Source organism: Toxotes jaculatrix, chromosome 18 (genome assembly GCF_017976425.1).
Source record: "Toxotes jaculatrix isolate fToxJac2 chromosome 18, fToxJac2.pri, whole genome shotgun sequence".
Classification (NCBI taxonomy): domain Eukaryota; kingdom Metazoa; phylum Chordata; class Actinopteri; family Toxotidae; genus Toxotes; species Toxotes jaculatrix.
Window position 1 is genome coordinate 21,308,272 of NC_054411.1, and position 144,179 is coordinate 21,452,450.

The window sequence follows — 144,179 nt, forward strand, 5'->3', positions numbered from 1 at the left end:
TACTCCATAATAGAGTTTGACCAATTACTGTCCACTTATCTAGAAATCCAAATGGAGACAAGCTAAATTCTTGCAAATGATGGAGAAACTTTCTTTAAGCTCATACAAAAGGTGGGTCCTGCTTGCCTCAGATTTAATTGTGAGTTTTTGGACCTAATAGAATTCCTCTAGACAGAAATATGTTTTCCACACACGCAAGGATGCCATTCACGATCAGATGAGACTTCATCTTGGCCTCCAAGACTAATATTTTGCTCAGGTTTTAAACTTACTTAAGCACTTCTTGCTGTCATACACTTTTATTTACAATTTATGAGTCCTGATTCCAAAGACTAGATTTGGAATAACTCTTCAGTCAAAGAGTCAGTTTTATGTTCCATGGACCTCAAATTGATTACTCTTAGGTTTAAATAAAAATCTAATATCAAAGGGTACTGGAAGCTAAATGATAACTGAACTGAAAGATAAATTATTTAAAGGTCTCAGTGAAAATCTTGATCTTATTATTTTTATTATGTGGTTTAGAAACAAGAAATGGGAAAAGGAATAATATTACATGCCTCTCTATAAATGTTAGTATTAGCTCTGACCCTTCTAATATAGCCAATTTTGTTACTTCTTTTTATAGTAACTTGTATATATCAAATACCAAAATGGAAAATATTTAAAAATATGATGACGAGTTCTGGTGTTAGGAGGAGGTTGATCGATGGGTGGAGGCTGCTGTTTGTTTACCATGGAAACTGACACTTAACGTAATTTGTTTTATCCATGACCGCCCCGATACCTTAACTGCGTGTTTATTTATTTACTGAGATGAACAAACCCATGTGGTCCTCCAGGTTGGAGGACTTGTTGAAATAAGGTGGAAACATAGATTTATGCCATTAAAACAAATATAACAAATATAAGCAACACTAAATTATGTTATAAATGTGGCTGCTGAAGAACAGATTCTCCACATCTGAACTGTTTCCAGTGGACATGAAACCGACTGTGAAGCAGTGCATCAGGACGCTGTTTGTTAGACCACAGCTGGATTTAACCCAAAATCAAGAAAGCTCAATCACCCTTTAACATGTCCTTATCCTGTTCATTTTCACTTATTGTTAGCACTACAGGCTGTAAAGAGACTTATATTTTATTATTATTATTCCCATTGTAATAAAGAAGTATTTAGTTTACAGAGTTTTAGATTGTATTAATTTGAATTAGACCTTTAAGATCAAATGGTTGAAGGAGTGTTTGGAGTCTCTGGAATGATGCTGAAAGTTCATACCACATATTTAAAGGATTAGATAGTTTAATGTTTTCTAATGGGTTTAAGGTTTCTAATGGGTTGCAATTATAGAATTTATGAACTCCCAGTAAAGCTTTCAAGTTTTATCAACAGGATTTATTTATCTTGAAAGCACAGACAAGACAAATCCATTTTATGACTTTACATAATATTTATCCCTGCAGTAAACGGTTTCAGTTGTTGATGTTGTTTGTTCAGTTTGTTCAGTGACTGTGTTTTATATTCAGTAATGCTCATGTGTGAATACAGTGAATGATAATTTTGTCAGAGTTAGATTTGTGCATGTGTGGATTGCGGTGCCGAGAATAACTAATACACTGGTGGGTTAATGTGGATGGTGTCCGCTAGCAAAGCAAATGAAGAAGGAGTGGCTGCAGAGGTCTGCAAGGTGTCTGCTTCCATCTCTTAGCCTTTGTGCTAACCAAGCTGACATGATACAACCTGGCACAAGGTACCGGTCGAGATTTCTTGAAGCATCAGTGTTGTATTTTCATTGAATCTTGGTTGGATTCCTCTGTCTGTGATTCCAGTGCCAGCAAGCAAAAAATACACTTTCATACCCCCATAAATGTTCAACGGGACTGAGGTCAGGTGACTGTGGAGGAAAGTGCATGAAAGTCAGGACTGCCTGGTCGTCTTTGGCCATCCAGTGGTTCTTTCAAAGTTTTGAGGTGTGTTTGGGCTCATTATCATGCTGCAGTATGAATCCTTCTCCACAAAGATGCAGAGCAGAGGGTTCAGCATGTCTCTGAAGAAGGGAGAGGAGCAGGAGTCCAACTCCAGAGAAGGTAGAACCAGAACCTCAGATCTGAATATTCCCATCATGTTTCACTGTGTGTCTTCTGTTAGTCTCCTTACATTCACCCTTCTGTTCCTGCCAGAAATCTCAGGGATTCATCAGTAAACAGGACTTTTTCCAGTGATACACTGTCAAATGCTGGTATTTCTTTAGCTCACCCCAAACATCTGGCGTTGTTTCCCCTCCTGAGAAGTGGTTTAGAAAGGTCTCCTCATCCTTTGAGACCACTAGATCACATCATTCTTTTGACAGTGCTTTAGCTGATTGGAGTCTTGGGTTGTTTAGCAAATTCTGTATCTGTGATGAAGTTGCTTGTCTGCTGTCAGTGAACTAAGCTTGATGTATCGATCTTCTGATCGCTTTGTTCTGCCTGATTGTGCCTTCGCTACAACTGATCCAGGTTGTTGCAAAGTGTTTCAGAGGTCCATACTATGCCCCCTTAGAGACCTTTTGTCCAGTCAACGATGAGAAAGTCCCTCTTTGCTTAGAATGACAAACTCACGCTCTCACTTTCACTTAGTTCTGATGACATTTCCCCTTCATCACAGAGCTGCTTAGTGAGCAATAATCTGTTGGAAACTTGAGGCTCAGCCTTTTTAGAACAGGTGAACTCTGGCTGCAGGTTGAGTTAGTTGAATGAGCCTCTGATGAGCAGATCAAATCCACCTGAGTGTCATCTGAAATCATGCTTTAGTGGAAGAGATACTAATCAAGGAAATTGGATGTAGTTCAGTTGGTCAGGGAGATTCTGAGATTTAAGATTCTGCTATTTATTGGTCAGCAATCAAATTTAATTGCTGACCAATCAAATTGTTCTCAAAGTAAACCATCTCCACTGAGTAAGCTCCATCGACTGAGAAAGACCAAAAAGACAAAAAGATTCAGAAAGTGGCGTTTCAGATTATTTACCCCGTTGATAAAAGTACGTGTATTTTGTATACTTTGGACATTTATATTATGATGTTGCTGCTTTTACCAAAGACGGTTTCCAGCTTAATTTAGGCCTTCCCCAAAGGTTTAGTGAAAGCTTTAGAAGCTTCAATCAAAAGTGGTTATGTCACAAAATATGAAGCCATTCTTTTGGCCGATGTTTCTCCAGTAAATCAAGTTGTCACTAGCTCACCAAATCTCAGATAAGGGCTCTGTATTGTGTGATGTTGATTTTTTCTTTAGAAGGTTAACAGGTTAGAAACAGTGTTAGATGTAGCTTGCAGACAGAGCAGCGGCAGCTCAGCAGAAATGGTGATGCTGAAGTTGAGGGGTGGCTGCTCGCCTCTCAGTGCTTAATCTATACTAATATAATTTCAGGTTATTATGATGTCTCATTGCTTTGCACGGGTAAGCCCAGTGGGGAAGACAGCGTTAGCATCAGACGGATTGATCCAACTGTGTGGGCCATTCTGGTCTGTTTCTAACTGTATGAGCCCTGCTGTGTCTTCACTGTCACAGTGTGTCAGTGTCCTTAGAGTCTTCTCACTTTTCTCCCATCATGCATCTGTGGCACTGCTCTTGTTATGATGGGACTTCCTCAATACAGAGTGTGCGAAACTCAAACGTGTTCAAACACTTCTTGGGAGCTGGAACCTGCAAGTTGAGCTCCATAGTTCAAGCTTGTAAGAATGTGAGGACCCGGCAGAGTATAACTGGGACAATAGCATTCCTTGTGAGTACCTGGTGTCCTCACTGTAATATGGATTTATAGTAAAACCAAATCAAATGTCACACACCACACTGGATTTGTTTGTTTCCATTCATATATAGGTTTCATTAATCCGTATTGCAGTGTGGTGAGGTCTGTTCGTGTGGCTGTGGCTCAGCAGGTAGTAACTGGCTGGCAGTACAATTCCCAGCTTCCATGGGACAGACGCTGAACCCCAAATTGCTCCAGATGGTCAGGTCAGCACCTTGCATGGTAGCTTGCTGTCATCAGTGTGAGGGTGTGTGTGACTGGGTGAATGAGAGGCAAATTGGACAATGCTTTGGATAAAAACACAGCCATTTATAAGGAGCCAAGAGTCATTGTACGTTAACTGCCCAATAAAAACACAAACCTTAACCTAACTGGTAGACAAACTTCACTGGGAGCTACAAACACCAGATTTCAACTCTGTTACCAAAGCTCATCCTCCAAAAGGAAATACTTGAGCTTGACAATTTTTAAAAACCATTCTACAGACTCAAACTAGGTATGTTGTGTTGATGGTCACAACTTCATCCATGGGGGGATGCCCTTTTAGTAAGAAAACTAAAAGAAGTACTCTGCTGATAATAGTTATCAGAAATAACTGCTATCATCATTCATTGCTAGCAAGTATCTTTCTGACATCTAATGTGTAGGATATGTTGCAATAAAAACGGTCTTATAACATTAGGTCATATATATACTGAGTGATTGCTTTTGCAGTTATCCTGTCATGCGTCTATGTGCACTGATGCCAGGTCAACTAAATAACATTAGCTAATAACACTAGCTCCACTCTGTCTGCAGCAGGTCTTTCTGCCCTGGGAACAGATTTCTCCTCCTGTTTGACTGGCAGTGGTTGTCCCGGTCAAAATGGGCTCTGTAAACATGATGGTCTGAGGGTGAGGCGCGGTGTATGGACAGAGGCGTTTTCATCCATTCATCAGACAACGAGATGCAACTTCAGCACGTCCTAGAGGTAGTCTCGGATAGCTTCGAAAAGTGTTCTGCGTCATTTTGTAGCCACAGTTTGGAAATGTGCAAACCACAGTTTGTTTTTTAATCTTTTAGATAACAGTAAGCTATGCTTTCTGTAAGCTATGCTTTCTGTTATCTGTAACATTCCTCCAGTCTTCCCCGGACAGCTCTCTCCTGCAACAACTCACCTACCACCAGATCTCAGATCAAGTCTTCTCCCGAGCGAGACTTCTTTTACATGTTAGACACACATCTGTCCCTGGAGGAAACCTAATGTTGTCGGTCACTTATAACAACAACCTGAACCTGAATCAGTGGCAACAACAAGCACACTTTATGTGGACCAATGCTCGTTTTGATTACAATGCAGCTGCCATTTGTAGCGTTCTTGCTCAACATTGTACCAATTCCAAACATTTTTGTTCCTATTAATCATTTAGATGTGAAAAGATGGGAAAATAGAGCCCAGGTTTAAAAAAAAAAAAAATACTGGAATTATCCTTTAAAACAAGAGGAGGTAGGATGCAGTTCATACCAGAAAGTAAAGAATTATTCCACTGGGGATCAAAAGATCTGGTCAAGATCAGCAAGCTATCCAGAAGTTAAATATATAGTTAGTGTGTCCTTTATCATCAGTCACTCCATGCTCTTTTGAAATCTCTTTACCCTGATTTCTTCCAAGTTGCAAGACCCAGTCCGGTGTCACTGTGTGTTTTTGCACATTGCTTGATCAGTTAGCATCCCACGGCCCCTAGAAAGCATTGTTTCACGTTCAGCAGGCTAATTTAGGGCTGAATGTGTGCAGTTGACTGAGCAGCAGCTCCTTCCTCACCGTTTGAACAGTGTTTCCTGTATTGTAAGCTCCATGACAGATGCTGACTGCTGTCTACTGTCATTGCTCGTCTTCATTCATTTCCATGCACAATCCATTCTTTTTTTTTTTTTTTTTTTAACACATTTTCATTTTACAAACATGTACCTGTGTGGCCTGTTATTGAAGACTGAGTTAACACTGTATTCGCTGGCGCTGATGAAGGCCACACAGCTACAGCTGCAGAATCAAACTGTCATCTCACCCTCTAATTATTAATACGAAGATACAAGGGAGGACTATGCACCATAACGACTGAGCTCCAACTTCATTAAGTGTTCATTTTTTCTGTAATGAAGATTCTAGTGTTGCTTGTTCACTAGGTGTGTCTTGTTTTTCATGGGGTCATTATTGTCTTTTAGTTGTGTCCTATGCGTTCTAACAGAAGGCACAGATCATTGTATCATTACACATGATGATCACAGTGAGTTGAAAGTGCTTCAGCTGCAGCCAAGACTGATTACTAAGCAAGAAAAGCAGGCAACTGCCCTGTGGCCCCAAAACACCAGGGGCCCCAAAGGTCCTGGTGTGACTGTGCATCAGTGGTAATTTGATCCATTGCACTGTTGCTTTGAAATATGCAAGGTCCTCAAAGTGGCTCCTGCATTATTACCTAATGCTGAGGCCCTGTCTTGAAAAGGGCCACTGTGTCACAATCTAGTTATGCCTCTGTGCTGGCCATCTGTCCATCTATCCATCCATCCACCCATCCATCCATCTGTCCCATTCTTGTGAACGCGATTAATTAATGACTTGATTACTGACTTGAGGGAATTTCCTCAAATTTGGCTCAAACATTCACTTGAACTCAAAGATGACCTGATTAGATTTTGGAGGTCAAAAGTCACTGTGACCTCACAAAATGTTGTGTTATGTTTTTGGCCATAACCCAAGAATTCGTATCCCCATTTATGATAAAATACACTTAATACCTTTTTGTTAAATTCCTTCAAAGTCTTCACCACACATATAAAATGAGTCTTGACACACATGGATGTAAACTGCAACCTGACTGGCTAATGGAGGCATAAAACTGCGAGGCAGTGATTCTGTTTTTACTACCTGTAGTATAACAGTTGATATTACACTAATGTGCATTAAATCAAATTAACCACCAATCTAATGGAGGGTGGAGGGAAGTCTGATCTGGGACTCACAGCTCACTATTACCCCAGGCCCCCTGAAACTATATCTGCAGTATGCTGTCACATTTTTTTTTTTAAAAATGCCGTTTTCATGTGAAAATGACTAGCACCCACACTAGTGTTTCCTCAGTCCACAGCTGAACAACATCAGAACAGTGTTATTGCCTCATCTTCAGTCTCTTTTCAGTCGCAAAACAACAAAACTGCACCACAGCCAACATCTGGTGAGGAATGAGACAGACGACCTCTGACAAAATCAGCATAAATCAGGTGAATGACAACAGTTCTGCTGTGTTACTGACATTTAAACTGATTGATCACAGAGGATGTTTGAAGGGACAGAAACTGTGCTGCCATACAGCCCCTCCCCCCCCCCCCCCCCCACGCCCCCCCGCCCCTCCCTCCCGACCCTCAATGGACAGCTGACGTCATCATTCTGGAAAAGCTGTGTTTACCCTGCGCGCACACACTGTGAAACACTAAGCTGCCATTTTATGATTTACACACTGTTTTGGAAAAGCTCACATTTTTGGATTTAAAAAATAAAGAAGTAATTTTAGTCTAGACAGGTGCTGAAATGGAGAGACTTTACAAATTTAGCCAGCTCTGTGTGAACATACTCAAAATTACATAATCTGGCACTGGGTGGAGCTCAGTTGGCAGAGTGCTGGGGTTATTCATTTAAGGCGTTGGTGGTTCGATCTGTAGCTTCATATCTTGAGCAAGATGCTTAACATGTCTGTATTAGAAAACAAGTGAAAATCCCAAACATCGATATCCGCTGAGCTAATGGTTTTTTGAGTTACTTGCGTTTCAGGGACAGCATGGCAGATTATGAACTGAGTCTTACCAGCAGCTCAGTAAATCATGGAATTCAGATGGACTGAGGGAAGATGGAAGTGAGTGATTCATGCTGCTGTGTTTCACAGGATGTGGTGGTGCCTCTGCCTCATAACAGAGGTCTTTTGCAGTGAAACCTCACATCACTATTTGTAGTAAGACTATGTTGGAGGGAACGTGTTGTTGTGGTCATCTTTAGCCCCGGGCTCTGTGCAATAAACACAGCGATAGTACTCTCTTCTTCAAACACAGTTTGTTTAGCCCAGTGAGAGCGCTGTTAGCTGATGTGACTCAGCAGGGGACACTCGCCTTCACAAAGGGGGGGGCGGGGCTGTTAGCTCTCAAAATACACTCGGTTTCATTACTGGATTACAGCTTTAACAAGGCTACTCCCATACGTGAATATACAGTATGATACGTGTGTGAATGTGACTGTTTAAAGATTTAAAAAAATGAGTAAACATGACACGTGACACAGAAAAATACAACATTCTACATTAGGGTACAAAACTTTACAAAATAAAGTGCACTAACAAAGAAAGGCGTTACATCTGGATATGACTCAGTGGGAAAACATGTATCCTCATGGATGAATGCATTTCAAAAAAATGTAGCCAGCAGAAGCAAAGGTGGACCAATTCTTATCATAAACAATCTTAGTTGTATGGTATTGTGTATTCTTTTGAATCTTGTATTTATCACTATCATATGCATTGTCTGCAAGCTCTATTTTCAAGTTTTTGCTGATTACTCGTTTATGAATTCATGCTATGCTGACATCATTTTTTGTATTCGTTGGTGGGGACTGATCTGATCCGTGTGCTCAGTTTTACTTTCATCTTGATAATTTAACTGCGATGTAAGTGAATGCAAGACTCGATTTTCTTGATTTTCATTGTATTTGGAAATGGAATGGAAACCTGGAGCTGTAGAAAGACAGAACAGCTTGGTTTGCAGACTGTGTCGTGGTGGGGGTGGGGGGGGGGGGGGGGGGGGTAGGATTTAGCACAGTGGTACAGTACAATTTCACTATGCAGTATAAGAGGAACATCGACCAAGTGAAACTGCAGTCACTGGTTTTTCAAAATGTTAACATTGTACAGTGTATGGCAGCCCAAAGGTCTGCTTTTCTTCTTTTGCTTTTTTTTCATGATTATATTATTTATATAAGGGTTTTATTGTGAAGAGCTGGATGACCTGTTATTGCTGCCTCTGCTGTACTTCCTCTAGCATCTCTCCCTCCCTGCCTGTCAGAAACACCACCTCGACCACATCTGTTCGCTGATAGGCCCGTTCCGACATTGCTCTGAGACGTCTGCTTTTTTGAAATGTTTCAGAGTGCTCGCTTTAGCTGGTCTAGTTGACAATATTGCTGCATTATGTAATGGATGAACCTTGGTGATGCTACAGCAGAATCAGAGCCAGTCTCCATCTGCTAAGGGACTGACAACAAATACTTTAAAGTGATAAAACGTAAAATGCCTCCAGATATGGTCGTTTTGAAAAGTGTGCTCACTAACTTATAGACAGTAGCTACATAGAAGTAGGTGCACGTGTAAATGGGTGTAGCGGGTGTTAATAGCGCAGCTGGTTGTGTCAGTGGAGTGGGACAAAGAGATGCTGTGGTGTGTGAAGCCCTATAGTCAACATGTTACATAACTGAGCGGTTTGAGCCTGTGAGCTGTCCTCTTGATGCTGCTGCTGCTGCTGCTGCTGATACAGTGAGATAACAGAGAATAGGCTAGATGAGGCCGTGGGCCACAGCATTCATTTACACTATGATGTGTTTTCACTCGGAATGTCCAGCTCTGTTCAACGCAAATGACAAAAGAGCGGGAGCCTATTCAAACAGCATGCTGATCGCAGTCACATTTGACTCAGCTGACTGCAAACTCCTGCTCTTGCTATACAAATGAAGTGTTTCTTTTTTCATCAGTGCCAAAATGTACAATTTGAAAAAAAGTGTAGGGCTATATAGAGAAAACCTGTGATCACTGTTGCCTAACATGCATTTTTATACCATAGATAGGGAAATGTATTTTCTGGAAAATCAGCTGACAAACAAAAGAGTGAAAGTTCATTTTTTTAACTTTCAAAATATTAGTTTGACAGAATAATCTTAACTCAAGGTCCACTTACAAGTTTTTTTTCCCCCAGAGCTTTCAAGTGAATGGCTAAGTTGTAACGGAGCTGGTATAACTGATGTTGGTATAACATGATAACTGGTGGTTATTTATGGGGGAGATGGTAACCTCTTGCCACTAACTGAAATTTGTTGATAAAGTTCGCTAAACAAGTGAATAAAAAACCTGATAGAAGAAGTTACTTCATCACATTGATGTAAAAACACTATAAATCAAATAGGAGCATAAATTGGTGCTGTTCATTGATTTGCAATGTTTCCTACATGTGGCCTAACACAATAAAAGAATATTAAAGGGAGATGTAGCACAATATATACAGTTTGTAGCTTGCTTGTTGGATGGCAGCTGTAGTCAGGTAGAATTTACGGCAGTTAGAATTGATTCCAATAGCAAAAATAAATCATCAGCAGGACTTGTATTCAACATGAGTAGCTCTATAAAGCTAGCATCAGTTTATAGTTACACTAAATCCATTAGTTCCACCACAGGACTGTGAGGATATTTGATGTGAGCATGACACACACTCAGAGGGGGGGCTGGGCTGTTCAACACTTACCAAGGTCTTTACACACCCCAGACCTCGATGAAGCAGTCTTAACTGTGTTTAACAACACTCTGTGGATCTTTTCTCTTTCTCCAGGTTCCCAATGTTGAACATGTCCACCCCCAGCGAGCTGAAGTCTCCCTGTGTGACTCGCAACGGTATGGTGAAGCTGCCCCCCAGCCAGCCCAACGGTCTGGGCAGTGCAAGCATCACCAAGGGGACACCCGCTGCCAAGAACCGCCTGTGCCAGTCCTCCTCGGTACCCTCCATCTTGCCTCCTCCACCGTCCTCCCTTCCCTACCACCACCACCACCACCTGGATGGTCCTGGCATGCCCCACTCGGCGGCGTCTCTCTTGGGCTCCGACCTGGAGCCCGGGAAGCCTCTGGTGGCCTTGAAGCCCTCCCTTCGCCAGCTCCCCCCACTCACTCTACCCAAGCCCATGCTGCTGGAGCGCCAGCTTGTCCTGGATGAGAAGTTGCTCAACCGACTGCTCTGGTACTTCACCACAGGTGAAAAATGTGTGCTGGCGCAGGTATGCAAGACGTGGCGCAAGGTGCTATACCAGCCTAAGTTCTGGGAAGGTGTGACACCCATCTTGCACGCCAAGGAGCTATATACCCTGCTGCCCAGTGGGGAGAAGGAGTTTGTCAGCCTACAGGCCTTCGCTCTGCGTGGCTTCCAGTCTTTCTGCTTAGTGGGCGTGTCAGACCTGGACATTTGCGAGTTCATCGACAACTACCCACTATCCAAGAAGGGTGTCCGCTCAGTCAGTCTCAAGAGGTCCACCATCACAGATGCTGGTTTGGAGGTGAGTATGTTGGGATGTGATGGGATGGGAATTTTGCTTCATATTTGAGATGACTATGAGTTTGTGTCTAATACTAAAGCACTGAAGTTTCTCTTGTTAACACAAATGCTGTTTTAATTCATTCATTATTTTCATTGACTTCCAGTGTGCTCTTGTGTTGTGACAGTAGCTTTTCATTGTTAAGCTACCATCATTAGAATTCATCACCTGCACAGATGTTTCGCATTAAAAGGAAATCAGGGCTGAGTTTCATTAATGCCAGCTAAACAGAGCAAAAAAAAATGTGATAATAAGAGAATGAAAACAGTGTTTAAAAAAAAGCATGTAAGCAGCTGAGTGGTGAATGTGACACGACTCTGTATGTGGAAACATACATTAAGATGAATTTACTTTATGCAAAGTGATGTTTTTTAGCTTTGTTTTTGGTTGAGTTATGAGTTGGACATTAGCCTGCTGAGTGTGTCACAGTAATGGTGTGTTATGGTTTTGGACAGGGCTTTAACTCCATTGCTGTGTCCTCAGAAGCTGCAGTTAAAACTGCTCCTGCAGTTTAGTCTGAACCTGGTTGCTGTGTCCTGTAGAAATCAGCTAAACTCCCGTAGAGGTCACTGTTTCTGGGGTTTACCTTAAACCTGCTGCAGACCAGGTTTAACTCAGGTTTAAGATTATGAGACTCAGTACAAGGGCAGATTTATAAAGCTCAGGTCATTTTATTAATTTCTAAAAAAAAAATTGTCACTATGTATGTTCTTTTGAGCCCTGCGATAGACTGGTGACCAGTCCAGGCTGTACCCCACCTCTCGCCCATAGTCAGCTGGGATAGGCTCCAGCTCCCCGACGGATTGAGCGGTATAGAAAATGTATGGATGGATATGTTCTTTTGAAGGCAACACTGAAATCAAGGGTCAGACTTATAAAATCAGTTGTTAATTGATACACAACCACAAGTCCGGTGCCTGCAAGGAGGATGTGACATGTTTGCCATGACTTCCAGAGACACATGTTAATAACTTAATAATTCCCAGTGCAGTTTACCTGTAACATGAGGTGCTGTATGTTTGATTATTCAGAGATTATCTAGTTTAGCCCACAGCTGTGTCTCAAAACCCTTGTAGTTGCCAGATTTGCTGGACCTGTTCTAAACCACAGCTAAGTGATGAAGCAACAGCCACTCTTATTTTTCCTTTATTTCTGTTTTCATAAGCTCTGTTTTTATTCCGTCATATCCCATTGCTAGGAACAAAAGAGGCAAAATGCTTGTAGAGTGTTTCTCAGATGGCTCTTCATACCTGCTAGGCTGCTATTCTGGGATGAGTGGATGGTTGCCATGGAGAAAGATGGAATTGTTGGCTGCGGGATCTATATATGGACTTTCCTGTTGTGGGGTGCTGATTCGTGCATTACCATTTTATCGCACCTTAAAAAGGGAGAATTCCAGAAGAAGACAGAAAGGAAAGGGAAGGAAAAACCATAGCAGCTTCTTAGTTTCACAGCACAGTGTTTTAGAATGGGTGTCCATGCTCTGAGAGTATGAAAACCCACATCGTTTCATATAAATGAAGCTGTGAAATAATCAGCTCATTGTTATGAAATGTTATTTCACCCTGCTTCTTTTCACATTGAGTTATTATTATTTCATAATGTTGAGACTAACGACAGAAAAAAGCAGAGATTATGAAAATAGACTTTAAAAGAAAAATAATAATAGTGTCCTCATATGTTTTGACTGTTGACCTAATATACTCTGTTACCATACATAGATTAATGACCTGTGTATGTGATTTAATATTTATGTATCAAGGTGCTTCACTACATTGTTGAGGGGCTAATTTTTTTAACCTTTGTTGCGGCATTGTCAAACTTCATCCTCAAATGGAGTTCCATTGTGGTCAATATTACATAAATAAGACTTTATGAAACAAATATTATATATTATTGATGTTCATTAATAATACATTAACATTTACCAGGGGCAAAGCTGTGAACAAATACTCTGTGTTTCAAAGCAAATATTTTTCACTGTGCATCTACTGGAAATCTTTGTTTACCTGTTTTGCAATAAACTGTGAGCACTTGATAAAAGTAAAAATATTCCCCTCAGACAACTGTCTTTTAAAAAAAAACAACAACAAAAAAAAAATAAACCAACAGCAACATAAAATGGATCAGGAGAAAGTAATGCCTTTTCAAGTCGAGCACTGTTCCAGGATAGCTTTCATTTCAGTTCAGTGACTGCCATTGTTAAAGACATGGTGCTTTGCATGAGTCCTGCACAAGGCTGGCAACTGGTACTCGCCAAACTTGCACGTAACAGGTGAAGATACATATAAATGTATGTGTAATGGTTAAAATGAATTAGATGTAGACAGGCTGCAGATAGAATGAACAGGAGAAAGGAAAAAAACAACAAAAACAAAAATTAAATGAAAATAAAGTTGGGGTTGCAGACTTTCTTTTTTAGTTTTATGAATTCATTCAGTCCTAATGAGACAACAGTGGGTAACCAGTTGGTTACAGAGGAGCTAATGACCTATGCAGGCCTCTGCTTTCAAAGTGGTCGCCATTCCTGTTAGTTGCTGTAACAACCATCTAAATCGTGCCAAAAACACAAACAAGTGTTACAGAATTCATTTTAAAGTTATAAAACCATCTCATCCATCTGTGACTACAGTGCGTGAACAGTGCTTGGTTAGATGTGGTTTAAAAACTTCCTCTTCAGATGGATTCTTCAGACTTTCAGCACAATACATTCGATGTTGCATGCTACACTGAGCATCGCTAACAGATATTTCCTGATGGAGGTTGGTCCAATATACACCAACCTTTTTTTTCACTGGTGTTTCCAGTGTAACTCATATGGCATCACGGTTTTTTCACACACAGATATGTTGACTCATTAGACAGATAATTTAAATAGTGGGTGGAAAAACGTAGCTGTGAATACAGCTGCCCATGCTAATTATTGCAACCGTCAACGCTACCTTTAAGTTGAATTCCTGTGATAGATCAAAATACTGTCCAAGTGCAACCATTGTATTCCTTTCATCAGATCCTGCTGCTTTCCTGGCTGGTTAGGTACTGTTTAACTACTCTTTATGTCTGTACAGCTACATCAGTGATTCAAACTGTTGGTCTTTATGTCGCAGGTCATGTTGGAGCAAATGCAGGGCCTGATGCACCTGGAACTGTCAGGCTGCAACGACTTCACGGAGGCCGGCCTGTGGTCCAGTCTGAACGCCCGGCTAACTTCCCTTAGCGTCAGCGACTGCATCAATGTGGCGGACGACGCCATCGCTGCTATCTCACAGCTCCTGCCTAACCTATCAGAGTTGAGCCTTCAGGCCTACCACGTCACTGACACGGCCATGGCCTACTTCACAGCCAAACAGGTACGATGCCAGAACAAAGACAATCCAGCTTGGTCTTTTACTGTCCACGTTCGCACACCTCAATTCTCACTGTGAGAGTGAGGAGTGAAATGACATTCAGCTTAAACAAGTCTCCATTTGTTTAGAAAAAAAGCTACTAAGTTTAAATACTTGTCAGGGGCCAACTTAAATGAGGATGCAGAGGGTGGAAGGTCTCTGACTTTGTATTGAACCTGTATCCAGAAAAAGTTCTGGATTTATTTTATTCTGAATTCTGGTTTACCATACAGTATATTGTTATTGTTATAGAAAAGATAGGACAACATTACAAATGGTGCCACAAGTACAGCATTTTCAAAGGTTAGCATACAGTAGTTGAGTTGTGCTCTATGTGGAACCACACTTCCACATCACAGTCTGTGATAGGCTCATCCTTGACACCAGTGAAGCTGTCCTTTCCCCCCCCCCCCCCCCCCCACTTACATAATTCAATAAACTTAACCCTCCACTCTCAGGGCTACACCACCCACACTCTACGTCTTCACTCCTGCTGGGAGATCACCAATCACGGTGTGGTCAACATGGTGCACAGCCTTCCCAACCTGACTGCCCTCAGCCTCTCCGGCTGCTCCAAGATCACTGACGACGGGGTGGAGCTGGTAGCTGAAAACTTGCGTAAGCTCCGCAGCCTGGATTTATCCTGGTGCCCTCGGATCACTGACATGGCCCTGGAGTACATTGCCTGTGACCTGCATAAATTGGAAGAATTGGTGCTGGACAGGTCAGTGTGTTTGTGATCCTGCGTTTTCATCCTTTTTGAAGAGCAAATAGAAACTGATGTGTAGAAGTTGTCTTCCTGCATTAAATTGTACAATGAATTGGGCCAGTGAGTGTATGCAAGAGTTCAAATATTTGTAAAAAATACAGTAGAGAAAGTAGGGTGTACTTATATGTGTGAATGAAAACAGAAGGAATGCATGTGAGCAGTACAGAATGACTTATGGCTTGCATGACTCCTCATATACTCGGGTGACTAACTCTCACATAATACGTACAGTAGATACACTACTATACTATACAGATGGGAGGTGATTGGAAATAAATCACAGTGATGGTGAGTTCCATGGGAGCAGAGCTTCTGTAATGATGAAGATGGTATTTCTGCTGAGCTCAGTTTAAAGCAACAGACTTTCTCATCAGTTGGACTGGCAAAAGGTTGCAAAGGCTGCAGGGTGAAGGGCCCAGTGGAAGAGGGATTGTCATGATGACCTTGATAATGACACAGATGGTAACAGTTACAGTTTTTTAACTGTTTTTTTTTTTTTATCTGTGCAAGCAGGTTTATTACAAACCATAATTCAGTTTTATTGTTATTCGACCTGCTGTGGCTGTAGTAATTATGACAGTTGCAAAGGAGGAAGTCAGGTGACATAGTATAACGAGTAACTGGACGGTCAACAGGACAGGACTTTCACACAGGAGATCGCTGTTAGCGTTGTTGACATTTCCACAACCTTAACCATGGGTTTTATTATTGTTACCATGACCATTAAGGAAGTATTTATTTGAACCCAAACCGCTATCTTTTCCTCAACCTAACCATGTCAGTTTTTTAAACCCAACCAAACTACATACATTTTCAGACCAATGAAAGAAAATGTTTCACAGAGGATGCGAACCAACTGCAAAACTGCAGCACTCTGAGCTGGCAGTTCAGATCGTTGAGTTCATCTCTACTTGTGTCAGACCTTGAGCTGAAACCTGGTCTGTAACTTCCCGCCAAAGTTCTCCTCCTTTTCCCTGTTAACTGTTGTGGCTCTGTTTCTTCAGTGTCTTATGGTTCCTGTTCTGCTGCTTTGTGGTGCTCAACATCGCAATTTACGTGGCGGTTTTCTTCATTGTAAATTGACATGATCAATTTTCAGTTTCAGTTTTTTCAGGTATTTTATTTATTTATTTTTCATTATTGGTGCAACGGCACAACACATAACACAGACAGAGGTGGAGACAGAAAATACATCAAACAAATGGAGGAAAAAGGTTTACAAGCTACATATATACTATAATGTTTATGTTCAATAGAAGAAACATGACAAGAACAGAAAACCAATACTGCCCAGAGAAGAAACTGATGAGTAAAAGAACGAGTGGGATGAAAGAGCGAGCAAAAACGTGTGTGATAGCAAAGGTTAAATGGAATATAATTATTCAATAATAATAACTGATAATATTAGAATAATATGTAGTTATCATCATTATGATTACAGTTTTTCAGGTATGAGCTGGTGTCAGCAGGTGAGGGTAGGAGTGTGTAATGGATGTTATCCTACAAAGAGAAGTGAAGAAAGATGTGGGTCAGGTTTTCAGGGAAAGAGCCGGCGTCTGGACAGGACAGACAGTTTGATCTGTGTGTCAGTGTGTGGACAGAGTCAGTGGCTGCGCCTGCAGTAACAGGAAAGTGTTTTACACATGTAGAACTGATAAATGGGGCCTGATGACGGTGAAACAAGTCATCTTGAATTTGTGTTGTTACCTTTAGTCGCTCGGTTCTGATGTGCTTCCGTAGTAGGTGAAGCCTTTCGGGAGTCTAAGAGTTGAGTACAGTGGTTGTCTTAGCGACTGTTGAGGCGATCAAAGACTGTTGAGGCTGTTCATGGCTGAGAGACGAACAGATGGGGAAACTAAAATGCTGTGACCCAGAGTGGAGGACAGTTTATGTGTAATATTTGTTCAGAGTATCTGAATGTGCGGTTGTCTGCAGCAGCAGGTTTCATTGGGGGTGGCCAGGCCGAGACCAGGACTCGCTTTTGAGAGAAAACTAGAAAATTAGTACCTTTTGTGTTTTGGGGTTTGGTTCTTGTGTTCCTGTTCTTACTTTCAGCATCAGTTTTTCCTTCCCCGAGGAAACTGAGAGAGCAAAATAATTGCATCATAATACAAAGTTTTGCTTTGTATTTCCCTGCTCTTTATTCACTGTGTGATTGTGTGTATGAATGTGTGGAACGATATGTCATTTAAGCATTTACTTACTAATTTCACTAAGCATTTCCTGATGGTGCGCCTTCAAATTAAAAGCATTCCATTTTACACACAAAAAGGAATTGTTTTGGGGAAAATGCTCTAAGACAACAAGTCGTGGATCTGTTAGTTGTATCAGCTTTAATAAGGGAGGACAGTCACTAGAAGAAAGAAATATGGATATAATGGAAAACTAACTGCGTACTGTGACTGTAAGAGCTGTTGGTGATGGTGCAAAATGATGCTGAGTAAGCAGTGGAGTGTGTTTTGGATGTAGCGGATGAGGTTGTGGCAGTACAGCCTGTTCAGTGTGCTGTTAAAAAGTGTCTTCAGTAGAGCTATGACAGTGGTGACATGGTTCTGCGCAAGAAAAAATAATTAGTGAGCCAAAATATGGTGCTGTGTGTTGGGAGGCAGCAAGTGGGGGGTGGCCAGACTTCAGCCTGGGGTGGCCACGGACATTAATATATGTTGAGGATATTTTTCCACAGCAGTCAGTGGTTTTTTTTTTTTTGTTTCTGGTGTCCAGCCCTGCTCTGATCTGTCCTATTTGTGGCACCAGCCTGAGCCGATGTTTCTGAGCAAGATGTGACATAGTGTTAGTTATTCTGCTTAGAGGAGCAATTAAAGAAGACGATACTCCACATCCTGTACCACAAAGCAAGTTCGGCTGCTCTCTTTGGGGTTACCTGCTTCTCCGAGGCTAACGTTGGTGTCCCTGGATAACCTGTACCACAAAGCTGGCTAAAGCTAATCATAAGTGACATCTTCAGAACCATAATATGAGATGAAATGATAATTCCCATGGGAAAATTTAATTATAACGACAGCAAAGAAGGATCTTCATTGAGGTGAAGTGAGTACAATTTCAGAGAATAAGAAGCTGCAGGAACACTAGAAATAATGTCCAGATATTAAAAGTAAGTAAACTTGTGTATCTCTCTGTCTGTGAGAAGCTCTGTTTTAAAACTAGAGTGGACACAGGGAAGACCTTGGCAGCATTCTTTTTTTTTTTTTTTTGATAAAAATAACTATTGCTCTTTATTACTTGTAAGCTCTTTTGTCCCTGTCAAGATCCTGTAGGAATGAAAACGTCTTTTGCTGCTTCTACAGTGAGCTTTTTTTTTTGCTCGGTGCTCAGACTGTTGGCAGGTTTTGATGTGATCCTCTGGAACAGGTTTAGCCATGCAGCGTAGGTCATCATGGTGATCCACCCCAGTTAAAAAGCGAGTCAGCTCCATGATAAAGGAAAAACTGAAAAGTCCAAAGAGCTGGGTAACTCTCTAATCTGTCCTCATGGTTACGGGCCCCAGGCTGTGGCATTTAAACCACGCTCAGGTGGTATTAAGGGCCCTAATGTGTGCCAAGAAAATATTTCTGACAGCATTGTTGTTTATGCCATATTTTGACCCTATCATTTGTATGTAGCAGCAGATTTTTTTTCCCACTGCAGCGTTTGTTAATGTGTATCGGTGTTTGTTGCACCTGTTTTTTAGGTGCGTGCGGATCACAGACACCGGCTTAGGCTACTTGTCCACTATGTCGTCATTAAGGAGCCTCTATCTGCGCTGGTGCTGTCAGGTAACACAAAAACACAAACACAACACTGGACTTCTGTGATGCATCTGCAGCTATTCAACTATTTATTCAGACTGTGAAAAACAACTTGGCAAAGAACATGGACAATATCTGGGAATTACTAGCAAAGAAATGCAAATATCCAGCAGGTAGATAGCTGTGAAGTTAGCTGAGTAAATTCATGCTTATGTCTGGATGAGCATTTTTTGATTTCATGAACTTCTCTGTAGCAGAACCTTAATCCCAGTTTTTACATGTTTAATGTAACACGTTGTATGACTCCACTAAAGATGATGATGAAAGTGATATAGTGGTCTTCAGTTGGGATAACTGTGTGTTTGTGTGTGTGTGATGGCAGGTGCAAGATTTTGGCCTGCAGCATTTGTTTGGAATGAGGAGTCTCCGTCTACTGTCCCTCGCAGGTTTGATTTCTCACTCTATCTTCCCCACAGATCCACACTGAGACGCATGTTCTCTTTAAAATAATATATACTAAATATATAAATAATATAATTTGTTGGATTTGTGCACATTAGATAATCAGTAATAGACAGGAGCAGGATGTTCTCAGATGTTCACTTCCTTTTCATCTGCTGAACTCATCACAGTCATTCAGTGCACTCACACCATTCATTCAACAGAAAAAAACAGCATAGCACAGAAAATTTTTATGAATTAAATCCGCAAGTGGTCATAAATCCAAAAAGTCTTTTCACACACTTTTGATAACATTCTGGTTGGTCTGTAAATTTGACCTTTATACAATTTAATTGCATATAATGCAATAGATCACATGTTTTTAACTCATCTCTGTGATCTGTGCTCTGGAACCCTCTAGTGCCATCTAGTGCCTGCACCACTGTTTCAGAAACACAGGGCCTATGTGACCATATCTGGTCACGACAAAACCCTCCCTTACAATGTGTGTGAATATCGCACAGAAGATATCCCATAATATAGAAATTAGATCATGATTTCATTTGGTAAATGAGCCTTTTTTGATGTTGATGACCTCCTGGCCTGCACTCACCTACACTCAAACTTTACAATTTTGAAAATACTTACAAGCCTTATTTTTTTTGCAGATAAGTCACATCAGCATTTTATAACTTCAGTTCAAGTAAAAATATTGACCGACAGGTCACAGAGCCCGTAGCTGAAGGTCAACTGAGTAATTCGTACATGGACAAAAATAAGATCTGCAACAATTTTGAAAATCAAATCATTGTCAAACTCATCTTTCAATCAAAAAATTCCAAGTATTTTCCGAATTCCAGCTCCTAATTTGACAGAACATCTTTAGATTTTGGACTGTTGATGTTGAAAAAAAAAAAACATCTGGACATTTTTCCTAATTCACTGACATTTAATGAACAACCACAGGCTGCCCCCTGCTGACCACCACCGGTCTGTCAGGCCTCATCCAGCTGCAGGAGCTGGAGGAGCTGGAGCTGACCAACTGCCCCGGTGCCACCGCCGAGCTCTTCAAGTACTACTCCCAGCACCTGCCCCACTGCATGGTCATTGAGTAAGACCACTGACCCGCTCCACCGACAAACCGACCGACCGCCATACTTCAACCTTCCTCCTCTTTACTCTTCCTCACTCTTTTTCTCAAATGCTAGCCAGGAGACTGAACTGCTCCTATCGTACCATGCCATTCCTCATTACCTGTCCCCCAACCACCCACCCCTTTATACCCCACCCGTCTTCCTCCACACCCATTGAGTAGACTGACCCACAGGCGGACAGAGAGGCAGGAAGGCAGATGATGGTACATGCCAGACCCAGAAGATGATGGGATGGCGTTTGAGCTTCATTTAAGAAGATGCTGGAGTGAAGAGCTTGGTGTGACGTCTTGTCCGACAGCAAGTTTCTTTTTCAGAATCAACAAAAAAAAACCTTTTGTTTGCGGAGGAGAGCTTCTCTGAAAGACTTTGAAGATTTTTTTTTTGAGCTGAGTGGATACGGAAAGGGAGAGACATATGCAGCATAGGGAAATTGGGAAAAGGGAAATAAAGACCTTTGTGTTTGAGCTGATATGGTGGAACTCACACATGCGCTCATACACTGTAAACACACTCACACACATACTGTATATGGTAAGTGAAACAAATGTAAGTCCTCAAGACCATGAGTACTGATGTTTCTATTTCCATCACTCTGTGTAATATAACTGCTGTTATTCTTTTTCTCAGAAAGTATCAAAGGTTCAGTTTTAAAAAGACGCAGTTCAGGAAGCGAATGACGGATGGAACATCTCTCTTTTTTTCTCCCTTCCTATGTGTGTGAAGTGTGTGTGTGTGTGTCATGGACTCACAGCGTCCCATCTTTTTGGGACGTCACCACCTTTTTCCATTTCTGTGTCTTAAATCAGAAATCAAAAAAAAACTGAGAAAATTTAAAAAACAACTGTTTATATTGTTTTTTTTTGTGTTGGAATTGCACGCTTGATTGGCTCATTGTTTCTCTTTTCCCCCCTCTCCCTTCTTCATTTTTTTTTGGGTACACGTATTATTTAATTTACAGATCTGAAGGAGTAGCTGTCGTAAACTGTGAACGTTGTGTTTTTAAAGGGGAAATGTGTCGCTGAGGCAGCGCGACAAGAACATGCAGTCAGTCAAAGGGAAATCAGAGTGTGCAGATATAGAAAACAAGGCGAATGTGGGGCTTAAATTGACAGTGATGACGTGGTATCTCAAACTACTGAATAAGTGAAGTTAGCTGTAGGGAGTTTTGGAAGTGATATTTCTGGTGATGAGTTAGCTTTGTCCAAATTGGGGAGGAATCTTGTTGAACTGGAATTAAACTTACTATTTCTTCCCAACTTTTAATTGGTGATACAAACATATGATGTTTAATTGCTTGAATCTGAACAGGGGGGGTTCAGTATTTAATATTAGAACAGGTCCACTACAGGCTGGGGTCAGGAATGAAGAGGAGCTAAGGGCCACTGTGACGTGGGGCCCTTGTAATGTGGCAGTTTTTAAAAATAATTTTACAATTTTTCCTACAAACCCAGAGTCAGAGAGTCAACTTATGAACTGAGTTTTTGAACAATCAGTTCAGCCTAGTTTACCTCAGTTAATCGATGACAGTGGCGTCATGTAACTCTTTTTAGTTCTTAGCCCTACAGCTGATGGCTGGTCTGCACCAAATGTTTGTATTGTAATTGACACATTATAATTATTAACATTATTATAGTTATTAACATCACTACAGACTGAGAGGTGAGTTTATTTTAAACTTAAAGGAAAACCAGCTTTTGGGAAAAAAAAGAAAAGAAAAGAAAAGAAGCTAAAAAAGCTGCCATCGCTCGTTCACATTTGTTGACTCATCAGATTGGCTGTGTCCAATGTAACAACACTATCTTCTTGAAAAGCCAAAAGGCATTTTCTCTCTTTAGTGTTCAGCCTTTAAAATGTGTTTAGTCCCCTTTTGTTGGACGTGTTGGAAGGAAACAGTCCATCCAGTCATTTTAAATCCAGTAATCATGAACAGAAATGTTGACGGGCACCAATGCAGCATAACCACCTGCAATCTAAATTTAAATGACCATTTAAATAGCCTGTTGTGGGGAGAAAGTTATGCCTGAGAAGCTCTACCCAGTGTCTTAAAGGATAATCCTGGTTTATTTCTACTTGTATTTCTTTGTATTTAATTGGAAGAAGAGGTGAAGGTGGGCGGTAAAATAATCAACCACACCCAAGTTGGTATATCTTTTTTTAGAGCTTAGATTCCCATACACATCTATCAACTGAGCTAAGCTAGGCTAAACTTCAACATGCCTTTGTTCTGCTAAACTGATTCAAAAAAGGGCGTGTGAAAAAGTGCCTGAGTCTGGGTTAGAAGGAAAAAAAAAATCACAGAATTTACTCAACATACAAGTAGGTTACAGATGTTACAAAGGGAAAACAAAGAACTTTAAAGCCAGTAGTCATGCTTTCTTCCACTATGGTCTGATATCAAAAGGAAATGGATGGAGCCCAGCTGTGAGCCACTGTGCTGCTTTTTTTTTTTTTGCCTCTTGATGTGCTGACTGCCCACTGAAAGGATTGCATCAGTGTCAGCCAGTGTTAGGTTGTGCCAAAATGCCTCCGCAGCAGCACATTAAATGTGGCTGGTGGCCTCTTAGTGAAAGTGACTGAAACAGGTTGACAGTGAGTGTGGGACTGTATAGACATGGCAGACCATGCATGTTTTTTAGTTGGTCTGCGTTCCTGTTTCGAAGTTGGCTCATTTTTCGAGGTTGTTCTGCATCTCTTCATTGTACAGAAGTATATTTATTTATTTATCTATTTATTTATTTAAATTAATTTGTGTCTTATTTACATGATTTATTTATCGGAGACGTGTTTTTTTTTTTTTTTTTCAAAGGATTTTGTTTCTTGGAACTTGTTTCAGATTTGAGCCTGATTAAGCTTGTGCATTAATTGCTGGTTTCGTTTTGGGTTTTTTTTTGTTTTAGATTTTAAATGATGTTCTGGCATTTCAGACCCCCTACGTGAAATAATTCTTATTATACATTGAACATATGCTCTTTTAGACGCCAGTGACCGTTAACATCTTCAACACTGGCTTCAAGTTTTTACATCTTCATAATGCACAAGGGTGTATTTTCACTCCGTGCAAGTGTGTCAACTTTTTTATCACTGTTTTTGATCCATCATTAAGAATTAGGGGACAAACAGCGGTGGCAAGGTTATATCGGTTGCTGGCATTGTTCTGAATGTGGCAGCGAAATACAGAGTGTGATATACATAAAAGAATGTGAAGCCTGAGATCGACCTCTGTCGTGGCTGAACAATGTTTACACTGTCTATTAAGATGACAAGAGGCCAAGATCTCTGATTCACGAGGATTCTGTGGAAGCTTATTACTGACAAAACACATTTGAACAGGTTCTAAGCATGATCCAGAAAGCTAGCTAGCTTTAGCGCTAGCTCTGTGCTAGTCACTAGCTTTGGTTCGGGTGAGCTGGCAGGTGTGTTGATATGCATTGGTATATTTTCATTATTATTACCCCATTATAAGTATTAGACTTTTCTCATTAACGACTCTTTGTTATTACTGCAACATCCACCCAGATGGAAGGACATCACCAAGATGGCTGTACTGTGCCCTCTGAGGCTACTTGCAGAGTAACTGTTATCATTAAATGGCTGTAAAACTGAAGTATTGGTCTGACAGAACTAACAACTAAAATGCTTAATAAGAAAGAAAACTGATTATTATTAATCTGAAATGATTGATTTTGTTTGTGCATAACCGAATGAAATGGTTTTCAGTTAGCAAAGGCAACAACTTTATCTTCTGTTCAGTTACAGTGTCACATTGACATGCAAAAAATCATGAAGTCATATGAAGTATCAACACTGCAGAGCTGTTTATAATGAAGTGATAAGCCACACAACGTACACACGTTATTGGCCCCTACTTTATCAGCCATTTTAAGTGTGTCCTGTACAAAGTGCTCTGCTCCTGCACTCTCACACCCTGGCTCAACAATCTGATTAACGATCAACACAAATGGGTTTTCGTGCTCTTTCAGTATTTTAGCTTTTAATGAGCTTCCGAAAGGACTCAAATGTACGTTTACATATCATGAACTCTGACATGCACAGTCATGCATTTCTCAGCTAGAAACAACTAACAACAGACCTTTCTAAGTTACATAAATCCAAGGTACATTTTCTAGGGTAAATCATTCCTGTCACTTCTACTGCTGTCTATAGTCTTTGGTCTACATCTGTCATCATTTTGTTACAACCCTTGTACAGCACAACTTTAAGTAAGCAGTAAAATAAAATACTGACAGTTTACTGATAATGTTGAAATTGGCAGAATTTGTGTGCTCTTTCAGTTTCAGTGTGTTCATCCTACCGATACCTGTACTGAATCTACTTTGATTTATAACCATCTTTGCACTGATGACCAGCAGCTTTTAGTGCTTCTGTAGCTAAGTTTTCTAGACCGTTAAAACCAAACATCACAATGTGTCCGTTGACAAAGTGCCAGAGCCAGATGTGGTCAGCAAGTGGTTTTGGATTTCTGGTAAGAACAGAAATGAACTGATGGGAGTGTCGAAGCTGTGCATATGTTCCTATCAAGGAGGATGCGCTCAAATATGCATTATTAGTTTTCCTGCAGCTCTTAAGCAAATAAAATGTAATTTTGTAAAGTATGAGGGTGTCACCTCATGATGGAAGGTATGGAACTAGAGCCAGGACCTGATCCTGATCTTAAACAGGAAGATTTCTTTCACATACAATTTTCCAGTAAATATGAATCTACTGGTGATCACATGACTCGCCAATGAAAAAACAACCCATTTTAGCTCAGAGCTGTAGTACCTACAGTACATTTATGAAAGCATGTGTGTGTGTTTCAGGTGCTTTGGCCCCATTCTGCACTGTTTTAGTGAAGGTTTCACAAAAGGAAACTTGCTTTCGGCCGTGTCTGCTTTCGTCTAGGCAGAAAAAGACATCTAAGTCAGGTACATCCCAACCAACAGGAAACATAAACACAATAAGGTACTCTGACATACAAAATAATGGAGCATGAACATTAGATCAGATCAGATCATCACTGAGCTCACAGAGACAGCATCACAGTCCAGGTGGGCTCACCTTGACCTGATGTTCTCTAACCTGGTGATCTCATGCCTACAAACAAGCCGGTAAAATTAACATCAATTACTACATAAGGTTTTTACAGTTAAGTAAAGGTTTGAGGACTGAAACACTTTCAAAAGGTCTTAAAACCAAAGAGGAGAAATGAGTTGACACTTAGTGCCACTGAATCTGGAGTAGGTTAGCAGATCAGGGACCTCAGGGGTTGTTTTGGACTCTGATCAGGTTAGAACAAAGCCAGGTTAGATTACTGTAATGCTCTCTTTGCTGGTTTATCCTAACAAACAGTAGTTTGCTTGTAATGCAATTTGCTATATGAATAAAACTGCCTTGCCATATACTGTGTAGTGGTCTGACACCTATCACACCACTGTTGTCTTTCAGTCCAGCTGCTTGAGCACCCATGCAGTTACTGTAAAGGAAACTGACCCTTGTCCTCTCAGATTTTGCCTGCAATCATGGAATAATGTTCAGCTTGATGAAGTTCAAAGCTCTTATGATCCCTGGTTTTCTTTTTTTTTAACCTCTGGTAAAGGGGCACTCCAACTACTTTACACCTGAAGTTCAGTTTACTTGTCATGCAGTCTGCTACTCATTCAGATGCACAATGCCTTGTGTGAATCAATTCATTCCTGTCAATTGAGATTCAGATTTTTAACAGAAAGCCTGCATCACCCTCCCAGCAGGGAGGCAGGGAGGATCTAATCAAAGGCACCATTATGTTGCATAATAGGGAATGTAGGCTACAGAGATCAAAAGTCAGGGTATCTCAGACTGTACTGCTTTGATTTTACCCTCTCTTTCTTTAACCTGACACGGAAGAGCAAAACAACGAACTCTACTACTTCCAATTTTGGTGTTTGTCATGGTCAAATTCACACATTTTGGGCCATTACTACCATCTGTATATGGTGTATGTGCACCATACACTGTGTGTTTGATTAAACGCACCTTTTTGTCTAAGGTGATCACAATATGACTTCAGATAAGAAAGGTCTTAAGCTAAGATTTTGACACAGTGCTCCTCAGTTGGGGGCCATTAGGTTATGTGATAATGCAGGAGCATCCTTCATGAGACTGTTGAGTCAAAACCAGCAACACTTGTAGTATAAAGTTTTAGTATTAAGAACAATTTTATTGTGATAACAGGCAGTGAACCGGGGCTCTTTTGAGGCCCCTGGTTGTGTGGGGCCCCAGGGTAGTTGCCCACTTTAACTGGTAACTGGTACTTAGCTGCAGTGGTGCAGCTAGAAAGTAGAAATCAGTAGGTTTATTACAATGACTTTACACTGGACTGAGAAAGTGACAGGTATTTAATGTTCAATCAACAAAGTGTTAACATGTATCATTAATACTAAAAAAAAAAAAAACCACAAATAAACAAAGACAATAATCATATGGATCTGTTAGTACATGCTGAGTATAAAACACAAGCGTGAGAAGCTGACACCGAGGTTCAGGATACAGAGAAGAGCAGAGAGGTAAGAAGACAGAAACACTCAGTGTCTGACATACAGTATGTGAATCAAAGTGAAATGTGACTGTTGGGGCGGTTGGTGTCACTGTCGATCATAAGTGGCTGCAGAGGGAAAATCATGTTTTGGAAAGCAGGTAAGTGAGCCATTACTTTGAAAAGACCAATTAACATTTTCGTCTGCTCTGTAGTTACACCGTTAAAAAAAAAAAAAAAGGGGATATGGAGTATGTCTATGCACCCATCGACCTACAGGTGGCAGTAACACACCAAAATGTGCAGCATTTTGCCAACAAAGGCAGAGAAGAAGACTTCAGGCTGCGAAACATAGATGGAATAATGCAGGTATTAAAATACTTAAGTTTTGGTGGGTAATACTGAATGTAAACACAACTTTTTTTTGTTTGTAAGAAAACTCCACAGGGTACCTTTAAGGAGTCTACTGATTTTCAGATTTTAATCTTCATTTATCCCTGGGCAGACAGCTGAGCACACTTTACCATCTTGACATTAACAATCATTTGAACATTTCAAACCCTACAGCAGTTACCCTCACACACGAGTAGCTGCAGGCCCTTTTCTCTCGTAAAATGAACGATGGCTGAATTCCATTTAGCTGCTTCAGTTCCCTGTCACACTGTCATGACTTACTGAGACACCTGAAAAGAACTGAGCCATTGTTAATGTTATTAGTATCACCTGTGATTTCCTACTCTGAGAAGTCAGGATTAATCATATTGTTGCACTGATGTGACACACATTTTTAGACTGATAACATTCTTGCAAATGATGGTGTGGCGGTGTTGGAGGGGGTGTCACAATTGCGGTAAATGTTTGGCATTTTAAACAACATTATAGGACACATGCCTTTTGTCTTTTTCTCTCAAGCTTCTCCTGGAGAAAGTCTCAAGTTCTCTTAAACTGTCAGTGGTTTTGTCTTTAGTCATGTCAGTTAGCTAGTTGCAACAGTAATAGAGTAATGAAGTTCTGCAAGACCTGAATCTTGCCCATACCTGCATCTTCAAGAACCTGACCTGTATTACCAAATTTATGACCCAAACCTGACCTGGGACCGATGCTATGTTTGTTATCTCATCTGTTACAGGCTAAGCTAATCGTCGGCACTGGCTATGATGTTTGCTTTCTCCCACTGGACTTTGCGTGAGACTTGCAACATGAGATGGGACACTACATGCAAATTGAGTAGCTGGTTACCTTACATACTGATGGCCTATTATAGTTCAACATCAGGACCCTGTTATTGTGGGCTTCACAGGCAGTATTGAGAAAAATACTATGATTGTACTAAGTTTAAGGTAATTAGTGCACAAAACGCATTAAGTTCTTTAATTTTGACAAAAGAAATTCTTTTCTTCTAATGTGGTAGCAAATGTTCAGTGGTTGGGTACAGGTCTGCCGCTGGAGGACTGGGTTCTACTGGTTCTGAAGTGGTTTAAACTGGACTTCTTTAAAGCCATCTGACTCAACATCACACTGTTTATGCAGTAAGGGGTGTCCCTGTCTAAAATAACTATGACAAAGCCGGTGAGTAAGCATGATGGCAAAACCAGGGCACAGATAGTCAAACTTGATACTTTATGTTTATCATCCAGCTCCAGCTGATCAGTGGTTACTAGCAGAGAACTGGCAACCACTGTGAATGTGAAATGCAGAGCAGAGAAAACATGTTTGAACAGCTTTTCTTGGATTAAAAAAAAAAATGTCTTTGTAACATCTGAAGAGCAAAATACAAACACTGAAGAAGAGAGGTCATTAAATGAATATCATGCAAATGGTCACTCCAGCACAATTAATGAAAAAGAGTCCTCAGTTAATACTTAACTCTCTGTAAACTAACGATGGCAGGCAGAAAACATGTGGCCATTACATAAAATAAAGCACGACTCCAAACATTACAGAATATTACTGAGCTGACCGAACATTATGGAGGAGGAAGCTGTCAGTGCTGGGTAATGAAGTGATAGTGAAAAAGTAACACTCACACTAATGTGGATAAATCGGAAAATGATCCACCACTTTCCACTGGGTGAAGGACTGAGCAAGATCTGCATCATGAGGTCAGCTGACTTCGTTCATTCTATCTGTGCCACTCTAGAACATTTTTGGGTGTATTCTTTAAAAACTTCAATCATGTTTTTGTTGTTTTGGCACAATCTTAAAACAAAACAAAACAAACAAACAAACAAACAAACAAACAAACAAAAAAACAAACAGCATCTTAAACCTTCAACACGCAACCAGCTTCTTCTTCGTTTTATCCAAGTGTGGACATGGAGCCCTGAATGGAAAAAGGAGGCTTGCAAATGCCGAAACTCAGGGTGAATGATACAGTACGCCGTGTTCTCCAAAACCCTACAGTCTAATCCTTTAGTTTCTATTCCCTACAATCAGTTGCATCTGCCATTAACTCAGCTCAAAATTCATAAAGGCAGCCATCTTTTCATAAGAAGCCACTTAAACCAAACCTGCCAATCATCCACCTCTTCACAGCACGTGGGACGACTTGATTATTTCAAGGTTTGAGTACTTCAGATCAGAAACTAGAGTGGAGTACTCTTAAAAACATAGTAACAGCCTCCACTCTCTTCGGCTTTCAGACCTTCCACCAGACATTAAGGCCTGGCTGCAAGCATCTGATGTTTAAGGTCTGGGCTGTCCACATATGTCTGATAGCACTGGGAGACTTTATGTTTTTGTTTCCTCTCATTTTGCCATGTTGTACTGCCTGCTCTCCCTATATATGTCACCAGTCCTTCCTTCCAGAAAAAAAAAATATATATGAGCTCACATTCAAAAATATATTCATATTTTATGCATTTCTTACGTCTTGTGTAAAACTCAAATAGAATTTCTTATTTTAAAACAATCCACTAGTTTGGTCCCATAATGAAAAAAGGAAAAAAACAATAAAAAAAATTTTTTTTTAACATGGTGAAAATAGTACCCCCCCCTCCCCCTCACTCCCCCATCGCTCATTCTAACTGGATGAGGAGCATCGGTGTTGATGCTGCAGAGATCAGAGGTGGCTGTCTGATTCACATTTGTCAGCAGTTCCATTCTCCAGCGGCCGGACGGACAGTCCCAGTTCGCTGAAGTTCACGTTGCACTCGTTGAGCCGTTGTACGCGGTAGGTCTCGTAGTGGATGTTGTGCGTCACGTCTTTCAGGTCCTGCAGGTGAGACCTTTGTGAAAAACACAAACAGAAAGAGTCAAAGAACTTGATATTTATTTTTGTTGCTCTCTGGTTAATGTCATTCAAAACCAGTTCATGAAAGTTCCTGTGGACCAGGTGAGTTTAATAAAACCTGATTCTCCTGGTGTTATGTCTTGCAGTGTGTCTACACAGGAGACATTTCAGTCGTCTGTCTTTGCCTTCGTCTGATGCATTTTACTCGAGCTATTTGCAACTAAATGTGTGTTTTGTATGCTTCAGGTCTGTTTTCTATGAAGCCCCACTAAAGTCAGCGGAGAAAAACAATAGAGCCAAGAGGAAATCTGTACTCTTGGTTAACAAATCCATGTGCACAGTTTGGATTTGTATTCCGTGTCCACAAATTTGCAAATTAATTCTTTCTTCATGTATTGGAGTGAAAAGCACAGTAAATACAATGGCAGCTGTGAAACTGAAGTACAATATACCTTTAAGTTGCTCTTAGATAAACTGAACTTTACTTATAGAGCACAGGAAAATACTCCATTCCTTGTTCTCTGTGGAAAGAAGTCGTTTTCAAATCTGTGCTCATGGTTTTTACAAATCTAAGCACACAGGCTGCAAACCGGTGCACATGAATTACGACTCAGAGAGCTGGGAACTGTGTGTCCAGATTTGTAAACCTACTGTACAGATCTACACTCAGCTGACCCTGTGGTGGCCCTGTAGTTTTTTTCTACTGTAACCATGGTGATGGTGTCTTGGGAGTCCTGTACTCCATACTGTGTCTGAACGGTGTCACTGATGGTCTGTGTAATCCTGATGTCCCCAAACCAGACACTGTGCAAACCTCGGCTATGGCTCAATTCTGTCCATGAAAATCATAAACAGAAATGGTAACAAGGCACAACCCTGGTGGAGCTGGAACTCTCACTCTGGCTTTTACGAGGACCATTGTCCTGCAGCACACCCCACAGGACACCCTGACCAGCACAGCCATCAGCCCCTCTCCCAGCACTCTTGTTTTATAGAACAATTGTTTCTATAAGCACCTGATCTGAAATGGCCACACTGGAAGGTGGAGTGAATGGCCAGCCGTCATACAGAGGGTGGCGACGTGATGTTGTTTTTGAATATGGACATTAGACTGTGCACAGTCTTTCCTGGAAGACAGAACTTGGGTGTTCTCAAGAATAAAAATGTTAACCAGAGCTGAAGGTTTCTTTGTTGCTTACAGGAGTTTGTAGGATTCTTCCCTCTAAGTTCATTAAATACCTGAAGTTGTCATACAGCAGAGGGACCAATATAAGTCTGTTTTTGTTGTTGTAATGCTCATTTTGGCCACTAGAGGCTGAATAGCACCACTACCTGAGTCTTTATAGGACTAAAAGCAATCATGTTTTGTTCCAGGTGATTTTGAATTTCTCCTTACACTCTGAACTAAAGCTGTATGTACTGTGTGTTAGGAAGTTGTGTAACATTACTGTCAGCTCTTTCTTTGAGTAAGAAATGTATTTTAATTGAAGTCTTTTCACCAGAAAGGCTGTAGGCAGAAGGTGATAACATAAAGAGCAAGAAAGCCCAGATAATGAACCCCCTTCTTCTCTCTCTCCCCCTGAACACAGCCTCAGAGTGCTTTAAGCAAAAAAAAAAAAAAAAAAAAGACAAATTGTCCAATCACATGGCTATTTCTACCTGAGTGGCCATCATCGAATATAAAACCCAGATAACTCTGTCTTGGCTTTGTTCTTTGTCAACACATTGAATCACGCAAACTGGGACACACAACTTCACATACACTGTCACAAGCATGTGTGTCCATGTGTCTGTGTGTGTGTCTACTAACACCTCAATGATTTTAACAGAGATTCTTGTGGAAACACTATGACATACAAAACAAAGTTCATTAAAAGGTTGGTATAAAATGACTATTTAACATAATGTTTTAACCACAATAACACTGTTTGAAGACATAAATGTGTATGATGGATCAATTTAATAATGATTTTCATATAATGATTTTCTGCATCCCATCTCTTTCTATGATGAATCAAGCATAGCAATCGCTGTAACACTCACCTGATGAGCAGATCTCTCAGGTTGGCAAACTCACAGTGTGCCACATTTTCAACTGTGGAAAGAGAAAAAGATTTATTCTGGGGTAGTAAGTAAACTGGTTAGAGTGATAATAACTGGAGCTTGGACTAATCAGTTTTACAGATGCAGTGGAGGCGTGTGTCTGCATAGAGCCATGAAGGTAAACTGACACATTATGTCTTTTTAGAGACAAAAACTTCACATCTCTACTTTCATCAGTCTTATATAAATGAAAGGCTAAGCTTCATTTATATCCGTTAATGAATGGGACATGTGTAGGGTTATCAGGATCAGCAATGTAAGGCAACACAGAGTACATCCAAGATAAGACGCTTGAATTTGCAAACCTCTTTTTCTTTCCGTTTCTGTCCAGACTACAACAAAATGGAAGATTTTTCCACAACAGCCTCCAGAGTGTGTAAATCCTAAACCACCAGTTTGGTGTTTAGTTATAGAGTTGGGGGGCTGTGTGACAGCGAAAGCAAGACAGTGTTTAGTTGCCTCTAACTGGCCGAGTGCATTGCTGTCTGAGCAGACAGCAATGCACTCGGCACGACACTACAGCAAAGTTAAGAAGAAAACCTTCTGTCATCTAACTTTGTTTAAACGGTGCAGTTTAACACCAATATATTGACCTTGACCCCACCTCCCACCCTGTGATACAGCACAGCTGCTCTCATTAACCTGTGTTTATGTTGATTTTGAGAGACAATGTCCCAGACAAGATGTTATCTGCCTGTGTCTCTCTCCTGACCAGATGTTATGCTGTGATGCAGCTTTATTATTTAATTGAAAAGAGTTATTTGATAGTGTTCAGGTATCTCACTATGGCTCTGCTTACGCAACATGGAAACACAGGGGCCACTGCTGGTTTCACACCTACATCATTGTTACTGAGGCAGGAAATGACATGACAGCAGGTAAACATCACTGCTGCAGGTACAGATACCAAAGCTGCTGTTTACACAATAGTGATTCTAATCCCTTTGGCTGTGGTAAAACTGGATGTCTGACTCCAGTAAGAAGTGAAAGTGTTTTGGAAGTAACAATGGTTCACAAAGAAAACAGTCCAATAGATGAAGATACATTCTCCAGGGTCAGAAAAAAAGAACACTTTTGAGCAGAAGAAGCGGTTTCAGGTTGTACCGGAGCAGCTGCTGTACCTGTTAAAAACCTTTTCTGCACCTACTCATCTGCTCGGGCCAAAAAAATGACATCACAGAGTGAATGAAGTCACACGGATGTTAAACCCATGTCTTACCTTCGATGATTCCCCACTTTGTTTTACGGCCCAGCACCTTGTTTCCATTCACCTGGTGCTCCTTGTCAGTTCCCACCACAGCAAAGGGAATGCTTTCCTGGACACACAACACAAGTCTGTCTCAGTCAGGCTTATTCAAAGAATCATTTGTTCACTATCACATGGGAAATCTATAGTATCTCTAACCCTAAACAGTTAAAACAATTAGCTTATACAGTATTAACATTGCGTATTATAATGCAACAAACAGTCACATTACATGTGATGCTCAGTTGAAGTATTTACTAATTTACTTAGATTATTTATAGGATTTTTCCTGACTCATTTTTATAAATGTCCACGTAAACAAAAATAGTTTCCTTATTCAGGTTTTAGAACAGGAATCATGTGACACCAATATATTGACCTTGACCCCACCTCCCACCCTGTGCATTGTCTATGTATCCTGTTGCCTGTTGAGTAAAGTGGACATGCATACTCAGCAGGCTGGGATCAGGATTATTGTGAGCATAATATAAACTAAAATAATCATACTGAAAGAATACATATTGAAACCAGGTTTTGACACAGTGTCCCTCTACGAGACAGGGCCACAAGATAAACTGGTGAATCATAATAGGAAGTGTGACCCTTAACAAACCAAATACCATTGCTCTTTAAAAAATGTTTCTATTGGTGCATCATACTGACGAACAAAAAAAAAACAAACAAAAAAAAAAACAACAACCTTGGTGTAACTTCACTGTTCGTCAGAGATTTCAGTTTCACACAATCTATCTCTTGTTTAATTTAAAGGAATAAAAGACAAAAGTAATCTAAACAACAGATGTGGAGACATTACCCTGATCCTGTCGTTGAGGATGTGATCCTCTGGATCCTCGTCGTACTCTTTCTGGGGGTAAACACGAATCCCATTGGCTGCCAAGTCTTGCCTTATCTGTCAAAAGGTCAAAGGTTAAAACAAAGGTCAGACACAGTCAGAGTGATGATACCACTGATGTGATTGGCTGAGAGAATATTTATTCACCACAGGCTCCAATTTATATTCAATCTTCACCCAGGCCTTTTGCACATGATGCACCTGCATAAACTAAAATATCTGGTGCACTTGCCGAAGACCTACCACTCTGCACTTATTGTAGTATTTGCGCAATTAAAAGTAGAGTCTTATATCTTAAAACAGGAAATATGAGGGCTGAACACATGCATGGTGTGAGATGGTGATTTATTCTGTTCATGTTGCCCTATCAGAACATCATCTGGAGGAAGAAGAACATGGAAGAAAACAAGCTTTAGCTTATGCATGTGTATGTGTGTTCCCTCACCCTCTCTTTGAACTCCTGTCTTTCCTCAATGGTGAGTGTGTCGGCTTTGGCGATGACAGGTACGATGCTCACTATCTTCCCCAACCTTTTCATGAACTCAACATCGATGGGGCGTAACCTGGAAACACAGACAGATTTCTGGTCAGTTTGGACAATTTGGACAACATATTATTGATCAATCTCTTCCAATGTGATTACTGATGTGTATAAATAGGAATAAAACGAGGAATCTGAAAACAAAATGATTCCAACTTTACGGGCAACAGTGTACTTGGACTTCAGTTCAGAGACATCCACTGACAATGATACTGAAAATCATTTCAAATTCCATCCATCCTGCAAATTCTATCTTAGACCATCCACTTGGATTAAAGTGTGTCAGACAAATTCTGATCATGAGGACATGGAGATGGAGAAACCTGGATTGGCTATAACAAACACCATGCTCAAGCATGTTCATATAAATGATCATTCAGGTGAAGAGAGGAGCATAGCTGTCGACTGATGAGTTAGATCATGGGAGGCTGCAGGATGTACCCGGTAAACCCAAATGTGTAGTGAGGGAGAGCTCTGAACATCTGGCTCAGGCCTCCTGTCCGTGGGGTCTTCAACTCCCACCCCCAGAAGAACTTTGCACTCATCCCGGTGGAGGCTGGGGATATGGAATCCAAGTGGGCCATGTTCAAGGTCTCCATGGATTGTGGATCTGTGAATTTGGCTATCAGGAGCTCTGGTAAGAAGGTCATCGGTGCTTATTGTGGCGGCACCCCACAAGCTGAAGAGGGAGGTCTTCCTGGTCTGGCTGGCCCAAGGGTTTTCTGAAGCAGCAGACAGAGTTTGGGGACACCATGGAGAAGGACTTTTGGTTGGTCTCTAGGAGGTTCTGGCAAGTCATCGGGTGTCTCAGATGGGGAGAGCAGGGCTTGGACTTGGGATATTGTTGGCGGTGGAAAGAAGACTCTGAGGAACTCTTCAGCCTGATAATCGTGTCCTCAACACGATAAACATGTCCTTTGAGGCCCAGGGGCAGACCCAGAACATGCTGGACAGATTATATATCTCGTCTGGCCTGGGAACGCCTCAGGATCTTGAAAATGTTGCTAGGAAGAGGGACATCTGGGTCGCCTTGCTCAACCTGCTGCCACCGCAACACGAACCCAGATAAGCTTCAGAAAATGGATGGAAGGGTGTGTACTTGACATATAGAAACCTTTAAAAGATGTGTTTAATGTAGATTTACTGTCTGGTGAAAGGTTTTAAGTGCTATGATCATTCAGCATGGTTTGGGAATGAAATATGTGGCTGACTATAAAGTGCAACACGCTTTTTTGGAAAGAAAAAAAAAACATGTCAGTGAAGAAGCGTGATGCTGCACCCATCAGCGACTGGGTTCTGACCTGTGTCCAGTGGCAGGGAGGAAGTAGATGCAGCAGTGGACTCTGCTGTCGGGTATTCTCCTCTTGCGGTTCACATGCAGCTCCTCTCTCAGGTATTTCTCATACTGCTCATTGACGTACTTCACTATGGGGTCCCAGCTAGAGAGAGGAACAGTAGATTCATTGACAGAAGAGTCATTGAGTGACTGGAATGCTTACTTACCTACTAAAAATCTCAAGAGAGATCCATCTCCGAACCTTTTGACCCAAACGTGAAACCACAACCAGGAGAACAGTGCTAGCTACACTGAGGTATTTCACTTATACACAGTACAAGGTCACATTTTTTCAGAGAAATTGATCTCAATCGATTGAGTCAAGATTTTTACATTATCAGTTAAAAATCAAGAATATCTAAGCTGAAGCAGAAGGTGAGGAAGAAGCCTAGCTTCATTTTATATGGCCATATTGAATATTGTTAGTGGGATACATTCATTGCTGGTTCCAGCCTCTTTATGGAATTTGCTGACAGTAAGAATAATATAAGGAAATCACTAAACTCTTTTAAATCAGTGTCAGGCTGAATTGTTGGTAAATGTGAAGAAAATGATATACGAGGCATCTAAAATTTATTTTCATATGGTCCTTTTGTTGAGGAAAGTACAGGACAATAATCCTACAGATGAGACAACCAAGGAGACGAGAAGTCCAGTTCAGTTATACAGTTATCCGTAAATACGATATCAGTCAAGTTCAGGAAAGCACCATCTCTTTCTTGGCCTTTATTCATTTGTCCTTTCTTGTTTCCACTCACCAGTTTTCGTTGTTGATCTGGTCTCCAAATCCTGGAGTGTCGATCACTGTCAGCTTCATTTTCACCCCTTTCTCCTCAATCACTAGACAGACAAGGACAAGGGAGGGGTTACATGCATGGTTCTTTACCAGAGAATCCAGTAAATCCTCATATTGATGTGTCAAATCTGCAGTCTGTATGCAACCATTATAGAAAATGAAATCACAGTTCAAGTACATGTGAATTATGTCCTGATTTTCCTGATTTTAGCTGGTTTCTAATGAAAATGAGACATAGATGGCTTTTTTCATTGATATTAACACAATGGCAGAGTCAGAATGAGGTAAAAAAGCCCATACTACACCTTACAGAAAATACATCACAGATTATGAGAATATCTTTTTATATCAAGGCAACAAGACACAAAGAAACAATAAGAGGAAGAGGAGTAATTTAATGGGTATTCAAATTCAAAAGAGAAGTCTAGATTTTTGCATGGAAAGACACTATACAACATACACGGATTTCAAAAAGTCTTTTTCTTTAGTCATGTGCCAGTGTCTTACACCAACTGCATAACACTGCTGAGTAGTAGCAGGTGATGTGCAGTGAGTGGGAAGTGGAACCAGGTTGGCTTATCAGCATTCTCCTGCAGGTTCAGTTTGGTACTGCATGTACTGTGGAACCACACACTAAAGTTGGGTTCCAGCAGTCTGCAGTATAGATGAGCATTAGGACTGGCTGTGCGAAATACTAAATTCTTATATAAGTGTTGTAAAACTAACATGAGTGCATTTGTGTGATGATGAGATCAAAGTGATCCCTCCATTGAGTCAGGTCAGTATAATGCGTGCTGTCACGTGTAGGCCACATGTGAATGTTTGAGGAAAGTCGAGCAGCGAAGTAAAGACTATCATTTGAGTCCACTGCTGCTGTTGAGTAAGCACAGAAGAATCCCCTCTGAGCGGAAGCATGAGCTCAAACATCTGGAACCTGATAATTACGATTTTCACTAACCTGCAATAAAGTCCCCCTCTGTAGGTGCCAAGACCATTCAGCCAGTCAACAGAACAGTATAGAAACTGGCTTCACTGGTTTGCATCCCTTCAACCAGAGGTCTAGCTATCTAATCTTTCCAGTACATCCAGTCTCATCATAATGGACTTACTGATTAGTGTGCACCAATGAACACTAGGCTGCGACTGGTTCAGTTTTTATGGAAAATGAGAGAGGGAAAGAGAGAGATGGACTATTAAATTGTAAATGAATGTATGGTATTGATTTTCTGATCAATATTAATAGCACTTGGAAAGATAGAAACTTAGAAAATAAAACAAAGAAACAACACAAATGATAATCAAGATAAAAATTAATTTTCTTAAACAAACTAGTTGAAATGGATGAGAGAACAGTTTGTTGGCAGATGCGGAAGAAGATTATGCCACGATGCACACACACAAACACAAACACACACACACACACACACAAAAAAACCCCCACCTTTTATCAGGTTTCTGATGGGCTTTACAGTTGCTAGAGGGTCAAAGTTGTGCAACTGCTTTCCCTATCCCATGCATTTTATTGCCAGTGAGAAGTTAGTCACTGTAGATTTCTGACTCCAGATTTCAAACTTTGGGGACTTTGGTTTCCAAGATAAGGATTTTCACAGAGACAAGAACTTGGTAGCCAGGGGCCATGAGACTAAACGTGTTTCGGTTTGTCCCTGAAGCAGTGGCAGTAAATGCAAAAACTCTCTGCAAAGGTCTGAGTGAGAGGTGTGACTGAGAAGGCTGAGGGGGACAATGGTAAATGGTGATTATCTTTCCTAAGAAATTAATGAGAGTAACCCTATACTGTATAGAATATAGCAGAATGACATTATAGTGTTTGACCTGTAGTAAAGAGCTAAATGTCAGCTGTAGTCCATGCAGGATTACACATTTAAAGAGAAAAACACATCAGAGATCCGGTTTCATTCTGACAGTCTTGTCATGCGGGGGCGAGCCTCACTTCCTCATGTCCTCATCACACCACCTTGACTTCATGAACATTGCTCCCTGAAGAGAAGTAACAGACCTGACAATTCAGCACTGTGGTTCAGAGCAGACATCCCTCCTGATGATTCTGAAATGCCCCTTTGACCTTTTTGTTAGTCTGAGGTCTGGATCCACCACTGAACAACAAATCTAAACCAGTGTCCAGATTTCCACGTAATTAGCTCTGGATCTTTATTGACATTTAAACGTCTGTCTCTGACCGAGCCTTTGTGTAGCTTCACCAACTGACCTGAACTTTGCTGAGCACATCTGTTCCCCAGAGAGATGATTTTATTTTGATGACATTGTGACCTTTCCTCTCGCTCCGGTCAGGCTTTGAGGAGGGCAGAATCATCAATATGTTGTTTGTCCTCTTCAACACTTTTAGGCATCGCTAACTTTTAACCCATTACAAAATGATATTCCTGTCACTCTCACTAATCCTTTGGAGAGTACAAAGAACATAGAGGATGTGATGGGAAGAAACCTGCACTCTGCTTCTGAATCATGCCCATATTTAGCCTTTTCACTGTGAAGCAGGCCTCTTCAACAGCACACTCCAATGGTTACATTTATTTAAGACCAGAAATTTTCATGTCATTCTAGAGCGTGCAGAGTAGAGAAATGAATTTAGAATTCAGTGTGTGTGTGTGTGTGTGTGTGTGTGTGTCTTGTAGGTCTATCTTTGTCAAGACCAATCTCCCAATCTCAGTATAGACCTTTCGAGGGAGGACATTTTGGTCGGTCCTAACAACTTTAAAGAACTCCTTGAGGGTTAAGACTTGGTTTTAGGGTTAAGTTTAGAATTGGGTTCAGGTTAGGTTTAGGATATGGGTTAGGAATTCAGTTCGGATTTTGTCAATGAGTGTCCTCACAAAGGTAAAAGTACAAGTACCTTTATGTTTGGAAAGACTAGTTTGAGTCATAAACCTTATGCTGTGGGGACATTTTGGACATTCAAAGACCTGTTTGAGAGTCCAGTTGACAGCCATGCTAGCCACTCTATGAGGTTATACCTAGACACAGTGGTGCTTTGGGCTAAACACTAATACTAGCCTTCACAAACAACAATGATAAACTGCTGTTCAACAGGAAATGTTGACTGTACTCTTATTCTTAGCTTAGCATGCTAACATCGCTAATCTCTGTTATGATTTGGTAATATTTTAGTGCAGTCTGTTTCACTTGTTGCACCACCAATGTGATATCAAAGGACATCAACACTATATTAGCATCGAACAGGACCCTGCCAGCATCCACCACATGTGGTCTTTGACTGTATTGCCCATAATGACTTAATACACCTGGAGATACAGAAATGAAGGCTGATGAATTGCAAGCCTGTTTCACTTCTGACTCCAGCTAGCACCACAGGGATGCCATTGAGTGTGGCACCTGCAAACACACCCAGCGGTGATGGTGCCTGAAGAACACCTGTACATCACTGCAGCAAGGTGACAAGACAAACCACTCCATATCAAGATTATTAGGGGGTGTTAAGTTATTCTGTTGAGAGGAAATATGAAAAACGTTTTATACAACAAGTCACAGACAGTGTTACGTGTTTCAGCATAATTACAAAACCATTTTGTTACAGGTGTACCTTCAGATGAGATACCTACAGATGAAACTGACGCTGTGAGAGCAATAAAACAAAAAAATGACCTCAACCTGTGTGAGGATGGGATAGGCACAATGTGAAATGAACTCATTGTGGGTTCATCTAAAAACAGACACGCAACACCTTTCAAAACTAGTTGTCACAGCCCACGCTGGAATTCCTGTTTGTGAGACAGGAAGTGAAAGGAAAAGTGATTTGAAAGTAGGATGTGAGAGGTCTCTTCTTTTGGATTTTCAGTCAGAACCTTTCCGCAACAGCCCAAAGAAACACACAACTGCAAACAAACCAGACACACGTACACACACACACTGGGTGCATACACAGTCTACAGGTACACACTCACAGAAAATGTGTTATTGTTCCTGAGGTTATGAGGTATATGGATTTCCTCCTTTATGGTTTTATAGGAAACAATGTGTGTGTGTGTATGGACTCACTGTGGCTGACTGAATGCAGTTTGACTGTTTTGGAGATCTTCTGTTCGTAGTTGGGCATGCAGGACTTCCGGCTGACTTTGGACTTGAAGAGAGTGTTGACCAGTGTGGACTTCCCCAGACCGCTCTGACCTGCAGACACACACAACCAACATTTTTAACCATCTCCAAGTGAGCGGAAAATAGCTGCCAGTTCCATCAAACTATGGTATCTATGGTAGTTTGATTAGAAGCTGAGAAACCCCACAACTCCTTCAAAACTCCTGTGATTTGTTTTCCTGGAAACTAATACAAAGAATTTCATTTCATGGTTGGTTGCAAGACTCAATATGTTGAATGTGTTGTTCTTAAAGTCTCTATGTATAGAGCAGCGTTAGTGCGGACATGTGGTACTCTGCTTAAATAATGTGAATGGAAAATGTTTATTTCAGGTGGCATACAGGTATACTCTGAATTCTGTGTGTTGCTGCATCCATATGGTCAAATGGTATTGGTTAGTTTATGTTCTTTGACAGCTTTACCTGAGTTTTAGCACTAATACCACAACTTTTCTTCAAACTAGAAACATGTCATGTTGTATTTTTAGCTTGCTCTGCTGAAAACTATTTAGCTACTGGTTAAAAGAATCACACAGAGACCTCCTTTCCCTCTCTACCTGTATACCTGCAGGAGACTGAACTCATCTCAGGGTGTATACATCCGCACAGGTAGACGCTGATAAGATGACACAAGGACACACCTACTAAAACTCACTGCCCTCATTTGTAATAAAGTTAATAAAAAACAATCAACAGGCTTGAATTCAAATTAACTAACAAGGCTAAACTTCCTGTTTTTCATCAAACAGCAGGGGCAGTCTTGATCATTGTGTGTGTGTGTGTGTGTGTGTGTGTGTGTGTGTGTGTGTGTGTGTGTGTGTGTGTGTGTGTGGCAGGAAAGAGTAGACAGCCCCAACTCTCAAAACCACTTCCTCTTCACACAATTATACTTCCTCTTCTAATATGAAAAGCATAATATATTGGCTCAATAACTCCATCACACACACACACAAAAACACACTCAACAAACATGATGTAGAGTTATTGTAGAGTATTACGTTATGTTTGGTCTGCTAAGTGAAAAACACAAAGAACTTTTGGGAAATACTATGACATCTCAGTGACCCGGTGGCCATCGTGTGAGCCCCTGCCATTGGTCAGACTGCAGACTTGCCACAGTGAAGAGCTTTCTGATTGGCTCAGAAGAGGCTGACTCCACTGTGGAGCTCTGTGATTGGCCAAAGCACAGCAGGGTGGCTGGTTTGAATCAGTGAAAGAACCTTTTAGCAGAAAGAATGTTGGCTCACACACACACACACACACACACACACACACACACACACACACACACACACACACACACACACACACACACACACACACACACACACACACACACACACACACACACACACACACACACAAAGGCAAGATGCATGAGAGGCAGGGAGCTGGTGTGTGTGTGTGTGGCACAGTGGCAGGTGAATGAAGTGAAAAGCAGTATCAACAAGAAAAAGAGTTTCTTTGTCACTGAGTTTTTGCCCTTTTTCTACAAATGAAGTAAAAATTCAACATACTTTACTTGACATTTTCAATCATTAGTCTCACTTATATATTTTCCCTGAACAGTTTAGCCAAACTGGTGACTGTAGTGCTTCAGGTTTGCAAACGGGTGTTTTCCCTACTTCCCAGTAAGACACCTTTACACAACAGCTTGAAAATCAACTTGTAGAAACTTGAAACTTGCCTGTGTCTGGTAAAATGTCACAGTCATCACAGTGTCTGCTCTGGCTGCTGGCAGTATAGTAATAATGAGAAGACAAGCTCAAAACCTTGTAAGTAAAAAACTGTAAAAGTAAAAAACTGTTGTTTTCTGCTACAGCTCCCAAAGGAAAGTAGCTAAAGCTCAAAAAGTTGCTAGATGACACAACATACTAATTAGTATATTCATGATATCATGGCATCATATTTGCATATACAATTTCACATATACAATAATTTAATTCAGCTGAATTCATAGTAAAGCTGACATGTTCCTCTGTTTCTGTGTCAGACAATGGAACAGGTATGAAACAGAGACTGAAATGTGACCCATTCAGATCCATGTTAACCAGCAGACACTTGAAGACATTTCCAAGCTGCTGCTCTAATTCTGATTTTATAACCACAACGTCGTCTGACAGATATATTTATTTGCAAAATGACTGGTCAGAGAGATCATTCACTTCTTTAAAAAAAATAAATCACTAAAGGGGGCAACACTGGCTGTGATCACCTCTCAGATAACGTCATAGAAACTGATCGTGCCAATTCATTTGAAAGCACAATGACCAATGGGGAACTCCAACACTTGGCTGGCTGACCAATGGTATAACTTCATCACTGAGTCACACGGTATTCGTCTAACCAGACAGTCCGTCAGTCAGCGACAGACACTGGCATTTATAGGCCTGGCCTTGCTGCTGCGGTCCAGCTAATAATAATAACAATAACAATAACAATAACAATAACAATAACAATAACAATAACAATCATTATTATTAACAATAATAAAGTGTTATTGTTGTTGTTATTATTGTTATTGTTATTAGTCACTGTCTGTGTTTGTATAGATGTGGGGGAGACTTACCAACCACCATGATGTTGAACTCAAAGCCAGCTTTCATGGTCTTGCGCCTCATCTGGTCCAGCACTGCCTCAATGCCCACATAGCCAAACAGGTCAGTGCCCTTGATGAAGCTCATCTGCTGCCCTGGCACAGACTGGCACAGCTCCACCTTTACCTCCGCCTCCAACTCCATCTCTTTCTTCATCTCTCCTTCCCCCATTCCTTTCTCCTTCCCCTTCTCTTGCATCTCTGCACAAACCTCCGCACAATTCTCCTCTTTTTCTGTGATTGAATTCTGGGTATTCATGCGGGCTGGTTGTTCTTCACTCTTGCCCTCATCTTCTTGCTCTCGTCCCATGATGCCGCTCTCCTTCTCCTTTCTCTCCTCCATTGGGGTGAGCGGGTCTGTCTCCAGCTCTCCAGCAGTTTCTGTGGGTAAAGACAGAGATAAAGATCAGAGAATAGTTCAGACATAGAGTTGTTTTCACTGATTTGCTTTCTGGAGGTTCATGTTTGTATTTTTGGACTGAAGCAGCTAATAGTTGGCATTTTGCGACAATAATCAGTGTCTTCTCTTTTACAGTAGGAAAATAAACTGGTCGATGCTCTGTCAGACAAACTATGTAATGAAAATGATCCGCATACAAAAAAAATGTAAAAATGTAGTGTTTGTGCTTTCAGGGGGACTTCTGAGCGTGGGTGGGTGTATCAGCTCACTGATCCAATCTAGCAACATACACTGTAGTCGAGCACGCTGCACAGCACTGTACTGGGTGGATGGATGAACTGAACATCAAGAAATAGTTCCAGCATGCACCTGCCTCTAAAACTACATCCTGTCACTTCACCTCACAGCCTTTTACTTTTCTATTTCTGTATTTACAAAGACACTAATTGGTGAGCTTCAGTCAGGTGCAGGCAGGTGAGTTGTTTTTGTTTTCACTCGGCTAGCTGTTTCCTGCTGCTTTCTTTATGCTAAGCTAGGCTAACCACATCCTGACGACAGCCCTCCACTGAACACAGATGAGACTGATATCCATCTCAGAGCATCTCTTGTCAGACAGAAGGGAAGTAAGCCTGTTCAGTATTTTCACAGGCAAATATTTCAACATTTTATCCTGTTAACTTTAATCAATTAGATGCAGAAGTTTCTATGAACACAGTTCCACGTGTGTCTGCATAGAGAGTAATTCTAGTTCAGTTCAAGTTCAAGCAGAGGAAGAAAGAACACAAGAGGGCAACACAAACAGTCATATGTGTATGCGAAAAACAATCACACACAGGCCCATCCACAGGTCACATGGAACTATATGTGGTTCTCCAAGGCTACCACAAGCAGGTTCACACCTACACACACACACACACACACACACACACTTCAGGACTTAGCTGACAGAAGTCTATCCCTTCCCTTATCTGGGTATGAGTGTGTGAGTAGTCTGGTCTGTGCTATAAGAGGATTGGATGGCACTGACAATCCCCATGAGAACTTGGAAGCTCTCTGTGTGTGTGTGTGTGTGTTTGTGTTTGTGTGTGTGAGTAAGTGTATACAAGTACAATTATGACACATCCATCTGTAAACCAGCATGACTGAAGCATGTCTGTGTGTGTGTTTCTGATGACTCAAGAAACTGAACCATTTTTCTAGGCCTCACAATACACACACACTCACACACAGGGTGATGGTTAGTGTTAGTCCACATAATTTAATCAGCTATAAATATCCAACCGTTAAACCATTGGAACAGAACTAATCCTTATGAGTCAGGACAGTGAAGGGCAGAGTGTGAGACACAGAGAAGTCAGGGTTTTTTTGTGCATCATTAAACTATACATTCGAATGAAGGAGGACGTGTTTAAATAAAATAAAGCATATATGGGAATGTGTTGAATAAGTACTGAGGTTTAACACAACTTTTTTCCAACACAGGACTGCATCATGGTTACATGTGTGTTGGTCCAATGCCAAGAATGATTTAAGGATTTGAAGGTGTTTGTGCATTGGAAGCTGGAGATAATCTAATGGGGAAGATTTTTAGACTTAAGTACAACAGTTAAAAGAGAACCCCAAATATTTTCACATAAAGATCTGTTTACTTGTCACATGTGTCTCAGCCTGTTAAAGTTGTATCATGTCTTCCCTGGCTCTGGAGAACCTTTTGAAAGTCTTAATAAAAAAAATTAAAAAAGGGGCCCCAAGGTTATCTCAGCTGTTGTTATCTTGGTAGCATTATGGGAGATGTAGGATACAGTTTTTTGGTTCTTGAGTGGTACAAGGGGTTGAAAGTCAGGCTATCTTTGTCTGCTATTATTTCATTAATGTGTCTCTAGTGAGTTGTCCATATTTAGACATGCATTACACTTATAGATGTACAGAGAAAACACAAGAAACACAGAAGTTGTTTCTGTAGTATTATAAACAGATTTTGTGTTTATCTAATAAAATAAATAGAATAGAAAGCTTTATTGTCATTGTATTAGGATACAATGACAATTGCAGCTACCTTTCAGGGCAATAAACAAACACAGTAAAAAAAAAAAACACAAAGTGCAATAAAATGTGAATATAAAAAAGCAGCATGCAAATGTAAAAATTAGGAGTATACTTAATAGCAGCCTATGAAATATAAATAATAAGGTAAAGTATCAAAAGTAGCAGCATGACTATGGATGATTAGTTCGTTATTGTTTATTTAGTGTTCTTATGGCCCATGCGAAGAAACTGTCCGTGAATCTGGAGGTTCAGGACATCACTGATCTGTAGCACCAGTCTGAGGGCAGCAGATCAAACAGATGGTCTCACTCAGAATGATGTGGGAGGATACTTTGGTGATATGTTTGGCTACGAAAAATGCAGAAGACGGAGTAACCAATGGACACACAAATTCACACTGAGCTCTGTGGTGACCAGAGATGCATGTGAAAAGCAAACAGTGTGTCCGACCACAGGAGAAAGAGATTGATAACAACCCCAGACAGCGTTTGCTCAGGGAGGCAGAAACACAATGTCCAAGCAGATTCAATATTAAACAGGTACTCTGATTAAAGATATAAAAATGTAATAAACTCACTACTGAGTAGCTCGTGTAAATGTTACTGTGTGGTAAACTATAAAACTGAGGTAAGTGTAAAGTCACAAGGTAAAGTATATAAGACACTGAAGACAGAGAAATATCAAGGGAATGTTTTAAATATTATATTTATGTTAGAATTTACATGCAATACTCCAAGTATGTTAGGCTCTCTGTAAAGCACTGATCAGATATTCAGATATTTCAGAATTAATGAGATGATGAAGTCAGCCAATGCTCCATCTTCTTTTTAATGTTTCAGTACTTTCTTTTTTCTGTGCAGTCCTGTTCAATGATATATTTTAAAGTGGACAGAACAGAAGCTGACAAGAAAGGAGGGGGTACGACTTGCAACAATCATCCACAGATGGAATTAAAGTGGGGACTTTGCAGTTATTAAGTTAGTGCTTTAACCAATTGGCAGTCCTGACATCTTCATGAAATATATTTAGATAGATAGATAGATCAAAATCAAGACCATGTGACAAGCAGTTTTTATGAAGTATACTGGTGCCTTGCATTGTTTCATGTTTTCCTTGCCATTTCTATTAACATTTGCAATTGGTACTGTCGTAACCTCACAATGTAACACGTTTTAACTTGTAGTTCTCAATGTTGTCTCAACATCATCCTATAAACACTCACTAAAGATGACAAAGATCGGATGTTGACAAGCAGTCAGCAGCAACAGCCTCAACCACTGTGTTCTTTAGAGGTGTTAATACTCTCATGAATATTCACCTAGGGTTAATTAGATAAGGGGGAGGCCATCACATGCTGAAATGTTTTGGCTTCTAGAGGGACTGTCTCCTCTCAACAATTGACAAAATATTTGTATTTATCAAATGGTGGGAAGGCAGAGTGGTGTCATCCATCATCACACCACACAAGAATGGGATCATTTGATCCAAGGTTGGCAAGGTGGTGTGATTCTCTAAAACTGTTGGCTTTATGGTTTTACCAAAGAAATATTTAAATGGACTGCTATATTCATGTATTATCCCCATCAAGACAATCCCCTGACTCTGCCAGACATACAGTCCCCTTTTAGCATGGCTGACGAGCATTGGGGAAACTCTGTTCCCCCATCCCAAGGTGGGATGACTGTACAAACGGGGACAATGGTGCACACGTACAGACAGTCCCCACTTTGAAGGTATTAAAACTCACTTGTACGCAAGAAAATTAAGAGAAATAGTTGTGTGAATAAAAAAGTTGAGTGATGAGAGAAAAGTTCACCTCTACCTATGTTCACATCTCTGCTAATCACTTCTTGAAGTATGTGTGTGATTGTTGTATTGTCTATTGTTGGGTGTGACTGTGCCCTCAGAAAGGGCTTTTGTAAGACGATGTTAAGACAATACGACAAGAACTTTGTTTGAAGTAGACTGGTCAATGACAGACCATGACAGCTTAAGTGTGAACCATAACTACACCAAATGAACTCCCCCAAGGCTTTTAGGTCCTATTCAACATGACTTGATCCTCAGCTTGAACTTACCACACAATGAATCATGATTAACAACAGTACGTGTGGAGTTCCAAGGGGTAGAACATTTCACAAAACACCTAGAGGAATTAGAATGTGGAGTGAGGATAAAGTCTGAAGTCGACAAGAGTTAAAAACAGAACTTGCCTGAACAGAAAAGTGCTGCATTCACACACACACACACACACACACACACACACACACACACACACACACACACACACACACACACACACACACACACACACACACACACAAGTAGTAGGCTGTCTCAGTTGCTGTTGTTTCAGCAATAATTTAGGAGGCGAATCAACGTCTGGCCATGGCAGGGCAGATGCCACCACTGTTGTGTTACACGTCACACCTCTGATTCAGGAATGCCAGCATGCTATCTGAAATCACACTCTGAGTCAGCATAATGGCAGCTTTGTTTGGTTGGTGTAAATAAACAAAGCTTAATGAGCATAATGAGAGGTCTTCTTAATGGCAATGTAGAGGGGTGTCTGTTTAAACAAGGCTAATGAACAGCAGCCCATCACCGTTCCAGGTTCTGTAGCTACAGTTAACTCCCCTGAACTCAACTCTGTAGAAAGGCTGCAGCTCTTCTGCACAGGTGCACAACGATCCAGCTCATATTTCTGAGTATCTGCTGTTATAGTTCATAAATGTATCAGGGTTTGCTTCTAATAACAGACTTCCTCTTGCACATGAATAGGAAGGAACCACACACAGTTTTCCATTGTAACGCTGCATGAAAAACACCTGTCATCAAGCTAAATGTTCTACTGACTTTTCAACTCAAACTGGGTAATACGCATCATGAGTCAATGAGGAGGGAAAAAACATGTGTAGTATAACATATACTGTGAAATAAACAAGAATAAGGATTCGCTTATATAAAAACAATGACCAATAAACTTTAGATTATTACTAAAATAATCTTAATTTCCTTCCAGAACACTGTCTTTAAACAATATAGCTGATCATCTTAGAGATCAAAGAACAATACTGATTGATAATTATTCACAGAATCACAGTCATTGCCTCCCTCTGTTCAAACTGGTATACAGTGAGATATCTCACAATGTGACTCCTCTCACCCAAACAAAGATGGCAACCAGGAGACTCACTTCATCTCTGAAAACGTGGATTTGTTGAACAACCTGCTGTGTTTGTATAAAAAAAAACATTACTGTATATGTCTGTAGCTTATTAAGGACAATTCCTGTAAACTTAGCTCTTCACTGTGAGGCGAAGTTGAGCCACTCTGCTGTGATGCAAGAGTTTTCCCACTTCCCCACACAGCAAGGTAAAATACTTGATGACGTGTTGGAGCTGTGTTAGTCACAAATCACAGTCTGTTGCCTGCAGCTCAGTGAATTTCCAATTACTGTTTTCACAATAAAAGCATCCTGCCTGTAGAAAGTGTTTTAATGTGAAGCAGTAACTATATGAAAAGTTGGATTTGCACCGGCTGTAAGTTAACACAGCTGAGATGCAGCTGAAATGGATTAGTAAACAGTGAAATGAGGCTGATATGTGAAAGACCAAACAGGAACACAGGAGTGAAAGCGAACTCCAAACCGCAGAGGTTCAGGTTGAAGCTACAGACAGAGACTTATGTCTGGTCACTGACACTGATGCATGAGTTTAGCAGCTGGGCATGTGAGAATGTTGTGGTTCGGTTGTGGTCAGCACTGCAACCAAGCAGGACCATAGCAGCGCTGTTCGGTGCAGCTGGTCCCTTCCTGTGAGAGGCTGTAGTGGAAAGGCATGGCAACATGGTACAGTTTGGCATGGTGTGACCAACCTGGGCCAATAGAAAAACCCTGATGAGGCATCAAACGTGAGCAGTCAGGTTGGAAACAAACCAACACTTTATCCAGATTATCTAACCACTTTGTTCGGAGGTCAAACTAAAAGTAAGCGCAGGAGAAATGTTGCTAATAATACAACAACTGTGAGCTTACAACTGCAGCAAGAACAGCAGGTCAGAGTTGAAACAGGAAGTGGGTCTGTAAACTATGATGGATGGTTTGGCTTATAATTTTACTGTTCACCTTCATTTTCTCTTCCAAACATGTTTGGGTGATCCGAGGGTTTGCCTCCAACCCGTCTGCTATTTTCTTCTTTCACATGACAGTTAACCCTTATAAAGAGCTTTAAAAGGTAGCATAGAAATAGATAAATAAATTTCCTCAGGATGAGAACATATGAAACATGTTACAAAGAGCAGTTTATTAATAACTGAGAGAAGCAGGTAAATGAAAATTTGCTTGGTATTCAAAGATACTACAGCACTCAGTTTGTTCATGTGTGTTCAACATTTGATCAACTGACCACAAAGCAGAACTTACAGCACGTTCTGAGTCTTGTGCACTTCAGTTTCAAGTAACAGCGCCGACTTTAAAGGTCTTTCCGATTCAACACCAAGAAGCCCGCAGAGGCCTAACAACCCCCCACCTCTCCAACCCCCCACCCTCATTCTGACCGCCAAAGTGGGCCAGTCCTGTCAGCTTTCATTGTTAGCCCGGGAGAATGAGCGTACCCTGCTGATATCCATGGAGAATGAGAGAAACAAAAAATAAATTCCTACCTTCTCTCATTCACAAAAGCCAGTTGTGTGAATCCCTGGTCGGCAGTGAAGGGCTCTCTGAAAAACCTGAGAGATGGAAGAACTCTGTCTGTTCTCTAAACCCCTCTTTTTGCTTGCGGTGATTGTCCTGCACTCTCTCTTTCCCTCTCTGACCACCTCTCTCCCTCAGCCTCTCTCTGGATCACCCTGATGTTAGGAGGAGTGGAGAGAGAGAGAGAGAGAGAGGGAGGAGGGTGTTGGTGGATAAAAGCAGCTCCAGGATCCATTCACATGCAAATGGCCCAAGGAGCTTGCACTAATCCCTGAGAGGAAAGGGACTACAACACCCCCCCCCCCCCCCCCCCTCCCCCCAGCAGTGGCTGAGCTGCCAGTCAGTGTGGGATGGTGGTGTAGGGCTGCAGCCATGATACTGTCTGTAGTTCCACGAGGCTGTGATCTATAAAACCAATTAGATGAATCCAACTATAATTCTTCAGAGACTCACACCATTTGCACCACATTTTTTCCTGTCTTTCTCCTCTTTCCTCCTCTATATTTTCAATATTTTATTTTTGACTGTCCAGCAGTGTCCTCCTCTATCAAGCTCTGAGTTGATGAAAACGTTCATTTTCACGTCGGCTTTAGTTATTGCCATGCAGCCCCTGCGGTGAGTGACCCTAAAAAAAGGTGCTGAAAATGAATCAGCAACCAAATATAAAGCAAAAAAGGACCTTTTTAAAATTGGAATTGTTCAGAGTGAAAATGGGGTTTTCCTGTTCAGTCAACAGTCAGCGTTCTCAGGTGGCTGGCTCTAGATAAATGTTACTAGGTGAGAGGAGGTTTGTGAAAGTCAACTATGACCAATTTAGCACCTCACCACAGTTGATTTAGATTCGCCCTTGAACCTAAATTAGATCTCAGATCAAGAAGTGATGTCCTTATAAGTTTGACATTGTCAGTAATTCTGCTGTGTGCATAGGTGAATGAAATCTATCAAAGAAGATAGCACATACTACAAAGGCCTGCCTGCCCAACTCCTCCAACAAAGCTCACCTTTTGCAACACAATAAACTGCCTTTGTTTGAAATGTATCATGTCTTTGTTTCTGAGTTCAACTCTTGGGTCCAGAACTCTTATAGGTGAACTCAACAAAAAGGGGCTTGACTCTCTGTCCTTTTGCCCTCAGACACACTTCACAACATAGCGCCATCAAGGTTTTTTTTTTTACCTAATGTGAAAAGGATCTGGTCAACCTGCAAGTACGAGTACATCAAAGCATCACACATGCCATCTACTGCTGTCAGTAGGTGGTGCTATGACCGTGATTGAATGTTAGCATGCAGATGTCTTCAGGCTGAGACGCTTATAATACTTGAAGTTTGGGGAAGATTTAACAACGAATATTTGAGTTTCAACAACTTCCTGTTTCATGGTTTGGGCAAAAATGAACAGCATACCACATTAAGAGCATTCCATGTAAGCTACAAAACATGGCAATTTAGCGTAGCAAAGGTCTTTAGATGCAACCTAACAAATTTGAAGTCGCTCAGGTTAATTCTCTACGAGGGGCTGTTTTAAACAGAATGCCTGTAAATAGTTTCAATCTGTGAAAAAAATTCAGGAGATGTGACATCTGTCTACGTCAAATTTAAAGGTGGGGGCTTTGACTTTAATATTTTGTAGGAAGGCGCACCACTGGTGTTTGGGCCCTAACAACTATAGATGAACAAACAGTAAACAAACCATATATTAGAATAGCTTTGTCAGTGGACTCCTGAGGTTGAAACAGACATCATGGTCAGGTCATGTGACATATTGCTTCACTGGTGTGTGGTTTCTGGTGTTGAGTTGAGGTTACTTTAATCTTACTGCACAACAGCTACAGACTGCAACAGCTGCAACATTTATGTCAGCTTAGGTTATCTGGTGACTGTAAACTGTCCATTGGTGTAAATGCGAACCTGACAATGTGAATCACAACGTTCTTTATCTCCCTGTGATTGACTGGCAACCTGTCCAGGGTTTACACTGCCTCCTCTCATGGCTATATCTAACGGATGGATACTTAAGAACAATAACACAATTTCACAATTCAACTTTTTTCTTGAACATTCTGTTGGTATGTGTTGTGTTTTTGATGTACATTTATTTTACTATAAACTATAAACTAAGACAGGAGCTTATCTTCTGTTGATGGATGTTTTCCCAAATCACAGTCATATCTGTGACACATTGAACGTGGAAAATAGATAGAGATGTATCTTTAAGCCCAGGAAAAGATAAACGTTTGAAAGAAGAAAAATAGGGAAGTGTGACTGTTATGAAAATGATTTCCGTGATTTTCACATCAGTTGTTGCAAAACTAGAGAATCCCGTCCACACTCCTCAAACAAATCAAACACACAGCCTTGTGCTGTGAGAGGAAACACCATATCTAATTTCCGGTATGTCTGTAAAACAGTATCGTTACACAGCAGTATAACTCTAGTGAGGAGAAATGTCTCCACACTGTTCGCCCACATTAAAAATATCCATCTACCACCATCACTTTCTAGCTAATTTCACATCTCCCTTACGGCACTTTCACATCTCATCTGATTACTCAGAAGTAGGTGTTAAAGAGTGACTACAGGTTCTCATTTTCAACATAATGAAGGGTCACCATGGCATGTATATACCTGCCATGTATTGTGACTGTGCTCATACTTGAGAAGCAACATGATGTTTTTTCTTGCCTTCATGAGTGTTTCTGTTATCAAGCTGCCATCTGTCAGGTTATGATGAAATCGATTTAAACTCAACCTGAGCTGTAACAGGAAACACAGGAACTTTCATATGTAAAAACGGAGAGAGACACTTAAAATGCAAAGCATCTCTCGGATGGGACTTAAAGGATATGTCTGGTGATGTGATATAGTTTTCTTGCTCTTTTACTGTCAAAAAGTCCCACATGCAGAGCAAAACGAGCAATGAAGGCATCCTCCAATCAATTACTGTTGTATCAAACCCCGATATATATCCTATTTATCTGTGCTGAAAAGCACAGTTTTTGTCCAACTATTAAAAACAATTAAGAACACACAAAAAGGTTTTTTTTTAAGGTTTACGTCTTCAGTTAGAACCAAAGGATTTGGAGCTGAGTGCCACAAACAGAGGAGGGAAGTGAGTGGTTTTGATCACTTCATGGAATTTGTTGACAGTTACAAGAAAAAAAAACAGAATTCAAGGCGTTGCAGTGTATCCTTGGTAAAAGCAGTAGCACACTTTTCAATGGCAGTAACTGCAATGTAAAGTCTGACTCTGCAAAGTGTTGTGAACATATGAATGGACAGTTTACGATAATCATTTTGAATTACAATAGATAGCTTCTCCTTCAATATAGGACATAATATGTCAAGTAATAAACTGTGCCTTTAAAAAACAAGTAATGCTGTAATAATCACACTACAATTCATGTGAACATTACTCTTCATCACAAAAAGCATTTCCCCGTAAACATTCATGACCAGCTGTTTGTACTGTAGTTAAAATGTTATCAATACACTTTCTGTTCCCTGTGCTAAGCTGCCAACAGACTAGTTTACACATGTTCAGATGTTAACTGCCAAACCTGAAACACTGTAACCACAGAACACGTCTGACTAACCACGTACAGAAGCACATGAAAAGAACCATACTGGTGTAAAACACGAGTTCCAGTCATAAGCTGTTTAAAGGGGCTGAAAACAGGAAGGAGAGAGCTGTTCGTTACCTGGTGTGGAGGCAAAGCCGTCAGAACTGACATACATATACAACTGGGCAGGATGTCCTTTCACTGCCTGAGTGTGCAGAGGGGCGTGGCACTGTGTGTGTGTGTGTGTGTGTGTGTGTGTCAGAGGATGATGCATTTCCTGGCCTGTGGGGGAAACTCTTTCCTGGTTAGATCTTCTGCAATTTAACTATGTGTCAACACCAACGTACAGCTAAGATAATAACGATGCTTCTACTATATGTTTTCAATCTGCAGAGTTTGTGCCACTGTTTCAAACTGTGGCTTGTTCAAACTGAACAAAAGGAAAAGTTATAAATACCAGCAAAGCCTCTACACGTTCCTCTCCTTTATCCTTCCTGCTTGCTATCCTTAAAGCTGTACAGCTTAAAAGTGGTTATTGTGAACATGTTAGCAACACAGAACAACATGACCATTTAGAGTGGTTTCTGTGTCCGCCTGATGAATCCAATATTCCCTCTTGTTTAGCTCTGTTGTTGGTCTCTACCAACTCCTGATGGAAATCATTAAAAGGAGAATAAAAACAACCTCAGGCTTCTCTTCAGCTCTGTCCCCAGGCTCAAAGAGAGTCAGTATCTAACATTCCCCTTTCTCTCTAAGATCCTTTAGAAGGCAGTCTCCAATCAGACGTGTGACTTTCTATAGAACAATCATTTATTTGAGGATTTTCAGTCAGGATTTAGAGTGAATCATAGCACAGAGACAGCATTAGTGACAGTTACAAATGACCTACTAACTGCATCAGACAAAGGACTAGTCTCTGTACTTGTCTTGTTAGATCTTAGTGCTCCATTTGACACCATTGACCATCACATGGTCAGTGGTGACCATTGAGTGGTTGTCATCCTTATTACTGTATTGCAGTTATCAGTGTCTAATAATAATGAAATCTATGGCAGTAATAAAGGTTAATGAAAAGAATTAATCAAATGTAATATTAGATTTATGGTTTCAAATTAGATTTTATCCATCTGGCATTTTTGTATTGAACAGCATAGTGTCTCTTGTTTATGTGTGAGTGGTAACAGTTCTGAGTCACTCTTACATTATTGTGGCTGTAGAGCCTGTGAAACATGATGAAGCACCCAGCTTTAAGAGCTACTGCTTTAGAGGATGGTGGTGAATTCCACGAAAGGCTTCAGTGCTTCCCCCAAGTGGTGAAACAGTGCAATTGCAAAGTCTCTATCTGTCAACACCTAGAGAGACACACACTGAAAGAGAGAAACGTCAGCAATCGTGGCTGAGATAAACTGTGGTGAATTTATGTCATTTATCTCTAACTATCTGTAAACTCTCTGTGAAGCAAAACGAAACTATCTCACACATCAATAAAATAAGGATCTCCTCTTGTAGGAATGTTTTTCTTAGCCCTGTCACTCACTGCTCTAAATGTTCCTGCTGTTTTACTCTATATTATGAGGTGTGTGTGTGTGTCTTCTTTGGAGGAACACAGCATTTTCTGTATATGTGTGAAAGAATGCACAAGCTGTTTGCCAGATACTGAATTTAGCTGAAACACACACGTTATCTACCATGACACTGACAAACACATTTAAAATAGCATGGCTCCTAAGTGATTGTATCTTGCCCTATGGGTATCAGTCAGTCTGTCCATGGAACTTGTTGGCCCAGTGAAAGCTACTCATCCCCAGCAGATGATTCCTAATTTCGGTGACTTAGGGTCTTCGTGGCATGGGATCCACAAGATGTCATGTTGACATGATTCATCACATCATTCAAGCTGCCAATTTCCTGCTCTACCACATCCCAAAGGTGTTCTACTGGATTCTCGTCTGGTGCCTGGGGAGGTCAAGGAAATACACTGAACTCACTGTCATGTTCATGAAATCAGTTTGAGGCGACTTGAGCTTTGTGTCATGGGGCATTATCCTGCTGGAAGTAGCCATTAGAAGATGGTGAACTGTGGCCATAAAGGGGTGAACATGGTCAACAACAATACTGAGACAGACTGTGACATTCAGACCATGATTGATTGGGCCCAAAGTGAAACAAGGAAACATTTTGCTTTATTCACGTTTGCTGTGAACCTTAACTGAAGCTCCTGACTTGTGTCTGTAGGATTTTATTCATCATATTGCTGCCACTTGATTGGCTGGTTGGATAACTGCATGAATAAGCAGGTGAACAGGTGTTCTTAATAAAGTACTCAGTGAGTGGATGCCAAAAAACATATTTCCTAATTTCTAGCTAAGTTAAAACTCTAGCTAACAGCTAAAGGGATGAGACCAGCTGGCACCAGGCAGAATGCAAATATGGTGCTAAATATAATATTACGTCATCTAGTGAAATTGAGCAATTTTTCAAGCTTTAGCTACTTTCCATTGAACGTTGTTGTTTATAGCGGCTCAACAACAGTTTTCAACTATGTCCTCAATTTTGCACATTGACCATACAAGGTCCAGGTTGCAAAATTCATTTATTATGAGTATCACAAGCGTGCTGTTTGGTGTTTGATTATCCTCCAGTTTAACAGATTGAAGATTTCAGGACTTCCTGAATAGCACTTTACTTCATTAATAGCTTAAACAACACCCCACACCAACGCAGCTGTTCTACCAGCATGTGGTGCCACTAGCAGCTTTAAATCTTTCCTTTCTTTTCGCTACTGCTACTAGTGTTCACAGAGAGAACAGCGCAGATTAAGCATGTAACAATGTGAGAGCTATGGTTGGTGTTTTCCTCTCTCAGCAAATCATCACACATTTTTTTGGTAGAGGGTACACCCTGTCAGCCCTCACCCTCATGACAGCATTAACCAGAATACACCAGTGTTGTTGTGATGTCAGGTGTGATATTTTATGCTGGTTTAGAAACATGTTTAGGCCAGTGCAAGGACGAATGCAGGCATCACGTTTCCCTCAATAAGCCACTTTGTAACTCTGTAAACTTTGCTCTTAGACAAAATAATGCTTTGGCATTCATATATACTGATAATTATGCCTCATGTTCGTCCACTCATCTATGCAAGAATTCACTACAAATATGTGTAAGACAGAATGTCTGAGGTATTGTAGTTTAGGTGTACAGTTGCAACCAAAGTCAACACATCACACACGGTTTGTCATTTATAGGCATAGTTTAGCAACCACAGTCACATTATGTCAAGACTGCAGACAGGTCTGTTACATACAGTACATTCAGTCATTCAGTACACTTCATTCCCACTTATTCCAGGTCACTGTCACAAGGGGGATGAAGTGTATCCCAGCATGTTTACGGCAAATTGAAGGAAAGCACTCACAAGTCAAAGGGTAAATCAGGCTTCCAGAAAACACTGTATGGAAATGATGGTCATGTGACCAAGTAAACCTTTTTTTTTTTCCCTCCGTACATATATATTAAACAAAAAGCAGCCAAGAAGAAAATTTCCAGATTTTTCCACACATTCAGAAATGACCAGTGATCTGTATGTTTAATGCATTTCAACCGTTTGTGACTTAACCAATAAACTGCTAAATAAGTAGCTTGTGGCAGAGCTTTAGCACTGTGAGGGGGCTTTTTTCACTGACAGACTGTGGTGGTTATTGTTTAGTTTAAAAGTGACACAGATCTGCACAGACACAGATCCAACCCAGGATCCTCTTAAAGCCATCTGAGTCACTGCATCTACCTCTCTGTTACACAAAGGAGACAGGCCCAACCTGGCCTCATCCTCAAAGTAAGAGAAAAGAGGCATCTGTTTGGGCTGTGACAGGACAACAAGATCTGTATGTTGTTGACCCAGTGTTTCTCCAGCTTTGAACAAGCCCCTCAACACTTTGTTTCTGTTGTGTTTGTGGTGTATGAGTGAACACAATTTGGTCCTGCCACTTTATCTGTAACACCTGTTCATTTTTTCTGTTTGTGTTGTCTGTTTGTGTGCACTCATGTTTCCATGTGTTCTTTCTTGTGTGTGATGGAAAAGCATATGAGGACACTACTGTTGTTGGATGAGTGAAAAGGGTCTCTCTTTTTCTCTGTTTCTCCCTCCCCTCTCTCTGTCCCTTTCACAAGCACAAACCATGTCAGTGGTGTGTGTATATTTGTGAGATGAGCTGAAGTTAATCATTACTCTGATCTATTCTTACACAACTGTCAAGAGCCAGACAAGGTGGTGTAGTGGCGATGCTAGCCAAAAGGTCAGAGGGTCACGAAAAACCTCGGAATTCCTCCCGTAGGTAACATGGATATGATCTGTAAAAGTAATGGAAATACAAAGCCTGGTGTGCTGTGGTTAGGTGCTTTCGTAATGATGTGGCATTATACCATTCAACTTTCTTTTTCTTTTGATTAATCAGTGCGCATACAGAACCTTTGACACTGCATTCACAGCAATGGTCCCCTCTAAGGACGGCTGGTCAGTCGCCCCACAGTACAGACTGAAATATCTCAATTACTGTTGGATGGGTTGCAATGAAATGTGTTAGGGATATCCAGAATGAAGCCTAATGGCTTTGCTGATCCCCTGACTTGCCTCTTGTCTATTTGTGTGAAATGTTGTGGCAACTACTGGGGCTATCATTTGGAAGAGACATTCATATCTGTACTAAACTGATTAAGGTCCTTTACTGTCGTTCCCATCTGCCTCATGCTTTGTGTTCAGTGGCAACAGATGTTACTATGCTGACATGTTAAACAAAAAAGGTAAACATTACACCTGCCAAACACCAGCATGTTAGCATTGTTGTTGTGAATGTTAGCATGCTGATGTTAGCACTCAGAGCCACTAGCAAGGTTGTAAACTCTTGTCCTGCTTCACATTTCTTGGCTTTACTGTGACTCTATATATCTATCACTATTAAAATATGTCTTTCTTAACTTCAGTTTCTCATTGACCAGTGTTATGAATTATGTTTTTTTGCAAGGATGATCTGAGTTCAGTGTAGTTTTTATGTCACAATCGTGCTTTCTTTAGTAAAATAGTTTAACGGTTAAATTTACAAAACTAAATACAAAGCCTGGCAAAGACTGTTTATGGAAGATAGCCATGAACAAGACTGGGTGTAAAGGTGACCAATGGTGTAACTTCACCAGCTGGCCACAGACATTTGCGTTGACAGGGCTGGCTGCGGTCCATCTAAAAAAGGTTTTGGCTAATTATTCTCTTTCACAGAAGAAGACTGGTACAAATAGACAAAACCAACAGAAACCATTCTTAAGCAAGATGTACAAGGAGGTTGAGACAAGATCAGACTTTAGCTGGGTAAAAGTGCAGCTTTAGTGATTCACTTTCAGTCACAACATACGCAACAAAATTTGTGATGGACATGTCCACAGGATAAAATGATGTTAGCAAAGATTTCCATGAATTTAGGTTGAACGTTTTCATCCACATTTACTGTAATTCTGGGTGTATCATTTGAAACGCTGTTTAACTTTCCATCCATTTTCCTTCTGCCTTGCTGTTACCCATGTAGGTCATCCCACCTGCAATGTAACATCAATCACCATGGCGCTCTCAGTAATAAAGCAAAAGGCTGAATAGGAACAATAAAGCGCTCCTTCATGTTGGCAGAAAACAGAATGAAAAAGTGTAGAAGCATTAACAGCAGGGTCGTTGTGAGGGTCAGAGAGTTGATGTGGCTCCATGCACACACACACCACAAACAAACAGACACACCCAGGACTCTGGCAATTCAGGGGATTACGTACACAAGCAGCTGCACACACACACACATGCACACGCACACACACACACACACACTAAAATGTAAACATCTTATCTTAGGTATTTCCTCATAGTCAAGAGGAGGTTTATGACCTGTCGATAGTCTGAGGAGAGGCACAGGTTACTTCCGCCATCAGTGTCTCCATCTATCTTTCTATCTCTATTATTTTCTGTTTCTTCACTCTCTTTTGTCTGAAGATGATTGCAAATACACCATCTTCGCCTCACGCCTTGTCTACATGGCGAGATGGATGACTGAAAAACACAGCTGTGACGCCTCTTGCGGAGAGAAGCCACTGCAAACTCTGCACCTCCAGATGATGTCGGTTTTCTAGTATAAATCTGTAGTGTCTAAACTCAAGCTGAGATGATGCAGATGACTTCACCATGACATCATCTGTGTCATTTTTGTCAGATTTTGACAAAACTAATGTCCAGAGGACATTATACGACTGTTTTCATGAGCTGAGTAAAGCTCCTCATGAGCAGTAAACTGATCTTTAAGTGTAAAAATCTGTGGACTGCCCCTTTTCTAACTGCACACCATATTTCGGAGATGAGGGGTTAACTCTGCTGTGGACGTCAGAGCTGAGACACTTTGTCCTGTAAATGTCTCCGTACAGCTTGAACTCAGAAACAACCATTATTTAAGAGGTTGTCTTTCAAACAAGTGTCTGTGCCCCAACCTCAAAGAATATGAACACACTCACTTCCACAGACAGAGGGGTCTATTAAAGATGAGTCAGGCTCTAAAGCTTTGCTCAGAGTGGTACTTGAAGCTTTACAGTTTCCTGTTGATGTGAAGTTAAGTACAGTACTGTGTGGCCCTGGGCCCTCAACAAAACATAACATCAACACACACACACAGCACAGTTCAGCAGCTGGATAGCTTCCAAATGTTTAACAATTAGGATCACAGAAAGCACTAAAACACATAACTCCTTCAAAGCTCCACAGTCCTTTCAATTTGTTATTTCAACACAGAATATTGGCCTGGGAATATTTGGATTTGGGTTCTAAGAGTGAGCTATGCTTAAGATCACTGAGTTATGGCCATATAAATGTAGGCTGCTGTAGTGCCATCTATCAAATAACATCAGTTTTTGCAGGAGTGTTCAAAGTTGATATCCTGAGTCATCTAAAGTAGACTCTAAGCGCTGCTGCTCTGTGTACTGAACTGCAGACCTTCAGCTCACAGGCCGACCTCTCTAGCCTGAAATAAACCAAACCACCAGAAAAGAAAAGAGCATCTAACAACTAGTAATAATAATTGTGATAATGAATGGATTTTTTTCCACAGACATCCAAATATGTCATGCACCAAACTTACAAAAGATTGCATGGATAGAAGGGGCTTTCAGGAGACAACAAACTTATTGTATGGGCTGTTGTTAATAATTTAAAGTTTGAGTGAGGAGTGATCCATTCATTTATTATGATTAGCTTTATTCTTCATACATGCTGTAGACAAATTTCACAGTTTTATGGCACAGATTATGACCTATACCGCTCACACTTATAATCCTTAAATCGACAGCTGTTGACGTTAGCCTAAAGTTCCCCTTTGCCATTATGTGCAACCACTGACGTTTACCACTGCCACATGTAGCCTGAAGAGTGGATTTCAGCTTTATTTCTGATGTTATGAGAGCTTTTCGTCTGTGCAGGACAGACTGCTGATGTTCCCTGCACTCTATTCAGTGGGTATCGGTGATAAAAAATCACTCACACTGTGGCTGTGAAGAGCTGAGGATGGATATAAGATTTAAGGTCAGGTATTCTCACCAAATGCTCACAGAACATGACCCCGCCTGTGGCACAAGAGGAAGGAATTTAATAACTGTCTCTTTCTCTCCCATCATTTCCTTCATCCTTTCGCTAAGTCCTCCTGTCCTCCCAGTCTCTCTTCTCTCTGATCTGTCTGTCTTTCCTCTTTCTTCGACCTTCCTCTTTATCCCTCGGCCTTTCTTACATTAGAGGGATTAGCAGTGAATCTTGCCCCCTCCCCCCCAGAGGCCAAGGAGCACATTACAAGGACCTGCCAATGCACATCATGGGAACACCCCCTTGTGAATCTAATTGGAGGAGAGATAATGATTAGGGATAATGGCAGCTATGTAAGTTAGGGTGTGGTGGGCATACAAAAGGTCACACAGGGTTCTACATGTGACATACACAGACATACATGACTGAAGTTTTTAGCAGCTCTGATAATTAGACTGAAGAAAACTCTACATTACCAGATAATAAGTAAAATGATCCATCACTAAGAGTAAAGAATTAAATATTTTTTATTAAGAGCAGCTCTCGAGAGTTTCTTTGTGATAGCTGACCACTCTGAACTAGGGGTCATTACTGCCCCATTAACAACTCTGTTCATTCTTTCAATTCATTAAGAAACCATCCTGATTAGGGCATGAAACATTTATCAGATTATTTTTTATGATTAGTGTCTTATTTCTGTATTTATCTGACACTGAACACTTGATCACAACCCAACTAATGAGAGAAGATGAGTCAAAATGGAAACACAAATAAACCAACCTAGAACTTACACTTACTGTATAAAAATGATTCTACAAAAAATCCCACTCTTAGATCAGCAGTCAATAGGTGTGTGAAGCACACACAGGATTGTTTCCACGGCTCATGCTTTTGATTCCAGAAGCCAAAGGGCAGTCATGTTAGGTCAACGAAACAGATTGAAAACAAATCTGAGCCAAACCCTGCTGCAGGCGACTGCTGCTTCTTTACCTAATAACACACACACACACACTCTTCCTTCAAGCGCGGCAGCACTGAGTGAATGAGACACATCCATGACAGGACCTGCGAGTCTCTGACCCTTCGGGTCTACAACATTCTCCACAGAGACTTTGGAGCCTCCACTGGGAACATGTACGAACCAGCCTTTCACAAAGCAAACAGCAGATTTGTGTGTAACAAGGGATTCCTCAACAGTTTTACCAAGCAGCACTCATAAAGCAGGAGAGGAAAACGAGGAAGGAAATGTCCACTGGACTCACTGCTGACTGTCCTCTACTACTCAGCATAGAAAACAGAGGAGGACATTCTGTCATGAACAGCAGCATAATCTCTTTCCATATAGTCATTTACAACCCTATTATCCTTACGCTATTCCAGGTTTGTGTTTGATGGGGACACACATCAGCCATCATCTTCATTTTGCTAAAAACGTCTGATTTTTGACATAATTTCCTGAGAAAATGTGGAAATATGCATTATGCTTCCTCTTTAACCAGATCCACAACCAAATTTAGTGGCTTCAAAATAAGAATTCAGTGGCTGACAAATAAACAAAGAAAAACAAAAAACCCCGACAACAAACAGACACAGGTGAACACATAACCTCCCTGGTGGAGGTAAAGATGCCTGATGATCTGGAACATTGGACGAAGCAAAGCTCAACTCAAAACAACCTTAACAGCTCTCTGAACCTTAAACCATGAATATAAACCAGGAGAAAATCTTTTTACTGTTAGAGACACAAACCAGAGACTGATCCTGATCAAGTCCAGACTCAGTGACCACAGTCAAACCACCGAAACAGGACTACACAACAAGTGCTGAGTCTGTGCTCAGTGGACAACAGGTAGAATACTTTGTTTGATCAGTTAATCCCAAACTTCACAGAGTGAGACAGTGAAAAGCCACAGGAACATACAGCAAACTTAGCCGCACAGTATGTGACTGTATGCTACAGACAGAGGGACACAGTCTGCTGTGTTACTGCAGGGCAGAGGGACATGGACACTGTGTTTGTGAACAAGTAAACAGCCCTTTCCACTAACCTAACGCCTGTAACCATGGTAACTCTACACAACAAAATGGTGACACCTGTAGCCTGAAACTAAACTGACATGTCTTTTAACAAACATTATCAACAAACAACAAACACTGAACAACTGAAATTTGACTAAATGTATAGATATTTTCATCAAAAGACTGAAGTTACATCAAAATCAGGAGCAGGAATGAAAATTAACAATGGTGACTAGTAGGGGTGGGCGATATGGCAAAACTATCATATCATGATTTTTTAATGGTAAAATCACGATCACGATTTTATCACAGTTCATTTTTACAGTGAAGTTAATTGCTGCTCAATTACTTTGAGCAGTCTTTTGAAACCGTAATTTTCCACTGTTTTGATAGGAATCATATCTTTTGCTAGGTAAAAAGTAACTGCGTCAGTCACCTCTTTCCACCGTTTGCTACTTCTCTCATATGGCGTGCTTTTATCAAAGGCTTGCGTTATAGTTGGTTGTTTCTGTGTAATGTCTTTAGCCATTACCACTGGCTGATGTGTGGTTGGCCTCGCTGCTTGGCTCTCAGCAAATTGTTTCAAATTGTTGCACGAACCTTCTCTGTGCAAACTTTGCAAGTTTGTTTGTAAACAGTTGTTTGCGCTTTGTTGTTTGGAGAAAACCCAAACCAGCTCCAGACTCCAACCTTTCACTTTCGTTGTCTGCCATGGCTACCCGCTACACAAATAAAAATATGAGCACTGCTCGTACTTCGCCATGATTGGTTCCTAACATTCCTAATATTTTTAATAAGTTTTAAATGTAAATATTAGCACTTTAGCTCAATAGCTTCCAGGTCATGTGACCTAATGACTCAAAATCAGTGCAGGATCATAGCACTACACTGGCTGGTTGAGATACACCTCTTTTTATTCCATTTTTACATACTTACAGTACAGCCTCATTACAGTACAGTCCATTGTGCACCGCTAATTATGAGGGGTCGGTCTAAGCCAAAAATGCCAGGGCTGTTTTTTTGTCCCAGTCCAGCCCTGGAGAGCCCCTTACTAAATGAGCTGATGAACCCTGGTATGAGACACAGCATAGAGGTCGTAAATTAATGACTAATCCCCTCATATCGCGAACCTGGGCCCAAAGAGGTGTAGTTTCTCTCAGTTAAAAAAAAAAAAAACACACACACAAAAAGAAAAGACAAGTACTCCACAACAGGTTTGATCATCAGTTAGGTTCCTATCTAATTACCAAAACTTTCAGCATCCTGATTGCACCATTGAGAACTAATATGAAATAAAGCACCGTAGGCAGGTTTTTTTTTTTTTTTTTTTTTTTTTTTTGGGATGGGGGTAGGGGGGGTGCTGGGTGGTAGTTGTCAGTTGTCTGTTGTCAACTACCACCTAGGGGGTGGGGGGGTGGGGTGGGGTAGGGTAGGGTGGGGTAGGGTGGGGTTTAGGGTAGGGTAGGGTAGGGTAGGGTGGGGTAGGGTAGGGTAGAGTAGGGTGGGGTAGGGTGGGGTAGGGTGGGGGGTGTGGGGTTGGGTGGGGGTGTAGGGTGCGGGGTTGGGGGGGGGGGGCAGTTTTCAGTTCCATGCTGATGAACCCCACACAAAGGTTGGGGCTCTCATCCAGACTGTCTTCTTTGCTGTCTGGGCGAGGATCTCATCAGGCATGTCAACTGCCATGGGTTGGGCATCAGGGACAGTCTTAGGGCAGGTCTTGAGCTTGGCTGTGGGCTTTTTTTGTGGCTTCTCCTCACGCCTGGTATTCCTTTGGCAGGAAAGCCTATTGTTCTCTGTCTCAGTTTTTATGTCTTTACGGATCTCGTTGAGGGAGAGCTTGGTTGCAAACTGAGCTGTCATGTCCTCCAGCTCTCTCTGAAAAATCCTCTCCTGCTCCACAGCAGCTTTTTTGGCCTTCTTGATCTCTTTGTCCATGTTTTGGCGAAGGCGGTTATTCTCAGCTTTCAGTCTCAAGTGCAGGCTCTGTGACTCCTTCTTTGCATGAAACTCAGTTTGTTTCTTAAGCTCATGCTGCAGATTGTCAGCCTGCTGCCTGGCTCTAAGCATATCACTTTTATAACTTTGGCTGAGCTCTTGGTAAGAATGTCTCAGACTCTCCAGTTCGTTTTGGAGAGCCTTGTTTTTCTCCTTCTCCGCCGCAAGCTCAGCCGCAAAATTGTCCTTGCTCATAGCTTGAGCTGGTCTTGTCCATCTGCGCTTTTGCTGCTTGTTTAGTTCTTTTCTTGCTTCTTTTGCCCTGTTCATATGGAGTTCTTTCAGGGCTTTCTGGTTATCCAGTTCTTTCCTGGTTTCATCCAACTCTTGCCAGAGTTGGATTCTCCAGGTTTGCTCTCTGTGAAGGTGGGCCCTTTCCCTTTCCAACATGTCATTAAGCTTCTTAATTTCATCTTGAAGCGCAAAAATTTTATTCCTGACTCTGCCCTGTCTTGGGGTCCTCCTGTTGTTGGACGTGAAGGTAGGACTTGACATCTTTGTAGGTGGTAAGATCGTTTTGCTTTAAGTAGCAGATTGTCCTTTAGCCTGTCTTCTTGCTTGAAGTAGCAAGTTGTCCTTTTGCTTGTCTTCTTGCTTGAAGTAGCAGGTTGTCCTTTTGCTTATCTTCTTGCTTGAAGTAGCAGGTTGTTTTTTTTGCTTGTCTTCTTGCTTGAAGTAACAGGCTGTCTTGATCTTGTCTGGTGTCCCTGTGTTATCCGCTCACAATTGCTCACTTCTTCACAGTTTTGTGTCACAAGAAAAGATAGCTGTCTGAAGAGCTGCAGCCTTATTTATATGTGATGTCATCACTGTATATGATGTCATCACATATAGTGATGTCACTATATAGTGTTGAGCTTTGATGTCCCCTAACATGATGTCCCTATAGTAACATCATGGATGATGATGATGTCACGGATTCTTCTATGTCTATGATCAATCAATCAATCAATCAATCAATCAACCAATCAACCAATCAATCAATCAATCAGGAACTTTATTTGTCCCCTGGGGGGCAATTCAAGTTGATATCTTATATCATGATATCTTCTGTGTCTTCTGTGTGACTTTGAGGTCTCTCTGTCAAACTTGGGCATTCCTGAAAGGAGTTTGGAGGTCAAAGGTCAAAGGGCAAGGTCACTATGACCTTATTTATGTTTTGCATGGTAATGTGATATTGTAAAAACCGTTTGAGGGATGGCTTTCAAACTTTGCACAAATGTCAACTGTGCCTCAAGGATGAACTGAGTAGACTTTGGAGGTCAGAGGCCAAAGGTCACATTCGCTGTGATCGTACATTTAAATTTATCCTGGCAAATGTGATATCTGAAGAATACTTTGAAGGATGTTCTTTAAAGTTTGCACAAATGTTCACTGTCACTCAAAGATGAACTGAGTAGATTTTGGAGGTGAGAGGTCAAAGGTCACGGTCGCTGTGACTACAGTCGCTGTGAATTACAATATAGTATAAAGATACAGTTTAAAACATAGTTATTGGATTACATGTGATGATGATTTACGGTATTTGAAAGTGAGATTATTAAAGAAAACACCACAGAAATGTGTGATGGTTTTGTGTTAAATTTCTTTGTGTTTTGTGTTCTGTGTATATGTGTCAAAACTGACTGCAAAACAAATCTACCTACAGGTACAAATAAAATAGCGTCAACCTTAACGTGAACCTGATGTTGATGACACCTATGATGGTCTTTGTTATTTCCCCCAATTTTAAAATTACATTTTTTTCCCCCTGTGTTTCACCAGTACCCCGGTGTGGCTCAGAGTATCAACAGTGATGTCAACAATCTGATGACGGTGCTGAATATGTTTCCAGAGCATCTGATAGATGTAATGAGAACAGAGCTAGCACTGGAGTGTGACTAAATTAGAGAAGCCCAGTGTGCAAAGAAATTCAGGTATTATGTAGCAAATGTCTAAGTGTAAATACATGTCACATTCACACGCGTTTTTCTTTCCATTTCATTGGTTGATCGACATCCTACCTGTTTTCAAGAACTATCTGTAATTCAGGCTTTGCTCCATTCAAGAGACATGTTACACTCAAATTACATAAACAAAGATAGATTCATATCTACACATCTATAGTTATACAGACACGTGCTGACCACAGAGCTTGTCTCCGGGTTTGCCCTGGACCAGGCTGAGAGCCTCACGCAGGAGCTTAAGAACGAGGTACAGCAGGCACCTGGCAGATGGACGGGTTAATAGATGTTTAGCAGACTAATGGGGAGCAACTAGTTTCATTCTGATCGATAAATAACAAAAACACATCTTTCTCTTTTGACCTTTATGTAGGCCTATACAACAAATACAACATTTTTAACACTTCTATGTGCCAAACATATCCTGAGCAAACCTTCTTAGTTTTACTTTAGTGGCCAGCTTTGTCATCACGTCAGCAAGTATTTGCTCAGTAGGAAAATACTCTAAAGTACCCTACCACTGTTTACAATCTCCCTTATGAAGTGGTACTTGATGTCTATGTGTTTGCACCTTTGCCTATTTACAGGGTTTTTGGCAAGTGCTATGGTACCCTGGTTGTCCTCATACACTTTTGTTTGTGCATACTCATATTTGTCCATTCCCTTGAGTAGCTTTTCCAGATATATACATTCCTGTATAGCTGATGCTAAGGCAATGTATTCTGCTTCGCAGGTAGACAGTGCAACTGTTGGTTGTTTTCTTGTCTTCCATGAGATCAGAGAGCTTCCTTCACTTAGACTGACACAATAACCTGAGATATTACGCCTGTCTGTTCTCTCTGATGCTCAGTCTGCATCACTGTAGACTCTCAAGCCTAGTTTACTTATGTCATTTCTTTTGAAGCATAAACCCTGTTCTGCTGTACTTTTAAGGTACCTGAACACATGTTTTACAGTGTTCCAGTGTTCTTCAGTTGGTATTCAAAGTGCTGAGAGAGTTTACTGACCACAAAACTTATGTCTGGCCTAGTGCATGTGGATAAATATATTAGACTTCCCACTGTCTCGCTATACTTTCTTGGGTTTGTCATTTTTCCAGCATGTTCTGTATAGTCCAGTTTCAGCTCACACGGGGTCTCCCTGGACCTGCAGTCTTCCATTTCAAATCTTTCCAGTATTTTGTTCACATATCTTTTCTGTGACATAACAACTTGACCTTCTGTTTGCTCAGTCAATTCCCAGAAAGTGCTTCAGTCTTCCCAGATCTTCCATTTTGAACTTTTCAGTTAGCATTGCTTTGAGTTGGTTGGTTTCTTTCTTGCTCTCTGTGGGTTCCGCCTCATAGTATTCTCAGTGTCATCTCCAGGCTGAGGGACTTCAGTCTGTTTTTGGGCAATCTCAGAAACATCACTTTCATTACCATGACTCGATGCATTTTCCATTTCACGATACGATGTGTACCTCGATACAGTGCAGTACGCCACGATTCAATATGATATCAATACAGTAACGATATATGATGCCCTGTATTGCAATAAATTTAATTTAATTCTAGAAAAAGGTCACCTAATAAAAGGCAGGCTCATTTATCACTGAATTGCCAAACTGTTTTAAATAATTTTGACACTTAATACATTCCAGCTACATTCATTTATTGAACATTCATTGCATACTTCTCAAGTTCAATTGCTTCCAGGTCATGTGACCTAATGACTCGGAATCAGTGTATGATCATAGTACTACACTGGCTGGTTGAGATACACCTCTGTTTATTAGTTTTTAACACTCCTGATCATCAATTTTTGATATATACAATCAATTTTTTTCAGTAGCCTCTAGGTCATGTGACATAATGATTAAAAACCAGTACAGGATCACACTGACACGTGTCTTCATTTCCTTTCAATAACCCACATTTTTATTTTGAAAATCGGAAGTTGGTCCACGCTGTGGCATCCGAGCGCTGACTTTCTCAACCACATCAGTCTATTTACTGTAAAGTCTGTAACACGGGAGCTTGAAATGTTGGAACGGCTGGCTTGACCGCAGTCATGTGCTCTATAGATGATAATACGATATCTCTCCTCTGGCAGATCGTCAACACTTTCTAATCCTTCACGATCTAATATCGTCATATCGCACACCCCTAGTGACTAGATATTAAGCCATTCTTTGGATATGAACAGAAAATGTGCTCTGAATAAATGTGAACATCATCATAACTTGTGTAGAACTCACATCATCTCTTGTCTGAATCCTAAATCAGTAGAAATCAGTAGAAATCATCCATGTCATAACATCTCCATGTCTTTCAACTTTTAAAAGATCAGACCAGTTTATTTTCATGTGTCTCCAATCACGACTTCCACTTTTCAAAGATCACCCAATATGATCCAATTAGCTGCCAATTAGCTGAATAATGTTAAATGTTATTAGTTATTTTTTTGTTGATTGATTTATTGGTTTAAATATTAGGTGATTTTATGTAGGCAGCATAAATCCTCTGATTTAGGTGTTGCTTACTTGGCGTACTGTAAATCCAGATACAGATCCACACACATAACGCAGCTTTGCATTACAGCCCCCCCCCCCACGTCAATACCCAACATCTCACTGTGTGTTAGCAGACAGAACACAAACCGTGTCCATGAGACAGCTCGTCTTCTGTGTTGTTACTCTGTCGTCACACAAATACAATCCACCAGCTGCTGATTTACGGTGCTTTGATTTACTGTGCGCTCCTAACTTTGCCTCTCACTGCTTCTCATGACACACACCCCGACCTTCTTGTCCTTTCCTTTCTTGTTTCTCTCTGTCTCTCCCTGTATTTAAAATGGAAGCTGCTATTAAAGAGTTATTGAATGTGTGTGAGATATTTTGAGAACACTTTAACATAGTGAGGTTATGTTAACTGACCCTCTCTTCTGCAAGGGGCATGTTTGGGGTTAGATGTAGTCATCTGAAGTCTTTTCATGTTTGCCTGTCATCCTCCCCGTTTTACATTTGTCAGTGTGTGTCCATTACTGTCTATTCTGTGTGTAGGTTCATATAACAAGCCGTGAGCGGCGAGGGTGAGCTGATCTTATCAGAGGCAGGAAACACATTTCAGGGCCTTGAACAAAACAACTGGACAGGAAACCGGGTTCAAAAACTGGGCTGATGGGAAGGACAAACTAGCTGCGTGAAACAGCAACAAACAGCAGAAAAAAAGGAGGTTCCCCTCTGAAAAGATCCTACTTCCTGTTTCCAGTCCTATTTCAAAGGTCCACAGTGAAAAGAGGTATAATGCTGCCACGGAGTCAGTCAGTTCCACTAACACCTGATCCAGAATTTTCCCTTAATATTGTTCACATTTTGGATAATCTACTTTGGTTTAAGTGCAATCAGTTCCTGTTGCCATCCCTGGTAGAGTAACCTGCTGGCCTGGAAACAGCTAAGAAATAAATAAACCGTAATTGCTGATGTGTAACAATTAATGGATCAGACTGATGATCTGTGAATCTTGAATTGTGAATGGATCAGAAAAAACATACAACAAAACTTTATTTTTTCTTTATAAGCCAAAAAGGAGTTTTTCTTTTCTTCCTCTTTTTCTTATTTTACATTCATTGACTTATTCAACAAAAAGATTCAGTTACAGATTTGATTTAGAACATTTAGAGCTGTTCCAGCTGCACACTCACATCTGTTCTGTTCGGTCAACGATAAACATATCTGAATCGTCACTGTTGCTTCTATCAGTCAAATGCCATGATGGATCAATGATTAGTATCAGAGCAGCAGTTATCAGATACCAGGAGTTTTTTTTTTCTGAGATGCTGTGTGTCATGAGTTGTTGCTGTCACCTGTCTTACCAACATATATAAACTGTAACAATATAAAGTGAGCAGAGTGAGACAGGACGGTGGCTTAGGCATCTGATAGGAGGGGGTTTATTCCATAATTCACTGTCATTAAAGTTTGAATCAGACAGAGTGAGGAACTGGGAGGGGACAGTCCAGACAAGCCTGGGCGTGATGGCTAAGGAGAGAGAGAGAGAGAGAGAGAGAGAGAGAGAGAGAGAGAGGAGGTCAGAAAAGTAAAAACAAATAAAAGAGCAGAGAAGAAGAAGTGAATAAAGTTATAGCAGATAGTGATGGTATTGGTGGTGGTGTTTGGACACTGCATATTTCTAATCGCAGACACTGGGAGGCAGCAGAAAGAGACTGGGGTGAACGGGTAGAGAGAGGAATGCAGAAGCGATGAAGCAAAGAGGTGTGGAAAAATGGAAGGAGAGATAAGCATTTCCACAGTGAAGGAGATGTGGAGAGAGATATGAACAAGGAATAATAACAGGGGATAATAATCTGTGGGGTGATGGGAACAAAGAGAACAATACTGATCTGTATTCAGTACATAACATACAGGGCTGACATGAAATTATGGGCTGGATTCCCACAGTTTCATTACTGAGGGATAAAACATTATTCTCTACTTCAGTTTGAAGTTGAACTTGACAAACTTTTTTTTTGTTTCACTCTTTCTCTGCATTGCTTTCTTCCACTGTCTGACTTTTCCTCTTTGTGTTTCTCTAAGAGCAGAGGAAGGGAGTAGAGGAAAAGGCCCCCAGGGGCCACTTTTTTTTTTGTTTTCATGCTTTTTTATGGGAAACAAACCATCTGAGCAAAGCGCTGGGTAGAGCAAAAACAATCATTTCACTGTGAACACCCATTAAGGCACATTAGGCTGTTATTTACAGCATGAACACAGATGACGGCAGCAATGTTCACGTGTGCTCTCATGAAGCTGCTGCCAAAGATCAGACTGAAGCTGCATTCTCTGCACAGTTTGATGTCTAAATTACACCATAGGTTTACAACAGAGTTTTTTTTTTCAAATCCTCAAGCTGAACATTCAGTGAGTAATGTGCAGCTTGAGGATTCAGCTACCAGATACTTACATCAAGATGTGTAGCATACGGTAACAAACATATGTTTGACAATATTTTTTTCTGAATATACAGAAAAGATTAAGCCAGTTATTTTAAGACAATGCATTATGGTTGTATGTTGTTTTATAGTCTTATGACTTTCTTAATGTAGAGACATGAAATTCCTTACACCGCCCCACTATTACTGCAGTGGCAGTCTCAAACTCAAATCCTTTCTCTGACACTGAAAACACAAATATCTGGGTTGATGCTGGTTGAGAAAGGTGGTTGTTTTTCATTCAGAAAATTAATTTAATTTCCTTCAAGGTGTAATAGGCTGCACATAACATAAACCCTAAGCAAAGGGGAGAGACCTGTTTGATACCACTAATGCTCACAGATACCATTTCAGTGTATCATCCCTGTAATCCAGGAATAAGGTGAATATCAGAATTTTTTCTGCCCCGACAGTCAAAAAAGACTCATAGTTGTGTACTTCAGTGAGTCTCACTTCAAGTTTTGTCATCAGGCCAATAAGATCACTTTAACGACAGTTCAACGAGTTTAGCTGAGGAAACTGAGCACAGCAGAGTCTGACAACAACCATAACAAACCAGAATCCAGCAGAGACTGCATCATCCAACAACTTCTGCCTGATTTAATAAGATCCTTATCCACCTTAAGAAATCTGCACCATCCACCAGAGCGAGGCTGTCAGCTGAACAGCTACGATATCTGAAAGGGTCTTGCTCTGAGACGACGACCGCAAAGCTAGGCTAACCTTTACTTCTGCTGTCTGTGATGAGAGCTGATATTGGATTGTGATTTGCATTTTTAATTTGAAGTCATGGGGAAGTCCCTCCATTCTCTGATAACTCTGAATTCCACGTTTCACCAGCAGGTTGTGGTCCTGTGTAGTCCTTCAAAGCAGAGACTCAGATCAGTGAATTGAGAGCTTATTAATCCTGATTAATAGACTTCATTTTCTGTCAATCGAATAATTTTCTACCAATTTTTTCTTTTTGCAGGCAACAAACTGCACACAACACACACATACTACATACTCATACCATCTTGTTTATCTCTCCCGTTATCATGTGAGCCTTTCTGGGAGTCGGAGTTAAGACTCTGAATTGAAACTGAAGCAGCAGTTGCCTCCCTCTTTTATCGCTTTTCATCTCAGAGAAATTGGACTAATTCCCTGATGTGATTGGAGGAGGCGAGGGGAAAATCCCCACGGGTGCCTTAAAACAAAATGCCTTCTGTTGGTTAATCTGCCCAGCTGAGTTTCTGAATCTGCATTAGACAAGCTCCTCGTAAACACGTAGGTGTCTCTTCAGACCACATCAAAGTTGGGCCAGAACAAGGCGAAATATACCACTGATAGATGAACAAATGATCTGCAAGAATTAAATTAATAGAAAATTATGCTGTAAAACAACAGGCATTTGGTAAATTTTTTTTTACCAATTTACCATTTTTTTGGCTGCCTCTTATTGACACACATACACACAGACATATTGATTGCCGTGAGCTTGCATTCAAAGTACTGGTCTAACCATCAGGAGCAATTTTGGGGGTTCAATGTCTTGCCCAAGGACACTTGGACATGTGGACCACCCACTCTACATGCTGGGCCATAGTCACGCCAATTTGGGGCTGTAATAAAAATGAGGATCAAAGTAGAAAAATTACACATTTGTAGGATTCAAGTCTGAATTTATCATAATTATCATAAAGATGATCGTAAATATTAATAATTATAAACTAAAAATCTCCCATCTCTTCTGTCACTGCCAATGGTCCAATCAAACAGATATACCAATGAATAGGGTGGATTTTGTTTTTCTCCAAATACCATGACATGATGGTTTGACACAGAAAAGTTGACTTTGTTATCAGAGGAAGCAGCAACTGAAGGCCAGCTGGAGGTGGAGTAAAAATAGCTTTAAACCACCTAAAATGCCCTCTAAATGTTAGACAAGCAAACACATGGCACAAAGGTAAACAACTTATGAATGCACGGTTCTGTGTAAGGAGCGTAACCTGCTGGTGTGCTGGTGCACGCCAAAATAAGACCATTTAAAAACTTTAAATCTGTGTTGGTAAATGTATTACTGTGTGTGTGTTTGTGTGTACATGACTTCCTATGGCTGTGTGGATGTTTTAGCCAGTGCTCACAACTTTAAAGGACTGTTTAAAGACTTGGTTTTAGGGTTCAGGTTAAAATTAGGTTTAGGTTAGGTTTAAGGTTAGGGTAAGGGGATAGGGAATGCATTGTGGCGATGAGTGTCCTCACAAGTGTGACAAGAATGTCTGTGTGTGTGTGTGTGTGTGTGTGTGTGTGTCTGTGTGTGTGTGTGTGAAGCTCCAAACAAAAGGAAACAGATTTAGTAGGTGTGGGTGCTACACTCATCTGCAAACCTTGACTTGTCTACATTGACATGGAAACAGAAGGAAGCTCCGTGTCATCGTTTGTTAAACAGGTCTTTTTACACATACAAACACACACACGTCAGCTCATAAAATGGAACCTAGCATTGTGTTACAAATGTTCTGTTTCATATGTGCTCCAACCTCTAACTGGCACAAAAGCAAAATAAATAAAAATAGGCCATGTAGTAATGTGGGTACTGTAAATCTATATGTTCTTTTGGTTCTGCTGCACACTGCCACTTGTCTGAAATCACCATTCATATGCCTACATATAAAGTAAATGATTACAGTACTTCATGCATTGCCAGGACTTAGGTGCATATAAACACAGTAGTAGTACACAGTAGTTTTTTCTTCGGATAAGAGTTTAACATTATATGAATCTAGTAGAGTGTATACATACATGCACACACATACCACTGATCTAAATCTGATCTTGTTAGTATGGAGCTTGTATGACTTGAATTAGTCAGTTAAAAGTGTGTGTGTGTGTTTCTATATGTGTTGTGGTCTTGTTGAGTCTTGTAAGTTACCTAACACTGAAAGCTCCCTCCTGTCCTTTGGGATTGTCTCATGAACCACGGGCACAAACAAATGCACATACAATCACATATGGTCATACATTATGAAGAAAGACTGCAAATGCAGCTCTTTAAACACTTTGCAAAAACCATCTTACCTTCCTGTTTCTTCTTCCCTTGTTTCTTTGATGGCATGGACATGATCTCAGCAGGACACTCAAATGCAGATGACAACCCACCATTGCTTTGGACTGCAGGGGGCTTGGTAACTGTTGTTGGTGCGGGGTCAGTGACAACAGGCCGAGAAAAGGAGGCGATCCTCTGTAAGATTGAGCCTACACTGTCTCTGGTATCACCTTCACCATGTACCAAAGACCGAATGCCTCTGGGGCTGGAGGGGCTAGAGGAGTTGTGAGGGCTAGGCACGTTGGGGACCATCTGGACAACTTGGGGCCCTGAGAGAATCTCCAGCTGAGGGCTCTGGGCTGGAGAAAGGATCACTGGAGAGCAACTCATCTCTGGGACAGGGATGGAGCCCTGCGAGGGAGTTGGAGAACGGGGGGAAAAAGACAAATAGGGATGATGGAGGGAGAGGGGTGGGGTGTCAGAGGAACTATCTAGGCTGCTGAGAGAGGCTGAAGGGCTGGCTGTGGTGGATTGTGGGCTGGTGAGGTGCTGGAGGCCCCCCATGCTCCTTGGAGGAGGCTTGGGGGGGTTGGGGTTCATGGATCCTCCTTGAGACTTGGTGGGAGATGTCATTGCAGTGCTGTTTACCAAGCTGTCTAGATCCAAGGGAAACTTGTTGAGGCGCGGTATCTCTTTGGCCTTAGGCTGGGGAGCCTTGAGGACCTGAGGGCCTTGCTGCTGGGAGTGGTATCTAGAGCCACCATAGCCCTCCTCCTCAAAAAAGGTGGCATTATGAAGATGACCATTCCAGTTGGCATCAGCATTGGCATACCTCAACCCTGGAGACATCCTGCCTCCACCTCCACCTCCACCTCTTTGCATACCCACATTTCCTCCATCACAAATTTGGAGGTCTAGGCTGGGCATGGAGCCATGGTTTACCCCCCGAGGCTGTGGAACACCCAGCATCATCCCTCGCCCCTGGTCTATCTCAGAGTGGAAAACACTCCCATGGGAGGAGAACTTCTTTAGGCTGTGGTTATTTCCCAAGTTGGTACCCCCTTCTAGGTGCTGTTGTGGGAGTTGTGGCTGGGTTTGGTGGTACTCCACCTGGGGTGTAGGGCTGGGATATGACCCAAGCTTAGTAAGAGATAGGGCACCCCCACCAGAGTAGTCCAGGCTGGATGTGGAGCTGTGAAGGCTGTCATTGTCACTGCCTGGCCCAGACAACATGGAGTAACTGTTGGGGTTTAACCTGCTCTGGAAGGATGCAGCTCTGGCCACAGAGGAGCTGTTGTTGTGGATGGCTGGCTTGTTCATGGTCCCCCGGTTGAAGGACAGGCTGCTGACTACTGTACGGGACTTGAGGACTGGGCTGGGATTGGAACTCAGGCTTATGCAGGAGCGGTGGGCTGCAGAGCCAAGGCTGTTATTGTTGTTGTTGAAGGCTAATGAAGGGGACTGGCCACCTCCTCCACGCTCCTCGTTGGCTTTATTGTGGTTGAGGAAGAAATGGGAGGAAGAGGGGGAAATGGGAGTGGAGACAGGGGAGGGTGAGGAGAAGGATGGTATGTCTTCCACATCTTCAATTTCGAAGGACCTTTTCAGTGCTGCAGGTGGGAAGAAAGAATATATAAGTCATTAAGAAATGTCATGTCTTTGTGGATGTATGGTCTGTAAACTGTGAAGGATGTTTATACTGAACCATTGAGGTAATCAGTCCATCCCTGGTTTTCTGTTTCTCTTCCAAGTTCAACCAACCTAGGGGTTTGTTTACAACCTGTCTGATCATCTGACTGATCGTGGTTCTTACCTGCAGGATCTAATTTTAGTGACATCACCATCTTCATCTTAACAATAAACTTGTAAACTTGTTATTATCACTGACAGAAATGAAGATCAAAGCTAATAAAACCATAGCTGTACTTAACTGTAGTTTTCATTTAAATTATCTTGCCGGTACAAGGGTTTCAGATTGCAAGCTTGTGAGTCTGATCGTACATTACTTTTTAAGACCTTATTGAGTTGCCAGGCCTAAACCTGGAATCTTCAGCTTTCCACATGAAATCTCTCTCTTCATTTTGGTACCTATCTCATAGGTATCAAAACGAAAATGAAGTAGAAATCATAAACCCACACTGAGATCAATTTTGGTTTGCATGTGTTGCCAGCCACTTTATTTCATTAACAATCCTAGTATCCATAGTGTCCATAGTGTAACACTTATAACAGTAATGCAGCTAAAGCTGGGAATAACTTGTGTGATACTGTTAGTGAAAGCTGTGTGTGGATGTAAACATGCTGCAGTATGTGAATGTGCCTGTGTCTCCACTGAGAAGATCATATTAAATCTCTCTCTCTCTCTCTCTCTCTCTCTCGGTTCTGAATTATCTTATCCACTTGCCTTTGAATAGGAACAGTGTCCCTTTCCTCTGCTGAATACACACACACACACACACACACACACACACACACACACACACACACACTTCTTACATGGTACAAACACAAAGGGTGGATTGAGGTAGAAGCTGCAGTCAGGGCATCCAGTGGGGTTTTGTGTTACAAAAACCAAACACTGCAACGTGACACAGCATGAGAAGGATTGGGCGGGTGGGTGGGGTGCACTGGGAGGAGGTGGGGGGGCATATAGTGCCAAAATGAAAGCTGACATGTCCTCCGGAGTCATCCACAGCTGCTATCTGCACTATTTTGTCGAAAATGTGCCTGAATTTCTATCTGATACTTATAAAACTAATAATTAATACTAATACTAATTATACTAATAACTTATACTAATAACAAATTTATTATTTGCCACAATTGAAATGTCCTTTAAAGGTGAGAAGCACTGCAACACACACAAGGCAGAGCATTCACACTTGTTTAGATGAGGTTAGAGAGTGTGTCTGTATCCATACTGCCCAGCTTATACAACTGCAGTGCAATTACAGGACTCACACAGAGTCTCTGTGTGTTGTATGACCAGACCAGTGACCAATGGTACACACACACACACACACACACACACACACACACACACACACACACACACACACACACACACACACACACACACACATACACACACACACTACTACTACTACTACAAGCATTTCATAGTAGTTTAACAGTGATTAAAAAAAAAAGCTAAAGCAGCTATAATCAACAGTGTGAAATGAGTCTTTCATAGTGATGAACTCACAGAGAATTATAAGCTGAATCTGCAGCTCAGTCCAGCATTGTAGAACTTTATAGCATAAGTTCTTTATAGTATAAGTTTTTTTCTGAGCTGTAAAAAGCTCAATGAAAAGCCTCTGTCCACTGCCTGGCCAGCAGACACACACAGTCAGAGAGCAGCTGGTAAACTTAGTGGAGCATTTAGCAGCTGAAGAGCCAGATTTTTCTCTCAGGAGCTGGTGGAGACCAAAAACAGTGCAAAAAGAGTAAACTCAGACTGCACATGAGCAAGTGTTTGCTAACTACAAAATTAGTTACTGTGGGTTTAAGTAAAAGCAGCTGGAAATAATCAGAGGAATAAATAGAGTTATCTAGAGCAGAAGAGTGGTAAGCATATGACATGCTGATGGAATTTTGCTGTGGAAATACACAATATACTGACTTTATCATGTGAGACATTAAAATAGGCATTTCCACTCCCCTCTCAATACTTCTTACCTGGCTTTTATTCCTTTGTGCTGGCTACAGCCATTATTTGAATACTTTATTTGAGAATTTATGCTATTTAAGCTAATTAGACTCCATTACAGTAAATAAATTGTCACAGAATTTGGCAGCTGCTGTTAACACTGTTCAAGGATCAGGACACACACACTCCAAGGCGTCCCAGTACTTCCTATAAGATAAATTGGCGGATAACATCCAGCTCAAACCTGTCAGTGATGAAGTACTTTATTATCATATTACAGCAGAGTAACAAGCATCATTATTTCTTTAAGGAAATTAAGCAGTTTAAAATGGTCACGGACCACACACCCATAATTAAATTACATGGTCATTTGTGCTATGTGCAGTTTCCATTCGTGCTTAAACAGTAGATCGACAGAAAAGATTGATCAATTAAGTAATTTATGTGAAGTTTTATATCACTGCAAACTCCATATCTTTGTGTTTTGAACTGTTGGCTAGACAAAGCATTTGAAGCCTTGGGATATTGTGACAATTTTTTAAAAATATTTTTGACAGTTTATCAACTAAAGTATGAATTGATCAACTTACTTTATCCAGTTACTACTTGAGCAGCAAATGGCTCACTGCTTCTGTAAGCTCAAGGCAGGCTGGGGAGGGGTATATGTGTGTGTTGAGGGGGTGTGCGAACTCTAGGTTCGCTGAGGTTACAAGTGTGAACCTGTCCTCCAAGCAAAAGATAAAGACTCCTAGTATCAGGTAATTTCTGGCACCCTGTCAAATAATTACGGTGGCAGTGGTGCACCCGGCTCCACTCTGTTCTATGTGTGTGTGTGTGCATGTGTGTGTGAGAGCGCGTGCATTTGTTTTGTCTATGCTTGGCTCCACTCTCTCTGTTCTCACAGGTACTGCAGACCCTAATCCTCTCCTCTTACACAATGCCTCCTCAATCTGATAAAGGCACTGGCACAGACACACACAAACATGCACACGCATGCTGGTGCACACCCGAGCATGCCTAATTCTCTCACAGCAACGTATGAGTGTGTCTGTTTGACACTGCTCAGTTTAGCACATAATGCAATTTGCTGAAGTAAAAGATAACGTTGATGTTCACTGAGTGTGTTTATGTAGTGACATTTTTGTGTAATTTTATATTTTTTTTGTAATTTTAGTGCAAGCTAGCTCACATTTGTAGGATTGTAATAATTAATATTTATCCACAGGCAAATGATAAGAGGCTAGGGGAGCTTCCTCCAGAATGGTCAGGAAACATTGTGCTTTGCTCATTATAGCAACTGCATTGCTCTCACAGTTTCCTGCCTCTTTATATTTGCTTTGCCTGGCTGTGTGCGTTTCGTTGCCAGGCGCAGAGAGCATGGTGCAGAAGTGGGAGGAGAGGAAGAAACAGGTGGGAGATTTATTCAGATGTACAGAGTGAGTTCTTGGTGTTCTTGCCGTGCTGAGAACAGATGTGTTAGAACCACTTCTGTTTCTGAAGCGACATCACTCCACTGGTATTTCAGTCGTTTTTATCACGGAGAGCAAACTAAATTCTTTCTTAAAAATCCAAATGCACAGAAATAATGGAATAATACTGAATGCAAATAAACTAATTTAATCAGTCACCGGCCGATAGATGCGTTTAAATTGGCATAATAAAATGAACATTTAATGTTAATGCCGTTAAAGCAATCTGCATTAATTTATTAGTTAATATGATTGATTCTGACAGCATCTGTTGTCCACAGCTGCTTTATTTCGTAAGAAAACTTCCCTCAGTTCTTTAAATCTCTGCAGCCGTCTGAAGGCACACGTATGTTAATATATCTGCAGCCGTCGTATCCCTGCCTCATTTCTAGCTTTATGATTAGAAAAACAACCAAATACAGTCAACTCCAACTCCAAAAACAAAGGCTTTATTCTGAAGAATGAATTTCAAAAATGCTCAGTCTGTGTAAGTCATGTTTTCATTCATTCACATAGACCGGTTTGTTTCTAAGAAGCTCTACATCAGTGCAATGGAACTGTAGATTTCAAAATTGACCCAAACCAGGCATTATCTGATTGACAGTTACAGGGTTAGCGATGGTGTTAGAAGCCTGATTGGTCTGCATGCTCTAAATTGGCCACGGTTGATGTAAGTGCTGTAAATATAATGTATTGTCTCATAAATATTGACACACAGACATACATCCCCTGCCTTATGTCTTCCAATAATATATATATGCAGTCTTGTAACACTCATGAAGGTCATCAACAATTTCTGCACTGTCAAATATAAATTGAGGTATGATGTGAGACAGGCTCTGTTATGGAAATGTTCTTTATAGCCTTATTGAGACATGACAGAACTGATACAGTGAAGATGCTTTCACACATGCACTGAAGCCCTGAACTTTTTTTTTTTTTTGTGAATCATCTTTATCCTGCCAGTTCCCCAGTACAATACAAAGTCAGTGTAACGTATGATTGTCCCAGTGTGTGAACAGAACAGGTCATTGTCTGGAGAATTCACAGAGAGCGAGTGGGCATGTTTGATTTCTATCAATTCCCCTGCATGCTCTACCAAGGCACCGCCCCATTTCCTGTAAGTCAAAACACATTTCACACAGACATTGTCCTGTTGTGTGCTGTGCATGTGTGAAAGGGCACTGTCCAGACCTGATTCTCCAGACACTGTCCAGAGTTCATATGTGAGAACAGCCTAGGAGACACAAAGCTATAGAATTAAAATCCCTGACCATCATGAACACTGCTTCTCACAGTGAACTTCTTCCCATCAATTTTTATAATTTATTAGAGAATACAGTGGGATGTTACTCAGCAATTTGGCTGCATATTTATGATGTAATTCATGGGTGATTGTTGAACTCTATGGGAGGAAGCTCTGGTCTGATTAACAAGGTTTTTGTTTAATCTATTCTGCTCTGGTTGATATGAGAAGAATCTCCTCTTGAAATCAGCTCATTTACAGTGTTTACTGGTTTATTAAATAGATTTTATGTTCTTCATGAGGTAGTGATTAAAAGAAAATATTAAATTTATTAAGACACCAGAGCAAGGCATGCACATCTAATGTCTTGTGCTGCTGCTTGCCTTTACATTCATGTGACAACCTTCAATGTAGGCTTGTTTTGAAAATGTTACAGAAAGGTCATAAGTTTGGCCTCTTCAGGCCGCTGTAGTGATTGTGTAGTGACACAAATGACACTGGTAATGACACTAAATTACTTTCTCATTTCTGTAATGAAGTGAGTGTCTGAAAGGGGCGAATGTGTCTTCTCTGCTCTGAAGTCTGGCAAGTGAAGAGCTGCAGTTACTGCAGCTTTTGGCAAACGGCCAGAACGCCAGTAGAAGAAAAACATGGAACAACTGGCCTCCAGTTCAGCTGGTCAGGATCACATTCCCTCCAAAAGGAAGAAGTCAGTGCAGTGTGTGTGTGCGTGTGTGCGCTTGTGTTTATATTCATGCGCCTCTATCCTCAAAACCAAATGTCCTTGCTACATCAGAAAGATGAAGGAAATCCTTTACAGCAAAACTTATCATCTACTTGTTCCAGAAACAAACTGTGGAGGTAAAATGCAGCACTTCCTGTGCAGCAGAGGCTTTGTCCAGAGGAAGAGCCCAGGGCCAAAGTTACTGTGGCCGTGGCACCTGTTTGTCAGATGCACATGTGATGCATTATGACCCAAAAACACGTGTCTAACACGCAGAAGTCTGCAGTATCATTTCACTGGAAGACGCGCCTCTTTCCTCACTGCATATGCATTTAAGGGAGGAGTCATGTAAACAGAGGTTGATCATGTATTCCACAAGATTACTAACATCCTGCAATTTGAGGCTGCCAGATTTGGGGGTAAAATTCTCTGAAGACCAGGCATAAACATACAAGAAACCAACAACAGTTATTAGTACAGTTTATTAACATGCAGAGTGTGTTTAGATGCAGTTACTTCAGAATTAACATCCATATCAACACCATCTCCACTTCCACCTGCTCCACTCTAAGCTGCCGCTGCTTCTTTGGTCTTGTTTTTCTTTTCTTTTTTTTTGCTTCTAAGCTAAGTCATAGGATTTCCATAGCGACAGCCCCTACGAGTGCATCTTACAGGGCCTCAGTGAATCAGATGCTGAATACAGACAAATAACTGGCTGCAAACTCACTGAAAACCACTGTGCCACTTTCTTAGTTTGAATACATATGAAAGAATCAGTGATAAGCAATGCTGACCCCTACTTTATGTGGCTTTCTTTTATTAATGTTAAATAACAATTTGTTTGTTTACAAAAAATTACTACTCTCATAAGTTTTACCAGTGTTGCATCATGTTGCATAGCTGTTGGTTTTGCAGTGTAGTTACTTTTACAGACAGGTAAATAGAGCCTTTCTGCACATTATTCCCTGAAGTGACAGTAAACATTCTAATTTGTGCATTCATAAAATAATGCTTGAAATGTCGTAACTGATCTGAGATCTGTAGACGCTGATTCAAGGGCAGCTTGACAAGTGCGCTTGTCTGTAGCTAGCTACAGCTAGTCATCTGTTAAAGATCCCAGGATCAGCCACAATGCGTATACGCAAACATATGAAAAAAACGGCCTCCCTTTCTGTCAACAGGACACGCCCATAAAAATGATAGAAATGACAGATGCAACAGCTCGTTGTCACCACGGGAGGGCAGTACATTACGAGACAAATGCAAACAGGCAGTATCAGATCCTTTATAGGTCGCTGTTCTGAGGAGAGATGCTGCTCCCACTTCAGTTGTCGGTCTAATTCATGTTTGGGTCAGATGACACACAGAAGTCTCTTAGTGCTTAACCAACTAACCCCTGAGTAACCAGCTATGAGCCAATGGGTTCATTTGGGAACCAGTATGCACTGGGAGGATGGGAGGCCCAGTCTGTCCTGTGGACACACAACGTGAAGGGATGCTTAGTCTGGGCATGTCCATGAACCTCCCCCAACGCCCCAACGCCCCCACCCCACACACACTCGCGGGTGCACACACACACACACATATACACATGCACTGGAACACCGACCCACCCCCCAAAACCGGCACATTCCACAAAACTGTCTGATGGACAAGACAGCATGTGCACTGACACGTGTGAACACGCATGCATAAAACACACACATACACAAACCCACAAAGAATTATGTGGCCAAAGTAAAATGTAGATAAACCAATACAGTATTACATATAACCACAAAACTGTGCAGACACTCTGTCACACACAAACACATTAAAACACTTCCACTTACTAAAAGCACATCTGGAAGACACATTCCAAGCAGCCGTTTGCAGTGCTGTAACACTGTAAATAACAGTGCCTGAGGACACACACACACACACACAGCAAACTAGCGCTTACATCACTGTATTTCAGATGTCTGGCTACTATTTGCCTTATAAGCACCTGTTGCCTGAAAAATATTAGACAGAAGCTGAGGTCTATTAAAGGGACAGTGCATCCAGCCATGTTAGTTATGGAAGCTGTCACCTGTTCAGTGTCTGGGTTCAGCTTGAGACAAGCAGCTAAAACATCAGACATTTATGTAAAACTCCATTAATCCTACACTCATTCTTACTGACAGTCTATGAACACAAAGGACAGCAGACTAAAAGTAACATTTAGCATGTACTAAAGGAAAATTACAAACTCAGATCATGATACTGAATTTGAACTTTACTGATTTTTTTTTTTCTGATCAATTCAGTTCATTTGAGATGATTGTTTTTTAGACCGGAGTCTTCATACTTTCCCTGCAGTAATGGTTTTGACTCTGTTCTCTCATTGGTTCATTACAACTTATCCAGTGTGTCCTGAGGGCCTGACAGCTCCAGACATGTCTGAGTACCTGGCAACCTGCACTGATGTTTTGCCAAATTCTGATCCATTATGGAAGAATGACTTGGCAGCAAGCCACATCAAGTGCTACCTTGATGCTTGTGTGTGTGTGTGTGTGTGTGTGTGTAAAAGAGATCATGTGCTCAGGACAGAGAGGGATTTAGACTGATTACAAGGAGGTCAAGGAAAAACGTTTGTGCAATATACGAGTATGTATGTATGTGTGTTCATGTGTATTACACCAGTATGACTTTCTGTTATTTCATTTTCTATTTATGGCAAAACTCAGATATCGACCATCAAACACACACTGGTTAGTGTGTGTCCCAGGCTGTTGTGCTCCACTGCGTTAATGCAGACTGGAATGTCAGAGGGGGAATAGCACTTGTCATGAGCAAAGACAACAAGGTGTGTGTGTGTGTGTGTATGTGTGTGGTCACTGGGTCAGTAAGTCATGGGACCCTCTCTGATCTTCGCAGGGTTTGCGCCCTGTCAGAGTGCAGTACCGGGATGTGACAGGGCTGGGAGGGGCAGCTCTTAGCCCCCGACTAACCTCCTCTAATCTCCAATGTTATCCAAAGGCCCAAACGCCCTCCTGTCTTCCCCTTCAATCAAGTGCACACTGCCCTTGCTGAAGCCGTGTTCAGACTGAAACTTGTGATCAGAGCTCACTTCCCTGCTCTATATGCAAATAAACATGTACATCGATTCCGTTTGCAAAGACAAAAGTGTTTGATGTTTTTAACTGCGGGAGGCAGCAATGCACTTCCTGTGCCTAATTCACCGGAAAGCAAAAGAAGAAGAAGGAATCAAAATAACACAGACCCGGTCTCTTTCTCTGCATGTTCCAGTCAAAACAAATCACCAAAGTTGTTCGATGCACTTGTGATATATTTCTGTGAGCTCTTCACACGCATTTGCATTTAAACTCCTGAAAGCATGTGACCATATGCGACTCAGACCATTTCCGATGTCCACGTGTGATCAAACAACTGAGTGTTAATGTCATGTCTGAACAGGGTCTTACTCACACAGGTGACTCTTTGTCCTCACCGTTGCAGATGGAAGAGTGAGCCTTCACACTCAAATGCCACTTAATGTTCTTTTCCGAATAATTTGGGACACACAGAAATGCCATCATATGGCATATTAGTGGTCACATCCATGTTCTAAGACTTGATTTTTGATTTCCTGCACATCCACAAGTTTTCAAAAGCAAAATATCGGAGGAGATTGTCAAATACAACACACACTGGATGTGCCCTGTAGCTCGTAGCTTGTACAGTTGCATATTCTGACAAGTTGCTGGTATTTGTCAAGATGCCTCTGGTGTTCAGACGGACAGAGAAAACAATGGGTGCAGTGTCTTTTTTGCATGTTATTTGACCATCCGAAAGCTTTTATTTTATGCACTGCCACAACAAAAGAGAAATAAAGAACTGTGAGGTGTGTGACGTCACTTATGACTATCCCACACAAGCAAAGTTTCACTCATGAAACTGACAATTCATGGTCTAATCAGTAAAAATACAGTCTAAGCTACAGGGGAATATTAAATCATCCTGTGCACTTATGTTGATTTTCAGCTTTTATCTGCTTGCCGTTTTTGGCACTGACTGTCCTGTGACAGTGGTCTGAAGTGTCAAACAGGCTACAGTTGTGCAAAAGCAGCTACAGTGGCAGTCTGAGGCTGAAGGCTACAGTAATTTGTTTAGAGGCGCAAATCAACACCTGTCCAAACAGAAGAATGTGGAAAGAGAGACAGAATGAAAGGAGAGAGGGCAGCTTTTGTTGTACTGTCCCTGCAGGGTCCTGAGAAATGATGGATCACCCCGAGGACGAACAAAGTCAGTTCACTCTAACATCCTCTCCCTCTCTCACTCTCTCCATGTCTCGCTGGAGATTCTGATAGTAAGGATCAAGATCAGAACCACAAAACTACCTGATGGAAGTAGAGGAGGATGATGGGAACAGAGGGAAATGTGATGCCGGACAGCGTGAGGCATGGCGGCATAACCCATGGCTGCTGGCTGCTCTGACACGCTCAGGACGTACACTTTAACTTTCTCTGTGTGGAAATCTGATGTTTTCGTATCACAGATGATGATGAACAAGGCGTTAAAACGTCCTACAGATAAAACATGAGACAAATTTGTCTTTTGGAATCCAGTTTTAGTCGCTCTGAGTTGTTTAATAATGGCTCTCATTTGTCAGAACCAATAAGAAACAATCCTAAATGCGCCTCTGTTCATTTCTTTGTGTTTATTTCACTCATTCCTTTTGGTTTGCCCATTTGAGATTGTTTTTGTTTTTAGAGTTTGTTTTTTTGTGGGAAAATTTTGTTTTTTTGTGGGAAAATTTTGTTTTTTTGTGGGAAAATTTTGTTTTTATTTTCTATTAATCTATCACTTTTTATAAAAATAATCATTTAATGTCTTGTTGGATTGTTGAATGCACACTTTAATGAGATGAATTAGTAAAAAAAAAGAAAAGAAAAGAAAAAAACACTTAAAAAGATATTTTTAGGACCAGGAGAGATCTAACAGATCAGCTTCAAAGACTCATTCACACAGCTGCATTTACTGCTTCTAAAAGATACTATTGTCTGTTGATGGGATGCTCTTATTCTCTCTCTCTCTCACATACATACAAACAAACACGGGCGCGCACGCACACACACACACAGGAGCTCCAGTATGCGTGCACAGAAAGCTTTTCAAGGCTCTGCTTACACTGTGTTATTAGTGCTGCTCTCTTCCACTGTTCAGGCTGTTTTACATCTGACTCCAGTAATTATACTGTAAGTCTCACTCAAAGGCAAAACAACCCCAAACACTCTGAGCTGATTCAAACTATTTCTTTCTATTAAATAAAAAAAATTCTTACGCAACAGGGACTCGGGGCGGTTTGAGAGGACAAAAATACCTTCAACCATTCCATTTCAGTTTTTCATAATGCCACATTTTAGATTTTGTTCAACTGCAACAGTAGTGCTGTAAATGATTCTATTCACCAACTGTTCAGAAACGGACTGTCTATATATGAGATTCATGCAACATTAACTATCTAGCAATTGTTTTCTCCATGAATTGACTGTTTGGTCCATAAAATCTCATAATACTTTAGCAAATGTACCTCAGAGCGCCAAGTAACGCCTTCAAAATGCTTTGACTAATTTACAGCCTCAAACCACCGAATATTCAGTTTCACATTACATTTCCATTTCATTACAAATGTTGATCAACCACTGTGACCTGCTCTGTAAAATGGACTAATGAAGCTTTAATCTGATTTTGATTGCAGGCTATAGATGGTTGATTTAGCGCGCCTGTCAGCAAAAAAAACTACTAAAGTATAGGCACCATTTCAGACTATTGTGTTTCCCACTCCAGCCCTGATACAGATACGAGTTTTCTTTTCTTCAGCCCCACACTTGGGTTTATTACATGCCAACAAAACAGGCAGCAGTAAAGCAATTGAATATTACAGCCCACATACCTTCAAAATCTGATAAAATCCCTTCGAGGTGGTCATTGACGGAAAGTTCCGACATCCTGTCTGCGTGCAGGAGGCAGCGCGGTGTGGCTCCAAGTCTGATCAGAGAAAAAAAAAAAAACAGCTGAAGAAAACTTGTATCAGTTACTGAAAAAAAAATAACTGAGTCCGCGCTGATGTGAGCAGGCGAGGATCCGACTGAGCTGATCTGAGCTCTTGTCCGGTTTCTAGCTGTCTACTCGGTGCGTGCGTGCGTCCTCGCTGTCCCAGCCAACTCCAGGAGCATCGATGAGTCCCAGCCCCCCCCGCCCCCCTGCTCGGATGACTGCAGCCTGGACCCGGGGGCGGGGGGACGAACGGCTGGTGGGCGGAGCCGCATGCAACACCTGGAAAATATCCTCAAGTCAGATTTCTCTTTTCTTCGCTTTCCTTTCTGCCTCCTCCTGCCTCTTCCTCCTCTTTGGCCACAGGCCTCAGATAGCCCGGGCAGGTTCGATGTGTTCCCACCCTGCTGGAGTCCACAGGCCAAATCTACAGCGGCACTCTGTTCCAAAGCTGGTTCTGATCAGCAAAGTTTACTTTATACAAAGACAGAGAAACACTGATCAAGTCTTGTGAATGTTAATTAAAAAAAAAAAAAAGAACCTAGGATTGAAACTGACCTGGCATCAGCTGTGGATATTCATGTTCCTCAGTAACATGAATGAACCAAGCTACAGATTGTTTGTAATCAGTGATGTGTTGCTACAGTGCAGCCTCTTTCAGTGTAAAGGCTCCTGATTGACTAGACTGTCAAGTCAACTTTCCAGCACTCTGGGCTGGAATCAGAGTGTTTGCTTTCAGGTAGCCTCCTAAACCCCAAGCTGAAGGACACACACTCTCTCTCTTCTCTCTCTCTCTCTCTCTCTCTCTCTCTCTCTCTCTCTCTCTCTCACACACACACACACACACACACACACACACACACACACACACACACACACACACACACACACACACACCAGCCTCTGTGCAGACCATGAAAAGCCACTGTGACATTAATCCTCCCTGGTTCAGAGCCACAGGGCTAATGAGAGCCCCCTGACCCTCAGTCCTAACAGGAGTGTGTGTGTGTGTGTGTGTGTGTGTGTGTGTGTGTGTGTGTGTGTGTGTGTGTGTGTGTGTGTGTGTGTGTGTGTGTGTGTGTGTGAGTGTGTGTGACAGAGAGAAAGACAGTGACATAACTTAAAAATTTAATATAAGTTTTAAAAAAATTGTAGCATCATGAGGCATACATTTGCAGCCATAATCTGGGAAACAAGTGTGTGTGTGTGTGTGTGTGTGTTTTTTCCAGAGGGCAGGTGAATGTGGTTTTGCATCTGTGTATGTGTGTCTGTATGTGTACATGTTGTGGTGGCTGTGGGAATTCAGTCACATGGGTTTGGCTCCTCTCTCTCTTACTCTCTCACTCTCTCACTCTCTCAGGCTGGTTAATTGGCCTGTTTCCTGTGATATACTCGATAGTTCCAGACAGTGCATCTGTGTGTATATACAAGTGTGTGTGTGTGTGACTATGAGTGTGTGTGTGTGTGTGTGTGTGCTTGCTCCTGCTCCGACTCGCCTGAAGGAATCTTCTTGCACTGTGCTTGATGTCTGCGGTGAATTGTGAGGGCCAAAGAATCCAGGCACCACATACCAGAGCAATTTAGATAGAAAGGCTCACAGACATGATGGAATATGCTAAATGAAGCGTAGCATTACATTAAAGGAAAACTCACTTTATTTTCTCTACTCAGAGTGGGTGTTACTCACTACAACTCACTGTGTGTATCCTTGAGGTCTAGCATGAGTTAAATTTATTTAACTCATGCTAGACCTTTATTTACCTTTATTTATTTTATTTATATCTTTGCCAGTACATTGCAGTAAACCCGTTGGTTGACCCGTGGAATAGTGTGTCACCGTTAGTAGGGCTGTGTATTGTGTCACAGGTGTCTGTGAGCCTGCCTACAAACGAACTGGGGACACACCCATCAAAAAACAGCTCCCTAGCGCTTCTAGAGGACTACAGCTCCACAGGGGACCTTTAATCCAATTATCCACACTATGTATTTGGTTGTGGTCATCCCAGTCACATACAACAAAGGAAATATGATAATGGTAGTCTTTCAATAATACTGAAGGAGTCACTGGTCGTTGATGTCTTGTGGAGGTGCTTTGGAAATTTCAGGGTGCTGGGGCCATTTCCAGGTGTGATCTGATCTTTGTGTAACCGGAGTCAGAGCTGTTTCTGTATTCTCAGTTGGAGGGGTGCCCATTTCAAATGCTCAGTTTGCTCAAGTCTGTCTCACTCATACCTATGCATGCATTTTATTGCTAAGAATCAGAAACATTTGAGGCCGGCCGTGGCACATCATGTTAAGCATTTGGCCTAAGCTTTGGACTTTGGACCGCCTGGATATCGGAGGGTTGCTGGTTAGATTCCTTGACCAAGCACAATGGATACACACAATGGATATGGGTGGTGGTGAAGGAGACGCGCCTCTGTGACCATGGCCGTGGTGCCCCTGAGCAAAGCACCGATCTACCCCAGCTCCCCGGGGCTCCTCCTAGGGAAGCCCCCTGCCTAGTGCATGTGCATGCTTGTGTGTGTGTGTTTCGTTCACTTGCACAATGCAGTGAATGAGTAATTTCTCCAGTTTGAGGGATTAATTAAGTATAAACTTAACTTAAACTTAACTTAGAAACCAGATTAGGCTTAACCACAGTTGTAAACCAGTGCAGTTCAAAACATCAGTATATGGCTCAATGGTTTCTGGTGACAACATGTTTATGAATCAGATTGATGTGTTCACTGTGAGGACCTTGTGTCCCTGTTCTGGTTGTTTAGGGGTTAGACTGCACAGTCTAGATTTGTCATCTCCCATGCAGATATTGTGGTGAATGTTCAGCAGTTCAGTTATTGGTGAGTGGACACTCCTTTGTCTTGTAGATCAATTTTGTAATTTAAGCTGATTAGACAGCTGGATTCTCACGTAAAAATCTTACCTGGAGGATCTTTACAGTGCATAAACAGCTGCTGCTCAGGGACCTTGTAAAAGATAATAATAAATTCCTAACCTCACACATACTGCATGTGCGGACCGTACGTATTTGAAACTGCACTGAAATCTAAATATTTTTGAAATGTAACATGTAAAAATAGTTTTTACTCTTGCAAACTTCACATAAATTCTATCGATTCCCAGACTATTCTTTCCACTCTAAATATGACCACATATGTACATTGTACAATACAATTGTGTAAAAACCTTAGAATGGAAATGTTTTCAAGGAAACTTTGGAACACATGCATTTTAATGTTTGTTTTTCAGAGTTACTTCAAAGAACTTTGGGGATCATCAGAGAAGCACTGTTAAGAACTTGATTGCAGGTATGTAAAACGTACTTATTCTAACCCAAATGTAGACACACCAGGCAGGAAGGAACAACACAGTGTTTTTATTAGAGAAAATGATGATAACAAAGGCTTATAGGAAGGTAGGCAGGCAGACAGGTACAGGTTTGAATCTTTATCTCTCTCACTAAAGATGTAAGGATACAAGGAAAATATGTGAGGAGAGAGGAATTGAAAGAATCATGCTTTAAAAAAAAACATGTCTTTTTCTATGAACTGTGGACATCCATTTCTGATGACTACAGGATCAGCTTTATTTGCACCTTTTATTGGTTTGGCAGTGCCCATATGTCCACACAAAAAGAAGGCTGTCAACAGCACAGCAGGGGTTCCTCTCTGTCTCTCTGCATGTTTCCCCACAGAACTGGCAGGGCGCTGGCAGAGGAGGCTGACTCAGGAGCTCACCAGTGGTCAGTCATGGTGCTGGACAGCAGAAGCTCTGTGGCATTCCCACTGCAAAAGCAGTGAGGTGAAACCAGGAGAAAGAGCAGGGGCAGGATTTGGTAGGAGGCTAGCCAACTTAAGACTGAGGTGCAGGCCAGAGGCTAGCAGGCCTGGGGTAGCCAATCAAGTTGTAGGCAGTAGGCTAACAAGGCTGAGTCTCACAGACTGCAAAGCTGGCTGGAATCAGACAGGCCCAGGCCTGTGATACAGGCTGGAGGCTAACAGGCCAGAGGCTAGCTGACTTGGAAGCAGGAACAGCTGGAAGCTAGTAGGCTGGAGGCTAGAAAGTTGGAGGTGGGCCAACTGAGGTGTACAATCCAGTGTTCATTCAACTACATTGCTTAACACCACATTAATTACAACCAATTACTTTTATGGTATTATCTAGTACTATTTAGCTGAATGTTTGCCTGCGGATACAATCTCACCATGATGAATCTATTTATAAATTCAGTCTAACGTTGGATTGTGTGGTCCATTACTATGATTGGCAGCATACATTAAAATACACAGTGAAATACTGTAATTTGAATAAGATTCATGGGGAATTCTCAATAAAGCTACAGTGATAAATTAGCCATGAACATATATCCGCCAATATTACAGCTATTCATGTGTTGATATGTATGAAGACTGATAAGTGACAAGAAGTTGCTGTACAGAAATGCCAAACCAGGTTTGACTGCCAAATATTGATGTTGGTATCTGTCTGAGAAGTCTGGTACTGGTCAGGCTGTGATTCTTACCAGTAAAATTATCTATAAGACTTGGACGACAGCATGTAGGCTGTGTGGTGACCTGCCCTTGTACTTATTTAAATTTCTGTAGCTAGCATACAACAATCCTGTGACTTGTCCTGTTACTTCAGGCATTATAGATATTATGTATTTTCTTTCCTCTTTGCTTTGAAGCATTTCATAAGGACAGAGCTGATGACGTCACTGACATTTGACTCAGAAAAGAGAAGACAAGTAACAGAAAACAGGAAATGACTCAGGAATGTATTCATTGGTGGACGAGGACAAGGAGGTTCTAGACATTTTAAGAACTTTTTAGGTTGTAAATACTCTATTTTTGTACATTTTTTGTTACTTGATTGCATGCACACTTTTCGTTTTCTGCACTTTATCCTTTTTTCCTGTTTTTCTTGTGAAAAAGAAAACAAGTAAATTTCCCCGCTGTGGGACCAATAAAGTCCTATCTTATCTTATCTTATCTTATCTTATCTTATCTTATCTTATCTTATCTTATCTTATCGTATCTTATCTTATCTTATCTTAATAAAGAAGGCTGGGTGTAGTGTTATGAATCATGTTCTACATTGTATAGGAACAGTAATCTATTTAGTCCAGCTGGACTAATCAGTCCAGCCAAGCCATTCATCTCATCAACTGCACATGTATTGTCACCTGGTACAACATATAGTTTATCTGCCTGTTACCTGACTCCAGCTCCAGCTTCATTAATAACCTTAATCAGCCTTTAATTTTCCTCTTTTATCTAGTCCAGTTATTACTATGTTTGTCACCTGTCCCTAGCCCAGTTCTATCCACCCAGGCTCCCTGACATAAATTTGGGGCCCTGTCTCCCATTTGCTAAGCAGTGGAGTTCACCATGAACTAACTAACTAACTAACTAACTAACTAACTAACTAACTAACTAACCCAGCTTGTAGAAACAATAATTACTCACCCATGCACACCACACATTAGTAAGAGTATAATAACAGCTACACTAGAAGCTGCAGACCGGCTTATATGTCATGAAATGAAAAATCCTGTATATGTGTTGCTACTGGTTGAAATTACTGTAGAACTGTGTAAGATGAAAAAAAAAACACTTCTCCAATCAAATTCGAATTGCTATTTCATCTTAATTGTAACCATCACTTGACTGACAAGAGGATAACAGGATTTGCCAAGGGTGTTGAGTGCCCAACATTTTTCTCCAGATTATGGGAGCTTAAAGCCCTCTGGGTTTGCACATGTTGGTAGCACCACCACCTCAGGTTACACCTATCTTAAAGTGCCCTAGATTCTTCAGATGAAGACAAGAAAAAAAATTATGCATTATATAAGACAGATTTTCTTTTTTCTTTTTTTTTTTTTTGAACCAGTGCATCTGTTCAGGTCATGACCATGTGTAGTGAAGTGATCCCAGACAAGAGAGTTTTAATGTTTGAAGTTTAACATCCCTACTTTGCACTGTCAGCCATGATTTGAATTTGTTATGTTGCTCTGTTTCCAAGTGCTGTGTTAAGTGAATATACAGGGGGACATTCAATTTTGTAAATACTTCAGTCTGCCTCTGCAGCATGAGAAAAACAACAATTTAGGATTAAGTTACATATCAGATAAAAAGCACAAGTGATAAGACATTGAGATTTTGGGGGGCTATTGACAAATTTGCTCATTATAACATTATGTGTGACACCCAGAGGATGACTGCTAAGGATTTTGTTGACTTTCTGACCTTTAATCTTGCATCACTGTCAGGTCAAAATTGTCTTTGCACACAACGAATCTCCCAACCTAAAAAGGTCAGATAAGATAAGGTTGGAGTGGACTCTTGTCAGAGTTGAGTCTTGAATGTAATGACTTGTATCTACGACCACTTGAGCCTTTTGATTTGGAATGATTTAAAGCAAAACTATTTGCAAAAAAATACATTCTCATAAAGTGTCTGAAAGTACGGTCAAGCAACAAGGTATGAATTAAGTTCTGAGGGGAAAGCAAAGACACTCTCACTCCACAGTTTACCAGTCACCACATAAAGAACAAGAGGGATAGCTAACAAGGACAGAGTAAGATCAGCAGAGGGTCTGCAGACAAAATAATAAAGTTACAGCAGATTCAAAAATGAAATATCCTTGGTCCAACAACAACAAAATGGTACAAAGAGCAAAGCAGCAGTAGCCGATGCAGAGATACCATCTGCTGCGTGTGTGAAGACGACATATATTGTAAGTTACTGAGACATACTGTAGACACATATTGGGTAAGTGCTTGTCACCTTGCTGAGGCAAGATCTCCCTTTACTCAGCTTTGGTGAGTAACGCTAATGCTGTTAAGACTGAGTCTCTTAATCAGGCCTGGACCCAAAAGCAGACAGGCGAGGAGTAATGGGAGTTAAACTGTTTATTTTTTTCAGTTCAGTAAACAAAAGAGAAACAAGGGGAAAAGGCAGGGCGGAGAAGGGATTCCTGGGCGGCGTGGCAGAGCGGCGATGAACGAGAGTGAGGGAATCTAGCCGCTGGAAACGTGGGAGATGACAGAATGAACTGGCGCGGAAGCGCTGGAACACCGAGCCTCTTATACTTCCTGAGTAGACTGATTGCACCCAGATTGCGCACAGGTGTGCCCAATCAGCCAGAGCAGGAGGCAGGAGTGGGGAGGAACCGCCCAGGAATCCAGGAACTGAAAAACACACCAAACCACACCCACACATACACACAGAGAAACAGAAAAGAGAAAGCAACACAAACCCCAGAGGCAGCAGAGCTGCCTCATAACAAATGCTAACATTTTACCACACAACTGCTGTAGGTTCAGAAGTTTTTGGTCACAGTAATCAGATCAGCTATGTGCAAGACAAGGGCTGTCAAAAGAGTAAAACAACAAGTAAAGTCATTTCACTTTGTTAGAAGACATTTCCTTTCACCTCTGTTATGATCTAGTGTCAAAGTCTGTTCCCTTTCCAGTCCTGTTTCCTTCTTTTAGAATAGTGCCATACCCTTGGTGCTCAAATTTCAATTCATTTTCAGAAGCAAATGTACCAGCCTTCTGTAATTACCACGTGTGGCTGCTGCTCAGCTAAAGTTACATAGTCTCGCTTTAACAGCCAGAATTTTACCAATCTTTTAGCAGTTAATCACTTTGGTAAACACAGGTGAATCACATTACGGCAGGTCAGGTAATCAGACAGGTAGGAACATGGAATGTGGGATATACTTTCATGGCCCTGAGGAGTCTCAGTCTCACAGCCACAGGATTAATAACTTTGGACACAGGAAAGGGGCCAACAAAATGAGGATCCAACTTACGGGATCCCAGCCGAAGCTGAGCTTCGGAGGAGGACTTGACGGACTTGAGTCCAGGTGCAACAACACCACTGCAGTAGAGCCAAAGGGGACACTAACCTCCTCTGGGACAGGCTAACTGTGGCTCTAACCAGAGAGCAGAAAGCCTTCCAAAACTGGGAGACAAACTGGGGACCCTGATCTGACACCATGTCCCTGGAGAAACCATGTGGAGAGAACACATGGAACAACAAAGCCTCTGCTGTCTCATTCGTAGAGTGTAACTTTGGCAGAGGAACGAAATACACCATTTTGGTGAATCTGTCCACAACAGTTAATATTGTGGTGTTACCTTCTGTAAGGAACAGTCCAGTAACAAAGTCAGACCAGTGATGCCAGACCAGGGGTCTGGCAGGACTTGCAGAATTACAGGGTCAAAAAAACAAACGTAGAGACTGGTTGGTAACTGGGAGAACGCAAAGTAGGAGAAATCACAGCAATGCTAGACACAAAGATCTGAGACTAACTGGCACAAAGGGAGGGGGGACACAGAGACTATAGCCAATACACAGAGAGGGAGAGACAATGAGACACAGGTGAATCAAATTACTGTGGGACAGGTAATCACACAGGCAGGAAAGCACACGAGGGTGAGAAGTGACAAGATAAAACAGGAAATAACTAAAAAGGCTGAAAGGAACTAAATTTGACCTTAAACAGAGGAACTGGACATGACAAAACTAGCACTTCAACACAGTAAATAAATAAATTAATTAAATTTTAGATGTGATGGTAATTTATTGAATCTGAATCCAGTTAGGTTACAGTTTATATCTATGTCTGTCCAGACTCATATTGTAAATGTATTGAAGACCTTGCAGGAATTTAATGAAAGGTATAAACTGAGGACATACCTATGTGCGTGTACCTGGGTTTGATGCCATGTACCATCACATTTGTGTATCATGCCAGAGACAAATGACCGGATATGTTTTGTTTGTGTATAATTTTGTGTGTGTGTGTGCGTGTGTGTGTGTGTGTGTGTGTGTATTACCAGGTGTTGTGCTTTGCCTTCTTCTCAGGTGGCGGTTGTTTGTTTCCAGGAGGTCAGTGGTAGGACACATCACATAGCTATCCCCAGAGTCTCTCCAGGCTGAACCCACAGGCAGCTGAGGTCAAAAGGTCAAAGGTCACTTATTGCCCATCTAACCTTATTTAACCTGATGGAGAGAGGAGGTTAAATCTCTGCCTCTGAGTTAAGCTGAGAATCATCTGCTGTGTCTACCCACAGCGGAGCCAATAAACTGAAGTTTATAACAGGCACAAACAGCACCACTAGAAGTTTATGAAATACTTCAAATTCAAATAAAGAAAACCATGACAAATTTTATAGACTGTTACTGATTTGTCACACAGTAAAGATAATTTTATAAGACTATAAAACAGAGCTGATCCACTGTAGCCTAAGGCGCCCGTAAAAAGAAAAACCTTTCTTGCTTGAAATCCTCCAAATAATGTTTCACCTCTTTTCTGCTTTATATAACAGAAGCCTCCAGGATCCTCAGCTGTGTGCATGTGTGTACATGTATAGTATGTGGTGCATGCACTCACATATGTTCATTTGATAAGACACACCACATCCATCTGAGCTGACAGGCTGGATGGGATGAAGCTTCTGTGTCTGCTCAGTGTATAGATAGAAATGTATCTGTGTGTGTGTGCACGTGTGTGTGTGGCAGGGCAGTATTCAGATATGAACACATAATAGATTCTAAACCAGAGCTGACTGGAAATTACTGTCTGTGCATACTGATAGGCCTATCTATCCAACGACACAACAACTGTTGTGACATTTGGTACAATAATGTGTCATTTTTTCTACGATTTACTCTGATGCAGCTCAGAGCTCATCCTGAGAATGGCAGCTTTATTTTAGACATTTTTGACTCCACAAACTTTGAAAATATGTGCAATATCTTACCTGTCTGATGTGCAGAGAGAAGGCACAGAACATTAATGACTACTGAGGCACACCGCGTCTCTCAGTTTGTAGATGCTGTTCATTTCTGCTCCTTTGTGAAGGAAATAGACTGAGGCTGGGCTCAAAATGTTCAAGTGCTATTAGGACATCAAAAGTCCATAATATATTCATTTACAATATTTTAAATTTCAAAATCAATACTGAAAAGGTAACCCTTATAGCTTTATTTGATCTTGTCTCAGTCATCAGGGACCATCTTCATAAAACATCCTCAAAAGGAAAACAGGTCCTTTAGTTTCTCCAACATTATTGCTATTTGCAAGGCTCCACAATGTCACAAAGAGTGATTAGCTATGGGAAAGTTCTAAGCATACATGAGATCTTGTGAATGATAAAGTCAAATTTACCATGAATTATGCAGCTTTTTCCTGCCGGAGATAATGGAATTTGACACGGTGTTTAACCTGAAAACCTTCCCAGCAGCAGGGCGCCTCTCATCATTCCAATGTCTGTCTGAACAATGTCCGTTCATTTAGGACTTTCTACCAGCATCTTAGGTAGACAACCAAACCAAACTGAAGGGCAAAGTGTTGCCAGGGTAATAGTTCAGCAGATAATTTAGGTGACCCATATTAACTCCCATTTCCAAGGTCAAGGCTCAAGACTCAAGACTCCCAAGTTCACATCCCATAAATAATAAATTCAAATTTAAAAGTTAAAGTCAGAATGTATGATGCTGCAAGTGTTTTTCCCTGTACATCTGTAGAGCTCTGTAAAAACTATTTACATAGTTAATACATATTGTAAGCACCGTATATTACTGGATACAAGTGTCTCCCTTCTCTGGAACAGTGACAGTAGTGACTGAATGAAGAATGAAACTGTGCTGCCCCCCAGTGGACAGCAGGACACTCACTGATGCACTGTACAGTATGTGCTATATGACTGTGAAGATGATGGGAGGCCTGAAAAACATGGGGCTGTTACAATGGCTGTTACACTGACTGTTATTTTAAGGGGCATTATCAACACAGTAAAATACACCTACAGGTGGGTGCACAACACGTTACACAGGTACATGCAGCGGCGTACAACATCACAAAAGATTCTTAGTACCTGGCAAATCCACCATTATATTAGTAATCCACCAATGTGCAAGTGCACCTGGCTTTTAAAGGGAATTGGAGATTGTACTCTGATTGGTTTATTGTATTGTCTCATGCCCAAAAAAAACACAACCCTTTTCTACCATGTGCCTGTGTATTTTTAACACACAGAGATACAGGGGAAGGTTGGAACGTTTACAGAGCGCACTGATGCCCCACCAGTCCCACTGTTGGAATCATTTATTTCTTTATTATTTATTTCATTATTTCTTTTCTTTATTATTTTCTATATTTATTTCAGAGGGACTTTTATTGAATGAAACTGTACAGAGATGGTTTAAATAATTGGAGCTTCTTCAGTGACCAGCACTTAAATATTCATTCCTCCTTCTGATATAGTCACCATTTGCCTTATTTTGACCACTGTCCAATTTTTTTGTTTGTTTGGGGTTTTTTTTTTAACTTCCTGCCTTTGTGTATTTTTCCTTCAGTTTTCTGTCACCTGTGCCTCATTATTAATCACTCCACAGTTTTTGATTTCTTTGCTTTTCTGGACTTGCTTTCTTTTTGGGTTATGTCTCCTTCCCATAAGCCTTTGTTTCTGTAAGTAGGCCTACATGTAAAAATGTACATTAGACATGTACAGAGAAGAGAGTAGAGAGTTGACTGTTACACTCAGAAAATCTACTTAGTCAAGGTATATATACTTAGTCAAGATATAATCAGGAGAGAGAGAGAGTAAGGGGGAATGGGGGGAGAATGTGGACAGGTGAGGACATTGAGACAAAGGTAAGAGGGGATGAGGGAAGAGGGTCATTAGTATTGGAGAGAAGTCAATCCAGAGGCTGACAGCACAATCCCTGCTTCTTCTGACAGAGGAGAGGAGGAGACAGGAGGAGCAGTACATCATTGGTCCACAAAGACTGCTGTTTTTACACTGTAAAAGGTTCAGCTCAGTAAGTGAAGGAGCCACATATCTTATGCTATGTATTATTTTTACAATACAAGAGCTGGAATCAGCAGCAGCAGCTGGGTTGGGTTTATAGTACAGAATGGTCTCAAGGCAATGTCAAGCCCTGAGGTGAAAACATGTTGTCAGTCAGTCACTACCTGCACCGCATAAAGCTAAACTTTGTTACACAGCACTCACTGAGTTTGTAGCATGATTTAGGGTTGTAATGCTTCCATTTATATTACTGGGGGTTATTTCAGTAACATATAAAAGTGGAGAGAGCTGGAGAAGGTGAGAGCTTTTGTCATGTGGGCCTTCAGAGTACAGGTTTATGACTATGTCCTGGATGAAAGAATCAGTGGGAAATAAAAGCTATTGCACTTGTGGCTGGCACTATCCTGAATAACTAAAAGTTTTTTTTTAAATGGTCCTAAATGAGCTATGAACTACAGAAGCCTCCAGGAGAAAATAAAGTATTACATTAAATCAGTTGAATTAAATATATTTTATCAACAGGGAAGGTGGAGAACCTGGACATTATGATAACATTGGCATTTTTGTTGAGGGAGTGATCATCCTGGACAATATTGGCTCTGCAGCCCAAGCTTGTGCGTTGATGCTAGGAATCATCTATGCACTGAACTTGTCTTACCCCACGGAGCTGAAATACTACTACGAGTTCATTCAGAAAGTGCTCCTGCAAATGGATGGTGGAAAACTTTCTGCCAGAGCTCTTGGATTGAAGAACAAAATTTCTGTCCTGTAGGACTGCAGTTCTTCCGCTGTACATGTGAACACTTCCTCCGCATTGTTGTTTTTCATGGGCTAATAGGGAGCATTTAAAGTGTGAAATGCAGAAGATGCAGTCATGTAGAAACAAAGTGAGTGCACTGACTGGGATTGACCAGGAGATTCCAAGAGGCATGGCTGTGACAGTTTCCTTCTTTCCTCCACACAGCTATTCAGCTATATTTTCTCTTGAAGCACTTTGAAATATGCCCAACTACTTTGACAGATAAAACACTCATTCACAAAGTCTATTCTTGAGCACTAGAGCTTTCTTGGAAAGAGTGGTGCCCTCCAGCTCCATGACAATTTTTTGGAGCATCTCAAAAGAATATTTGAGGTGATGAGGGTAGTCGAGGTTCAATGCATAAATCAAGCCAAACAACGTGGCAACAGCAAACGGAAAGTTGTCCAGTTCCTGCAAGACCACCTGGCCTTCTATCACTCTGCCGGTGTCATCTGGTTTTGAGTTGCAGTCTGCTTTCAGAATGTAAATGCCAACAGCAGTCTCCTCAATGGATCTTTCATCTGCGGCCTTAGAAAGACATCGCCAAAAATCGGATTCAGCATACCCCTGGACAATCCTCAAGAAATATTAGCAAAAACAGTTATAGTACCTTGCAAAAGTATTTATCCCCTCTTGGCTTTTTTCACCTTGTCATGTTATAGCCTTATGCCTTAACACTTAAATATTCACCATACTCTTTGACTAAATTTCCTGGTTCCTCATTGAGGTATACACAGAGTCCTTGATTCAACCTCGACTGAAGTCAATGCTGTCATCCTGGCCAAAGGCGACAAGATTACAAAGTTACTTTGACAAAGTACCACACACTAAATTGAAATTGATAATGCATGTTTATGTTTCTGAGCCATGGGTGCCACAATATCTTTAAGCATTCTTCCTATCTCTCCTCCTCTTTGCTCAAACAGCTTCATGGGGTTTGTCAGACAGCACATCAGTCTGAGATAAAATAATGTCATGGCACTAACAAAGCATATCAGGTGATGTGTATTTGTGTAATGAGGGAGGGAATAGCCTAAGGAGATCAACACCCTATATCAAGGTGTGCATAATTATTAGGCAGCTTCTTTTCCTCAGGCAAAATGGGCCAAAAAAGAGATTTAACTGATTCTGAAGAGTCACAAAAATTTTAAAAAGTCTTTCAGACGGATGCAGCACTCATGAAATTTCTAAGATATTGGGGTGTGATCACATAACCATCAAACGTTTTGCTGCAAATAGTCAACAGGGTCGCAAGAAATGTGTAAAAGACACAAATTAACTGCCATAGATTTGAGAACAATCAAACGTGAAGCTACCAGGAATCCATAATCCTCCAATGTGTCAGGCTCACCAGAGGTCTATGTTGTGGCCTTTTAGCAGGTGGTACAGCAGAAAGGTTCAGCAATAAGTAAATCTTTTGTAAGATGAAACATTTTCATGCTGCTGGTTATTGATGTTTATTGTGGAGTCATTCTTTCTTTCTTTCTTTCTTCTTAGCACTATCACCTCAGAGCAAGAAAGTTCTGGTTTCAAATCTGCCAGCCAGGGCTTTTCTGTGTGGAGTTCACATGTTCTCCTTGTACCTGTGTGGGTTCTCTGGCTTCATCCCCACAGTTCAGACACATTCAGATTAGTTTACCTGGTGACTCTAAATTGTCCATAGGTGTGAATGTGAGCATGACTGTTTGTTTGTTTGTCTCTGTATGTCAGCCCTGTGATATACTGGCGACCTGTTCAGGGTGTACTCCAACTCTTGCCCTCCCGCCAGGCCCTTAAGAGGATATGCAGTATTGACAATGGATGGATGAACAGACAAGGTTCCGGTTGGTATAATCACATCAGCTATCAGTATGACAAGGGCAGGATCAGAAGGAAATGTTTGAAGATGACTAAACCTACATTCAGCTGTGTACAGGGCAAATAAAGACCAGACTGTGCCCTGAGGGGTGCCTGTTTTCTCTTAGGTCTGGAAACAGTAATCTTAAATCTAAGCTGTTTTGGAGCTATGGAGAGTCACATTGATCAGTTCTGAGGCTGGCAGATGAGGCTGTACTGTGTTAAGTGCACATGCAAAGTCAAAAAACATGTTACAAATGGAGCTACTATTTAGTATGTAACATGCTGAGAAGAGCATCAGCTCTTCTTCCATAAGCAAACTGCATGGGATCTTGGAATGGGTGTACTTGCATGTGAAGGGGCACTAATGAAACCCTCTCGAAGCATTGACATCAGGGCAGTGGGTCTTAGATCACTGAGCCAGATTTACTGTGGCTCTTTGCCAGAGATGTGACACATGCTGCATCAAACAGTCGTAGCAGGCTGGAGGTGCAGTTTGCATGTTATTTGTGCAGCAGTGTGCCTCTCACTCCTCACTGCCTTGATATTTCAGGGAGGATCGCACCAATAAAAAGAAGAGGAGGAGACATGTTAACAGGGAATGATTACGCATTTGGCTGGATTTACTGTGGTCACATTATTTGTGACTGTCAGTTTTGCAAAGAAAGTTGAAAAGGAGGTATAAATATGCAGCAGACTAGATTTACAAGGGTGATTGATAAGGTATAGGGAGATGAATCCAACATCTCTGGTTACATGAATGTGCATCCCAAACTCTTTGAGTGATTCTGCAGAAGGTTTGAAGGTAATAACTTTTGTGCTGTTTATGTTTGGGGTAATTTATAATTGAAAGTCAACTCTGTCTGAGAAAACTCATCAGCTATCTTACTTTTAAGGGCTCGTCACCCAAGGAGGTCTTGGCCTGATCTGACCTCATTTGGCCCCTCAGACCACTACCTCTGCCCCGAGATGAAGAAGGAGCTCAGTGGTCACCATTTTGACAGTGATGGTGACCTCTTCTCTGCTGTGGACCACTTTCTGGAGGTCCAAGATGCTGACTTGTCGGGAGGAGAATCTGCTGAAAAGTCATTTTTTGACAAAATTTGTTTTTTTGCCTAAATCATCTCCTCATAATGCTGGTCACCACTGGTAAAATTTCCTACATTCTCAGTTGAACAGAAATATTATTTTTCCCCTGTAATATAATGGCCTATGTCATACATATATTCAGTGTTTGGTTGAGTTTTTTGTGTTTACTGAAAAATCTGAAAAAATGACTTCGGCCATTATTTTAGGAAGGCGTCGAAATATAGGCTTATACATAACTAAAATCTGATTATTAGAAACAAAAAATGAAGCCATTAGGAAATTATTAACCAACACAATATATATTATTGTGACACAAACATAGAGTGAACATAGTTTTGCTGCATTTACCTCAGCATTTAACATCCATGTCACCTCCACCTCCTCGTGCGCTCGCTCTCTTTTCTCTGTTTGCAGTGCTGTGTGTATTTATGAATGTTTTGTGTGACTTGGATTTGTCTTATACTTCATTTCCTCTTTGTTTACCATGAATGTGTGTTTCCACTGTATTAGGAGCTAGAAATATGCCAAAGATTATGATGAGTAACATTCTAAGTTATAGTGACAGGTTTTCTCAGGCAGAGTTGAACCACAGCCAAAGCAAATTTCCCTACAGTGTGATTTCTTTTCTGAGCCTACTGATCTCACAGGAATCCCACTTCTGAACGGTGCTTATCAGCTCTCCTTCACTGGCTGAGTGCGTCTGGAGGGCAGTATCAGGATCAGTCCAGGAGTTGAATGAGTAATGAGCTGCTGTCTTAGTAAATCCAGTCCTGAATACACACACACACACACACACACACACACACGACTGAGGTCGCAAACTCACTGAAAACTGCAGCGCACATTTTCATGCAACACATTTTTGTCGTAATTCCAGGCCAAGATGTGTTCCACCATCACTGGCATTTTGAATACAGTGGAGTAAAATGTGTACCAAGTTGCTGATTAGCACATTTTCTTGAAGTGTGAGGATGGATGCAATCTGGTGCAGCTGTCCTTATTAAAATTAAGTCGCTGTAGCTGAGGGTGAACCTGGTGAACAGTGTGTGGCTGTGACAAGAGAACCTGTCCATATTCAGGAGAAAGGTCATGCCTGTCAAATCTGGAAGTTAGAAATAAAAGAAAACATTAATTCCAGCTCTGTGATTTATGTCTGGTACCAAAGTTCATGGTCATGTGGTGGGTAGGTGTGTAGCGCATCAGGCTTTCATGCAATTACTGTTCACTTTTTTCATTAGTCATGCTGCTGGTGTGGCTGTAGGCAGGGCAATGTCGTGATGTGAGTCTGCCCACCTCTTTGGTCCAGTATGTGTGAGGGGCCATCAGAGACAAAGGATTAGGTTGAAGAGTCGCTTCAGCAGAGCACAGCGGAGGCCAAATCAGTTTGGGCTAATTTCTATCTGAAACTCATTATGATTATGGTCCACAGTTCAAACAATTACTTTTCCCCCTTTCCATTATTTCCAGTTTCTGCCTTTAGCAGTTAGGATGTGGCCTCAGAATGGAGGGACATTAACACCAGTGGCTGGGTTTTAATCGAAAAGTGCAGGCTGCTTTATGCCTGTCTGGGTTATTTCAGGATTAAAAAGTGTGTAAATAGGGTGTGTACAATATGAAAAGTGCAAAAAACAAAAATGCACAGTCTTAAAGAGTAGTTCAACATTCTGGTAAATGTGCTTATTTGCTTTCTTTCAAAAAGAAAGATGAGAAGATTATTAGCAATCTTATGGCAGAGGAATCAACAGCTCTAAAGCTAACTCTGTTTCCACAAATGTGTGTCTAGAAATGACTCATTTGCAACAGTAAATGTGTTTTGAAAGGAACATAATGCTGCCAAGAGGACCATCCTGATGAAAAAAGTATTTTTAAAGAATATATTTGCAAATATTCACAACACATTGTGTTCATTTCATTATTGTTATTAAATTATTGTTGTTTTTTTTTATTATTACTATTGTTGTTTTTATGTAGAGACTGCTTATTTTTTGCACAGTCAAAAAGATGTGTAATGTGAATTCCATCAGCCATCAAGGCTTTATTGTGTGGCTAACTGGGATTATAATGTATGTTACAGGCTGATGTGGTGGTGTCAGTGTGGAGTTGTAAGGGGTGCACAGAAACTGTATCTAGTAGGTCCAAGCTTTTGCATCACTACAATTTAAAACAACAGCACTTTGGATGTAGTTGCTGCTTCCCATGTACATACCTGCACTGTCCATGCACATTTAAGACTTGGAATGGCCTTATTGTTCATCTCAGTAAAATCCACTCCACAGGGGCCACTTGCAAACAGGAAGCAAAATTCACTCTCAAAAGAAATGAGACTGTAGCATCTATGTTTTTAGGCTGTGACTTTAAAACAAACATTTACTGTACATTTAAATCACTCAAAAACCGGAAGCACAGTCATCACACATTGGTAGATTTCAAACCTGGAATAGTTATAACTACGATATCCTCTGCGATTGAGTTGGAGACAAACAGCCAGGAGTGTCTTGACCAATCAGATAATTCCATTTGTTCATCTAGTCATTGTCACACTGAGGATTTGCAGCTGCTTTACTTAAATTGGAGCACTTGGTCCATGTGGTGGTTTTTAAACCATCAACCACAAACCTCATGTACATATCTGCAAATATTAAGATGTCTTTATATTTTTCTATTTTTCTATTATTTGTATTATATTGTTCTGTTTGATATTGGAGTATATGTATACTGGAGTATATGTATACTGGAGTATATTTTTACTTGATTTTTATTATACTATACCTTTCTTTTTTGTTTTCACTTCACTTATTTATTTTAGAAACTTTTTTTCTCTTACATACACACTATGTGCAATTTTCCTCTTTTCTTCATTTTCAATTGGGAGTTGTAAGTAACAAAATAATCTTCTGATTGTGAAGTATTACAAGGAGAACCTCAGTGTTGTTGAGCCAATTGAATACATTCTTGATGCTAAAAACAAATGCAACTTCCAATATATCCCAATAGTGAGATCTTTGCAGCAGCTATTGAGTAAGAAGAGATATTGTCGATCAAGTTGTTGAAGACCGTCAACGTCAGCAGACTATATCTCTTGAGCCATCTTCAAGAGATGGTTCACTGTTTAAAGAGAATGATTTTCTCTCTGTAGAAAACCCGAAGACTCTTCTAAAATAATATGTGGATGACTTTGAGACCCTCTTGGCACCTCACAAAAGAAGCACTAGCTTTGTGCTTGCCTCCGAAGTCTCATTCCTCATTGTCAGATATTTGTTTGTTAATTTTGTACAAAACTGATTACATCAATACTAAGCTATACTCCAGACTTGTTTTTATTAACACAAAAATACTTTCTGGTATGGGATTACATCATGGACATTAACATGACATCTGAGAACATGAGAATTTGGAACAAGCCTTCAAACAAAGCTAGTTCCAGGGGTGGGGAGGTGGGGGTTAGGAAGACTTTGGTTAGTTTTAGCGTGTTGCGCATTTTCACATTCAAAAGAAGTGAGGAATCTGTGGATAATATTAAGTCATCACTGTTCCTCAGCTGTACAGTTCCAGTCTTTTTTGGGTTCCCTGCATTTTGCTGAGGACTGCTGCCTCACCATGGCACAGTTTGATGCTAGATTTTCACAATGGTTACTTATTATAGACAGGGCTGCTCCCTCTTTGTTGGGTCAATCCGGAGAATTGGGATAACAACCAAGTACGCCTTTATTACTTATGTATTTGTTATGTTTAAAACAAAGAAGGTAGCTGAGTATTAAAGTGTGAGTTGTTGGTTGTTGTTAACTAGCTAGTTTTGAAATATGCCAGTTGCTATTAAAGCACAATTTCTTTTCACTGTAGTGGATTGAGGATTACAAGATGTACTACTACGACTGCAATCTGCTGCTGGCCACGGCTAACTTGCTAGCTAAATTTTATTGTGTTCAGATGGTTTAATGAAGCATCTGTGGGCACTCATTCTTTTTTTTTTTTTTTTTTTTTTACCTAAAATTGAGTAGAAATATGCCAATTGTTTTTCAATCTCAAGACTGAAGATAACAAACTGTAAAATTATGACTGCAGTCTGATGTAAGCCTCGGCTAAGTTGATAATAACTGATAATATCCTGGTATTTTCTGAACCCTACATATCTACTTATGTTTAAATTATGTGCAACTTTTTACTTTTTATGTGTATCTTGTTCAGGGTTTTTAGAACTGCCTCTGTCTCTCTAGCTGCTGGCTCCCTGTGCCACAGGACTGGTCATACACTCATCTGCACAATATATATTCTCATACATACCAATACTATTTTATAGTACTATCCATACTACATATATCTACACCTTAGTGTTTCCATATTTTTACTGCTGTCTATACTGTACCTATAGTGTGTACATACTGTACATATATACGCATATTCTGTATATGATGTCTGTTATTAGCATTACTTGTTCTTACACCTACCCTGCATATTTTAAATTACATTTATACCAGCAGCTGCCTTCCATAACTGCTGCACACGCTGTTCATATTGAATTTATCTTAGTGTATTCATATATGCTCATTATTTACTCATTTATGTCTCAACACATACGTATGTTACTCTGTACTTAACTGCTTTTTGCACTGCTTTTACACTGGTTAGATGCTAAACTGCTTTGTGTTGTCGCAGGACTTGCGCTATGGGCATTGATAAGAAATTGGAATCTAATCTAATCTCATCTTTTAGTGTATTTTTCAATTACTTATCTGGGACATTTGCACATGAATTCCAACACCCCTGCTCACTTGTACCTAAGCAAATGAAAACTTGAATCCTATTATCGTGGACGATTGATGCATGACTTATGATATTATCAGATGTTGTGACACAACAGTACAACCCTGCATAGTGAAACTATTAATGACAAGCAAAGCTTTAAAGTATGTGTAAAATGTTTGATGTGAATTCATGTTTAATGTGCTCAGTATCTGCTGATCAAAAGCTATATACTCAAAGACAATCAGGGCTTGTGTGTGTGTTTGTGTGTTAGCGACCCTGTGTGTCGCTTGCTGCATGTGGTGTAGCTGTGTGGGGCATGGGTTGTAAATACATGCTTTTTGTTATTGCATCCTTTGTTTTTCTCCTTCAACTATAAGTTCTCACAGGTTGCAGCTGGGCATAGAATAAACCTTGTCTTTTAACCAAAACCTTGTGCCTTGTGTCTATTACTGGAGGGAGCTACAGAGACAACTCGACTGCTCTGCATGAGCAGCCAACCCATGAGAGAGCAGTGACCCGTGGATGGGATGAGACACCTCCACACCGCAGAGTGTGTATCTGCCACTGCCATCTGCACAACAATGTAAGAAGAAGCAGCCCACATGACGGCCCAGGTGCCTAGCTGAATTTAGCTGCAACTAAGGGCCTATAGACGGTCAGTAATATTGCTTGACAGGAGGATCTCAACCAGAGGCCGTGTGTGTGTGTGAGTGAGTAATTTTGTTTTCATTTGCAGATCGTATAAAGTGTATTGAGACTAATTTGTCCCCGTACAGGTTAACCAAGCATGTTTTCACAAGGAAACGAAGGCAAACGTATCCATCAGAGCTCACAGAGGCACTTCTCAGATCGACTTTCAGCCGCTGTAGTTGTTGGCACTGTCTTCATGTGCAATGAGTGATTACTAGCATGTACTAGTAGTAGTAGAATGTACTAAAATGTTGGCTTATTGAGAATCTGTTATCATCCATCATGAATGTTATCATAACTGATGGAAATGAAGAATAAACATGCAAATAAGATCCAGATTAGTAATAAACCAGAATAACCCTTTTTTTAAAATCCAAGCTTCTATTGGTCGTCAGCTATCAGCAACTGCTCACCAAACAACTGAACTGAAATGAACATGCATGGCCATTGGAAGATGAATCCTGTTTCTTTTGGGGTGACCCCCTGAACTTTTATTTAGCAACACCATCAGGTCATCACCAGTTCTTTGGTCAACACTAGTCAATGACAAGGTATCTCACAAACTTGCTGAGCATATTTCCATGAAAGTCACCCTCAGGCCAAAGTGCTAACTGTGCATTCAACATATCTGCTGATGTAACTGGGATATTTGCCTGTTAAGACAGACACAAAGGCCAGCGCGCGTGTAGCCATATAAAGTGGTGAGGTGATGTCACCTTGGGCCTGTCTTCAGTGATTCATGTTACCTCTCCATACAATATAAGTAATGGGCTGCCATTTACTTAGTACAACAAACATGCATGTCCTCCTCTGTACCTTTACACAGATTAAATCTGGTACAGGATCAATTATTCCAGACATGTCACCTCCCTTTCTCCATGTCTTGCATGTTAGCATTCAAAACTCACCAGGTTTTATCTGGGTCATTTTCAGTGAAGCTTGTTGTATTGTGATGCAAGTCAGAATTTGTAAGCTATGTTCTTGCTGCTTAGAGTTCTGCCTTTCTGCTTTATCTGTTTTTCAGGTTCTCATGCTCTTGTGTGGTGCATAGTGGTCACCACTCAAATGGAACATTTCCACATGCACACTGGAAATAAGCCAGACTACATTGCAAGCTATGGCTTAACTAGATTACGAGACTACAGCCACACCTAGCAGCTCTGTTAGGCACACCAACATGCTCGAAATGACAACTCTAACATGCTAGGCGTGGTGTACTAGAGAGAGGAATTGTGTGATGTGCTTTTATTTCGATGAAAATTCAGATTTTAGCATTCTGAGTTGTTCATTATCTTAGTTAGCGTGCTAATTAGCACGAGGTTTATCAGTTTGAGCTATTGCTAATCCTAACAATTAGCAGCTAAGGAAATTTCCCTTAAAAGCAGCTTAAAAGGTAAGTGTTTCCTCACAAGTATTTTAACACAAAAGGTCAAATTATAAACTATATTTCAATTTAATGCTTGTGCACAGAATAAAGCCTGCGAGGTGATTCAGACAACAGTTTTCCCCCCCTTTCTCTCAAAACAATATATTCTTTTATTACTCTTACATTACAGTCTCCATTATCCAAGGTTAGAAAAAATGTGAAGCCACATGTGTTAACCTCATATGTGCTCACATGTACCTCTCTTTTGCTTATTTTATCTTTCAGGGAATCCTAATGTGAGCGTTGTCTTTTAGCCTACAGCGGTCTGACAGTAATCATTCAAGCATTAAATTGCTTTGAGACAGCCTACTGAGTTATCAGGCAGTGTGCCAATAAAGCTCTCTCTATGAATAACTATATTTGGAAAGGCTTTCCTAGTGTATGTGGTACTGAACCAGTCTGAAACCCTCCAACACCCCCCCAGGATTCAACATTATTATAAGAGAGGGACAGTAAATGTGAAGAAAACCAATGTCAGGATTTTTCAAAAACCAGCTTACCATAAATAATCTAATCATTGAACACAGTATGAGCGGAATTAAGTTAAAATTGTATAACTTCCAATTAAAATCCAGCTTATTTGATAGTGTTCTCCAGCCCATTGGTCTATATGGTAGTGAAGTATGGGTCCACTCAGTCTTCACAGCTGTACCCGCTGGGATAAACATCCTACACAATCTGTACATGCAGGATCCTGCAGATACATTTCACACATTCAAAGAGAAACACCAACAAATGCCTGTGGAGCAGAACGAGGCAGATACACTCTGATAATTAACATTCAGAAGAAAGCACTCACATTTTTGAAGCATCGTAAATCTAGGCCCCTCCACATCCTCCACTCCAAAGACCTCCAAACCCAAAGAGCTGAGCCCAGAAAAGAGGGTCCTATGTCAGCTGGTGCTGAGACTAACTGCCCCCCTCTCAAACACACAACAGCGCTGCTTTCCAAACACCAATCAGAGTAAAGCAAACTCTAACACAATTCAAAGAAGAAAGAAGAAAGAAAGAAACCTGTGTGAGACACTGGGAGGAAGAAACTAAAAGCCAAAGCAGATTAGAATGTTCTCTATCCCTGGACAGATATGAATATATACAGAAAATCTGTGAACTCTCAGAGACAGAGAGCAGAGTGAATGACTTGAACACACAGATACACCCTCATAATGTACTATAAATATGTAATTTATCTATATATGTATATATGTACAATTTACTGAACTCTTACTCCTCCTGGGCGACTGTTGCAGACTCATGCGAAGGGTCTACCCCCTGCCACCCCTCACTTTCTGTGACTGACACACACCTACCTTAGTAGAATTTCATACTTTTTTTTTTTTTTTTAGTGAAATGAATGCACAGTAGGGATGATGTACTGATGAGTGTGTAACTGCTCTGCATTTTGGTAAACCCTTATCTAGGTGACGTGTTGGGTCAAAACAAGGATAAAACACACTCGTTGGAAACAGACATGTCAGATGTCTGCACAAGATGAGGAAATACTGCTGAAGTGAGGTCAAATAATGTCAGTGATGGATTTTTAAAGCAAATCAGTATTGTTTACATTCATTGTCACTAACCAAAACACATAGTGTGAATACTAGAGGTCTAACAAATATGCTGAAAGTGTTTCCTTCCTCAGTAATGGTATTAAATGAATATTGTCAGTATTGATCAATATGAAAAAAGAAAGTGAGAGGTCGTATGACCCAGCCAAAGCTGTTAAACCTGTAACAATTTTTAATTATCTAAACTTACACATCTGACTTGCACCACAAAAAGGCAGCTTTATAGCTCCACTTGTGGTAAGAGGTTGAAAGAATGGTGCAGATAGCAAACAAGACTGACCCCAGACCAGCTCCCACGCAGCTCACCAGCTCTGCAAGCAGCCCTGCGGTTACATCCTTCAGGACAGGTCAGCTGTCCCACACCAGAAGCTGCCCACTGTCAAATCTGCGCCCTCTGCTGAGTTTCCTCCTGAATCAGAAGACAGGGAGATGCAGCTGAAGAGTCTGGTGGAGGTATAAAATACAGCAATGTAGCATCATGGATCCATGTGTGGTGTAGTGGCGAAAAGAAACTGCACACCACTGAATGGTTTTGAAAATAACTATTTTAACCAAAGGCTCCTGGTTAGGGTTAACTTCTGGTAACGCTTAACTACTCTACAATGTGGCAGCAAAGCCCACGTCAGATATTTAAATCAGAATTTCCTCTACATATTAATATTAAACCTACTTCCTTGCAGTGCTTTGCTTTGACACGTTCTGCTTTATTTATTGCCATGTTTGCCTTTTGTGTCAGCTCAGTCCAGACTGGAGTGGAAACCTCACACTGAGGGAGGACGACTGCTGTCCATGGTGCTGAACTGTGCTCCTGCAGAGGAGAACTGGAAGAGTTTTAACAGATGCTAAACGGTCAGTTCTTTCTTTGAGAAAATTCCAAGTAGCAAAGGATATGTTTGGATTAGAATAACAAGCAAAATACATTAAGTTAGGTTTTGGTAATTGGTCCAAAAGGTAGAGTTGACTGTCATTAAGAGCTAGTAACAGAAATCTGGGTAGGGCTTTCCCTCCCTCTCCTCTTTTTTTCTGCTGTGTTCCCTTCCCTGCTGTGTGTTGTTTGTTCTTGTATGTCTGTTTAGTGTGTGAGTGTGTATGTGTGTCCTTGCCAGGGCGGAGTGTGGGGGCACTTCCAGTTTGTCCTACCTCATTCATGGTAGCTATGTTGGCTGATTCTGAGAAACTGTCTTGTTTGTGTGAAGTTCTGCTTTGTATTAGTTTTGGAGCCTCACATTGTGTCTCCCCTGTGCCTTAGGTTAAACCTCTATGCACCTCCAAGACGCCACTCAGTCTATTTTCTGGAGACCCGGATGCTCACCCTGACCCACGCCACTTCCAGACAGAACTCTGAACTCCCCCACCCCCCAAATCTCTGCCTACTGAGACCAAACTCTTTGTTTGCCTGCTTGTTTTTTTTGCCCACTGCCACAAGCCTGACCTGCCTTTGTTTGACACTCAATCTGAGTGAAGTGCTTTCTAGCCTCAGTGGTCTGTGTCTGAATCTGGGACTAGTGTCTGTACTTATCTTATTAGACAGTAACAAAATCTTTCTGTAAGCACATAGTAAAGTGTAGGGTTTGATTTATAGTTGAGTGTACATTTTGCCATTCTGATGCATGTCCAGCACTCTGGCTGTGTTGTGCTTTAATTATAATCTCCACAGTCACTGTTTACATTCTTTCATGTTACTTTGTGACACAGCCCATGCTGAGCTGTTGCAGTTCTTGTGGTCTCCATGTGGTATCTCTGCAGCTGCATCCAGCTGTGAATGGATGTGAACTGGAAACATATCAGTGACTGAAAACCACATTTTCACTTTTAACCACCATAGATGACTTTTCTTCTGAAAGAGAGAGACAGATGAGACAGAGAGAGACAACCATTGAGCTAACCCAATCTCTTTCCAGTGTGCCAGCATTAAGAAACTGAGTGGTGGGTGAATAAATGTCACAAATTATCTCATGAGGAGGATGAGACAGGGTTCATCACCTCATCCCAGAATGCAATGGTGTCTGTTCTTTCTTCCCATTTCAGGAGATGAATAATCTCTACTGTAAAATCATTTTGTAATTTCAGGCAACATCCCAGAAGGCTTGTTGAGTTTTGTCATGTCTTCCAGGATCCTCCTTCTCCTCGGGAGGGAACCTCAGCTCTGCTGCCTCAGATTTTGTCACTGGGTTCATGACTCTGCTGCAGACAGATTAAATAAGCCTGATAAAACAGTCAACCTGCTTGATGGGGGTTGGTCTGTTCCCCCTCAAAAGCCTCAACAGCAACTCACTAAGTAAAAAGAGTGAGGTACAGGATGTTCTATGGGTCACTATAGAACATGAAGCAGTGTTCACTTGGTCACAATGAGGCTGAAATGAAGTTTCAGTTCCTCCCACTAATCCAGGATTCTGGACACAGAAGGTTCTGAGGAAAGCCGGCATGTGGCACAGACCTTTGTGATCAATAAAGGCTTCTCCCCACAGTTTGTTGTCTCGTAGACAGCCTTGCACACCTCTCTGCACTTGGCTGAAACAGAGAATCTCTCACAAGGTGCTCCACAGTATGTAGAAATATGTTTCTGGAGGCAGAGCTTCCTGCTGACTGCACAGAGTGACACACACACACACACACACACACACAAAACAGATGAACCCTCATTCATGAAACACTTTTATGCTTGTTTTCATGCACATGCTTATTTCTGTACACAGAATCCAATTTATCAGTTTCTTCTTGTGCTTGAAAATGTGTGTACGTGATGGATATATTGTAAGCTATCATTCCTGCATTTCGGTTTTTATTTTGAAGACAAGGTAATCAGTTCCTTCAGAGTAACTGATGCCATTAATGCCTTGAGTTTGTCTTTTCCTCTCCAGTAGGGCACCACTGAGCTGATGTAACACATCTGTGCTTGAAAATGTGTGTACGTGATGGATATATTGTAAGCTATCATTCCTGCATTTCGGTTTTTATTTTGAAGACAAGGTAATCAGTTCCTTCAGAGTAACTGATGCCATTAATGCCTTGAGTTTGTCTTTTCCTCTCCAGTAGGGCACCACTGAGCTGATGTAACACATCTGTCCATAACATTCAATTTTAATCAGCCAGCATTAATAACGAACTCAATGTGAATCAATTAAAAGGAAAATTAAAGCAAATTCTGATCTATGAATTTCATTCAGGTGGTGCTATGCCCATGTCTATTTTGTGTTCTGCAAATCTTTTATTTGACCATCATGCAATTGTCTGTCAATCCTCTGTCCCCTGTGGTGATTTGGGGTTTTCATCTTTTTTTTTTTTTACACAGTGTTAATAGAGCACAGTTTAATACTATTCCATAGTTTTGCCAACAAGCACAACTTCATTCCTTACAAACACACACACACTGGAACGGAAAACAGCGTTTGGCCAGCGAGACTTAGCCTGTGTCCATAAGTCCAGTACATGCTGGGAAACTGTTCACATTCCTGCACTGAGGAGGACACCGGAGCGATGTTTCTGTATATAAATGAGGATGTATGTGCTCAGGCAGATGGACAGAGATTTGCACTAACAATTCCTGCAGACACATGCTGTGATAAATGTGGCTCCAGATGTTTTAAGTCACACTCCTCTCTCAGAATTGTTCTCACTACATTGTACAGTCCTGACATTACACATGCTTTATCTGTACCAATGCCGAGCAGGTTCCCTATTATTGAGGTTGTTATGTATTACGTATGACGTCATCACGCAATGTTGTGAGTGCACTGGAGTGTGCGGACATGCCAGGATGTGTTGACTGAGTTTAATAAAAAGTATATTGTTCCAGAGAACCGCCTCGAGACTTTACCCCTCAATAAGAGTGGAGGATATAACAAAAGTGGCATCGAGGACGTTTGAACCTGCGACGGAGTTTGGAGTCTGGAGTTTTCTGCGGATCGTGGCGCTCCAGGTGATAGTCTGCACCCGTGTACGGGGAGGAACAACGGAGCTGTATGACCAGGCGCAGTATGGCAGGAGTTATCGGCTCTGTCGGTCCTTTTGATGAAAATGTGGAGCAGTGGAGCTCCTACACAGAGTGTTTTGGCTATTTTGTGGAAGTTAACACCATAGAAGATGAAAAGAAGGTGCCCACATTTTTGAGTGTAATAGGCCCGAAGACATTCAACTTGCTTCGTAACTTGCTGCAACCAGCTAAACCAGGCAGTAAATCGTACCAAGAGATTGTGGATACTCTAACAAACCACTTTTCACCTAAGCCCCTTGTCATAGCAGAGAGATTCAGATTTCATAAGCAAAATCAAGAGTAAGGGGAGTCTGTCACCATGTTTGTAGCAGCTTTAAGGAAATTAGCTGAACATTGTGAGTTTAAAGATGTTGGAGGACCATCTAGTCAAAATGCAGATAGACACCGGGTCCAAAGCATCACTTGTATCCTATCAACTATATAGGAAATACATGAGACACCTTCCTTTGCACCCAGCTGACACAGTTTTCAAGGCGTACACAGGGCACAAGGTGCATATCAAGGGAATGACTGACATTACTGTTCCATGCAATAACCAAACTGCTAAGCTGCCAGTGTATGTTACCAGGGGAAACTTTGCCCCTATTATAGGGCGGGTGTGGTTGAAAGCACTACGCCTTGACTGGTAAGAAGTACGACGGCTTTCTAATGGTTCTTCACAACTGCAAGCTATCCTGGATAAAAACAAGGAGGCTTTTCGTGCAGAGTTAGGCAGCATAAAAGATATCACAGTGAAATTGCATATCAACCCTGACAGTAAGCCAGTGTTCATGAAGGCCAGGACTGTGCCTTATGCAATTCGTGACAAAGTTGAAGCAGATCTGGATGCTCTAGTTAAAGATGGAGTTTTGGAACCTGTCACAACAAGTGAGTAGGCCACGCCAATCGTGCCAGTACCCAAAAAGAATGGAGGCATACGCACATGTGGAGATTTTAAAGTGACTGTGAATCCAGTGCTAAGCGCAGAACAATACCCACTCCCATTGATGATTTGTTTGCAGGACTGAGCGGAGGACAAAAGTTCAGTAAAATCGACCTAAACCAAGCATACCTGCAAATGCATGTGGATGAACAATCACGAGAGTTACTAATGATAAACACTCACAAGGGACTTTTCAGGTACTGCAGATTACCCTTTGGCATTACATTGGCTCTGGCACTGTTTTAGCGGGCCATGGATCAGATTCTCTGTGGATTACAAGGTGTGCAGTGCTACTTGGATGACATTCTGTGCACAGGCGCAAATGACGAGGAACATCTTCGCAACTTGGATGCAACACTACAAAGGCTACGTGAGTACGGCCTCAGAGTGCGCAAAGAGAAATGTAAATTTCTGAAACCATCTGTAGAGTATTTAGGACATGTAATAGATGCAAAGGGTCTACACACATCACCTGCAAAGAGAACGGCTGTTCTCCACCTGATAATGTGAGTCAGCTGAGATCCTTCCTGGGGTTGTTAAACTATTACGGGAGGTTCATACCTAACTTGGCATCACTACTACAGCCATTACATGAACTGTTATGTCAAGACAAGAAATGGGAATGGACTAGTGACTGTCAAAAAGCTTTTCAGAGTGCTAAGGATGCATTGACCACGTCTGAGGTCCTCACACATTTCAACCCATCACTGCCAATTCAGTTGGCCGGCGACGCATCGCCCTATGGAGTTGAGGCTGTCATCTCTCACGTGTTTCCTAATCGGGAGGAAAGACCAATTGCATTTGCTTCCAGAACACCGAACAAAGCAGAGGCTAATTACGCCCAGTTGGAACGAGAGGCACTGAGCATCATCTTTGGCATGAGGAAATTTCACCAATACCTGTATGGGAGGAGGTTCACTCTTTTCACAGATCACAGACCCCTGACAACAATCTTGGGGCCCACCACAGGGATTCCATCGCTGGCGGCTTCACGTCTACAGAGGTGGGCGTTGCTGTTATCAGCTCACTCGTACGACATCAAATATCGCAAATCAGACTCTCATTGCAATGCAGATGGACTTTCACGTTTGCCTCTCCCTGTTACAAAGCAGGAACCAAACACAGTGGACATTTTCTACTTCAATAATGTGGAAAAAGCACCAATTTCTGCAGCTCAAGTAAAAAAAAAAGCCACACGAAAGGACCCTGAGCTGTCAGTGGTGATGGACTTTGTGATCACAGGACAGTCAATGGGGGATGTTTCTGCCCTCAAACCTTACCTTGACAGGAGGCTGGAGCTTTCTGTCCAGCCTCCTGTCCAGTCAGGGTGTTTGCTGTGGGGATTTTTGTGGGGGGTGTTTGCTGTGGGGAAGGCGAGTTATCATTCCACTGTCACTGTGCGCCAAAATGCTAGAGCAGCTTCATGCATGTCATAGTGGAATTGTCAAAATGAAAGAAATGGCTAGGAGCTACTTTTGGTGGCCAGGCTTAGATAAGCAGATTGAACACATTGCCAAAAGCTGCCCATCCTGCCAAAAGACTCCTGCAGCCGCCTGCAGCTCCACTTCATCCCTGGGATTTCCCACAGGACCCTTGGTATCGCATACACATTGATTTTGCGGGTCCATTTGAAGATAGAATGTTCCTGGTCGCTGTTGATGCCCATAGTAAATGGCCAGAGGTGGCTATCATGAAGTCCACCACTACTGAGAAGACTGTTCAGGAACTGGGAGAAATGTTCAGCCGTTTTGGTGCCCCTGTTCAACTTGTTTCTGATAATGGTCCTCAACTGGTGTCAAAAGAAATGTCTGATTTCCTGCAAGCCAATGGAGTGCAACACATAAAGTCAGCCCCATACCACCCTGCAACAAATGGCTTGGCAGAAAGGTTTGTGCGGACGCTCAAACATGCCCTTAAAACATCACAAGGACAAGGCACTCTGCATCAGAGACTACATGAGTTTCTTCACAAGTACCGGACCACCCCACATTCAACTACCAAAGTATCTCCTGCATGTCTTATGTTCAACAGAGAACTGCGCACAAGTTTTGATCTTCTCAAACCTCCAGCAGTAAAAGACCTTGTTCAGGAAAATCAAAGGAAACAAATAAGTCACAGACATTCATGCAAAGGATCGGGTTTTTGTGTCTGGAGATTCAGTGCTGGCAAGAAATTACTTAAGCAAAGTGAAGTGGGTTCCTTCCACTGTCATTGCTCAAACCGGCCCTGTCTCCTACACTGTTCTGACAGCTGATGGTGTTTGGCGCCGTCATGTGGACCAACTCTTACAAACACCTTCCAATCAGAATGAACTGTCTGTTGACATTGACAAGGCTGATGACACTGCTGTACCAGAACCATGTCATGTACCATTGCAAATGTCAGACCCAGTTAGCCTGACTGTGGTTGTCCCTACTTCAGATACAGCAGGGAAAGAAAATGCAATATCAGTACCGGAACCCAGTCCAACAAGTGGGCAGAAGGATGTACCTGTGGAACGTCGCTATCCTTCCCGTGACAGACAACCACCTACACGTTTGAATTTGTAGTTGACTAATAATCAGCATATTAGTTCAGCAATGTTTATTTGAGTCACATAAGGGTTTACGAGTGTAAACAATGAATGGTTCTGAGTTTGACATGGAAATAAAAAGGAGTGTTCATGTACCTGCCTTTTGTTTATTAATGTTTAAGTACCTGTCTTGATGTTGTAGTATTACAGCGGGTAATAGTTATTGTCCTCAGGACATCTCATGTAAGGAGGGAGGAGATGTTATGTATTACGTATGACGTCATCACACAATGTTGTGAGTGCACTGGAGTGTGTGGACATGCCAGGATGTGTTGCCTGAGTTTAATAAAAAGTATATTGTTCCAGAGAACCGCCTCGTGATTTTACCCCTCAATAAGAGTGGAGGATATAACAGAGGTCACAACTCTCAAGGAAGTCTGGAACTGCTCCGGTCGATACCCCCTGACTGTACTTTGAAACACTAACATCAACACTAACATGCAGGAGGCTGTATCTGCTCTATCTGCAATGACTACTAGTTTCCTAAGAAAATATGGTGCCAGCATGTCATGGATCATTTCTGTACACTGGAAAGCTGCCTTACATGACTTGCCAATGTGGTCACATGACAGTATGGAACAGTAGTAGCTCAGCAGTGGTCTTTGCCATGACTGCCTCTGCCTGTTTGAAATAACCAGTGTTGTTTTTTGTGTGTAGAAAATAGCAATAAAGAATGCCTTGCTGTGTTATATGGTTAAGATGTCCCAATGTGCTTTTGAGCTGACACATGCTTTTTAATGTCAGACAACTTGGCACAACTGTTGCCTGCAGTTTGCCTCAGAGCTTCGATCAGCCCTTGAATTCAGGTACTATCTCCCATGTCTTCCTGTGTTTTTGAGAATGTATTGCATTGTATTTTATGGATATATATGAATGTATGCGTGTGTAGATGTTTGACTGGGCTGCAATCTATGTAAACTACAGACCGGTCTAAATGAAAGACAACCTTAATACAGGAACGAACACTGGACAATGAACAGAAATGAAACAGTTATTCACATGGAAAAAAATCTAATTAAACCGTCAAATGAAATCATTTGATTTGATTTAGTAACAAAGTCTCTCCTTGAATTTGGACCACGACAAGTAGTGTTGTGGAAAGATAAAAACCGGTACAATCAATACAAATAATAAAATAATGAAATAGAAAAATACAGGACCATACAATTATAGAAAAGAAAGCCTTTAACATCCTTTTACGCTTTAAAAATCGCTTTTATTTTGAAGAAAGCATCTCACCGTTTCCGGTCTGAAGGGCTCGGTGTGAGGAACTTTACAGTCGCCGCGGGTGATTGGAGAAGCTCAAGAAAGGAGGAGAGAGAGAGAGAGAGAGAGAGAGAGAGAGAGAGAGAGAGAGAGAGAGAGAGAGAGAGTGAGTCTCAGCCGCTGTCAGAGTCTCTTCACCGGGAGTCCAGCGGCACGCAGCCAGGTGAGCGAAGCTGCGACTGCGGTTTGAAAGCCGGGGAGAATACCTGCGCCTCCCGCCTGGTTCTGCTGCTGCTCTTCGAATTCATCCAGGGCTTCGCGGGGCTGAACCTTCTCACGGAAAAAAAAGATGAAATAGGAAGGTGAGGTGCTGGTGAGCGCAGATCGTTTTTCAGGATTTGTGTTAAAGTTGTTTTTATTTTACTGCATGACGTTAAGGTGAAGCCAGCTGTCCCTCTGTGCTCCAGTCTGTGATGAGGGGAGCTGACTTTAACTCTAGATTGATTGAATGTGGCTGGATAAATTCTGAAACCTATTACCTGCATCTCTTGGGTACTTGAGATAAATTGCTTCTTTTGTATAAGTGTGGGGGATGTGACATGATTTGGGCACCTGGTGGCCCCTGAGTCAACTCAGTCTCCACATTCAGCCTGTTCATTCATGCTTTCTATGGAAAGGTGTATTTCACTGCTGTTAACTGTGAATTTTGCCTCATGAACCTCTGATGTGTCACATAATGAGCGTTAGTGTCTCTCACTGTAAACAGTAGTCACGGGCTCATGTGAGTCACCTTTACCATGGTGCACAGCTTTTTAGCATTTCTTCTAAAAATGTTTTCTAAGATGTTTGCCTCATTTCGAAGCAGCATCTCCTTCCCCTTCTCTTCCCATAGGGGAAGGAATAATGAAAACGTTACCAGGGAGAGATTGTTTTTTTTGGATCCATTAGTTTGGCAGATTAAAATATATAACTGGTCAAATTTGAAAGCTTTCTTTATTTTTAACAAATCCAATAAAAAGTTCAAATGTTTCACACTGACAGGTTTTGTGTCTGTACCAAAGCCTGATATTTCATATTCCAAGACCAGGTCAAAAGCTTGTATGTCTGGACCTCGTATGGTAAATGAAGACATAGTTGAAAACTGTTGAGGAGGTGCTGTGAACAACTACTTTCAATGGAAAGTAGCAAAAGTTGAAAAAGTTGCTAAATGTCGCTAGATGATGCAATATGCTAATCATGATATTCATGATGTCATGGCGTTGTATTTGAATTCTTCCTTTCAGCCTTTTATCTGTTTGCCTCTCTCCTCCTCTCTGTGCTCACAGTAGTTTAATTCAGCTGAATTCTCAATAAAGCTGTTCTCATTTTCTGTTGATGTTTGTCTCAGTGACTGAAACGTGGCCCATTGAGATCCACTTTAACCGGCAGTCACTGCTGCTAAAATCCTGATTTTATAATTTAAAGACAACGGCTGTGCTGTGATTTCTGTTATATTTACCTGTAAAATGATCAGTCAGAGAGATAAAGTTAGAGGATCATTCATGTCTATGTCAGCTGCTGTGTGGTCAGCTGAATGAGACTCATAAAGAGGTGTGTCTGTGGAGGGAAAGCCTTGCCTCATGCTCATGGGGAAATACTGGAAACTCTCTTCTATGGATAATAATTAAGGTTTGTCCAGAAAGTTGCTAGATTTGTCACTCAGTGTTTTTTTGAAAAAAGTTGTGTGTCTGAAAATTCAGTAAATGTAGTGACAAAGAAGTCGGTAACTCTGCCTGTAAATGCCGCCTGATGGTGTAATAGAAACTGATGCCAGTTCAGTTTGAAAGAGCAACAGCCAATGGGGAAACGCCAACACTCGGCCGGCTGACCAATTGTGTAACTTCATCACTCTGTCAGTTAGCAAGAGAAATTCCCATTTTTTGGGCTAACCTTGCCATTGTTGTCCACATCATCAGTGAACCACACTGTTACATTGGGTGACATATTCCTTCATTACCTAGGACACATACTATAGCTTGTTTTGACAAAGTACTACATTAACTGTAGGGCTGGGTATCAGTTCAAATTTCAAGAATCGATTGGATTCCGATTCTCAAGATTCAGAATCGATTATCACGATTCGATTCGATCCGATCTTGATTCGGGTAAGGGTTATTAAAACCATTTTTTGAGCTGTTACCTGAATTACATGACTGTGTAGTTACACAACATGTTAATGCTAAAAACAATGCTGTGGGGCAGAATTACCAGATTGCTTGGGGTTACGTGCAGGGGGTTGGGGTTCCATCTCTTCCTCCACTCCATCAGCTTCATCATCATCTTGCTGTGTGAGAGAGTTGCGAGAGAATGTGTATTGTATGCAGAGGTGTGTGTGTGAGACAGAGAGAGAGAGAGAGATTCTTCCTCCACCGCAACCACTGCTTCAGTCTGGAGTATGGAAAAGATGCTGCCTCGCTCCTCCATACATACATACATACATACATACATAGTACGGCTCTGTTACCTTCATTAGCTGCCTGAAGCCCTCATTTTTAACAACAGAATACAGGCGCATATCTTTGCAAATGAAGCCTGCAATTGCCTATTTATTATTTTGAGAGAACGTGCAGAATTGGCAGGTAGTTGTAGGCTTTGCTGAAATTTCATCTGTTGTGGCCCCAGTGGACGGCTTGGTCATGAGATGTTGGTGATGTTGCAACATGTGGTTCCTGAGGTTGGTCGTATTTCGACAATACCTCACTTCCATTTGGCATTACTTGCAAATTGCTTTGCTTTTGTCCTTGTCGTTTCTGAACCCAAAATGGTGCCAGATAGAAGCTTTGACCGTTTTGGGCATTTTCAAAGCCAGTGCTTGGCTAACGTTATGTTTACTGTCCGACGCCGTGTTCATTGTCTGGATAGCTTACCACGCACGCATGTGTGAATTCGATGATGTGACTAGTGGGGTTAAAGTTCACCGGGGGGGGAAATGTATTTAAAAAAATCGATATTTGCACGTACGAATCGATCTTTAGAAAATAAAACGAGAATCGATTCAGAATCGGAGAATCGATTTTTTCAACACAGGCCTAATTAACTGTCCTGCTGTCCCCTCACTAGACCACCAAATGTGGATTAATCCACCTCTGAAAATAGTCCCTAACAAATGAATTTTGTCCCTAGATCATTCATTGAGGTACTCAGCAAATCTGAAGGAATTCTGCGTGTAATGAGAGGTTGTGTGCAGGTGTGACATTTTGGCTTCTGAGTGCTTGAGTGTATGTGGGAAAATTTACCCTGATTGTAGAGGAAGGAAGGAATCACCCTCTGGAGACCTTGATTGAGATGAATATGTTCTTCATATATCATATATAATCCTGGCAGATGTTGCTGAGATGATTATCATTATGTAGAGCATACGTCCAGTATATAGCCTATCCGTGTTTCCCACTCAGTCTTTACATCCTACTGTACCTGTCTTTGAGCCTTGTAAAGAGAAAGCTCTCTTGCTTTGCACAGATCTGTCATGTGGTGAATATGCAAAATGAGAGGGAGAAGCATCTGCTGTTTGGCTTGCAACAAGCTGGCTGTCATGTAGGCAGGGACCATGTATTGATTGCCTCATGAAACTGCATTGCTGTCGAAAGAACTATCACATGCTGACAGACTGTGCAGGCTATAATTGAGCAGCACACAGCGAGTCCTGGGGAGAGGATTTACAAGCTACTGCAACTGTTTACAAGGTCTGAGTTAATATTGGAAGAGCTGAGGCAAAACATGTCCACCTGCTGACACTGAAACGCTTGATCCATTTCTACTAATCAATGAGGAAATCAGTTGTTCTTTATTTATCTGCGGGTCAGTAGGAGGGCCCTTATTCAGGTTCATTTTAATTAATAAGTCTGTATTATGTTCAAATATATTACCCTACATAGAACATATATCACAGACCATGCCAGTCTCTGCATTTGCTGTAAATTCCATCTACTTTACATTTCTCTGGAGCATTATATAAAAAATACTATAGCGTTTTAGATTCCTGTGTTTGTTCCATCTCATTTCGACCTGCTGGGCATCACCGTTACATTACATTACTACATTACCCACAATGCAAGTACACCACTGCCAGTTTGGTTGGAGTTTGACTTGTGCTCCTCAGACCCACATGATGCTGACACAGGTGACATCACTGTATCAGACTTCACACAGCTCCGTCTGGTGACACTACAGGATTTATTTTATGCAACTGTTTTTTTTTTCACATATGCAGTAGTACCCCACAAACACACTTTGCTGTAAAATTTGCACTCAGCTCATGTTTTGATCAGTCCTCAATATGCAAAATTAGGTAGGTGCAGCTGGCAGACTGGCAACAAACATGGTAGGTCTCAAGACAACGTTAGTGATTCTGGACGCTCTTGGAAGATGCCTGAAGGCATCTGCTGACTACTTCTCCGTAGCCTTGCCAACCAGGCTAACGTTGTTTATCGTAAGTCTGTGAACAGAGTCAGTGGAGAAGCTTGCTAGCAGTCCTGCAGCCTCATCTATAAAGCAGCATCACTTCAAGGAGGATCTTGAATTGATGATACTGCGTGGCTTCCATTCACATCTTTACAGAGGAAAGGGTCATCTGTAGCTTTTTGACAGGTAGCTGGAGATAGCAGAAAGAAGCCTTCCAACACGCTGGATGGATGTCTTTCTTTTTTTTTTTATACCTCTGAGAAGGAGTTCAAACCGAGACGTCATTCATACCTAGAGATAGACATAGATCTGATCACAAAGTGTTCTGTGTGCATTTACACCTGCACTAACATGTCTTTCCCGATAAAGATAAGATATGCAGATTAAATTACATGGTTCAGTTTAATCCTGTCAAAGTTTTTTTTTTTTGCATTACACAATATACATTAGTCAGTTGTTGTAACAGCAGAACTGGAAAAGCAGATGTGTGAACACCATGCACCTTGCTGTGCTGGAGCAGATTTTCCATTCTGTCGTCCTTACAGTGTTGAGTGGAAGGTGTTGCCTCCGTAGGAAGCCTCTCACACATGCCATTGTGTTCGGAAGAGGCAATAAATGTCCAACAGTACCCCCCCCCCCCCCCACGCCTCACTCTCCGGGGTGAATGATATCTTTAATCCCACTTTAATATCATTATTAAAATTTGTTGTTGCAAAGTCAACAAGAGCATACGCACACTCTCTCCTCTCCGCTGAACCTAAAGGGGCTTCTCCTCCTTCCTCTATCTCTCAGCAAGCAGCAGATATTTCTCATCTTTTTTTTCCCCCCAACCCCCCCCCCCCCCGCCTTTTTTTTTCTGTCTGCCAGCAAGTGATTAAAATGTGCCCGCTGCTGCCACAGAGGAACACACTGGCAGAAACAGCAGCAGCTGAGCCCAGAAGATGAAGACCTTTGTTACATGCTGATGAGCTGAACATAGACAAAAACCATGAAAAATTCTATGCAAACCATGTAGAACTGACATGGTTCCTGCTTTTCCCCTTTTTTTCAGAACCATACCAGTGAGCTGTCTCAAAGCTGGGTCTTAAGATCTGAGTATGCTTGATGAGAACTAGGTTGGATTAGACCAAAAATGCAGTAAAAACGTGTTTATAGTTGTTTTGAACTCCTGTCATAGACAAGCAAGGACAAGATGCCATGAATTGTACAAATAAGGATAACGGTATTTCCTTGAAGATATTCATAGTGTGTTACTTTGCTGTTCACATGAAATGTGACAGAGCTGTGTGACGAATGGGAAAAAAAATGCTGCGTAAAGTAGGCCTGATTGTCTGTTTCAGAAAGTTACAGAAATTGCTGGATAAAGCAGGGCAACTTGCCGCCCGGTCCTTGTGTGCATGGTGGTTTGTTTTAGAGATGGGGCCGATCGGTCCAGAATTGGTATTGGATTCTGATACCAACATAATTCACGTATCCATCTTGCGGAGATTTCAGATCCATGAACCATGTCTGTGCTTTAATGTTGTCTGCTGAAATGACTCCACATGACTCCACTAACTGGCTGCAAAATGTGGAATGGATTTTCTGAACGGTGGCGTGTCTCATTACTCTGCGTCTCAATGAGAAACGCCACCGTTCGGGCAATCCATTCCATAGTTTGCAGCCAGCTAGCAGGCGAGCATTGAGCAGCACCGTGGCTAATCATATTTTCAGCACAACATGTCCGCTGTGTAGAAATATTTTGCACTAGAAACACCCCAAAGCAAGACAGAAACATGCAATGTTTGCAAAGCCGTTGCGTTCCGCCCCTCGGGATATTTGAGATTTGAAAAACCTTGATTTGTTGCTGCTACAAGAGCCAGTATGCTTATTTTGTGCTGATCAGATCAAGCAGCCCTTTTTATTTCTATTTTATTTGGAGAGGGGTAGTCTAAGAGAAGGTTACCCTTTATGGGTATCTGTCTTGAATTTAATAAATATTGACTGTTAACAGGATTTCTTGTTTTTCTGACTTTCTTTTCTGACCTTATACGTACCTCAAGTGGCCTTTTGGGACATACATGCATACATTCATACATATCATACTTGCCTATAGAGAAGATTTATTATAGCATCATATAAAATCAACAATAATGACAATAATAATATTGAAGCAAACAGAGCTCTGGTATTGGAATATTATTGGTATTGGCAGATATCCAAATTCAGGTATCGGGATCGGATTGAAAGTGAAAAAATGTGGATCGGTGCATCCCTAGTTTGTTTACTTCTGTGTGAGGCTGTGACTCACTTGTGACTCACTTGTGTTCATGCTTGAACACAAGCATGAACACAAGCTTGTGTTCATGCTTGAAAATTAATAGCAAATGGGAAAATTAGAAGAGAAATAAATAAATAGAAATGAAACTGGAACTTCTGGTTGTGTCTCAGAGGTAAGAAAAACTGCAAATATCTAAGGATGTTTTCATACCAGTAGTTCATTTCAGTTGATGTAGACCTTGGGAAAAAAAATGATACACTGATTGTCCAAATCAGTTTGGTTCAAGTCGATTGGATTCCATTCTCCATGATTCAGTTACATCAGATAAATACTGTCTACATGTGCAAAACGGTTGAGCAAGAAAAAATAAAAATTTGCGTCACTCACAAAAGTGTCAACGTTATGCATATTTTAAATGATAAATACGGTCTCATACACCTATACAGGGACTGTAAATAGCAGATGCCTGCTATTTACAGTAAGTACAGATGTCCACTTTAACATTCACCCTGAGCACAGACAGGACAAAAAAAATAAGTCTACTCACTAATTTATCTGCACTGTTTGTGTTGACATCAGCTTGGTATTTGCAGACAGCACTTAACTGCTGTTTGCTCCCTGGCAGGAATGGAATGAATAAAGTAGAATCCATAAAACTGATCACTGGACTTCCACTACCTCATAACCAGAAACTCGGATATCCAGAAATAACATCTCTCCAACAAACACAAACAGAGCTCAGATCAGTGTGTAAAATCTCATAGATGCCAGAGTCAGCTAACCACCCTGAGTCTAGTAAACTGCAGCCAGCCCACATAGACTGTAACTATTCACACTTTACAGGACTGTTGTGACTCAGTTTGGCTCGTATAGTGGCTATCATCTGCTGATCTCCTGGGATTTTCACCCACAGCAGCCTCTGGAGTTTAACTCAGAATGGAGCCATAAACAAAAACCATCCACGGAAACACCTTGTTGATGGAAGAGGTCATAGGTCAGACTAGAAGAATCTGACAGAAAGGCTATGCAAATAATAAATAACCACTCTTTACAACTGTGGTGAACAGAGAAGCTTCTCAGAATGAACAATATGTCCAACCTTGAGGTAGGTGGACTACAACAGCATGGGCCCCGTCAGGTTCCAGTCCTGTCAGCCAAGACCAGAGATCTGAGGCTGCAGTGGACACAGACTCACCAAAACTTGACAGATGAAGACTGGGAAAAACGTGGCCTGGTCTAATGGATGTGGATTTCTGCTGAGGCTGCAGATGGTATAGCCACCGCTGACCGTGCGTCCTTTGTGTGTCTCAAATCACTCATCAAATTTATGAAACTTTAGCTTTCAACTTCTGCAAGTAGCTATTAACTAAAACTCAAAACATGTATTTAGATCTGTAATCAGCTTTTATTCCCCGTGAGACCACAAACAGTTTGTAATAGCGGTCTAATTATTATTCATAACCTGTATCTACAACCAGAGATGGGCAGTAATGAGAGATCTTTTCTCATGAATAATGCTGAATGCTTTTTATCCTTTCTTGAGTAGATTTTCACAGAAAAAAAAAAAACATTTTTACTCTGTTACATTTGAATATGTTCATCATGCTATTTTTTTTTTAATTTATTTCCAATTTCATGCATTCATGCACATTCAGTTAATGGGCTGGTAGTCTGTTGTAAACGCTGGTCTGAGGTCAGTGCACCGGAGGACTGCGCTGACTCTGATTAGATAGAGAGCAGTATGTGTCTGTTGTGTTCATTTGTGCTAAGGTGGTAAGTTTAAAAACCACTGCCCCTCTTTTCTGTTGAAATGTAAATATTCAAACTAACTATGTGTGGCTTCTATTGACCATTTAACAAGTCATGGTCATTCATGTAGGCTGATGTATGCCTTTGCATTTAATTTTGTGTATACACTTAATGGTCTTGTGCTGTTCCTGTGTAGGGTAAATAGGGTTTACACTGGCAAAAACAGAGATACAACTTATCTACGTGCGTAATATGTCAGCCCATGAAAAATGGCATTCTCCTGCCTGATAAGCCTCTGACACTCTCCCACAGGGCCAGACAGTCTACCCTGGGATTGGGGTAGAAGAAATTGTGCATTTATGGTGGTTGCTCATTGTGCAGGGTCATTAAGGTCCCCCACTGTAATCAATAGCAATGTCACTAGGTGGGGTATAGAAGAGAATGTTAAGAAGAATGTGAGTGTGTGTGTGTTTGGTGGTGTTTGTGTGTGTGCGTGCGTGCGTGATAGTGTGTGTGTGTGTGTGTGTGTGTGTGTGTGTGTGTGTGTGTGTGTGTGTGTGTGTCTGTGGGTTGGTGGGTGGGTGTGTGTGTGAGACAGAGAAAGAGAGGCTATGTGGTGGTATCAATATCTCCAGCAGAGGTGGAGCAGCCTTTCATGTGATGATGGATTTGCTCTAAGATCTGGGCTTTTGAATCTAGACACGGTTAGCATTGATAAACAGGCATTAGACTAATCTTCATGGGCTCCACGGTGCTGGAAAAGCAGCATCTAACACTGCTATCACCTTATGATGAATGTAGTGTGCAGCCATCATCATCATAGTCTATCTCCACAGCTGACAATGATTTTCTTTTTTTTTTTTTTTTTTGGCATTTTGGGGTCATTTTCTAAGTGCGTGTAAATATTCATGAAGCAGTTGTTATTTTCGTTTTCTTCTTCTTGAGGCAGGTGCTTGAAACCATTTTAGAGGCATTAAGTGCAGGAATGCATTACTGCAGTCATTAAAGCTGCAGCTGACGGGGGGTGGGGTGGGGGCTGCACAGGTGGGTTTGGAAAGTGTGCAGTGTTCAAACGTCATTGCCACATCTTGTCAGGTGACATCAAGAAGCTATATAATTACATAGCAATGCCTTTGGGTGTGCTGAATGGATAATGAAACTGTTTCATCATAAATGTTCAGTGTATTGTTTTTTCTGACCAACATTTCAAAACAGTTCAGTGTCTGGGAAGTAAAACTGAAACAATTAGTTGACTAATTGATTACTCTGTTGCAAGAAAATAAATCATCAGCTTTGTTAATATATGCATATTTATATGGTAATTTATAAAATATGTTTCATTGTTGAAGTCATTTTTGGGATAAAAGAAATTGTGATGAACATCTGTCACAGTTTTCCGATATTTTATAGTCTTAAATCTAATATTAGCTTTGTTGTTGATTCCCATGACAATGCTACCACACTGATCTTAGTTAAAAATGTTAGCATGCTCAACAGCACTATTTAAAGTACAGCTGAGGGGAATGTGAATGTGTGAATCAAATGTCATGGCAATCCATCCTAATAACTTTGTCTTTAAAGAAGTCTCCCTAAAGACAGAGAGAGAGGACACAAAACTACTGCTTTTCCAAACAATCGCACAATGTAAATGATGGTCTGTAATTGGATGCCTGTGCTGTACATGTCTCCTGCTGCTACCGAAGATTGGTTTTGGGCTTGAATACTCTCTGGTGGGTGGGAGCCAGCTGTCGAGTACTCAACTTGTGTTGTATTGGAAGAGATTCCTTTACAAATGTATGTCATGAACATGCACTGTGTGAGTATAGCACTAAGACCTTCACAATTACAGAATGAAATCAGAACCTTTCTGGCACAGTCCTGACAAAGCTGAACATGATAAGGGTGGGATTTGCTGCGGGGCTGTTGTACAGAGTTTTACAGAGTCTTTCCTAGATTCTCAGGGTTTGTGTTATCAAACAGAAAGTTAAGATTGTAGTAATGACTGACTCATACACTGCACTGAGTTACTTTACATTGGATTTGCTAATGTTGCTGCATCTTTCCAGACTTCATGGGTTTATCCTTGTTTATGTCTGGATGTGTTGCTCCAAACTAATATCAGACCACAGACCTCTCTGTGTTGTACACACGCAGTAATTTGTTATAAAAGGTGATTAATGGATCACCATAATAATAGTTGTGTGAGTTAAATGTATAGTGTTGGATGAGTGGGTCCATGTGTAACTTGTATCTACTATCAGGTGCATGAGCTTGCAGGTGATACATTACACATTCCTGCCATTTGCACAGAGCAGTAATACAGATGTATCTGGTCTTTGCATGCCAGAAAACACAAAGAGGAATATGACTTGACTATGGTGAATGACTGTTAGACAGGTGTGGGCCAACCTTGGAAGAACGTTATTCCACTGACTTCTGACTTCTGAGAGGCTCATGTTACATAAGAACTTACTGTTATGATTCAGCCCTATTTAAATTAAATTGCCTTTACTATCAATAGGGCAAGTGACAACTAAATAATATATCACAACAAATGATATAACATCAAAACTCAAATGATATTATAGATAAAAGAGCCAGATGTGGAATGTTTGGGTCTGTTTTGCTATTTCAGTGCATTAAATACCTGACAAATCAAGACGATTGATAAGTTTAAGGCCTAAAGTAGAACGAAATTTTTAGAAAACCTAGCACATTTATTTTCCCCTCCTAAATCTACATACTTGAGCATACGGATGCCTTCTTTGTAAGGCGGTATCTTGGACCTCCAGAAAGTGGTCCACAGCAGCCATGACATCATCATCGTCAAAATGGTGACTGTCAAAATGAGCTGTCAAAGGGTAGCAGTTTGATGGATAGGGCCACTGTGGACTTGTGGTCTTCAGCGTTGTCCTGATGGAAGAGCAGTCCTCTTGTTGGCTTCCCACACTGAATCTTCTTGATTTTCTCCTTTAGCTGTCTCAAAAGATTCTCTCCTCCTCATCTCCCTCTGCCTAAGGCCACAAACTCAATCGCCCCTCGTGCTTCATCACACAGATGTAAACTTTTTATGCCTCTGTGCCGGCGATGGCCAGTGCCGGAGGCGTTATGTTTTCAGGTTGCCCGTCCTTCTGTCCGTTTGTCCATCTGTCCGTCCCAGATTCTTCTACACATCTCAAGAACATTTTTGAGGTTTTGTCAGCTCAAACTTTGCACGTATGTTGACTGTGACTGAAAGCAGATCCGAAAGGAGTTTGGAGGTCAAAGGTCAAAGGGCAAGGCCACTATGACCATATTTATGTTTTGCATGGTAATGCGATATCGTAAGAACCGTTTGAGGGATGGCTTTCAAACTTTGCATGAGTGTCAACTGTGCCTCAAAGATGAAGTGAGTAGATTTTGGTCAAAGGTCACGGTCACTGTGATCATACATTTAGTTTTATGCAGGCGAATGTGATATCTGAAGAATACTTTGAAGGATGTTTTTTAAAGTTTGCACAAATTTTCAGTCACTCAAAAGATGAAATGAGTAGATTTTGGAGGTTTGAGGTCCAAGGTCAAGGTCATTATGACCGTGTTTACTTTTTGCTTGGCAATGCAATATCTTAAGAACCCTTTGAGGGATTGTCTTCAAACTTTGCACAAATGTTGACTGTGACTCAAGGATGAAATGATTAGATTGTGGCGGTCAGGGGTCAAAGGTCTGCTGTGACCTTAATGCAAATGCTGTGCTTCAGAATGTGTTATGGCAACATGGTGCCCTCCATGGCGGACGTGTTTGCTCGCTCCTCTCTCGAAGTCCAGTGTCAGTCCAGTGTGAGCTAAGCTGATTTTTATATTTATTTTTTTTCTTACCAGACTTCACCAGACATTTTTCAGAGCCATGCAATAAAAACATCAACAAGAACTGTTTGGACCAGCTGGACTGTGACACCATGTCTATAGAGAAGGCGTAGCATGAGCAGCAAAGGAGGTGTTCAGGCGCAAGATTGAGGTGTCAGTACCTGAGTTTTGGAAGCGCTACACAATCACTATTGCTGTACACTTGAAATGCATATTTATGGGCATACATTGGGAGTAAAAGCACAGAGATTACCCAGCTTGTGTGGAGTATGTCTGTTCATTGGACGTGCATGAAACAAGCTATTGAAAATAAATCCAAGCTGAAAGACAGACTGTGACAAATCTCTCTCTACTGCCCCTCACCTTAAAAATCCTAGCTTTCTTTCAGCACCTAAATGCATCTTTATGAAAGAGTATGAAAAAGAAAAAAATCATGAACCCAGGTGCTGGTGTTCAAGCCAGTATGCTAAGCTCCTTCCTGTGTCACAACATGACTCATTCACATGGAGCCCTCAGCCAAGCCTGAGCAGCATCAGAGAGCACTGGCCCTGACAGTCACCGGATGCTGCTGTGACATGACATGACTAAATGCTCCCTTCAGTGTGCTGTTGTCAGAGCAGCCTTGTTTTCATAACACTAAGTCTCTTGCAGTGATCCACCTCTTGTATCCTGGCTGTCTATCAAGCTGTCACAAAAGTGCAATTAATCTGATGAGAGGAGTTGACATGACAAGCATGTTCCCTCCTCACAGCGTAGAAACTTAAAGTAGTATCCATCCCTGTCAGCAGATCTGAGCTGACCTTAATCCACCCACACTGATGGAGTCATGTGGTGGGGAGATGATGCATCACTGCCCCAGATCAAAGGTCACATCAGTCATGTCATGTCACGATCAGATGTAAACAGGAAATATTCAGCAGCTGACTTTGTCTGTACATGGTCAGAGCATGTTGGACAGAACTGGCAAATTTTTACTGCTTGTTTTGGAAAAACTTCTAATGGTCTGTCAGCTCCTCTGCAAACCAACTACAGCAGTAAAATGTTGTCGCCACTTTAATGCCTCCGTAGTAAAAACCCAGTAATATAACATAGTACTAACACATCAAAGCAAAACTTGTACTTGTAATGAAGTATTGCTTATATTGTTGCTGCTTTCTCATTCTAAATCTTTCCTACACAACAAGGGTCCAGCTGCGGCCTGTAGCACTTCAAGCCACTCCCACACAATGGAACGCCCACTTCCTGCCACACCCCACTTATTGTACATCAGCGTACATCTTCATTAGTATAAATTAGGGCGAATGCTTTGCATGTGTCCACACCAGCAACAGGATGTATATTAAATTCTAACAGCAATAACAATTAACCATCCCAGGCTGTCAAAACATTGTGTTGTCACTCTAACCGGGCATTAATAAAGAACAACAACACAACAGCATGAGGAGGCACTGGGGCTTATGTTTATTGACTGATTCTTAAATCTTCCCCCTGACAAATACCTCCCATATTATAATAAAAAAATACATAAAATAAAATAAAAACTAAACATTTTGAAACAGTAAAAACTAAACTGAAATGAGTAAACCCCCTCTGGAACTAACCAGCTGAAACTAAACTGAATTGAAAACAAAAATTAAAAACAAAATAAAAATAAAAACTAATGAAAAATACAAAACTATAATAACTGTGGCGCAGTGCTTGGGGCAAGGGCAATAATGAGTCAGAGTCTCTTTATGAGGTCTGGGGACTCCACTTCAGATTCATTTTCTTGGCTCTGTTTTGCAGCTCTTGCTTGGTTTCCTCATCCAAATGTCTCATGTCTCAAGTCCCAGCCATGAATGTCCATCTCCCTCAGAACATTTGAACAGGCCATAATTAGTACCCTACTGGGAAATCTAGCTTGAGCTGGTAGCTGGTAACCAGGTTGACCAGTCTGAGCTAGGTTTTTGACAGCTGGTGGACCAGCTACCAGCTCCTATTGTTACCAGCTAACAGCTCCTATTCTGATGTTTGGTTCTTGTGCAAGTAGCTGCACACCACCCTTTTTTCCAGTTATGTATCTACCTTCCTTTGAGTGTATTTATATTCCACCACTGGCAGGTTTTTGGTCTGTAGCCAGTCCTGAAAGCAACCTAGTGAGAGAGAGAGAGAGAGAGAGAGAGAGAGAGAGACAGAGAGAGAGAGACAGAGAGAGAGAGAACATAAATTATTTATACAATAATCTTAGTCTTAGTGCTTTTCAAAACAATAATTAAAGGTTTTATGCAATTTCGCCATTATGGGACTAATAAAAGTGTATCTTATTTTACGTTAACTTATCTGAAGAATATATATCTAAAATACTTTCTACAAAGCAGAAATAACCGTAACATGAGAATGAGAGTGTAATACATTCACCAAGTGTGCTCCATTAAGCCTTTCCCTGTTCTAACAATGCTATAACAGCTATGGGAGCTTCAAAAGGAGTCTGCTGCACAGAAAGGAATTAAGTAGAAAAGGTTTAGTGCTGCCTCGACTGGTTAGTTTGTGTTATTGCGTGACTTTGGTGTTCAACCACCAAAATACAGGTAGGAGAAGCTCTACCGTATCAAAAAAAAAAAAAAAAAAATGTTGACATGCTCAGGATCTGACATGCACTTAATGCAAATAAAAAGGGTGCATGTTGTTATATTAAGTATATTTTGAGCAGCTATACTGATTTGAAATTCTAGTCAGTACAGATTGGCAGTGCCACAGGCCTGATACGTAGAGCAGGGCTGACAAAGGTGAAGCGAAGGCACATAAAAGCTTATTTTAAAGCAAGGTTTTCATAGACCAACGTTTGAGTTTGGAGCAGCAGCCCCTCAGCTGGGAAGATTGTCTTCCCTCATTGCTAGCACTGGGAATCCTGGCTGTCCTCGCGTAGCTGCCACATCTCTGCTCTTCCCAAGATCAACACTTTGGACAGCAGCTGTGGTGCTGAACAGTGGTGGAATGTAACAAAGTATTTGTACTTTGTTACTGTACTTAAGTATTTTTTTTTACGTATCTGTACTTTACTTAAGTAAAAATAATAATGTATACTTTGTATTTTACTCCATTACATTTTGCAGCAATTATCTGTACTTTCTACTCCACTACATTTCTACAATTTATGCCATTACTCGTTACATGTTATGAACATAATTTCCTCAAAATCTTGCATGAAAAAAAAAAATAGACTGATTGCGTTGAGGCGTTGTTTGCCATTGCCAACCAATCAGATGGCTCTATTACCTCCAATGCTGGCAGAACGCGCATTTGGTAGCAGGACGAGCTAGTGAACTGGCCTGATTCCAGCGAGAAGAAACGACATGCAACATCGACATGAACCCAGAGCCAGCGTCGGCTGAGCCTGAGTCTGAGCCCTCCAGCTCAGAATTAGACAGCCACCTTTGGCCGTATTTAAGCAGGTGACATAGGCAGAGACATTAATCAGTATATCTACGTTCTTTATCAAAATCTGGGGGCGCAGCGCAGTTCGTTAAGAGTGTGGCTTTGGACCGGCCTGAGATCCGAGGGTCGTGGGTTCGATCCCTCGACCAAGCGCAAAAAAACTGTTATGGTGATGGTGAAGGAGACGCGTCTCCCCTGCCTCTGTGACCATGGCTGTGGCACCGATTCACCCCAGCTCCCCGGGCGCCTCACTAGGCAGCCCCCTGCCCCAGCGTCTCTAGTGCATGTTGCTCATGTGCATAATGCTTGTGTGTGTGTTTCGTTCACTTGGTGTGGGTAAAATGCAGAGAATAATTTCCCCAGGAGGCATCAATAAAGTAATTTTAAAAAAAAGAATAAAAAATGGCCCCGACACTGAGCCAACCCATTGCGTGAGTACTTTTACTTTAAAAAATACTTTAAATTTAAAAGTAAGTACTTAGTACTTTTACTTAAGTAATATTCTTGATGCAGTACTTCCACTTTCACTTGAGTATATTTTTTGAGGGATATTTGTACTTTTACTTAAGTACTAAGCTTCACTACTTCCTCCACCACTGGTGCTGAACATAGCTCACCAGTGAAAAGCTGTTTTCAGGGATTGATGTGCCGAGGTGAGGAGCATTTTTATTTGTATGTCCTTCTTCTTTTATTACAACTTGGGTTTTATTTTTGTGGCTCTGTTCATCACTTCAATCTGCTGTGATAATACTGTACTTAAAGTAATTGCTGGGAACTCAAAATGTAGTATAATCACTAAAAACAGGTCAGACAGGTGAAGAAAAAGCAACGGTCTGATGATCAGGTTCAGCTGAGTAATAACTCATTGCACAGGAAAAGACCGCTGTCTGCACAGCTGCATCTGGTACTCTAGGTCAAAACCGAAGCAGGAAGTGGTCTCTGTAAACTGCAGTGGCCTCTAAGGACAAAGTACATAGAAGAGTGAGAGCACAAACATGAAGGAAACATGCTGCAAATCCAGAAATGCAAAAGAAGGACATGCAAACAGGAAGAACACCTGCAACAATAACTGCTATACTTGAACTGCTCCAGGACACCAGGGGGAGTGATGGGCTTGATTTCCAATATGACCCCATCCCTCCCCCTGGCTTCCTGTGTAGCAGATCTCGTTGCATGTGGTTTCCTTGTCAATTAATTAATTTATTAAACAGTTTTGAAAAGAAAGGGCCTTCACCAAATCCACAAAAGACCCAAGAGGAAACGTGCCAACAGGGAGGACACCACAAACCAACGCATAAACATTGTGTGTGGCTGGAGTGTCTGAGAAACTCAGGAGGATTTTCTCCAAACACAACATTCCAGTTCGTTTTAGGCCTTATAACACTTTGAGACAGAAACAGGAACACCCCAAAGACAAAACTCCCAAAAACAAGCTAAGTGATGTCGTCTGTGCAATCAAATGCAGCATGGAGTGTTCTGACCTATACATAGGGGAAACTAAACAGCCGCTCCACAAACGCATGGCCCAGCATAGACGAGCTAACTCCTCCTGTCAAAACTTGGCCCTTCATCTGTATCTCAAGGAGAAGGGACAGTCCTTTGAAGACAGTGGTGTCCACATTTTAGACCGAGAACATAGATGGTTTGAAAGAGGAGGCCATCCATATCAAAATAGAACATCCATCAGTGAACAGAGGAGGTGTTCTAAGACACCAGCTGTCACCCACCTATAATGCAGTTTTGAGATCCCTCCCCAAATGTGACTCCAACGACTCATATGAGGCTTAGTTTCTACAGCCCAAGAACCCTCAGGTGCTAACGAGTCCACTTGAGGCAGCCCGGCGGGCGCCACCCAAGGCGTGAATGGTTCCACCAAGAGGTGAAACGTCTTCAAGCTTCAAATAAGAAGTCCAGTTGCCTTCAATCAACCCTTAGGCTAAGATGACCTGGCTGAATGAGAACTTGCACAGACAACAGTTTGTCTTAATATTATGTTGGGTTAACCTGTCTGTTTATAACCCATCTGATCATCTGACTGCTATTGTTCCTTGATCCATTCAACCTACTTTGAGCTGCAAAAATAAAACCCAAGGTGTAAACAGAAGTTCATGGGTTCAGTAAGTTTGCTTTTGCTTGGCGCCTTAAACATATGTGCCACCAGCGTATCCCAGAAAGCATTTCTGCACAGAACAAAGACAGTAGATTTTGTGTGCGTAGCAGCGTATTTCTGTTAGGAAGGAATGATTTCAGGCCACGTATGAAAGAGGAAGGACAACTAATAACTCTAACAATGTACATATGTTGTTATATTCTATGAAAAAAATCCATCTCCTACCCTGTCACAGAGCAGCACCTCTGCAGTAATTTTATGGACCATTTGTTCCATTGGAGCAGAGTTGAACAATCCATTAAACCATGATTACCACTGATGTTTGGGAAACACACTGCTTATCAGTGCTTTCATCTGATGGATCAGAACTTCCTTCCTTCTCATGCAGATGAGCTGAGCTGCACAGCCTGTTCAGGTGTGACATCTTCACCCTGTGCCATGTCTGACATGTGTTACCATGACCACTTGCAGTATAACATAAATAATACGCTGTCGGGGATCACAGCCATCAACACCTGACACCAGAGGAAAAAAAAAAAAAACTAGTGCCGATTCTGGCATTTTACACATCTTAACATAATTAGTGCAAAGTCACCTTCAATGGGCAGAAAACTCTGCAGAAAAACCCCCCTCCTCCCCACCACCATGAACTCCATACATCAGCAGGCGACTGAATCACCCACCTTTTCTCATACATCTCTCCTGTTCTGCCACTCTTTCACCTGCAGTGTCTCACACAGAGCCTGTCTTATACTTCCATTCACTCTCTTGATTTCCTTACTTTACTGAATCAGCAAACTTTATCCACATGAAAGAGCTTCCCCCCCCCCCCCCCCCCCCCCCTTCTCCTCTCTAAAAGCTGACTTCTCCCATGCTGCGTTCCTATTACTCCACGCTGTTATGAGGCTGGACTGCAGCTCCTTATCGCTCCAGCAGGAGAGAGGGAGCGAGGGAGAGAGTTCTTCAGCTGGGTTTATCAAAATGCTAATGTGTTTGAAAGGAAACATTAGTCTTCCTGAGTAGAGGAGCTTGAAAAAAAAGAAAAAAAGAAATGCATTATTAAACATCCGGCTGTTTGATCTTGTAGTGGCACTATCTCCCATCAGGTTTGCCAGATGCTCAGGTGCAGCGTTTGGTGCATTCTATGCAGGCTCCGCTGTTGGTGGGTGAGGAGCATTGGAGCCCAGTGAAAGTTGCATATCATCCTCAGTTATTCTAAGCAAGAGTTTTTAAAGGAAACAAATTGGAAATGCATATCTGGAACAGGGACTGGAAAACATGAGTAGCTTCATATATCTTGGGACATGACGGGCCTCGGGACATCTTAATGATAGCTCTTTAATAACTTAATTGAAGGGGTTCTTATCAAAGCCCTGTTTATGTTATGTGTTTCGTAAAATAAAGAAGTACATTACTTGGCTAATTAACTTGTTCTAAACTCTCTTTGAATCCTTCCTGTGGAAACCTCTTAACAAATCTGTACTGTCACTGTAAAAAGTGATGAGTTTACATCAACATCAGCATTTCAGCATAGTTACATTGGAAAATGCCTGAGTTCATTCAGTTGTGTCAGATGCTTTTTTCAGTTATCAAGAAGTGATACTAGGGAGTATGACTTGCAAATCTCTGTACATATGCTTTCTCTAAACACACACACACACACACAAATTAAGCTGGGCACACAGTAAAAGGGTTTTACATGCCTTTTGATGTTGCATCCTGGCTGCTCCTTGGTTAGGGATTGGCTCTGGCCAGATGGAGTCTGGCAGCACAACATGCAACTGAACACATTAGATAACTTGGACATCTCCCTCAGCTGGCTCTGTGTGTGTGTGTGTGTGTGTGTGTGTGTGTGTGTGTGTGTGTGTGTGTGTGTGTGTGTGTCTGTGTGGAGAGAGAAGAGAGAAAGGGGAAAAGAACAGCAGCATGCAAAATGGTACTGCACATCAAAGGGTTCTGCTGTGATACAAACAGAAGCTCAGTGTCTTTGCCAGCAGAGACCCCTGTTAATATGGGGCTGTGTGTTTGTGTGTGTGTGCATATGTGCTTGTGTTTGAGTGCCTGATCTCTCTAAGACTCTTACTCAGCTCGCCTGAAGGCTGACACCTTGAAATCCACCCAGTAAATAACTAAACCGTCTTCGAGCAGACGTCTTTTGAGTTCTGGGCTCTGTGTCATCTATGTGATGCACGCAAGCTATACATAATACCACGCATACTTAAACACACAAGCACGCATGCTCATATGTACATTGTGTACAGAGCTCTTGTGTATAAGTGTCACACTGCTCTTCTGAGGTTAGTGCACTGCGGATGAGGAGTGGAATCCCTCCTCCTGCCTGGATGTGTCAACCGATTCTCGAACATCCAGTGTGGATTTCAGCAGCTATTACAAAAGCTCTCAGTGCTTACTTGCCCAAGAGATTTTTTATCTTATTTTAGACAAAATAATCTTAACTCAAGATCCACATTTTCCTGACCTTTTAACTGCACGTCATGGTCATCATTGGGGGATTTCATTTGCCCAGTCGTCATGATGTGACCTTGGTATGGAACTTCTGTTTTAAGACAAGAAGTAGTCATAAATGGGGGAAGATGGTCATCTTTGTCTCTGTCCAAAGATGGTCTCAGATGTAATCTCTGTCTGGTTGTCCACTGACTCCTGGTCAATGACCTCTGACCTCTCTCCAGTGGATTCTGTGAGTGATGCTCTGTTTTCTGTTCCTGTTGTTCATTTTGTCACGTGATGTCACGATGAGATCACACACCTCTCCAGACTCCCTCTCAGAGGGCCCTGTCTTTAAGGTGGATCAGCGGAGATCTTCAGGTGCTGGCTGTGGTATGTGCTGACTCCTTGTGACTTGACTCTGGTTCGAATTCCCAACAGGAGTTGGGGTTCTTTTAGTGGTTCCTGTTGAGTTAGTTTCTGTCTCGGACTGAAGTACTCCTCGGCCCTCCGCCTCTCTGATAAGATGCTGTTCTCTGTGAAGGAGGGCCCTCACCTCAGATCTCTGACATTGTCAGTGGTGGTTCAAGTTCAAATAAGTGGGTTTCCTGTGCACTTTGCTCTTTGTGCTCCTGTCTGCCTTCACCTGAACACAGGTGTCCAGGATTGCAGGTCACCATCCTCTTACTGTTCACTGTGAACTTGATATTTGTGTTGTTGTTCCCATTAAAAGCTATGTTTTAATGGGACATGTTAACTGGGCAGAAAGACTAAAAAGATGGAGCCAACCTCACATGTTTCCTAAATGGGTGACAAATGGTGCTCAAGCATCCAAGTGTTCAGTTGAGATCGTCTCCTCTTGGGTAATCTTCAAGATGCTACATGCACATAAACATGTGAAATACACATAGGCACAAGAGTGGACGCACACAAGCACACACACTCTGCCTCATTTCTCTCCTGTGAGACCAATTATCCATCGATTCAATAACTGGAACTGCCACAGCTGTCAGTGCCAGCCATATTACCACGGAAAGATGGCCACCACACTGCACACACACACACACACACACACACACACACACACACACACACACACACACACACACACACACACACAGAGACACATGCTTCTTCTTCTTCTTTCTGTGTGATTTATTTTCATCCATCCTTAAAAATGACACTGGCATGAATCAGGATGGGTTCAGGTTAAAAATCTGTGTGAAGATGAACCGAAGGATCCATGACTCGATCCTCCAGCAATGAACCATGTCTCCACCTGGAACCGAAGTCGGATCAGTGCTGGGTTTCATTCACTGTAAAGTAAAAAGTTTTAAATGGGGAATGGGGCAGGGTTAATGTAGTCGTAACCATGGTAACCACCAGGAAGAACAGAAGCATGGCATGACCTTTCTGTCAGTTACTTATAATAGTTTTCCTAAAAAAAAAAAATCACCATCATCATCTTCATCATTCAAATATCAACATGCCACAACCTGAGGGACCTGACATGCACACCTGACACGCATGTAATGTACCGTAAATATTTAATTAACATAGTTTTATATGCAGATGGATCTTGGTGTTGAGTCATTGTTCTTTGTTGTGAACTTAGCTAAATTGTATTTTGATGTTTTGGCAAGATTGAACATAAAGCTCCTTTGAATTTGAATTTAAATTTGATAAATCTGAACAGATCAGTTGGCATGGAAGCTTGGCAAGTCTGTGCATTTTGCTGACCTCAGAGTCAGGACTTAAAGTCACTTACCCCAGTGTACCCAAATGTTGTAAAGGAGAGAAACACCACCAGACACTAAGCCAGGACTGGCCTTATTCATCTGCTTCTTTAAATCATGGGTTCTTCTTTAAATCATGGGTTCCTTAAAACACAAGATGCCATCAAAAAGTTCT

General features: G+C 41.3%; 2 protein-coding genes across 3 annotated transcripts in view; one reads left to right on the forward strand and one right to left on the reverse strand.

The window, feature by feature from the left end:
* fbxl16 (F-box and leucine-rich repeat protein 16) overlaps positions 1-20,986 on the forward strand; it is a 22,612-nt gene extending 1,626 nt beyond the window's left edge. Inside the window, exons 2-7 of the mRNA XM_041063147.1 lie at positions 10,399-11,113; positions 14,260-14,502; positions 14,997-15,262; positions 18,996-19,080; positions 19,436-19,499; positions 20,461-20,986. Coding sequence (XP_040919081.1) covers positions 10,406-11,113; positions 14,260-14,502; positions 14,997-15,262; positions 18,996-19,080; positions 19,436-19,499; positions 20,461-20,609 — 1,515 coding nt within the window. The 5' untranslated portion in view covers positions 10,399-10,405 and the 3' untranslated portion in view covers positions 20,610-20,986. The remainder of the gene's footprint in view (positions 1-10,398; positions 11,114-14,259; positions 14,503-14,996; positions 15,263-18,995; positions 19,081-19,435; positions 19,500-20,460) is intronic.
* A 5,864-nt stretch (positions 20,987-26,850) lies between these two features.
* Positions 26,851-89,344, reverse strand: sept12 (septin 12). Of its 2 annotated transcripts, XM_041062584.1 has the most exons (11): positions 89,235-89,344; positions 76,262-77,839; positions 43,966-44,373; positions 41,302-41,430; positions 37,229-37,310; positions 36,436-36,573; positions 35,039-35,156; positions 34,555-34,650; positions 33,714-33,810; positions 32,435-32,486; positions 26,851-30,386 (listed from the first exon to the last, which is right to left on the reverse strand). In XM_041062584.1, the coding sequence occupies exons 1-11, from the start codon at positions 89,287-89,289 to the stop codon at positions 30,221-30,223; spliced, it is 2,919 nt and encodes a 972-aa protein (XP_040918518.1). In that variant the 5' UTR covers positions 89,290-89,344; the 3' UTR covers positions 26,851-30,220. The 2 variants fall into 2 exon arrangements, with proteins under 2 accessions (XP_040918518.1, XP_040918519.1); XM_041062585.1 differs by lacking the exons at positions 76,262-77,839; positions 89,235-89,344 and adding an exon at positions 54,831-54,887 and having other exon boundaries at positions 26,855-30,386.
* Between the last annotated feature and the right edge of the window lie 54,835 nt (positions 89,345-144,179).

What these genes read in the sequence shown, in the direction of transcription:
- sept12 (XM_041062584.1), bottom strand. Translation starts at nt 89,289, where the DNA reads ATGTCGGAACTTTCCGTCAATGACCACCTCGAAGGGATTTTATCAGAT. An exon ending in CTCCCTGCCACTGGACACAG is followed by an intron (nt 35,157 to 36,435) that starts GTCAGAACCCAG and finishes CTGTGTTTCCAG; the next exon opens with GTTACGCCCCATCGATGTTG. An exon ending in CTGAGAGATCTGCTCATCAG is followed by an intron (nt 30,387 to 32,434) that starts GTGAGTGTTACA and finishes TTTTTCACAAAG; the next exon opens with GTCTCACCTGCAGGACCTGA.